This window comes from Eumetopias jubatus, unplaced genomic scaffold, assembly GCF_037043125.1.
Source record: "Eumetopias jubatus isolate StellerSeaLion01/CBP00866 unplaced genomic scaffold, mEumJub1_p1.0 scaffold_16, whole genome shotgun sequence".
NCBI classification, from domain to species: domain Eukaryota; kingdom Metazoa; phylum Chordata; class Mammalia; order Carnivora; family Otariidae; genus Eumetopias; species Eumetopias jubatus.
This window is the reverse complement of record NW_028274822.1, coordinates 60,107,307-60,251,485: the sequence shown is the minus strand read 5'-3', so window position 1 is coordinate 60,251,485 and position 144,179 is coordinate 60,107,307. Positions and strand designations below refer to the sequence as shown.

General features: G+C 43.3%; 1 protein-coding gene and 1 pseudogene across 1 annotated transcript; both read right to left on the bottom strand.

Moving 5' to 3' along the window:
* Window positions 1-31,898: 31,898 nt before the first annotated feature.
* Window positions 31,899-82,080, bottom strand: LOC148162279 (sodium channel protein type 10 subunit alpha-like; annotated as a pseudogene).
* A 3,813-nt stretch (window positions 82,081-85,893) lies between these two features.
* NAPG (NSF attachment protein gamma) lies at window positions 85,894-115,445 on the bottom strand. Its single transcript, XM_028123954.2, has 12 exons — window positions 115,263-115,445; window positions 105,054-105,121; window positions 102,986-103,070; window positions 102,227-102,244; window positions 101,540-101,570; window positions 97,968-98,077; window positions 97,786-97,852; window positions 97,433-97,503; window positions 91,763-91,841; window positions 89,882-89,961; window positions 89,208-89,337; window positions 85,894-88,143 (listed from the first exon to the last, which is right to left on the bottom strand). Exons 1-12 carry the CDS (start codon window positions 115,316-115,318, stop codon window positions 88,003-88,005), a joined length of 936 nt encoding a protein of 311 aa, XP_027979755.1. The 5' UTR covers window positions 115,319-115,445; the 3' UTR covers window positions 85,894-88,002.
* Between the last annotated feature and the right edge of the window lie 28,734 nt (window positions 115,446-144,179).

The following is a 144,179-nucleotide window of genomic DNA, read 5'->3' as shown; positions in this document are numbered from 1 at the left end:
AGCTTCTGCTCTATGCACAGTCACCACACGTGGAATGAATGAGCACTGAATAGGCCGACATCACTGTGGTCCAAAAAGCAGTGAGCTACCCACACCTCTTGCTCCAGGTGCTTGGGCGTAGACTCACGAACAACTTGGGAAAGTGGGGTGTAAACAATCACCAAACCATAACAGATCATAGGCGCCTCTCTGACTTTAGAGAGCATCTAATTTCATTACTCTTATACAGATGATTGGACTGCGGTCCCTAAGTAATGTGATGTGGTCAGATGCCACGAAGTCATTGCAAAGCAGAAAACAACAGAATGCAGAACCCTTTACAATGAAGAGTGGGTTCAAACTAGGCTGCACAGGCAGGATACATGCTGTCAGGAGCCTCTCACCCTGCAGATGCTCACACCTTGTAAAGGGGTGTTATTTGTGTGTGGACAGGGCATCTTCCTATTATCACTGCCATCCCCACTTACATTACTTCAGCCTATGTGAATCCTGCTACATTCGGTTTTATGGCTGCATAACAGATTACCAGCAATTCATCAGCTTAAAACACTCCTGTTTATTACCTCACAGTCCCGTAGATGAGAAGCCCAGGCACGGTGTGACTGGGGTCTCTTCACGGGGTCTCCAAAGCTGAAATCCAGGTGGCTGCTGGGCTGTGTTCTCATCTGGAGGCTCGACTGGGGAAGAATTCACTTCCAAGCTCGTTCAGGTTGTTGGCAGAATGCAGTTCCTTCTGGCTGTAGAATGGCAGCCCCACTTCCTTCCTGGTTGTCAGCCTGGGGCTACTCTTCCCTCAAAGGGGCATCCCACACCCTTCGCCATGTGATGCCCTTGGGCAAGGAGACTGTCCCTCATGTGCAATCCCTCTCATGCCTCAATTCATCTGTCTCTGATTTCTGGCCCCAAATGTCAAGGGTCACATGCCTGGGTCAGGTCTGCATGGCAATCTCTCCCTCTTAATGTCAGCTCCATCATTTAACAATCTAGTCACAGAGTGAGATCCATTATATTCACATATGCATACACACATTGCACAGGGTGTGCACACCAGGGTGAGATTTGGGGACTATCTTAGAATCCTGCCTGCCACACTGCCCCAGAGCAGTCCCAAGGAACCTAAACACTGGTCCACAGACTTAGCACCACATCATTAGAGCTGAAGTTTGTGTTGGAAAGAACCTCTGAAGTCAGGAAAGTTGGCTCTGTAGATTTCCATATGATGCTGGATTTGAACTTGATTCCAGCTGGGAGGGGGGTGGGGGGACAGTTCAAGTTGGTCAAAGCATAACCAATTCCCTGCTCTGCCTTCTTGGTTGGACTCAAATCTTCAGCATTTCCAGTTTGTTCCTCCACCTGCAAGAACCCTATGGAAATTATTCCTAATGGTCCATGAAAAGATCAAGGGTCAACCGAACTCAGATGTCTTCAGTTGCCGTGTTCTGATTTATTGGCAATACGTTGGGTAAGGCTTTCCTGATTATTTCCCGGTTAGGTTGCTTTACCAGATGAAACATGGTCAAAGACAGTTATTAATTAAACGAAAATACAGCAACCAGATGTGAAGATCCTAAACTCTTTTATTTTGAAGTATCTTTTTTTTTTTTTTTGAAGAAACACCGGCTAGAAGAGAAATTTGTCATACATTTTAGCTTATAAATTTATTTTAAACATCCATATGCAACTAACTTCTGGTTTCATTTCCTCTCAAACAATGTTTTGAACTTGTTTTCCTTCTAAAATCGTCCCAGGTAAACTCGTATTAACCAGTGAGGCAGGTTGCTTTTGTTAAAGAAACTCTGTGAAAAGAAAATTGAATCCATTTCCAGAGTTGAAGAGGAAACAGTGGTGAAAGAATAATTTATAGAATACACTGCACTGTTAATTGGCAGTGTTTGTCTTGTCTTTTTGAGGTAACCCTCTAAAACCCTAGCATTTTAGAAGAATGAAGGAACCAGAGGATGCTCTCATATAATCTCTTTGTGTTACAGATAAATTGAGACAGAGGGAGTTGAAGCGACTTTCTCAATGCCACACAGCTAGTTAGTGCCTGCCCTGAGGGTCCAGTTTCCCAAGGGCACTGCATGCGGCCAGGCCATCTCCCTGACCTCTGGAACTGAGCCAAGGAGCCCTCCCTAAAATGCCTCCAACCCGCTAATGGTTTCATGCAGAAGGTGTTGCTAATGGAAATGCAAAATGACATAAATTAGGCAGGTTCTCATGTGTTAGTGTTTTGAACAAAGACAGAACATCTGTCTTCACTTTGCCCTTGCAGGAGGATCTTCTGCATGAGCATGCTTGGACCCATTCTGATGATCCTTTGCAGGGTTGGCCAAACAGTGAGAGTGAGGTATCACTGAAGGACATCTCAGGGTTGGCAGTCAGGCTCCTAGAGCTTCACTCCAGAGTCTGAAGACCATCATTTCTAGGGAGATCTGATAGATACCCAAAATAACTTCCCAAGCATGCCATTTCATGCCTTGTGTCCTGAAAGCCTATAATCCCTCTAGTTATCAGAGGGTCGGTAGTGATTAGTAAGTTATTCAATGCTATTTTTTTCTTACTAATAAGGGACATTTTGAAACTTAAAAAATCACTTGCAAAAAATAAATATTTAGGGCACCTGAGTGGCTCAGTCGGTTAAGCGTCTGCCTTCAGCTCAGGTGATGATCCCAGGGTCCTGGGATCAAGTCCCACATCAGGCTCCCTGCTCCGTGGGGAGCCTGCTTCTCCTTCTGCCTCTTTCTCTCTCTCTCTCATTCTGTCTCTCGTGAATAAATAAATAAAACCTTTAAAAAATATTTAAGGGTGATGTATTGACCTAAAAGGCATTAATAGTATTTTTTTTGGTACCAAAAAAATGAAAAACAATTCTAAAAACCTATGGGTTTTGTAAAGAAAAAACTTTTAAATTCTTTTATAATACAGGGTCTGTCAATCTTGGCACTTTTGACATTGTGGGACAAATAGCTTGTTCAGTGTGTGCCTGTTCTGAGCACCGTTAAGATGTTGAGCAGCATCCCTGACCTCCACCCACCAGATGTCAGTAGCACACCCCCTTCCCGGTTGTTATGATCATCAATGTCTCCAGACATTGCCCAATGTCCCCTGGAGGCTGATGGCACCTGTTGGCATACTATTGAACATCGGCAGTGCATTTCAGACATGAATGGGACAGTATGCATTGCTATCCAGAGCCAGGGAGCCCTCAAAGACAGTTTTACAACAAAATCAATATCCAATACCACCAAATATATATCTGAAGTTCAATTTAAAGCAAAACTTCCTAACAGGCAGAACTTCCCAAAGGAAACTGCTGCCTGAAGAAATAGAAGATTGATTATTAATAGATGTGACTGACAAGAAGGAGAGTCAGAAAACTACATAGCACAGACTGATGGGAAGGTAACAGCAGGTAGAAGCAGGGATAGGAGAACATTCAGCTGTTTCCATTCAAGAGATGGGCTTCAGCATGCAAAAAAAAAAAAAAAGTTACCTATCTGTAAAACATTTCTGCCTAAATGCCTGCTTTCCATCGCTTAACATTTTTAAACTGGGTAAACTAATTGTGTCACATTGTAGAAAATTCAGAAAATACGTAAAAGTACAGAGACATAAAAACAATCACCCTCAATCTGACCAAAAGAAATTGCTCCTGACGTGTGTTTATATTTCCGTCCAGATGATGTTCTATGTGTGTTCTTGCATTGTTGAGCCCAACTTGTCTTGCTCTAAAAATTTTGTATTCAGTTTTCCTCCTGTCAAGAAAACTCTGGAAGCAAAATGTATCCTAATTTATTTAACCGTCCTCCTGTTGTTGGGTATTTACAAAAGTCACCAAGACAGAAGGAATTTTTGGTCTTGATAGATATGTCTCATGATTGTAATATATTTAGCTCTGCACCTGGCTTGATGCAGAGTAAGTAAAGTTCTCAGTGAATGAGTGAGAGGGTGAGTAAGCATTGTTATGACATGGTTAAATTGCTTCCCTGACAAGTTAAACTCCCACCAACAGTGAATAAGTTTCTGTCTCCTAAAACCTTCAATGGCACTAGCTATTACCCTCTCTTCACTTTGTTGTAATTCAATGGATGAAAATAGAACTAATTGCTATCTTAATTTAATTTGCATTTCTTGACTACCAGGGACATTGACTACTTGGGTAGTTTATTAAACATTTTTTTGTAATAGAAGGTCTGCTTATGACCCTGTTTTGAATTTCTTGAAAACTTTGTTCTTGCCTTTATTACTTGCATGAGTCCCTCTCTTAATAAGGATATTAGATACTAACCTCTATCTTTCTCAGATGTTTGGGGTTTTCTAATTTTATAATTTACATTTGCACACAAATTTGCTTGGGGGAAAACTCCCAGACAAGGTGAATTTACAAATAAAAAGTATAAAACACTTGACAAAACCTATTGCCATAGGACACAATTAATAGAACAAAATCATGGGAGAACTCATACCTAATGAAACAGAGGGGAAATGAAGCAAGTTGAAAAGAACTTTGACGTTCAATTGTTAGACTTTATGGAAATAGAAGGAGTGACAACCATTAAGTGAGAACAGACATTTCAAGTTTAAGAAAATCCATTTGGAAATCTGGAAACTGAAAAACAGCCATTGAAATAAACAAAAAAAAGTCAAAAGATGGCTTAAATTGTATACTAGAGGGCGCCTGGGTGGCTCAGTCCTTAAGGGTCTGCCTTTGGCTCAGGTCATGAACCCAGGGTCCTGGGATCCAGCCCCGCATCAGGCTCCCTGCTCAGCAGGAAGCCTGCTCCTCCGTCTCCCACTCCCCGTTTGTGTTCCCTCTCTCACTGTGTCTCTCTCTGTCAAATAAATAAATAAAATCTTTTTAAAAAAATTTTATACTAGATATAACAGAGGAGGGAACCAATGAATTAGAACATGGGGCTAAGGATATCACTCAGAATGTAGCACAGAGAGATGAAAAATAAGTTCAGAGACATGAAGGTTGATGGAATCCGAGATTCATCTAATAGGAGTTCCTGAAGGAGAAAATGGGCAAGTGCGGATACTTAGGCAGATAACAGAATAGAATTATTTTATAACTGAGGAAATATGAGTCCCCAAATTGAAGAAGTTCACTGAGAGATGAGAAGGATTGAGTTTTTTATATTGGAATCACCTTGGAAGCTTCATAAATGCTGATGTCTGTGTCCCATTCCCAGAGATTATGATTAGTTGAGCTGGGGTGGGGCCTGGGCTTTGGGATTTTTCTAATGTGCAGATAAGTCTGACATTCATTGCCATAGACCCTTGAATGCCGAGTGAACTTTAACAACAACAAAATGAGCCCCCAAAACAATAAAGGAGTATCATAAAACATAGTGAGCAAAGAAAGAAGTAAAATAGTCTGGTCAATTAGATATTAAACTTTAGATAATACAGTAAAAAGTCCAAATTGGGTCTTTATTATAAAGTACAATAATAACAATAATAATAATAGTGAAAAACATATCTATTTGAAAAATGCCAGGAACTAAAATTCTAAATAAGAACGTGGAAAATAGGAAGTAGAAAGTTCAGAGGGAAGTTATTGTGTCCCTGGATTCTTGTCTTCTTTATAAAGGGAGCTTAGAGTTAATTACCAAATGCATTTGAAAAATAAGTTAAATCACTAAAGAGTTATAAAAAATTATAGGCGACCACTAAAAGAACAGATACAAAATGTTTAACTTTCAAAAGAGCATGTAACGGGAAGATAAAACTTTCAATCTAACAAAGTCAGGAAAGAGAAAAACAACTAAGGAAAATAATGTTGAAAAAACTGATGCTAGAAATAAGTCCAAATGTGTCAGTAAACTCAATAAATGTAAATTAATTAAATCATCTTTCTAAAAACACAGATTTTTTGGGAGCCTGGGTAGCTCAGTCATTGAGCGTCTGCCTTCAGCTCAGGTTGTGATCCCAGGGTCCTGGGATCGAGCCCCGCATCGGGCTCCCTGCTCCACGGGAAGCCTGCTTCTCCCTCTCCCACTCCCCCTGCTTGTGTTCCCTCTCTCGCTGTGTCTCTCTCTGTTAAACAAATAAATAAAATCTTAAAAAATATATAAATGAAAGCACAGATTTAAAAAAAAACAGAATAGATCCTAAAATTGAAGTTTTGACTAGACACCAAGATAAAGGGATGTGAAAATCCTAAATGAAGTATCAGATTCACAAAGGAAACAGTTGAGAACCAGTCCACTGGCTGTGAACTCACACACTCAAGAATATGGTGAAAATATAGATTTGTGGGGACAACATAGATTTGTGTAACATGCCTGTGGTGGAAGGGGTTTTTATAGCTGAGACCCTCCCAGGAGGGAAGGGTGGGAGGGGTGACACCTTTCTCACCCCAAGAGAACAGGCTCAGCTGTGGTTCTTGGAGAAGCTGTATAGGTTTGATGTTGAGGGCTTGCTCTAGACTGATAACTTCCTCCCGCCCAAACAGAGGAGTGGCCAGGTACTTTCCCAGGTGTGGGAAGGCTCACGAAACCAGAGGTGGTTAGACACAAGTAGCCCTCGTGAACCAGATGCCGGGCATACAAAAGGGGAGGAACCAGGGCGGGAGACGGGGGCAAGAGACAGACAAGAAACAGAACTAAGTATGCACATGCGTGTACACACACACACACACACACACACACACATAACAGACATGTGAGGCCCTGCCCGGGAGGACCACCCAAAGTGTCTAGAGGACCTTCAGCAGCAGAAGCCACAGGAGAGTGGCCCTCTGAGATCCCAGCAGAGGAGCAGACCCCAGAGTTCCTGCACAGGGTTGCCAGTGAGGGCAAGAACAGCTCCGAAGAACCGGAAAGTGCCCCACAAGAGCTGTTTAAAACCTCTGCTGGACCTGCAAGGAGGAAGCACCCCACCACACACATACACTCCTCTCTTCTCTCCAAGGACTCTAGCTTGGCCGAAGTCGGCACCTCTGTGAGGGCTGTCAACTCCACAACCACAAAGCTCACGGGGGGGGGGGGACAGAGTGGTAAATGAATATAACCATTTCAATGAACAGCTCAGCTGCACTTACTTGATTTCTGAATTGAGATGTGTTTGAGGCGGCACACCAGAAGTCAGAGGTGAGTATGGGACCAACCAAGCCCTGACCACCAATAAACTCACTTTAAAGAGACAGGGAACAAAACTAAAGTCCTGCCCTCACTACCGCATAAATTGTGTTTATTGCACATACTAGTTACAAAATATTCAGCTACATACAGTGCATGAGAGAAAAACCCCAAACACCCCAAATGCAAGGAAACACAGGATGTAAATAAAGAGATGAGAAAGATAGGCAATCGCTGAACAAGGAAAGCTTGACTGGCTTTATAAATATGAGACAAAAGAGACATTAAGACAAAGTATTATTAGGGATAAAATGATCATTTTTAAGGATAAAAGCAAGAGCTCTCTGGGAGATGAATAATCTTCAATACACACACATCAGACAGGTCAGCCTTACCACATACAAAGCAAGAACTGACAGAACCATAACAAGTTGGCAAATCCATAATCAAAGTAAAATATTCTAACACACTTCTCTTACTAACAGATAAATCTAGCTTCCCAAATATCAGCAAGAATAAAAAAGATTGAAACACTCTAATTGCTATATGGGATATAGATAGAGATGGAGATGAGCGATAGAGATGGAGATGGAGATGGGATGGGGATGGAGATGGGCTGGGGATGCAGATGGGGATGGGGTTGGAGAAGGGAATGAGGATGGAGAAAGGGATGGGGATGGAGTTGGGAAGTGGATGGGGGTGGAGATGGAGATGTGGATGGTGACAGAGGCAGATATGGGGATGGAAATGGGAATGAAGATGGGGATCAGGATGGAGATGGGGATATGGATGGAGATGGAGACGGGGAGGGAATGGGGCTGGAAATGGGGATGGGGATGGAGATGGGGATGGGGACAGAGATGGGGATCCGGATAGGGATGGCTTTTCTATATTTTACATATAAAATGGTGGGGATGGGGGTGGCAATGGGGGTGGAGACAGAAGAGAGGGAGCTCCGAGATTTCCACAGATTCAGACTATGCATTCTTTTCAAACTCATAAAATGTGTTTTTAAAATTTGAGTACATACATAATGGATCATAAAGGAAGTATTGAAAAATTCCAATGATTTGAAAACATGCACTCCACAATGATTTTATAAATAAAATTTTAAAGTCTGCTAAAATACACCCATATGTTTGGAAACTAAATAGCACTTTTAAATAACTCATGGATCTGGAAGAAATTGTAATGGAGATTATAAATACTGAGAACTGAATGACAAAAAAGGAACTACTCAAGAATCTGTGGGAAGTGGATGAAAGGATATAGGGAATTTATGATATGAATATACATATGTTAGAAAATGAGAGAAATTTTAAATTAATGAGCTAACAATTCAATATGAGAATTTAAATATGAAAATCAATGTAAGACGAAGGAAAAACAAAATAAGAAAATAACAAATTCACAATTATGGAAACAGTAAATCAAGAAGTAATACGGAGAAACAAAAACCTCAAAAGCTGATTCTTTACAAATGATTGATAAAAAATACAAATTCTTTTCTTGATTAACCAAGAAAAAAGGCATGAATAAATATCAGAAATGAAGAAGAAGAAGAATCACTGCTAAGTAGTGATCAAAGTACAAAAATAAATGAACGATTTTGGACTAATCTATTTGAAATCTTATATATGGTGGACAATTTTCTTTAAAAAAATGAAATACGGAAGCTTCTCTTTTTACTAATATGCTCCAAATCCTAGAAGAGGAGGGAAGACTATCTCCTTTATGAGGGAAGCATCCCTATGGTAACAAAACAAGATGAAGCAGGAAAACTAAAGAAAATTATAAGAAGTCTTCTGCACAGCGAAGGAAATGATCAATGAAATAAAAAGGCAACCTGCAGAATAGGAGAAAATATTTACAGACTACACATCTGATAAGGCGTTAATATGTAAAATGTATTAGGAACTCATACAACTCAATACAAAAAAAGCAAGTAATCCAATTGAAAAATGGACAGAGGACCCGAATAAACATTTTTTTTTTCCCAAAGAAGACATACACATGGCCAAGAGTTACCTGAAAAGGTGGGCGACAGCACTCAGCAATCCTCAGGGCAATGTAAATCAAAACCACAATTCACACCTGCTAGTTGGCTTTTATCAAAAGGACAACAGGTAAGTCTTGGTGAGCAAACACTTCAGAGCAAAGGGAACCTTTGGGCACTGTTGGTGGGAATGTAAATTGGTGCGGCCACTGTGGAAAACACATATGGCCCAGCAATTCCACTTCTGGGTGTACATTCTGAACAAATCAAATCAGTATCTCAAAAAGATATCTGCATTCCCGTGGTTGTTGCAGCATTATTCACAGTAGACAAGATTTGGAAACCACCTAAGTCCTAAGTGTCCACTGATGGACAAATGGATAAAAAAGATGTGATATATACATATAAAATGGAATATTATTTATCCATGAGAAAAAAGGAAATTCTGCCATTTATGAGAAGATGGTGGGAGGACATGCTGCAGGACAACTTGATTGGATTCTTCAAAAGGGTCACAAAACCCAAAAAGGGAGTGGGGGTCGGGAGCTGCTCTCCATTTACAGAGATTAAAGAGTGGCCCCTAAACGCAGTATGTGAGGCTGGATTGGAGCCTGGACCAAGTGAAAAACAGCTACAGGGACCTTCTCCAGACAGCTGGCAACGTTTCTCCCAACTCTGGCCATGTAGAGGAATACCTTGATTTCAGTTTCTTAATTTATACATTAGATTTATTTAATTTATTAATTTATACATTAAATGCACTTCCACCAAAATCTCAAAGCATGTTTTCTTTTTTTTTTAAGATTTTATTTATTTATTTAAGAGAAAGAGAGGAGCACAAGCAGGGGGAGCAACAGAGGGAGGAGAAGCAGACTCCCCACTGAGCAGGGAGCCTGAAGTGGGACTCGATCCCAGGGCCCTGAGATCATGACCCGAGCTGAAGGCAGAGGCTTCACTGACTGAGCCACCCAGCCATCCCTCAAAGAATGTTTTCCTCCTGGAAATTTTCAAGTTGTCCCTCAAATTGACAAGGATGAGGATGAGCTAAAGTCATGACTACGTAGAGTAATGAAGAAGGATGTGCCTTTCCAAGTGTGAAGACAGACTTGAAGGCAGAGAGATTATAATCCTGTACAGGCACGGGAAACCTCCTGGCTACTGGCCCTGTTGCCTTCAGCAGACCCACCGCCCAGGGGCTGCCCGGAGCCCCTCCATCACACATAAGCACTGCCCTTGCTCTTCCAACCCCTGCTTTCACCCGGCCTGGGGCCAGAGCCACCTGACAGAGGGTCAGGACACCAGCATTTCTGAAGTTCACATTAAACTGTTATAATCTTCAGGGAAAGAAAGCACCAGTCACAGTACTCAAGCTATCTGGATGTGGGTGTGCAGAGGGATGGGGGTCTCCATCCTCCCCCTTGTCCTCCACGTCCCCATGGCAAGGATAAAAAGTCGCTGGGGCTCTCTGTGCACCAGCTGCTGTGTCAGGAGGGGGCCGGGCCATCTGGATCTCTTATTACTGCTTCTGTGGAAAGAAACTAAGCTAGGAACCAAGTCAGAGAACCCAAGAGGAGCCCCGCCCTATCTCGGAGGCCTTGCCACCTTGTCGCTCTCTCCCAGCCTCCTAGAAGCATGGAGCATCGTGTCCCTTGAACTCTCATCCTGTGGACTCCATTGCCCCCGGGGTGGGGCTGTTGCATTGCATGAGTGTATGCGGCACCCCCAGGATGCCATGGCTGGGCTCCCTGGCACTATGCCATGCCTCCGCCTGCAGTGGGGGCCGGGGGAGGCTCACAGGCTTCCGTGCCAAGGGCCACCTGAAAGGGACCCAAAGCTGAAACTTCTACAGTACAACAACCAAGCTGGCTTGGTGGAGGAGGGCATCACTGAAGTGAGAACTCCGCCCCTCCACAACCCAGGAGCACGCCCCCTCCTGACCCCAAGCCTGGGTCCTCTCCTGGAAGGCGCCTTGGCTACAATGGGAAGAACTCTGCATGACAAGGAATCCAGAAAAGGAAGATTCAGAGCCCCAGAGAGGAGGGTGAAGAGATTTGGCAAATGCTCAGGGAGATTCCAGCTGAGCTGGCTGAAGGCTGGGAGATGGAAGGACACATTTGTTTTTTCCAAATTATTAGGACCAAAGAGCTTTATTCTCCAACAAATCCTTCCAGGGAGAGCCCCACATCTCCAAGGCGTGCATGGGACTCCTATTAGCATTCATAACCATTTTCCCCACTAGTCTGATGAGGTAGTTCCCATGCAACCTTGATCTCCTCCATGTGGCCTCCTACTTGGCCATCTTTTCAGCTAAAAATAAACTCTATTCATCAACAAATACTTTAATATTGATTGTGTTGCCTGAGTGCAGGCTGGTTACCAGATCAAAGTACCCTGTGTATAATAAAATGCCATTTATAATGAAGTATTAAATCAAATGACACTCAGAAACACACACTTTTCTGGAGGCTTTTTTATGTGTGAAACTTAATGGGTATTAATTGTGAAGCATTTGCATCGAGAGTGGAGAACAGGGTCTCTCTGAGCCAGAAGTGAGTGTTCTCCTTGCTTCTTCACTCCCAGCTGGGACCTCACCTGGACCACACTTCTGTATCGGTGCCCTCCCGGTGTGACCATACAGATTCCACAGACACTCATGAAGAGTAGGGATGGGTTCTCACGCTGATGGTCTGTCCTGGAAAACCCAGCCAAACCAATTCTAAAGATGAAGCAGAGTCAAGACCCTCTCCTTACCCCTGCCAATACAGACAGGACATTTCTCTTTCAAATTCCTTTTCCATGAGTTTTACAGAAGGTCTGTCTTCATTGGCTCTAGTGTGTCTCTGGGTCTGCCTCCATTGGCTGTCATGCATCTCTGGGCCTATTCCCACTGGCTGTCATGCATCTCCGGGTCTGTCCTCACTGGCTGTCATGCATCTCCGGGCCTGCCCCCACTGGCTGTCATGCATCTGCGGGTCTGCCCCTACTGGCTGTCATGCATCCCTGGGCCTGCCCCCACTGGCTGTCATGCGTCTCCAGGTCTGCCCCCACTGGCTGTCATGCGTCTCCGGGTATGTCCCTACTGGCTGTCATGCGTCTCCGGGCCTGTCCCCACTGGCTGTCATGCGTCTCCAGGTCTGTCCCTATGGGCTGTCATGCATCTCTGGGTCTGTCCCCATTGGCTCTTATGTGTCTCTGACACCTTCAAGTCCATTCAACTTACATTCGTGGTGGAGGTCCACCCACTCTGGGGCAGGCCCCCTGCTGAAGTGTGGGTGTGGAGGTGAACAGTCCAAAGAGAGCCCTGCCCCTGAGGTGTTCCTGGTCTAGCTGAGGGGGAGGCAGGTGAGCAAAGGAAAAGGTGACAAAGAAGTGCAGGAACACTGGGAGAGAAGAATTTTGCCCACCCACACTCAAGAAGCCCAGGGACCTCGGGGACAAGTGTTGGCCCTCAGCCCACTGACTCCTAGGGACGGCTGCCTTCTGTGTCTGCGAGTTCTGACCAAAAGTGGAAACTGTTCTCTTTTGTTTTGACCTTTGCTATTGGAAATCTTATAAAAGTGTGTGATTCCTTCCCCAGCCTCAGTAAACACAGAAAAGAAGCCCAGATGAATCTGTTTGTGAGGCTGGAGGATGCTGAGCTGCCTCTGGGTTTCTTTCAGACGCATGTCTCAGGAACACATTGAACTTGGCTTGCTGGGGGAAGGCATCCTCTGGGTCCCAGCAAATTCACTAGGACGGCAGCGTGGGGTCAGGAGGGAGATGCCCAACAGACTGAGGACCCCGACCGGCTCACCTGCGTTTCCGTGTGTCACCCCCAAGCCCCACATGGCTTCTGCAGCAAGGAAGTCCTTCTTGAAAAATGTGACTGAACTGAGACCCTCGGTGGTGGGCGGGGAGAGATCATCTGAGTATCTGCTTTGTCTCTCGCACATTCACCCCGGTTTCTAAAGGTGAGGAAATGAACACGGTTTAATTCACTAATTCTGTTCCTCTGCACTAACAAAGACCCAGGGCTTGGCCGTCTCTCTGTAGGCAGGACAGGGAGGGGGACCGAATCACTCTGGCTGCGAAGGGCGAGGGTGTGCGGAGCACGAAGGGTGCTGGGTTGAGGCTGAAGAAGGTGCTAAGCCCAGGCCATTTCATTGGGCTGTTTGAGGGCTTTGTCAAGTACATTTTGATTACTTTAGATCCCATTCAACTGGGAAGACCAAAGGAACAATCAAGGTGGGTGATGGGAGCACTACGGGCATCTCCTGCAATCCTGGGCAATACAGATTGGGGAGATGGTCAGGATTCCCCCCAGACTCCTGCTCGCGCGGCCCCCACAGGGCACAGCTGTGTGCAATCTCTGCGGAAACCCAGGCTTCCCTGGAGCCACCTGCCACCGTCACCTGGCAGAGCTGGGCTAGGTGCCCACAGGACAGAGGGGAGGGCTTGGAGCCATGGGCAGGTCAGACCTCCTGCCCCCTCACCGAGGACTTGCTCCTCATCTAAGAAGGTGTCCTGGGAGCTCACAGAAGTGCAGAAGGGCTCCTTGGAAAGTTGTCATTGGCAGCATGACACCTGAGCGGAGACCCAGACTGGCTTTGAGGGCTCTGCTGCCTGTGCCCTCAGAGGCATCTGCTGGAGCAACCAAGTGCACTTGCTTCCTGCGGGGGCTGTACCAAGTCTCCTGATTTACAGGCCCTCCCCCACGCCTGGAGGCCACAGGCCAAATCGGGCTGTAGCCCGGTTCCCTCTGCAGGCTCCAGGGGCAGGTCGGCCTCCTGCACATTCCTGGCTGTGGGACCGAGGTCTCTGGCGGGCCACCAGCCCCTCGGCCTGCGGACCTCAGGAGGAACAGCATGGCCTTGGACCCTTCTCCCGTCAAGTCTCCCTGACCCTTCTTCAGTGGTGCTCACTCCACTTTTAGGGACCCTGTGGTGACATCGGGCCACCTGTGTGATCCAGGCTCTCAACCCACCTGGGGCTCCTGAAGGTAATCCCACCTGCAGAGTCGCCTTGCCCTATGAGGCCACCTATCGCAGGCCCTGGACGGAAGTTAGGACTATCAGGGTCGGCGGGAGGCCAGCCGCAGGGGTGGGGACCGGAGAGCTGCACGCGGTTTCTGTTACGTTCTCTTTCTTTCATCCTCTCCTCCGTCTCCATCCTGCAGGAAGGGTACCAGTGGTGCAGATGCTGAGGACAAGCAGGGAGTGACTGACCCTGCAGCTGAGGAGACTCCGTGTCCCCCCAGGAGGGGGGTGGACGTTTCTCCATCTGAACAAGGGCGAGATGGATTCTGGACGGTAAAGGGTGCACAGGGTACGCCATTCTCCAGCTCATGCCCCTGCCCTGTCAGTCTGCCCACCACCTGTTGCTGACTGCACCTCCCAGATCCCTGGATCCAAAGGCAAGAGTTGGGAGGGGCAAATTAGTCAGGGTGTTTCTTCCCTTGCACCTTCCCCACTTCGAGGCTGTGTCTTCCTCCACAGCTAAGGCCAGGAGCCCCTCCTCCACCGCCCAGCTCCTACCAGGCTCCAGTCAGCCCCGGGGGTGCAGCAGCACCCAGGAATCCAGGGGTTTCTTGGGCACCGGGACGTCCCCTCAGGCTCCCTTACTCTGCCCTCTCCACCCTAGTCTTTACTGGCTTGAGTCCTGCTTTCTGCCCCTGACTCACACTAACTCATAAGGACCTTGATAAGCCCACCCAAATCATGGCCCCCTGTCATCTCCTTGGAACCCCCAGCCAGCTGATGTGATACACACAGGCCCACGTGTGCGCTCTGTTCTCCCTGGAGCAAGAAGCATTTCCGGCTCTGTCTCCCTGACTGAGCCCCCCTGCTCTTCACACCGTCTGTACCCACCTCCTCTCCAGAGCCCACTCTGACCTTCCATGGGCAGAGGCTCGTCCTTCAGGCGTGGCCTCTCCATACCTGTGCCATCCCCCCTGTCATGTGATCACTTATGTCTCCGTGACTAGGTCAGGGTCAAGGCATGGGTGTAGACCACACATCAAGCCCCTCAGTGCCCACTAAAGCTGCAGGCTGGGAGACTCTCTCAGTCCTTCTCCATCAGAGTTTCTGCTGGTGGCCCCTGGGAACTCTTACTGAACAAGTTCCCTTGTTGATTCCTACCCATCATGAAATTAGAGAAACACCATCCCAGAGGAGCCAATCTTCAGTTATCTCTGTGTTTCTGGAGCCACACACAATCAATGTCAGCTCATTTTCAGTGATGGTTTTGAATGAAGTTGGGGCAGGGTGTCATTCCACACACTGCATGGTAAGATCCCCTACTTGCCTTTGTCATGGAGTTCCAAGGACACTGATACGACATCAGAGGATTCCCCTCATTAGAAACCGGATGGCACAAAAGGAAAGACCCACATGCACTCATGTAGGAGGAGAGTCAGACCCCATCCCCAGTCAGCCCATGGTGGGGCCTGCTGGCCAGCAAGCCCACCACCCATACGGCCTTTCAAGTGAATGGACAGCCAAGATGGGCCCTTCATTTGAGTGAAGCATTGAATATGAGAGACAGAAACCAAAATCAATAAAAAGTTTTTTTAAAAGAACTCAGAAGAAACACATAAAGCAACAGGCAGATAAAGAAAACGGAGGCCCTCGGAGAGGTAAGAGATTTGGCACCCATGAAACGGGAGGTGATGCCGAAAACAGGGAATGGAAACGTGCTAGCATAACTTTCCAAAGGGGATATTTGACGTTGGGGAAATCCACCAGAAAGTGGAAATATAGGTTGAAAAATAAGAGGGGGAAAAGCCAAGAGTGTTAGAAAAGCAGCCCAAGACCATCTAACTGGAATTGCAGGAGAGAGCAAAGGAGAGAGGGAGGACGTGATTATCAAATAAATCCTTCAAAACCTTTCCTACAGCTAAAGAATATGAATTTCCCAGTGGAAGGGGCCCAGTGCCTGGCGCAGTGACTGAAGGAAGCCTCATACCCTGAGAATCCTTGAGATGTTTCACTGGGGGTAAAGAAAAGCCCAGAATGTTTTCAGAGAGAAGGAACTGATTGCTGGATGAGGTTGAAACCCAGAGTGGCCTAGACTTCTTGACAGCAACGCCAGGAGCACGAGAAAGTGTCAGGACTCCCAACCTCACTTTTGATCACACGTGAGAACAGAATAAAGAAATGCGCCAACATTTCAAGGTAATCAGAACGTGACTTCCCGTGTACCCTTCCTCGGGGTCTTATTGAAGAATATCTTCCATGGAATGAAGGGATTAAACCAAAAGGAGGAAGATATCAAATCGGCAAAGCAGGGAAGCCCACAGTGTAGCAAGGCTAAGGGAACACGGCAGGGGATGGTGAAGAGATGTCCCTCAGTGAGCGCTGTGTTGAGGCCGCAGGAGGACCAGACTGGGCAGGGGGTGAGAGGGCACGGGAACACCACCAAGACAAAAGAAATTACAGAATGTGAGTGACCAAATCAAAGGGGTTTTAGAGTCTGTAGCAAGGTTTAAGGTTGAATTTAAAATAGGTGCATAGAACAACAGATTTTAACGGGGGTGAGGGGGCATCAAGGAAAGGAAAAAGGTTGTTCCAGGGGAAAAAAAAAAGAACGTATGCTTTGGGTATAAGTGCCTTCACTGTGAAAAATATTTTCATTAGCATAAGAACAAACATCAAATACTGATTTGACCAAAAATTGTGCAAAGACTCGGTGTGAGGTGCTGCAGGGCCTGGGAGGGAGTGTGTTCTTTCCACAGCAAGAGATCAAGACTGTAAGCATGTATTTAGAAACAGCTCCAAGAATTACAAAGGCCTTCTTCTGGGTACTTCAAGAGAGATGGCAAAGGACAGGAAAAGTCTTGTTTGACCTCTAAAACCAAGTATTTCCTTTGCTTTGATTAGAAAGTGTTGGTTTTTTTAAAAGGAAAAAAAAATCAGGCCCCCCTGAGACTTTTTCATTATATGACAAAATGCCTGAAATTTAAAAACTATCAAATTTTTAAACCCTTGAGGGAAAAGATTGTGAGCAGAGACTCTTCTACCAAGCCATTGTACCTGTAGGAAAGAAATTAGGAGACGTTTTTAAATATGGGTTCTCAAGTATTGTTCTACACAAACACACACATGCATATTCCCTTAAACATTACTTAAATATATTCATAGTTGAATGAATAAATGTCATCAAAACTGAGAGTTCAAAGGCATGGAAAATATGTATTTTCAAAACTTATGGAGATCAATAAAAGCAGTTTTCAAAAAACATGAGTTTCAATGAGTACCATTGGAATATTCATTTAAAAATAATGAAAATATTGCAGTTGTTCTTGCAGAAGTTGCTTATGTTCTGGAACTCAATAATAACATTTTGGATCAAGCCCCAGAACATAGCACTGCAGATGAAAAGGAAGGATGAGTGCACAAAGAATTTTTGACACACGTAAGTAGAGGAGCTTGGTACAAATAGGGTTGGAAAAACCCTAAATGGGCGTTTGTGCTCCTTTCAGGGGCACAAATGAAAACAACCAGAATGTCCGAACACAAAGGATCAGATCAATCCGGATGATAAACTAGTTGTTACCGCTCAGAATCTAGCCCACAGTGAAAACAGGAGTCACCAGGACAAGATGCAAAATATATTCTCCCGTTTTCAGAAAATGTAAAGGCGGGTACATATGTATGCCCAGGAACAGGACCAGGAGAGCATTCCCCAAAGGGTTACCCACCATTCATAAATCACTTTGATTTTCTCCTTTGTGATCTTTCTGCATTTGCCATGTCTGTGCTGATTATGCCTTACCTCTGTGAGGCAAAATCAAAGCAGGAGTCTGGGCGACTGAGCCTCCTGATGACCCCAGAGAGGTGAGCGTCCAGCCGAGTTCTGAGCCATCTGATGTCCTCCCCTTCTCTTCTGACACTCTCTTATTCTCCCCTAGAAACCTGAAAGGAAAATCCAACAGGTGCATTTTGTCCTCAGCAACAGCTAAGTCCGGCCAAGATGGTGGCCCGGGGACAGCCCGAGTTGGGAGAGAGAAATAGGGGAGAGGCGGACATGGGAGACGACATAGGGTGCTTGGTATCAGAAAGCATTTTGAAACTGTCAACCAAGGTGCAGTAGAAGGACCGGTGAGCTGAACTGAGATGCTGAGCATGGGTGGATTCCAGCCAGGATTCACCACTCACTAGGCAGGTTATTCTGGAGCTTGGGGAGAGGGCATCTTGGAAACACACCAAGACTTGGTGTCTTATTCCTGAAACGGGGGTAATAGAGTGCTTGCCTGCCTCTAGGATGTAGTGGGGCTGCAGTGATGTCAGGGACATGCGGGCGGGAGCCCGGGTACCCCTCTGTGTGCCCAGCCCAGGAGATGGTCAGGCTAATGCTTTGCAAGTGGGCTGCCAGTCATGCCTCCCTCCACCTGCCTCTTCCTTCCCCATCACCTTCCTTCCCTCAATTGCCCCGATGAGGTAGTTAAGCTTTCCTCCTTCCAAAGGCCCCTGCAAATGTTAAAGAGCCATTACTTTATTTTTTTATTTTTTTAAATTTTATTTTATTATGTTATGTTAATCACCATACATTACATCATTAGTTTTTGATGTTCCATGATTCATTGTTTGCGTATAACACCCAGCGCTCCATTCAGTACGTGCCCTCTTTAATACCCATCACCAGGCTAACCCATCCCCCCACCCCCTTCCCCTCTAGAACCCTCAGTTTTTTTCTGAGTCCATAGTCTCTCATGGCTCCTCTCCCCCTCTGATTCCCCCCCTTCATGTTTCCCTTCCTACTATTTTTTTTTAAAAAAAAATACAATGTATTATTTGTTTCAGAGGTGCAGGTCTGTTATTCAACAGTCTTACACAATTCACAGTGCTCACCGTCGCACATACCGTCCCCAATGTCTATCACCCAGCCACCCCATCCCTCCCACTCCAGCAAACTTACTTTAAATTATCAGAAGTGCTCCTGCCTGAAGTGGAAGTTTAAGCTTGTTGGGAATTTCACCTTCAAAGTCATGAGTTGGTTCAGAACAATCCTTCACATGTACTGCTTCCTAGATGGGGTTTTTAGGCCCATTGGAACCTGTCTGAAGTGAAGGGGTCCCTGTTGGGGCCCTTCTGGGGAGGTAGGACAGAGCCCTCAGGGCTGTCAGCTTCCTGGGCTTGAAGTAGGTCAATCACACCCTGGGTCTGAAACAGGCCTGCTTTCTCAGGAGTCATTTTTATGCTGAACTCACCACTTAACACTGCAAAGCCAAGAAAGAGAAGGTTTTCTGCAAGAGAAAACAGCAATGCCCCTGCCCTGGGCCTACCCAAGATAGCGAGATAGCGCTGTGCTTCTCTTCCAAGGAATGCTGAGGCTGGGGCCGGCTTCTGGACTCTAGGTTCTGACAGTCAGAAATCCAGCCACCGCCAGGGGGGCTGCACCTGGGAAAGGTTGCCCAGACATGCCATTACCCTTGGACGACAGCAGAATATTTGCCTCTACAGAGGTCAAAACAGAGTTATGGTTAGTTTCCAAAATTGCTTTACAAAAGGAAAGTAAAAATGTTCCCTTAAAAAGAAATCTTAGCAACCCAAGGTAGATTGGTGGTTGCCAGGGGCTGCAGGGGGCGGGGGGGGGGGAGAAGGAGGAGAAACTGCTTAATGGTTAATGGGCTTTACTTTGGAGAGATGGAAACATTCTGGAAGGAGACAGAGGTGGTGGTTTCACAACAGTGTGAATGGATTTAATGCCACTAAATGGCTCGCTTTAAAAATGGTTTAATTTTATGTTATGTGAATCTCACCTGCATAAAGTATTTTTTAAATCATTTCAAAGTGCTCTCCCCTCTGGCTTGCAAGGCTTTGTCAACTTTGGGTGAGGGGTGGGACTGTGTGGTGTGTGTTCCAGCTAGCAAAGGTGGGAACAGTCCCCCTCCCCGCTCTGCCCTGGAGGGGTTGGAGGGCCAGCTGGGGCAGGGTGCCTGCCGGTGCTGCTTGGTCTAGCGAGGCCAGAGAATGGTTCTTCTTTTAAAAACCCATTCATTTGGGTTTCGGGTAATATGATGAAATATATATGTATAGTAAAGAGCAGCCATCAAAAAAAAAAAAAAAAAGTGAAATCTTGCCATTCGCAAGGATGTGGATGGAACTAGAGGGTATTATGCTAAGCGAAATAAGTCAATCAGAGAAAGATAAGTATCATATGATCTCACTGATACGAGGATTTTGAGAACAAGACAGAGGATCAAAGGGGAAGGGAGGGAAAAATGAAACAAGACTAAACCAGAGATGGAGACAGACCATAAGAGATTCTTAATCTCAGGAAACAAACTGAAGGTTGCTGGAGTGGTGGGGAGTGGGAGGGATGGGGTGGCTGGGTGATGAACATTGGAGAGGGTATGTACTATGGTGAGCGCTGTGCAATGTGTAAGACTGATGAATCACAGACCTGTACCCCTGAAACAAATAATACATTATATGTTAATAAAAAAATTAAAAAAGAAAAAAAATATATATAATAAAGAAAATATCCATCATTTCACTACTTACAAATGACATCTTACATTTTGATGTATGGCTCTTTAATCTTTTTTGTATTTGTATATATACTTTTTAAAGTGCTTTTGCAACTCTCCACTTTTTTTCCCAATTTCTCGTGTTTGGTTGTGTGCAATACCATGCATAAGCTCACGGATACCTCTCTCCCTTACTCTAAAGCTGTGCGTCCCTGGGTGGGAGTGGAGAAGTGGAAAGATCTTTCAATAGCCTGCCATTGAGATTTGCTCTTTTAAATCTTTAAGTTTTTCTGTTCCTTCCTTTGTCTTCATGGATTTGACTTAAAAAATACCAGTTTTCCTGAGGTTTTTAGAGGGGAGGGGGTAGGGGGGATGGGTTAGCCTGGTGATGGGTATTAAAGAGGGCACGTACTGAATGGAGCGCTGGGTGTTATACGCAAACAATGAATCATGGAACACTACATCAAAAACTAATGATGTAATGTATGGAGATTAACATAACATAATAAAAAAATACCAGTTTTCCATCTCCTCTGAGGCTTTATTTTCAGTTGGACTTTCAGAAAGCTTAACACACGATGCACGGGCACGTGTGTGTGTGTGTGTGTGTGTGTGTGTGTGTGTGTGTGTGTGTGAAGCAGAGTGAAAGGGAAGTGGGGTCTGGAATAATTATTTGAACTTGGTTCTTCTACAGATATTTTAGTAAGAAGTAAACCTTGTTTCCCTTGACAGAAATTTGCATGTTTGCAAGAGCTGAGACTATGAGTTTGGTCAGAGCAACTTGCAGTTGAAGGAGCAGCTCTCCGCAGACTTGGTGGCTGGTGTTCCCTCCCCCCGCCACAGTGTTCCTGGGCCCATGGCACCCTTCACATGTGCATGCGGCATGGGTCAGTGCTGTTAGCCTTGGAGAAAGACACTCCCTGGGCCCATCTCTCCTTGCAGGAGTGTTTCCAACTATTCAGGCCCCTCTCTGCAGCTTCTTGGTGCATTGTGGTATGTCCCCCCAACCCAAGTGAGACCATTCATAGTCCCCTGTCATGAAGGGGCAGCTGATCGGGTCAGTCCCATCCAGGTGAGTGACTGAGTCCCTCTCTCAGGGTCACTTCTCTCTGGCACTGGACAACAGAATGAATAAAACAAATAGATCTCAAACAGTGGAGCCTAAAGCACAAATGAGAGGTCAGTGGGATGGTTGCTGAGGGGCAGGGCCAATAATGTCGGAAGCAACCTATTCTCCTGCCTGGTGAGGGCGAAGGCTGCTAAGCAGACATTGTTAGAAACCTCACAAAGAAGGGAGTCCTCCTCAGAGAAATCAGAAGCTCAATGTGCCAAGCTCTCTGAAATGGACTGTCCCCATTTGTCTTCATGGATGGCTCTCCATAGCTGTCAAATATACTGAAAAGCCTCGATGAGCAAGTCAACATTCTGAGAAGTCAACTTCTGAAAGTTTCCCCCTAAATCCCACTGTTGCCCTTTCTTCTTCTTGGCATAAAAACCCTGCTTCTGGAAAGCAACCTGAAAAGCAGACGGATCGCAGGGTCTCCTGGCCCTCTTTCCCTGCCTGCCTTATGGTGGCTCTCCACCCGAGCAGGATGCCCAACGACCCCCTCCAGGCGCCGTGTGCCTGAGAAGACGCTGGCTGGGACAGACCCACACGGAACCAGGGCAGATGGCAGGGGGTCATCTGTATGGAAGAAGCAGGGCAATTAAGGTGTCCCCCTCAAGAAGCATTGCCAAAACATGGTTTCAAGGGAGAATTCTACCAAAGCTTTGGAGATTAGATAATCCCACTGCCACATAAATTAGCCTAGGTCCTAAGCAATAAAGAAAACTTCTGAAGTCTTTCCATTAAGCAAGCATAACATTAATTTCCAAACCTGATAAAGAATACTCCAGGGGCTCCTGGGTGGCTCAGTCGTTAAGCATCTGCCTTCGGCTGGGGCAGGTCATGATCCCAGGGTCCTGGGATCGAGCCCTGCGTCAGGCTCCTTGCTCCACAGGAAGCCTGCTTCTCCCTCTCCCACTCCCCCTGCTTGTGTTCCCTCTCTCGCTGTCTCTCTCTCTCTCTGTCAGAAAATAAATAAAATCTTAAAAAAAAAAGAATACTCCAAAGAGCAAACCAGAGACCAACCTCACTTGTGAGTATCGATGCAAATGCCCTAAATATAATACTAGCAAACAGGAACCTAAGATCAGTCTGCTTAAATAAACCTGGATTGGTCCTGAACTTAAATTGGAAATAACAGAATGGATTCATGATGCATTTCATCTTTAAAAACAACAACAACATAGAAAATTAGGGGCACTGCTGAAAATCCTAGACACAAAGACCATCCAGCAGCACTGGGTGCTCCAAGGGCACATTGATCTCCCAACACCATTTCCCACTGAAAGAAACCAGGATTACTTGGGGAAATGGCCGAGTCCAGGTGTGGAGAGGGAAATGTACAGGATGAGCCTGGAATGTCTTCTGGCAGCCAGAAGCAAGGAAGATCTCAAGACCACTTGTGTGGGGTCAAAAGGGGCCAGGAGAGGCTCCCACTGCCCAAAGATGAGACAACTGGATCATCGATCAAGGGAAAGCTGCAATGGATTGGAACCCACCAGGAATATTTGCATCTACGAGTTTATGATGACACCTTTAAAAGCTCATCAGTCAGCTTCTGAGGAGGCTAGCAGATCAATGCATTACTTTGCAAACTACGAAAGAAGGGAAAAAAATCAAGCATCTACCCTGCTTTTTCATAGTAACCGAGGGGAAGTTTCTTTTTATGGAGATACTCCAGCTAACTAAGTAAAGAAATTATAGAAAAAGACTATGACCGCATCACTCCCTCATGAAATAACAGCTGTAGCAATGATCATCGATGCCTGCTAGCATCACAGAGAGACAACCAGGCAGGATGCACCTCTGATGGATGAATACACATCCATTGATGAAGGATTATTGTCCAAAGGGCCCATCCGAACCCTGAAGCCTGGTTCACATCTTTCAGCATCAAGCATATCACTTATTGGTCATTGGCCATATGGCGGGCAGGAGAAGGGTGATCTTTTATTTTCCTCTTCTTCTTTACTTTCTGATTCAAAGAGATTTTAGGGTTCTGTAGGATCCTACATGCGGTGTGGCCACAGTTGAAAGAAAGAATTTGCATCGTTGGATTTCACAGTGCCAGAACCCCATGAGACAGGTGTTCCTTTCTAGCATTTTACAGGCGAAGACAATGACTTCCCTAAAGCCTACAGCTAGTTAACTGCAGACCCAGGATTCAAAACTGGAACTTCTTTTCATTCAAGTAAGAGAGGTTGCCCACACCCCAAGTTTCCTGAGTAGGAGAGTCGCTTAGGATTTTTCATCCCCAGAAATGCAGCAACCTCAGGCATTCTTTCCACAGCAATGGGAAAGATCACAAAATCAGGAAAAATAAAAATACACTCACAAGTTCTTCATGAAGTTGGCATTTTATTTAGAGATTTTTAAATCCCATGTCTCTAAAGGATAAGCATGTTTGTCTTGCAAAGCCTAGCTTTGTAGGAAAAACAAACAAAACAAAACAAAATCTTGGAAATCTGTGTTGCCCTTAAGAACAAAGAGTAATCATTGTTGCTACAGTCATGGAAATTCTGAATGTCTTCACCAATGCATAATTCAAACACATCTGAATACATTTTATTTAAAAGTTCCCCCCGAAGTTGTCTCCTACTGGTTGATATCTTCAACATGTCCATTTGTTTGATTTTTAGCAATTGGCTCTCACCATTACATAGGAATGGAAGGAGGAAGATTTGAGGTGAATTAATGAATTTCCTGAGATGTTCCATGTGTCCTTCTTTTCTGAGAATTTCTTTAAATGGTACAGGTATTGACAAAACCGGGTACTTTAATATCTGATACTTAGCATGAGGTGACCCACCAGAACCAGCTTGATCACAAAGAGCAAACCATGCTTCCCGGCTCTCGGGAAATACCCGTCTTTATGGCGTTTTGTCGGGATGGTGTCATCTGAAGGGCAATCTAAGGGGGCTAGTTCCTGGGAGTCAGCTTTCCTCTGTACCTGTTCCAGTAAGGAACCATCAGTCACAGCACCAAAGATAACCAGTTCAATAAGGAACCCAAAAGCATTCTGTTCCACTTCCTTAGACTCATGGCGCTGAGCTGACCATGAAACTGTGAGGCCAGACTTTACCTTGAAACCATGGTGTGTGGGGACACACAGGTGACAGCACAATCTGGATGGATAGAATCTTCTGGAAAAGTGGAGCTACCCAGAAAACTCTCCTTTTCAACTTTCTCATTTAAATATTTTAGTTCACTTCTTTGCCTTAATTTGTATAAGGAAAAGGTCACTGAAGCTTTATAAAACAACCATGTTTCTGGAGTGAGCCCAAAGGAATTAGGGGGACGGGCATCCCAGCACTGTGCAGGTAGCTGCCTAAGGAGGGAACATCCTGCTGAAGGCATTGCCGTCTTTTAATGAATCCTTGGGGTAAATTCTGTTCCTCATGCTTTTCCTCTCTCTCCTGCAAAGTAGAATGCACTGAACTTTCTTTTTTGTTTCTTTGAAGGTTTCCAACAGTTGAATTCAAATAGTTTCAAGATCTCTTGCCTCTAAAAGGAGTTCTGAATGTCGGCTAAGATGAATCTCTGCACAAACCTCAGGTTCAAGGTGGAGATGAAGCAGGAAATGCTATTTTAACAAGAACTGAAACGCTAGGAAAAGTTAATATTCAGAACCCAGGGTGTCAAGAGCTGTTGCGGGCAGACACTGATGAACGCTTTATTTTTATTCTCAGTAACATCTAGCACCTGAATACATCTTTTTAAAAAATTTTTTATTGTTATGTTAATCACCATACATTACATCATTAGTTCTTGATGTAGTGTTCCATGATTCATTGTTTGTGCATAACACCCAGTGCTCCATGCAAAATGTGACCTCTTTAATACCCATCACCAGGCTAACCCATCCCCCAACCCCCCTCCCCTCTAGAACCCTCAGTTTGTTTTTCAGGGTCCATCGTCTCCCCCCTCCAACTTACTCCCCTTCATTCTTCCCCTCCTGCTATCTTGTTCTTTTTCTTTTTTCTTAACGTATGTTGCATTATTTGTTTCAGAAGTACAGATCTGTGATTCAACACTCTTGCAGAATTCACAGCGCTCACCATAGCAAATACCCTACCCAATGTCTATCACCCAGCCACCCCATCCCTCCCACCCCCCACCACTCCAGCAACCCTCAGTTTGTTTCCTGAGATTAAGAATTCCTCATATCAGTGAGGTCATATGATACATGTCTTTCTCTGATTCACTTATTTCACTCAGCATAACACCCTCCAGTTCCATCCATGTCGTTGCAAATGGCAAGATCTCATTCCTTTTGATGGCTGCATAATATTCCATTGTGTATATATACCACCTCTTCCTTATCCATTCATCTGTCGATGGACATCTTGGCTCTTTCCACAGTTTGGCTATTGTGGACATTGCTGCTGTACACATTGGGGTGCACGTACCCCTTCGGATCCCTCCATTTGTATCTTTGGGGTAAATACCCAGTAGTGCAATTGTTGGACCGTATGATAGCTCTATTTTCAACTGTTTGAGGAACCTCCATACTGTGTTCCAGAGTGGCTGCACCAGCTTGCATTCCCACCAACAGTGTAGGAGGGTTCCCCTTTCTCCACATCCCCGCCAGCATCTGTCGTTTCCTGACTTGTTAATTTTAGCCATTCTGACGGGTGTGAGGTGGTATCTCATGGAGGTTTTCATTTGGATTTCCCTGATGCCGAGCAATGTTGAACACTTTTTCATGTGTCTGTTGGCCATTTGGATGTCTTCTTTGGAAAAATGTCTGTTCGTGTCTTCTGCCCATTTCTTGATTGGATTATTTGTTCTTTGGGTGTTGAGGTTGATAAGTTCTTTATAGATTTTGGATACTAGCCCTTTATCTGATATGTCATTTGCAAATATTTTCTCCCATTCTGTCGGTTGTCTTTTGGTTTTGTGGACTGTTTCTTTTGCTGTGCAAAAGCTTTTTATCTTGATGAAATCCCAATAGTTCATTTTTGCCCTTGCTTCCCTTGCCTTTGGCGATGTTTCTACGAAGAAGTTGCTGCGGCTGAGGTCGAAGAGGTTGCTACCTGTGTTCTCCTTTAGGATTCTGATGGACTCCTGTCTCACGTTTAGGTCTTTCAAACATTTGGAGTCTATTTTTGTGTGTGGTGTAAGGAAATGGTCCAGTTTCATTCTTCTGCATGTGGCTGTCCAATGTTCCCAACACCATTTGTTGAAGAGACTGTCTTTTTGCCATTGGACATTCTTTCCTGCTTTGTCGAAGATGAGTTGACCATAGAGTTGAGGGTCCATTTGTGGGCTCTCGATTCTGTTCCATTGATCTACGTGTCTGTTTTTGTGCCATACTGTCTTGATGATGACAGCTTTGTAATAGAGCTGGAAGTCCGGAATTGTGATGCCGCCAGCTTTGCTTTACTTTTTCAATATTCCTCTGGCTATTCGGGGTCTCTTCTGGTTCCATACAAATTTTAGGATTCTTTGTTCCCTTTCTTTGAAAAAAGTGGATGGCATTTTGATGGGGATTGCATTGAATGTGTAGATTGCTCCAAGCACCATTGACATCTTCACAATGTTTGTTCTTCCAATCCATGAGGATGGAACGTTTTCCCATTTCTTTGTGTCTTCTTTACTTTCATGAGTATTTTATAGTTTTCTGAGTACAGATCCTTTGCCTCTTTGGTTAAATTGATTCCTAGGGATCTTATGGTTTTGGGTGCAATTGTAAATGGGATTGACTCCTTCATTTCTCTCTCTTCTGTCTTGTTGGTGTATAGGAATGCCACTGATTTCTGTGCATTGATTTCATAGCCTGCTACTTGACTGAATTCCTGTATGAGTTCTAGCAGTTTTGGGGTGGAGTCTTTTGGGTTTTCCACATACAGTATCATATCATCTGCAAAGAGTGAGAGTTTGACTTCCTCTTTGCCAATTTGGATGCCTTTGATTTCTTTTTGTTGTCTGATTGCTGTGGCTAGGACTTCTAATACTATGTTGAATAGCAGTGGTGAGAGTGGACATCCCTGCCGCGTTCCTGACCTTAGGGGAAAAGCTCTCAGCTTTTCCCCATTGAGAATGATATGCACTGTAGGTTTTTCATAGATGGCTTTTATGATATTGAGGTATGTCCCCTCTATCCCTATACTCTGAAGAGTTTTGATCAAGAAAGGATGCTGTACTTTGTCAAATGCTTTTTCTGCATCTATTGAGAGGATCATAGGATTCTGGTGAGAGGAAAGTAAAAGCCTGTTCAAGAAGGACCTAGTTTAGAGGTGCCTGGGGGGCTCAGTTGGTTAAGTGTCTGACTTCAGCTCAGGTCATGATCCTGGGGTCCTGGGATCAAGCTGCCACCTTGGGCTCCCCACTCGGTGGAGAGTCTGCTTCTCCCTCTCCCTCTGCCCCTCCCCCCTGCTTGTGTATATGAGACGTTTCTTGCTTCTTGAGGCCCATATTGCAATATACTTCTGAAGGCATGTTTGTTGATGCACTTGAATAAGGAGCATCTCACAAGGAGCAGTGAGGTAACTGAGTCTCACTGTTTGGGGATATATTTTGGATCTGAGCCCCCTCCCCATCAATCTAAGCAATGAGAGAGGAATCCCAGTCTTGGAGGATCACACTAGAGAGATGGACACACCCTGGGAGAGATGGAATGGGGCACATGGTCATGGACCACTGGACAGGAAAATGGGGCCAGGGAGTCTCACTTCCCATGGTGGTATTGACTATCCCCCCTGTCACATTCTCTCCTGCCTCTAAGGGCTGAGCCATTCTGAGCCCATGAGAAGTTCTGGCTGCACTCTCCCATAGATTTGAATCACTCCATGCACACCACTACCCACGTAGCACAGTGATAGTTGGCCTCATCCTCAGGCTGAGCCCCAGTGATGATAAGGGTGGTTTTGTTCCCAGAGATGGATCCATGGAAGTGATCAGGGACCTCAGAGGGATGGTTCTTTATCCGGTAGATAAGGGGGTGGGGAAACCAGCCTGGGGTCTGCTAGTACCAGCCAGGGCAGTTACTGGTAGAGACTTACCCAAGCCTAGGACCACAAGTGAGTATGACCATCCCTCTTAGAGACACTGCCAGTGATGGCTCCTGGGTCACCACAATCTGACAACCTTCCCCTAAAACCAAAGGGGAGACGAGCGCTGTTATGGGAGACAAGCGTCACCCTGAGACACTGTTGTTATGTGTCCCCCCACAGTTGCAGAATCCCTTCATCTGACCAGGGCCTTCAGTGAGGCACCTGAGAACCACAGTCCGGGCCGTGGCAGTAACCCTTACAGGACGTGGCCTCCTCAGCTTCCTGAGCTGGAGTGGGGTGTCCTTGGGAAATTTTCATGCCCCAAACCCATTAGAAGGATAAGGTATTTCATGCCACTCCCCCTGCTTGTGCTCTCTGTCAAATAAACAAATAAAATCTTAACAAAAAAGAGTCAGGGTAGTGTTTATGGTAGAGACATTTTAAGGATCCTGCAGGTTCCAAATATTTATACAGTCAGACCACTGTTCTGCCTCTTGTTTCCCTTCAGCATTTAGGTATACTCATAATCTGGGTCAGAGAGATTCCAGTGCCATTTCCTATGGGTGAGGCTGAGAAGCTAGCTCTGACTCTCCATCTGCCCTGGACATCTCAGATTTGCGCCTCTCTTGTAATTGGACCACCAGCTGAACTTTGAAACTAGATCTAGTGAAATTTTCAAGGGCTAAGCCTGCATTTGCACTAAATAAATTTCTGAAAACTCTGGGCAATGCAAGCTGTGCATATTGCATTACTTTTCCAGTGGTTGCCATCATAATTTGGGAAATGCATCTGTATGGAAATAAATGTGGAGTGTGTTAGCTTGCTAGCTGCTGTAACAAAGTACTACAAAGTAGGTGGCTTAAAATAATAGGAATGTATTCTATCCTGGTTCTGGAGGCCAGAGTCTGAAATCAGTGTATTGATAGGGCTATGCTGTCTCCAAAGGTTCCAGAGAAGAATCCTTCTTTGCCCTTTTCTAGTCGTTCTTACTTGCCAGCAATACTTGGCATTCCTCGGCTTGCAACCGCATCATTCCAATTTCTGCCTCTGTCTTCACAAAGCTGCCTTCTCACTCTGTGTGTGTTTGCACATGGCATTCTTCTCCCTGTGTGTTTATGTCCAAATTTGCCTCATGTTTTAAAGACGTTTATCATTGGATTAGGGCCCATTTAATCCACTTAAATCCCGTATGACTGTGTTTTAATTTGATTGATTCATCTGCACTCTATTTCCAAATAAGGTCCCATTTGCATGTGACTATTATTACCATGGGTTAGAACTTCAATAGAACTTTATCTTGGTGGGGGCGGGGGGTGGTGCACAATTCAACTTACATCCTGGGACAAAAAAATGTATCAAGAATCTCTTTGAGAATAATATCATCTACTTAATAAAACTAGTGTGATGATTGGGTACATTTACACATAGCGTAAAAATAAGCCAGTCCCCAACCTCTCTGTCCATCCAGCTGTCTTAGATGGCATTTTCATTGACTGCATGGGATTTTGATGTTGAAGAAGCAACACCATTGATATCTGTGTTCCTTTGTTCAGTGGAACCCATGAGAAGAGCCATTTTGTTGAACTCATCCTTAAGATACAAACCACACACCTGTAGAACATCTGACTTGTACTGGGACAGCCCAGCCCTCAGCTGTTCCATCATTGTCTTATTAACCTACATCTTTGGGTGCTGACAAACCCCAACAAACACCTTGACAGCCTTTCAGCCTCTGATGGGCCAACAATGACAGAGAAAGGAGATCAAGACCTCAGAAAATCTGTACCCATGAGGCATGTATGGTGGACTAGTCACTAGGGTTTGTAATTATACAAATGGGGAATCTTATGAAGTGATCAAATATATGTCAACAAATTGACCTGATCCTTGTTATTGTGGCAGGAAATGTCCCAAGGGCTGACAGAAGATCATGGCTGTCATTATGATTCTTTACGTCCTATGTTGTCACACAAACTCCTTGTTCTCCTTCATCTTAAGACCCACCACATTCTTTGGCCTGAATATTCTTTTCTGACAACTCTTTCTCCACTCACTGCATAAATCCAATTAATCATTTGGGGCTTAGTTTCCATTATCTCTTGTGCTTAGAGTGTGCCTGCCATATGATGGGTACTTAATACCATTTGCAGGATGTATTTAAGAAAATATTGAGATACATTTTATCTTTCAGATAATCTTTTTCATAATGTCCCTTTTCTTTTGATGATACTAATTTTGGAATCTTGGCCCAAGGAGAATGTGAAAACCGTCCTTCTTAAAGCCTGACTATGAGATGTGGAACACGTTCTGGAATGTATCCAAAAGCTACCTCTTTAGCTACACAGCAGAAAAGTCTGGCCATTGTAACTTCAGGAGTGTTTTCCTTATCTAAATTGGTGCAGAGCACCAACGAGTTGTTCTAAAGCAAGAAATGGAAGGACTATAGAGAGTGTCCATTTTGTCTCCCACCTCCCACCACTCTTACAAGTGGGGAAACTGAGGTTCAGAAGGGAAAGAGTGTGGTGCAGGCAGCATGGCAGTTGGTGGAATACTTAGGATTAAAACAAACTCTCAGGACAGTGCTCCTTCCTGCTTCATCTAGATTCAAGCTCAAACTGCAAAATAATATCAGGAACCCTGAAAATGAAGAAGTGATCTATGACACATGTCAGTATCACATAACTTTTAAAAATGATTCTTTAAGATGTTACATTGGTCTCGATATACCTTTACAAATATTAATTTTAATGGCTATCTCAAAGGCCTTTCATGACATAGACCACAGGTGTTACCTTGGGCAAGAGCAATTGTCTGGCAGCTCTCAACATGCAGTCATGCAGAATCCTAAATAACATTGTCAACTTCAGTGTGGTGTTTCACAGAGGACTAACTTGGACCTTCAACAACATCCTTGCCAATATATCTTTGGAAGTTCTGGTCCTGAGAAGTTTATCAGAGTAAATGGAAGCTCTGGTCACAATTAAAATAAAAGGACCAAGGACATTTTCTGGCAAGTAAGAGAATACATCACCTGATAATGAAATTCAAATGGTTGTCACAGTGTAGATGCTCTTGGCTTCTGACTCCTATTGGTTTTGAGGGCTTCTCCAAAGGTGGGCACCAAATGCATTCTCTGCCCAGTTCTGACACTGTGACCGGTGGCATGCATTGATGAGGTGGTAACTGGGTGCCACCTTTAGTGGGAAAGAGTTATCACAGAGCTGAAGGTCACATCAGGACTGGTTAGGTCCATGCTGGAGTGTCTTCCCTAGGGCCCAAGGGCAGTTGCTTTCTTACTGACAGCTTCATAATTCATTCTGCACTGAACTAGATGTGCTCATGTTGACTCGATCACTAAGGCCTCTAGTGACACTGTCGTAGGATGGTGGGAAAGATGTGGTAGATGCAGTTTCAGATTTGTCTGGGAGTGTGCAATTTTCATTTGCCATGAATACAATAAAGCCTTCACCTAGGGGTGACACAGCCTCCTCCTCAGCCCTGGGCACACCTGGGGGGGTTGGAGATTGTCATGGAGTGGTGTAACACATAGCTCTGATAGGCCTTTTGAATGACAGTAGCTGAAATATCTTCCTGCTTCCACTGCAGGGTGGTTGCTATTGGTTCATAGGATGTTTTTGAAACATTAGTTGCCATAAACTTCTCTTCCATATTTGCCTTCAGAGAATCCAACTCCCCAGATTCTCTGAGAACATTTCTAGTGAAGGCAAAAAGAATGTCCAGTGAATCTTATCTCCAGGGACCAAGGGTAGGTCCATCTGGATTAATATATTCCGACTGGGTTTTGGGATTTGCAGGGCCCTGAAAGGGTGTCTGCAAAGTCTGAGAGGGGAGAAAATGTAATAAACTGAGTGGCCTCTGGGTCAAACTTTTCCCAGGTCTCATAGAACATGTCAAAGTCATCCTCACTCAAAGGTTCGCTACCCCCCTGCGTGGCCACATTGAAGTTCTCCAGAATCATGGCAGTGTACATGTTGTCCACGATGAGGAAGGAGATGATGATGTACGTGGTGAAGAAAAGGATGCCCATGGCTGGGTTCCCACAGTTCCCCCAGGAGCCATTGCTGTTGGGCAGATTGGAGTCACAGAAAGGGGATCCTGTGTTGAAGATAGGGCTGAGGAGCCCATCCCAGCCAGCTGGTGTGGTGGTCTGGAAGAGGCACAGCATGCTGTTGGCGAAGGTCTGGGAAGTTGAACGTGTTGTTGATGCCAGCCTCCCCGCTTACATGGGGGAAGCTGACTATGCCGAAGATGGAGTAGATGAACATGACAAGGAAGAGCAGCAGTCCTATGTTGAAGAGAGCAGGCAGGGGCATCATGAGGGCAAAGAGCAGTGTGCGGATTCCCTTGGCTGCTTGTATCAGCCTGAGGATGTGACCAATCTGGGCCAGGTGGATGACTCGGAAGAGCACTGGGAGAAGTAATTTTCAAGTGAGGTAAGAATCGCAGAAAATACAGGCCTTTAGAAGAGGGGGGAATGATCTAATCAGTACTTGCAAGCATGAGCCCTGACAAAGCTGGCTGCAATCCCTGTCCCATCTCTGCTCTGTATGGATCTCCATGTGAGTATTTGTATTCAAGGACTCTGGGCCTTCTGAACCTTGCACAGTGGCTGGCATAAAGTAGGGGCTCAGCACGTGCTCATTGCATAAGTTTTTCTCTCTCAAGTAAGACCCACGCTTCCCACCATGTTCTTATCTTTCTTTCTCTCTACCCGGAATGTCTTCTTCTTAGTCAGCCTCCATGGTCAAAGCCCTATCTTCCGCAGCCTAGGTTAACTGGAAGCGACTACACATTTTTCCACACGTACACAGCCTTTGTGTGGTTCTCTCTATGACACAGGCCCTACTCTTCCCTGAGAATTCAGCCTTGGGACAGGCCTTTTCGTCCACCTTTTCCTGGTCCTGTGCTCTGTGAAGGCCAGGATCCCCTGTGATTCATCTCCCCATCTCCCATTGTGAAGATTGACTCAGTTCCTGTACATGGTCCTGTGGATCATTGTACAGAGCCTGGTGTTAATTATAAGGTGGTCTGAAGAGTCGGGCAACTTGCTGACAGCTAAAGTAGACAGGTTTTGAATGGCCAGCTGTCTGCATAATGGCTTTTATTTGTTTCTTTCATCTCCGGCTGTGTTTGAACTCTATGTTAGGGCCTGGAGATGGGCTTGTTTAGTGTCAGTTATGGCCCTCCCACCCCCCAACTATGAACAGAGTTGGAAAGATGAAGAATGTAAAAGTCTCCCTATATGATATCTAACTTGAAAATTTGTGAAGCTTGATCTTGGGGCCGTGGATGTCTATTGGGACCGCAAAAGATTAGATGAAGCCTTTAGGTCAGACAGGATTCAAAATCTCTCAGGACAAATGGTGAGTGTAGTGGCAAGCTCTCTCTCCTTGCCAGGGTTCCCTTGACGCTCTTCCCCTACCTGCCTTTTGTCATATGAATATGGGTGGTCACAGTATTGTGCTGGAAGGAGGAAGGAAACAGGAAGAGATTTGGGAAGTAGTTATAATATTGTATTATAAAATCTTTATGAAAGCCCCTCTCCTAAAGCAAGTTTAACTGGGATATTTTTCCACAGCGTGGGGTATGTGTCTATATAACCTACTAAGATTCTGCCAGCCAGCCAGCCAGTCTACATAATACTTCAAGGTAGTATGAGTCTTCATACTTGTAGCAATTAGATACTCAATCCATGTCTTGCAAGTGGGAAGGAAGAAAATGAGAGGGGGAGGGCAGAAGGAGGAAGAGGTGGGTTCTTTCACTTGTTTTCCAGCTGTCTCTATGACTGATTTCTAACCAGTGGATGGTGTTGCTGTGCAGGTCATAGGCACTGGTAGTTAAGGTGTCCCCATCATAGAATGGAGTACTTTGAGTATATTTTATTTCTATAGTGTTGTTAAGGGAAGTCACATAAGCAAGCTCTCTTCTCTACTGTAAACTGAAAGTGACCTTTAGAGTTTCTCACTTGGAAAGCAAACGAACAAAACAAACCTCCCACAAAAAACCAGCAGCAACAGGAAAACAAAACAAAACAGAAAACAAAAATAAACGTAAAGCTCCCAAACAAATAAACACAACCCAAGGCTGTGTTTCAGCACCAGGGTGGGGAGATGGATGAAGTGCTGCCAAGTTGTATTTAGATGCTGTTAGCTCTTGATGGTAAATCAATGGAAAATTAAATCTACAGCAATGTTCTGACATGAAAATTAAGCAGGTCATGATATAACAGGTCAGGATATATTTGTAATGCAAAGTAAACCTGGTGCACTGTCATTTGGCCTTTGTAAGGCTAAACTGTGCCTCAACCACAAGAAGGCTAAGGACATTCTCTTGGTTGTTGGTAGGAGGCAGCTAGTTCATTAGAAGGACATTAGCCTGGTCTAAATTCAGCTCTACCCTTTACAGACTGTATGACTTTGCATAACTTTCTTAATCTGTAAGGCTCAATTTTAAATGTATAAAATGAAGATAATAACACTCCTTCAGGGAGCCATTGTGAAGGCTCCCAAGGAGCCCAGCCCAGTCCTCAGAAGTCAGCAAGCACTCAACTGTGGTGGCTCCATTCCCCACTTGCGTTTCTGACCTTATGCGTTTTCTCTGAACACTCGTTGGCCCCCAAATACTGGGCCTATCATTCAAACACCCAGACTAGGCCCTAAGAGCATTGATCTCTTGGCATTGATCTTTGACTTGTCTATCACTCACATTCCCTAAGTGGACAGTTATATAATGATTTAACTGCAGATCTTTGACTTAAGAATCTCCTCTGAACACTCATAGTCTTTGCTCACTCTTCTGGCAACCATCTCCTTTTCCAGAAAGTATTTAATGACTCACCTCACATCGTACCACCCATTCTCCTCTTTGACGACCATCAAGAGAAGGCCCTCTGGAAGTTCCATCATCTTATATTCTCTGGAGAAGTGCCTGACTGTCCCCATCAGCCCCAAAGTTCAGGCAATGGGCTATGCACACAGTAGGTGCCTAAAAACACTTTGTGACAGCATGGAAAATGCCAATGGAAACTCTCCATTTCACAGAGAGGACAGGGGCATTTTAAATCTGCCGCTTTTGGAAAGCAGCAAATACTGGGCTCCTCTAACATGTAATGTATATTAAAAACGTTTGTTGTCCTCTTGGTTTTGGAAACAAAACAAAACAAAACAAAACAAAACAAAACAAAAAAACAGCCCAAACAACCCCAAGCAGAGTCTGGGCTTCCCCACCACCTGTAAGCCCACTTACTCCCAATCGAGAGGACCATGACAATCAAGTTAAACACATTCCAGCCTTTGGTGAAGTAGTGATGCTGCAAGGCAAACATCTTCATGACACACTTACCCATGAAGAACTGATTGATTTTGTTAAGGATTTTTGTCTTTTCTTCACTCTGTTCATCAGTCTCCACCATCATGGTGATCATGTTGAGGCAGATGAGGACCATTATGACAATGTCGAAAGCTTGTCTGGCACAATGTCAAAGACAAAGCCCTGGTACTTGTTCTGAGAAAACAAGAGATGGTCCATCAGGGCCTTTCTGGCCAACATACAAGAGGCATCTGGAGAGGCTGCATTCTCCATAGATGGCTTTCTAAAATCTGTCTGTTGTCTTCCTCACACCACATCCAAACAGAAGCCAAGTCCTGTCCTTACTCCTTCCAAAATCTTATTCTTAGTTGATTCTTCTTCAATGCCTCAATTCAAGTCCTTGTTGCCTTTCCCACCCCCTTGAAGTCACCAGGCACTTTTGTCTCACTGGTGCACCATTTTCGAGCTGTTCCCATCCCATCTCCTGGCTATCTAAATCCCAATAGTCCTGAGTGATCCATTTTTCTTAAGCCCCTTCCAGGGAGATCTCCCTAATCACCTATCACATCACACCACATTGCCTATTTCCTCTCTCCTCTCACAGGCTTCGTAGTCCGCCTTGAGTTCTAGCATTTCCTGTGTGCTTCGCTTCTTCTCTACTAGATAGCGAGCTCCTTGAGGATGGGGCCATGTCTTATTTATTTATTTAAAGATTTTATTTATTTATTTGACAGAGAGACAGAGAGCACAAGTAGGCAGAGGGAGAGGGAGAAGTAGGTTCTCCACCAAGCAGGAAGCCAGACGTGGGGCTCGATCCCAGGACCCCAGGATCATGACCTGAGTGGAAGGCAGTCGCTTAACCGACTGAGCCACCCAGGCGCCCTGGCCATGTCTTATTTAACATTGTGTTCCCATAGTGCCTGCAGAGGATGAGTTCAAGAACTGCAAATTCAGTGGCTGCTCATTCTCCCCCACCCCAAGTACTCCAGGGCAAGAGGGTAGGCCTGGAGTCCTTCTTGTTTCCCACTGTAACTTCCAGACCTTTGCTCCTCCTGAATCTTGCAAAACCCTTCCTCCTTTGAAGCTTGTGTCATCTAGGTAGTTTACCTTCATCTCTTCTTCATTGCTGCCACTTACCAACCTCCTGGTCCTTCGGCTTCATTACTGAGGAGTGAGGCTTTTGGCCTGACTTCCACTCTTGGCTACTACCTCTTGGTTCCTTAGCTAAATCTCTCATGACCTAGCTGTTCCTAGCTTAAAGAAAAAAAAAAATCTTCCTGAACCTTACATCTCCCTCCAGCTACCACACTACTTCTCCCCCCACTTTCACAGCCAAATTCTTGAAGGCATGTTGTGCAATCACTGTTCCCCCTCACTCCCCACTTCACCTCCAAATGGCTTTTGTCCCCATCCTGCCACTGAGATGGTTCTCGTTAAGATCACCAATGACATCCAGAATGTAAATCCAAGGACACTTGTTTGGCATTGCTTGCCACACCTGCCACCTTGAAACTCTCCTTTCTTAGTCTCCGTCATGCCTTACTTCCCTGGTTCTTTTCTTGCCTTTCTGGATATTCTGTTTTGAGTCTTCTTTATGCAACCCTTAGATGTTAGAGTACCTCAAGGCTCAGTCCTAGGCACCCTTTGCTCTTCACCCCATTCCTTCTCTCTTAGGAATCTCTGCACCCTGTGAATTGGTACATGTGCGATTTTCACTAATTTTTTAAATATATTTTTTAATTATGTTATGTTAGTCACCATTAAGTACATCATTACTTTTTGATGTAGTGTTCCATGATTCATTGTTTGCGTATAACACCCATTTTTTTTCCTATGTCACAGGATTATAGTCTCTTCAAGGGCAGGAACTTTGTATGTGTTGCTCACTGCTCTATCCCCAGTGTCTGCCGAGTATCCCCAATGGCATGCAATAGATGCTCAATAAATAGATTAATGAATGGATGACAGAATGGACAGCTCTGAATTACTCACACCTCAAATAAAATTAGAAGGCCACTCTATTCTATACAACAGGCACTTACTGAATGTATACTATGTGCCGGACTCTGCATGAGTGGAGGCAGAGAGGACCCTGTCATGAGTCTCATCAGGGAGCTCACAGGACCTGCAAAGCAGACATGGGGGAGAAGGGCTGTGACAGAGGCTGGGTCTTGCTTTCTGTTTCTGTTGGGTAGAGGTTGCTACCCTGTGGGTTAGAGCAAAGAATCAGACCCAAGTGGGTCTGGCTCTGGGCATAACTGCTGGCCCGTGTCTTTTCTGGAGTGGGAGAGGGATTGAAGAGCCACTAATAACTTCCATTTCATCACTGAACATGGTGAAAAAATAAAGGGCCATTTATGACCACACAACTTCTAATTAAACAGAGCAGGTGACAACATCACTAAGTTGTAGGCATTGAGTTTGCCCTGGATATTTGGATGCTGGGGAATGAAGCAGCTTGCTGGCTGCTCTTGGCTTAACCTGTGGGCAGGGTTCACTTCTTTGCAACTCTCAGTGCTCTCAGAGATGATGAAGTGATGATGTGATATCCTAGAGCCTATTTTCCTATAAAGTGAAGTATGTGAAACCTGCTTTTAGTAATTTCTATAGCAAGGAATGTTATAGAATAAAATTTCCCAGTCTTGTGGAAGCTGTAGTCTTTCCTATGGAAGAAGCATACAATTTAGAACTTGAGCTTTGCCAGTGGTGAGGAGGAGTGTGAGTGTGTGTGTGTGTGTGTGTGTGTGTGTGTGTGTGTGTGTGTGTGTATCCCAGGTTGACCCTGCTGTGAAATGGCACCCATGCACCTGTGGATCAGAACTCCTGTATCAATGCTCAGCTTATGTGCCCAGCTTAACCTGTTGGGACTGCTAAGGGAAGAAGATGAGCTTTCCAGGGCCAATAATCTAATGAAAAGAGAGCTGGATCTGGGAAGGTGAATCTTAGGTAGGAGTGGGGATTTCTCTTTTTGCTTGTGTTTCTTTCTTGGCTCTGGACTTTGAGGAAGCCAGATGATCAGGCTTGTCCCACTGGGTGGTGGGTGCCAAGATGTTGTCTGCCATATGGATGCTGGCCAGGAGCAAGGATGGGCCAAGACTTGTGGACCCTGGAGATCAGCCAAATGCCGTTACTGCTTGGGCCCCCGCTCTGCTGATTTCCCCTTTGGAACCCCTAAGACTTCAAAGTCTTGGTTAAATGTTCCAGACTTGCCTCGGCTATGATAAGGGGAACAAAGGGCTATGCTTGGAACAGAGTATTAAGGAGAGAGCCACATTCCTCCACTAAAGCTAGGACAGTATCGATAGTTAATTAGTAATTCACCCCCTTCCCATCCAAAGGGATGATGAATCTCAGAAACACAGTTGGGCTGTGAGGTCTCACTTCCCTTATCCATGTGGCGAGCCTCCCCCATTGCCAACCTTGGAAGGTCTTGGTTATGGCTTGATTAGGAGAAATGGTGATTTTGTCATAGGTCTTCCTGCCCAACCATTGGCTTCCACTCTGACTGTAGTGCCTGGAATTTCAACATTAGGTTCCTACCTTTGTATTAAGATAGTGTCCTCTCCAGGGTCCCTTTTTGAAATGCAGCTCATCCTATCCCAGTGAAATTGTCCTCCTTGAGAGGAGGAAGCTATGGTGGCCTGTGGGATTAGTTGATAAAAGGGGAGAATCTGAGATGTTACAGAGAGACTGAGCAGTGTGTAGGACAAGGTACTAACAATTGTCATGATTTTGCCAAGGGATGTCCCTAGCACAGACTCCTTACCATCTGGTTCAAGTGTAGATTGAGCATCAGTCCAGCCACCAAGTGAAGGCCAGCAGGGACTCAGCTGCTTGTTTCTCTGTAAGTCTCAGGCTCCTCCTCCTCTGACTTGATGCTGATTGGTTGGGCTTAGCCCATTTACCTACATCTTTTAATTCTGAGCTTGTTCCTGCCCATTGGACTGGCTGACAGAGGGGTACTCCCTGAGGCTTAAGGCTCACTCAACCCCAGATATCTTGATTTGATGGGGGATTTGGAAGGAAATCTCTGCCCCTACAGAGGTCTGAACATCCTATCACCCCTCATTATAACACTTCTTATCAGAATTGACCATAGGGATACATTTATGACCACTGTTTCCAAGGAAAGTATATCCAAAGGTCATAGCATTTTTTTTCTCCCATAAATGTTTTCAAGACTATGTGCTTATGATGTTTTTAGTAACTTATACAAACCCCATGCCTTGATTTAGAAATCCTAATGCCTTGGCCAATAGAATATATGTCTCCTTAATTCTAGGGAAAGTTCCTCTCCTTTGTTGCAGGTCCTTAGGCTTTGCCCTGATGGTGGTGGTGGTGGTGGGGGGGGGGAGTCTAATGGCATAAGCACCTGTAGTTTTCTTCACAGATACTGCATCTTAACCACAGAAAGGTTATGTAAACGGACAAGATGCCAGTTCCATTCTGATGGCTCAGAAATTCTTGGAAGAAGTTTCATTGTACATTTCCTACATAACAATACTCCCACTCTCAAACCTGTTCATCCACTCTCAACGGAAGCCAACTAGAGGTTTGACATTTTCTATCTTCTGGTGGAGGACTGAGAAGAACTGAGGTGATAATATGTATGGTTTGAGTGTTGCATTTCATCGGGGAATAAAAGGCCATGTCTCTTAGGGTTTTTGTGAATAAAGGAATTGAAGTGGAGTATAGCTCTAAGTTTTGGTCAATCTTTTTTTTTTTATTGTTATGTTAATCACCATATATTACATCATTAGTTTTTGGTGCAGTGTTCCATGATTCATTGTCTGTTCATAACACCCAGTGCTCCATGCAGAACGTGCCCTCCTCAATACCCATCACCAGGCTAACCCATCCCCCTACCCCCCTCCCCTCTAGAACCCTCAGTTTGTTTTTCAGAGTTCATCATCTCTCATGGTTCGTCTCCCCCTCTGACATACTCCCCTTTTCTTCCTCTCCTGTTATCTTCTTCTTTTTCTTTTTTCTTAAAGTTTTGGTCAATCTTTAAACACAACAATGGGATAACTTTTGGCTCCTATTTACCATGACCGTGATGGGGACCAGGATCCCAGGGGCCTGGGTTTTGGCCATTTCCCATCTGTCTACTGTAGGCATGGGGTGGAATTTAGGGTGAGCCTGCAACCTAGATCATGATGCATAACCACACAAATGCTTCATTTCAGGGCTCTTACCACATTTAGTATCATTTAGCCTAACCTGCTCCCAATCCTGTGATTGAACCCTAAACTGTTTGCAGAACTCAGTACTTCCCTAAACAGGTCTATTTGGAGTACCTGTGGGAGATATTTGGAAGACCAAAGTTCCTTCTTTTAGACTTCTCATTCCTTGGGACTGGGAACTCTCATTACATCATCCCCAAATTCAATCTAGATTTCCCCCTTCACAGAGAGTGCTGGCCAACCCTTACCCACCATTGGAATAAGCTATCGGTTGGATTTCCAGACACATTCTGCTTCAGGGAAGCTCTGGGGCTCACCAGAGGTCATGGGATGGGCTTCTGGGGCTTCTTGGAGCCCAGCTTCTTCATGGCATTGTAGTACTTCTTTTGCCCCTCTGTCATGAAGATGTCCTGGCCCCCTAAGTACAGGAGAGGATAAAACACACCACTGTTTTTAAAGCAACAAGAACCCCCTGGAGTACCAAAATCAGAGCATGCTGGAGAAGAAGAACATCTCTACCTTCTCCCTTCTCTGAAGAAAGACATGTCAAGGACAGAATCAAGCAGTGTCCAGCCCAGGTGCCACAACCAGTGACAGAGTGGGTGGGAATGAGCCCCAGCTCTGACTCCCTGCCTGAGTCTCTGGCACAAAGCCTGTTTATTTCTCTCCTGCAGGAACCCAGAGGTACTGCATGGGCAGAGGGTGGGAAGAACTTGGGAGTGGAACCTAAGGAGAAGGTAAATATCATTTTAAATCGGAGCCTTGCAACCAGCCTGATCATTTTAGTCAAAACCACTGGGCTTCTGGAATCATAGTTCCTGCCAGGGACAAGAGCTTCCCTCAGGGCCTCCTTCTGCAGCAAAGACCTTGAGATCCAAACCGTTAACCTCTTCCTGGAGAGGAGGAGCTAAGGACAGTTACTGCCTTATCCAAGGGTCTTTGGAGAACTCTTGATCCGATTTGCATTGCCCTCTGCTATTACAATGCCAGAACTTCCAACATCAAAAATGCCTTCCTCCTTTAGCTTTGGGTTTTTTTTGAGGACCCTCTAGACCTCCTTCATTCAACCCCCCACCTTTCACTCCCTGGCATAATGTGAATTCTTCGCATTTCCATAGCATGTTTGTATAACTGAGATCACTGCAAATGCTCGGGAAATGGGCTGAGATCTCTGGGATTTGAGAGGAGATTTTAAGAAAATCTGTGGATACAGAGAGCTTCCAGGGAGAGACATCTCAGTGGGGCAGGGGCAGAGGTTTGGGAGCACTGGGTAGGGCAACACTGAAAATCCTGAGCAAGGAGTCAGCAAATATAATACCCCCACCCAACTTCAACCCTGGTTTATCTCATTCTATCACCTAACATGGCCAACTCCCTGGCAAGGTCGTACTCAGTTGCCTCATCTATAAAATGGGAGAAGGGATTGCTTGAATGGTCTCAAAGCCCTCTAGGGTGCTGATGACATTGACCAGCACTTCACAGCTGTCTTGCTGAGTCCCTCTGGGGCAGAAAAGGGCTGCCCACTTCTTATGCCCAGAACTCTGGCCAAGGACTTCCTATAGGTGGGAAGACCCATGCCATTTGACATTTATTTTGAATTATATTAGTATAATAGCTCAGTCTTAAACTAGTTGCTTCTTTTATTTTTTAAAATATTTTATTTATTTGAGAGAGGGAAAACGAGTGAGAGAAAGAGAGAGAGAGAGAGAGAGCACACAAGCAGGGGGGAGGGGCAGAGGGAGAGGGAGAAGCAGACTCTCCACCGAGTGGGGAGCCCAAGGTGGCAGCTTGATCCCAGGACCCCAGGATCATGACCTGAGCTGAAGTCAGACACTTAACCAGCTGAGCCCCCCAGGCACCTCTAAACTAGGTCCTTCTTGAACAGGCTTTTACTTTCCTCTCACCAGAATCCTATGAGTAGGTATTATTAACTCCACTGAATGGATGAGAAAGCTGAGGTGCAGAGAGTTTTTAGAAATTGCCAGGGTCAGCCACCTAGCAAGTGGTTGAGTTGGGAATGCAAGCCCAGGTTTGTATGATGCCAAAACCAATGCTGGGCCCTTATCCATGTGACTTATCCATAGGACCCTGTTTTTTCCTCTGGATTTCAGCCTACATTAGTCTAAAGGGGTGCTTCATCTACCTCAGAGGAATGGAGGGTGTTAAATGAAAGGATTAATAGAGGGTAACAAGAAAGCATTTTACACCTTTAATGCCCTAACATTTTAATGTAAACGTGAGAGGTTATCTAGGATTCGGTTCCTATTCATCAGAGTCAGCATCCATGGAGGCATAGGTCTTTCTCCCCATCCCAAGGAGGGTTGGGATTCTGCCAATACTGGAGCTCTGGCCCTTGCTGAGGCCTCCTGACTTGGTGCTTCTGGGGGTCAGAGCTCCAGACAGAGGCAGCAAGTGCTGGAGCCCTTTCTTTCCCTGTTGATGTTTCCCAAGGGTCCCCTGAGACACACCCCGCACACCTGGTTCCAGCTGGGAAGACCTGGGCACTCTGGGAGAGTGGAAGGGGACCCAGACAGAAGCAGGGATATTGTTGACACAGAGAAATGCAGCTCTTCCAGCAGCAGCCCCACGACACCAGGCAGGGGTAAGGGCTGCAATCAGGGTGCAAAGGTGGGTATTGGTGTTAAAGGCCAAAACTGGGCTCCTGGTGAGACACGAGGGCTAGGAATAGTGTTTTCTTTAGTCATGAAGTCAGGGGACAGGGAGTGGAAGATTCACGGGAACACCTGAGCCCCACTTATCTTTTTTTTTTTTTCTGTTGATTGTAGTTGTCAATTATGACCCCAACAAAGAGACTGAATGTGAAGAAGCCACCAAAAATGATGAAGATAATGAAGTATAAGTACATGTACACCTTGTCTCCCCACTTGGGCTGCAAGTTCACCTGTGAACAGACAAGGTGAGGCATGGGGAGCAGGTGGGTGTATGTTTGTGTTCATCCCTGAGACAAGAACCTGGGTGTGGGAGGGTGGTTTGTTCGGGAGTCAGGAAGCAGGACTGAGGGAGGGGGAAGGTAAGCAGGAGAAAAGCCAAAGGGGGTGTTGATAAGCAGCCCATCACTGGGGGGCAACTGGTGTTCCATCCTGTTGGGGTTCTCCAATGAACTGTGTAGAATGCACCTCAGAATTGTACCTCTAAGGGATTGGGAAGCTGGAGCATTTATCTGCAGACTCCCGAGACTCACCTGTGAGGGTTGTCCCTATGAACATTCAATCCCCTGCCCTTAGGGGAGGGGCTGCTGAGCAAACTCTGACCCTGAAGAAAGTCAAGTCTCAGAGAATCAGAAGCACAGCACCAGAGTGACCTCAAGAGGTGGGCCAAGGGAATTGGGGCAGGGCATCAGCTCTGCCACAGCAGCAAAGGGTCTGTCCTCAGCAGCGTCCATCTCCTCCCCCCGGCTACCATGATAATACCCTTGTTGTAGCCACCACCCTGCTCCTGCCTCTGCCCAGGGAGTGTCCTTACACACAATCCTGGAGAGGTTATCTGACATTTTCCTCAATGGTGAGCGGGAGAACTTGAAAAGCCCAGGGAGTGTGCCTGTAAGGGAAAAGGTGAGGTTGGCTTCAACATTCAATAGAGGGCCAGCTGGACACTGCTCCAGGGAGGGATAAGACCAGGCTGTTGGGGGACTGCCTTATCTGGTACCAAAGCCACCTTCAGCCCATTTCAAATAGACTGATGTGAGTGGAATGCACCGAGGGGAAGGCAGAAGGCACGGCAGGCTGGACTCACATCTCGGGCATCCAAAGCTGCATACACGGTGTCCATCCAGCCTTTAGAGGTTGCCTGGAAACAAGGAGCAGAGGCCACTCAGTGTCTGCGCATTATCTACACCGAACTCCGTTTTGATTCACTTGTCTGTTTTTCTCATATCACGGGCCCCCTGGAGGCAGTCCTCTATACCTGCAAGGGCGAAGCACAGCACCTGGCCCACCACAGCTACTCAGGGAGTATTTGTTGAACCAATCATGAACAAACAGTGGGATGTAGGAAGGTGTGGGTAAGTGCGTGACAAATGTATCAGCAATTGCATCAACACCTGATTGGATGAGGGCAAGGTATGGATGAAAGAATGGGTGTGTGAATGTGTTTGCCTGTCATCACCACCAACACTTTCTATCATTATAATAGACCTGGAATACAATCGTTACTGTCTAGGAGAGGATCTGCAGTAGAGGACTGAACAGGGGGCTATATCGTGTCTATTTTGTACAAATAGTGAATTCTAAATCATCACCTGATACAATTGCACTGCAGGTTCATCCCTTTATTCTGTGCTGCCAGCCCACACTTGTCTAACTGTACCACTGTGACATTGCTTTTAGCCTCATGCTAGTCTGTAGGAATAAGTAGTGACTTCAGCTCACACTGATTGCTAGCCCTTGCAAAGTCTCTACAAAGCAACTTCTGGAAGACACCAGACCATCCACATTATCAAGTAGCCAAAGGAAGAGACATGGTTAATCTCCAGACTTACCACCTGCAGAAGTGTTAGGTAACCGATCGCAACATTATCAAAGTTGACTTTCACATTGACCTAGAAGAAGCTGCCACCGTGCTTCTGATCTTTATAGTCAGATATTATATTCACAATAGACAGAGGCACAAGAGAAAAGTATCCATTGGTTTTCTAGATACACTGCCCAAACTTCCCCTCAAAGAAGATCACACCAATGATGCTGAAGATGAGGTAGACGAGGAGGACATTCATGATGGATGGGATGGCACCCACCAGGGCATCTACCACCACCTGGGGGGAAATGCAAAAGGATCTGGAAACCTTCATGCTGGATCCCACTTCTGTCTACACTCACTTAGTCTGCTTCATGAGCCAGTGGCCTTTGGAGGTAGCAAGAGAAGTCGGTTAATTAAGACAATAACTCAGAAGACTGAGAGGCACTGGACAGCTGAAGATGGGTTTAGATCTTCTCCCTAAACATTCTGGGCAGGTTTTAGGATCTTTTCCCGGGATTGAGGGGATGGATGAACTTACAGTACACACACGCTCTCTTAGGGGTGTTGAGTGTGTGTGTTGTGCTGGGACATACAGACTTCTAGAACCTTAATTATTCTCCTTTAATGCTATTTTAAAAGGGCTTTTTAAAAATATAGTTCAAAGTATGCCTCGGTCAAGAATCAGTGAAAATCGAAATCCATATTCACAAACTTGCTTATTTGTAAAGCAGCAACCTAGAGATAAAATAAAACAAATTTCAAATGATTTCAATCATAAGTTCCTAGTGTTTGTGAAGGTACAAGTGAATTTTTAAAGTCCATTTTTGTTTTTGAAGATAGGATGTCTTCTTTGAGTCTGTGATGGAGGAAAGCAAAACCTAATTTTCAGTAGGAGAGGGGGACAAATTAGCAGCCCCTTGTCCCCCCAGTAATTCAAGGACCTGGCTTGGGAACATTCTATCGTGAGGAAGACAGTGAAGCCAAGGTGGAGGTGACGCCTTGAGTCTCACTCAGAATATGGCTCCGGACTCCCTTGCAGTGCTCTCATGCACGCTCAGGACAAAGTGCTTCCACTCTCAGGAAAGACTATTTAAGCTGAAGAACGGGTTCTCTACAGTGTTGTCTTTTCGAGTGAGGTGGCTGGCTTTACGCCTGCATGCACACACCAGGCCACGCGACTAGCCTCATGAAACAAGAGGTGAGTGAGAGCTGCCTTCTGCACGATCCAGTTTCTCACTCGATTTCACGTATGGGACCCTTTCCCCGGTCTCTCGTACACGAACACGAAATTCTTCCAGTTTCAAGAACAGCAATGTTAGCTGCTAAAGTTCAGTAACTCTACAGATTTGATTCTTTGACTTAGTATCCTGGCACCTAGGCATCCAGACACAGAGGGTACAGCAGTGCTAACATCCTAAAACAGCAGGTTGGTCGAGGGCAGCCTCCTTAGAGGCCTGTTTCACGCTCAGAGTAACGTTGAGGTCGCATTTCTCATGCTTTCACAAAAACACACAACAGATGAAGTTCGCGCTCAGGTGGGCGCTCTTTGCTGAGGCAGGGGGTCTCTACAGTTTTGTTCCTTTGTGTTAAGTGGATGGCAGTTAGGACTACGCACACACAGGGTGCAGACGACCTAGCTTCAGGAAACAAGAGTTCAGTCGAGAGGTGCCTTGGGCCCATGCTTATTTCTCCCTTGGAATTCTGCTGGGACCCATTCCCCAGGTTAGCACACAAGCACAGTTGAAAATGTTGCCACCGTGTGGAGAGGCGACGTGAGTTGAAGGTGGGATTCTTTACAGGCTTGTTTCTTCCAAGTCAGTGAAGAGCACTGAGTGTTCCAAACACACATGGAGCAGTAGTGTTAGCTTCAGGTAGCAAGAGCTCAGTCGAGAGGTGCCTTCAGCACTGGCGTATTTCTCCCTCACTTTTACGTATGGAACCCGTTCCCCAGGCTCTCAACCACGGTACCCTGGAAACGGCTTCCTCCCTCAGGGAGGTCGAAGGTAGCTAAAGAACGGTTTCTCTACACTGTTGTTGCTTCGAGTTAGAACGCTAGCAATTAGACATCCACGCCAAAGTGCGGCCGCAGTGGTAGCTTCATGAAACAAGTGGGGAGTCTTGTTCTGCCTTCTGCTGTGGCCTGAGTCTCACTCAGAAAATGGTTTTGGACTCACTTGCAGTGCTCTCATGCATGCGCACAGCAAAATGCTTCCACCCTCAAGAACAGCTATTTTAGCTGAAGCTCGGATTCTCTACTGTGTGGTTCCTTCGAGTTAGGTGGTTGGCTTTGGGCCTGCACGCACACACGGGACAACGGTACTAGCCTCAGACAAAAGAGCTGAGTCGAGAGGTGTCTTCGGCACCGGCCTTTTTCTCCCTCGGGTTTTCGTAGGGAAGCCGTCCCCCAGGCTCTCACCCACAGTACACAGTATACTGCTTCCTCCCATCGAGACATCAGTGGTAGCTAAAGCACCGTTTCTCTACAGTGTTGTTCCTTTGAGGGAGGTGCCTGGAACTTAGGTCCGCACGCACATGCAGGAGGAGTGCTAGCCTCGTGAAACTAGAGCTGATTTGAGAGGTGCCTCTGCATGAAGGTGTTTCTCTCGCCCAGTGATTTATGGGATCGTGTCCCAGGCTCTCACGCACACACACTGAACGCGTTTCCACCCTCTGGAACAGTGATGGAATCTAAAACATGGTCCCTCTACAGTGCTGTTTCGCAGAGTAGGTACACTAGCAATTAGACTTGCACGCAAGAGTGGGGCCGCAGTGCTAGCTTCCTGAAACAAGAGGGGAGTTGTGTTCTGTCTTCTGCTGCGGCCTGAGCCCCCTTGGATTTAGGTTTGGGACTCACTTGCCTTGGTCTCACGCATGCACACAACAAAATACTTTCAATCTCAGCAAAGGCTTTTTAAGGTGAAGCACGGATTCTCTTCAGTTTGTTTCTCTGAGTTAGGTGGCTGGCTTTAGGCCTGCACGCACACACGGGGCAACGGTATTAGCCTCATGAAGCAAGAGGTGAGTTGACAGCTGCCTCCTGCGCGACCCTGTTTCTCCCTCGGTTTCACGTATGGGACCCTTTCCCCGGTGTCTCACAGACGTACAGTGTACATTTCCTCCCGCTTCAGGAACCAAATGTGAGCTAAAGCCAGTAACTCTACAGCATTGACTCTTTGTGTTAGTGGCCTGGTACCTAGGCATCTAGGCACACAGGGTACAGCAGTGCTAACCCCCTAAAACATGAGGTGAGTCAAGAGCAGCCTTCCTCACTGGTCTGTTTCTCAGTCAGAGTTACATTTACGTCCCATTTCTCATGCTTTCACAAAAACACACAGCAGCTGTAGTTCGCTCTCAGGAAGGATGCTCTTTGCTGAGGCTCGGGGTCTCTAATGTTTTGTTCCTATGTGTTAGGTGGATGGCACTTAGGACTACACATACACATGGGGCAGACGACCTAGCTTCAGGAAACAAGAGTTGAGTCGAGAGGTGCCTTGGGCCCATGGTTATTTCTCCCTCAGAGTTCTGCTGGGACCCATTCCCCAGGTTGGCACACAAGCACAGTTGAAAATGTTGCCACCCTGTGGAGAGGTGACGTGAGTTGAAGCTTGGATTCTTTACAGGCTTGTTTCTTCCAAGTCACTGTTGAGCACTGAGTGTTCCAAGCACACATGGAGCAGTAGTGTTAGCTTTAGGTAGCAAGAGCTGAGTCCAGATGTGCCTTCTGCACTGACCTTTTCTCATTCGCCTTTGGTATGGAACCCGTTCCCCAGGCTCTCACACACGGTACCCCGTAAACTGCATCCTCCCTCAGAGAGGTCGACAGTAGTTAAAGCACGGTTTCTCTGCATTGTTGTTGCTTTGAGTTAGTATGCTAGCAATTAGAGTTCCCTGCAAAAGCGGGGCCGCAGTGCTAGCTTCATGAAACAAGTGGGGAGTCGTGTTCTGCCTTCTGCCGTGGCATGAGCCTCAGTCGGATTTAGGTTTGGGACTCACTTGCAGTGCTCTCATGCCTGCACACAACAAAATGCTTCCGATCCCAGGAAAGGCTTTTTAAGGTGAAGCACGGATTCTCTACAGTTTTTCTCTTCGAGTTAGGTGGGTGGTTTTAGGCCTGCACGCATACACGGGGCAACGGTATTAGCCTCATGAAACAAGAGGTGAGTTGACACCTGCCTCCTGCATGACCCAGTTTCTCCCTCGATTTCCCGTATGGGACCCTTTCCCCTATCTCTCACAGATGTACACTGTACATTTCCTCCTGCTTCAAGAGCCACAATGTTAGCTAAAGCCAGTAACTCTGCAGCATTGATTCTTTGTGTTAGTGGCCTGGTACCTAGGCATCTAGGCATGCAGGGCACAGCAGTGCTAACCCTCTAAAATATGAGGTGATTTGAAAGCAGCCTTCATTACAGGTCTGTTTTTCAGTCAGAGTTACATTTACGTCCCATTTCTCATGCTTTCACAGAAATACACAGCAGATGAATTTCGTGCTCAGGAAGGGCGCTCTTTGCTGAGGCACGGGGTCTCTACAGATTTTTTCCTTTGGGTAAGTGGATGGCACTTAGGACGACACGCACACATGGGGCAGACGACCTAGCTTCATGAAACAAGAGTTGAGTTGAGAGATGCCTTGGGCCCATGCTATTTCTCCCTTGGAATTCTGCTGGGACCAATTCCCCAGGTTGGCACACAAACACAGTTGAAAATGTTGCCACCCTGTGGCATGTGAGATGCTACATGAGTTGAAGCTTGGATTCTTTACAGGCTTGTTTCCTTACTCTCGCCCTGGGCTCCGAGATGCAGGGAGAGCCCGTCGGGCTGGATCCCCCCCCACAGGGATCGTTGTGTGTTTGGTGCCTCACCACCTGAGGCCCAGACAGTGATGCTCTCTATGGAGCCCCAGAGTTTTAACAGTGGGAGGCTTTAAACCTCCAGGCCCCCGATGGAGTGCTGGCAAGGGCCCAAGACAGCATAATTACACAGATAAAGACTCGCAGCATTTACTGGACTTGAGTGTTTAATCGCGAAGCAATGGGGCAGGGGCCCTGTTGCCCTCCTGGCAGCTCCAGCCCTGTAATGTCTCCAGATGAATTCAATTAGGAGTTGAAGCTGCTCTCATATTAGTAAACCTGATAGCTCAGCTAATGGACCCAAATGGTGGGATGGGTCCCTATCTGTCACTGTCAGGCCCTTCTCTGCCTGGCCAGGGTCATGGACAAAAAATAACCAAACCAAACCAAACCAAAACCAAACCAGTACCCAGCAGATGTGTACTGAAAACTGAGTAGAGACAACTAGCCAGGGGAATCCTGAGAATGCTCTGAAGGAAACATGAGAAGGAAACGTGTAGAGGGTGGCAATCCTCGTCCAGCAGGAACCAAGGGGTTTCTGTTCACCCCAGGGTCCCCCAACCCCATCTCAGCCCACCCTCTCCTCTCAACTGCTGTGGTCGACCCTGCCCAGGGGCACACAGCCAGTGGCTGACATTCCTCAAGCTGAAGGACGTGATAACTTGGGGCATGAATGATGTCTTCCTTATCTTTGCCCAGCCCGGTGCCTGTCACAGCGTCAGCACTCAGAGGCCAGGTGTCAAGTTCAATTCCTGAATTTAATGCCATGGTATTAACAATGCTAAATCTTTCTAGATGCCTCTTCCCTGTAGTGTGTTTTCTTCAAAGATTTGTCATAAAGCCACGAAGTTTCCTTTTAGCTCTTGTGAGACACTCCTAAACCCCAGTTTTGCTTCCTGCCCAGTCTGTGTAAGGCTGTCAGGACAGTACTCACACAGACTGCCTCTCCAGAGCACCAGAATGTTTTGGGCTGGAAAAAAGGGTGTGGACAAAAGAGAGTGGGGGTGGGGGGAGTCACAGGGAAGACCTCCTCACCCCCGAGCGACTCTGACTTTCACCTGCTGGCTCAGAAACACACTTTCTCTGCGCATTGTCTTTTGTTCTCTTGTTTCTTGGCCGTCACTTTCTGGGCACTTATTCCATCTTAGGCAGGAACAAAACTCTTGACAAGCAGCATCTCATTTAAGCTTCAAAAGAATCCTACCAGGTAGGCATTACCATTCAGTTTCAGAGATGAAGACAAGGAGACTCAGAGAGGTGGAGGATCTCATCCTCATCAACCCCTACCCCCCATCCTGCTGAACGCCCCTTCCTTCCACTGAAATCGTGCTGACCAGCCCAGAGGTTAGGATGGACTTGAAGCTCACGATGAGACATGAGGTTATGTGGGCAACTGCAGTCTGAAATACCACTTCCCGAGCCACCCCATCTGCCAGCCCCTACCATCCCACCAGTCAGCGTCTGGCAGGCTGTTCAGCCTCTCCTGAAAGCTCACATACCTACCTCTGCAGGGGCCTGGGCAGCAGTCTCATCTTTCCACTTCTCACCCACGTGGGAAGCCAGGTCCTCAGAGGACATTCCAGAGCCTGGGCTCCTGGCTGCCAGGTGGCAGCCAGGTGGCCCTCACACCTCCCGACTTGCTGCAGCTGCTCCTGCTAGTGAGCGAGGGTCCCATCTGGACACCTGTGCCCATCCTCAGCTGACTGCTTCTCAGTTTGAAGACATCTTGCACCCTCATAGTCTGCCAGAGCTAAGGACCTAATCTCTGCAGCATACGTACATGCATCCATACACACATGCTTGTAAGACATGAGCCCAGAGTTTCTCTAACCATGTCTGTTTAACTCTCGACTCCATTCCTTACAAGCTATGTGGCTTTATGCAAATAAATTTAACCTGGTCTCCATTTTTCCCACCTGCAAAATTGAGAAGGCAAAATCTACTTTATTCAGTGCTTTTGATGACTAAATAGGTGAATGCTTGTATAACACTTGGCATGAAGTGCTTGGCTCAATAGATGTTAGCCATGACCATTATTACTTGTCCAGAGGTCAGAGCGGTAGCAACCTTGGCTATCTGAAGTCCCCCAAGAATCCCAAAGTAACTGAAAAGGCCTCTGAGTGGAGACAGTCTTCACAGAGGTCACGTCCTTTTTCCGGGGATGGTGACGCCCTGCCCTCAGCTGTCACCCACACATGTAAAATATGGCAGCGGATAATAGCAGCTGCTGGAACACACGAGAAGTGACAGCTGCAGGGGAAGAAGGCTGTGGTAGAGTTACGGACTCAAAGCACAGCTGTCTGAGGCCACTTAGTGGTCTGGCCAGCAGCGTTGCCTGTCTCCAGACCCCACAGGGACCCCTTCCTTCCCATATTGTGCAGAAGTGTCATTTTCCTGTGACATCCTTTGTTGGGAAAAGCTGGATAAATGAGTCACATAACGAGCAGGACTCCCTAGGCTTCCGAGGAAGATCAGATAAATCTCACTCTTGGACAACATCTGTTCTTAGAGGAGTCTTGTTAGTTCTTAGAGGAGTCTTGTTAGCATCTCAGGCACAGAGCCTGAGTTGGGTGAAATAAGCGGGGCAGTTGTGTGAAACACAATCCCAAGAACGTCAAAGTGGCCTGGGACTAAGGTGCTGCCCCTGCTCTCTACTTTCCGGGGGAATTCTGACCCTTTGTTTCCAAGCCCTGCTCAAACGCCACATCCTCCAGAAAGCTTGGCATGGTATTTGCTTCCTGACATCAAGTGCTCCTATGCTTGGCTTGCCCGGGGCTCATCAAGGCTGTGCCAGTCCTGATTTTGGAAAACCTCCTTATTCTAATTTCCCTTCTGCCCCTGTCACTTTAGCCCTGAAGCTGTCCCATGTGAGGATTCTCACCGGCCCTTGAGGGATCACTTCCTGCTGGGAGCTCGGAGCATCCTCCTCACCATCCTCCTCCAGGTCATCAGGGTCAGATTCGCCTTTGGCAATGGGCACAGAAACCCATATGTTAGGATTGGTGATGAAGTCATTGTGGTCGTCCCTGGGTCCTCTGGACACTGGAAGCCCTCTGGGGCTCCCCACAGCTGTATCAGCAGCAGTGTGGTTCTCAGCTTTGGAGCTGGAGAGGGGGAGTTTCACCACCAGCTGGGGCTCTGTCTTGGGCCAGGGCAGCAGGCAAGGCCTGGTGAAGAAGCAGCAAATGGCCTTCCTGGTACAATGGCCAAATGCTGGATCCATGCCAGGGCGACCTGGAGGTTGTTCACCTCCCCGTCTTCATCTGGAGCTGCAAGGTTGTCAGCACTGAAGGAGTTCATCAGCAGGGCGAGGAACAGGTTGAGCACCTGGAGAGAAGGAGTGGAAGCAAAGATGGCTCGACCAACGACAAGCTGAGTCCCTCCATAGTCCGCCAGGTTGGCAGCCGGAGGGCAGGACAGCCACACCTGGGCCTCTCCCTGCCCACCCAACATGCTTTCCTCTTGGGGGAATGGACATTTTGAGAGCCACCGAGGGGAGTCTTGGGATGTCCCAAGCAACCTGTCTCATGTGGACAAGGCTTGGAAGCACATTTTCTGCCATAGAAAAGGATCATACCTTCCAAACCAAGGGACATTCAGGGAGAAGAGAGAGGAACACGAATGGGTCTGCCCTGAGAACACTGTCATCTGCCAAAGCCCTGGGTTCTTTTCCTCACTCTGGGATCTTGGGCAATCTCCTTGCTGTTTCCAACTTCATGTTCTTCCCCCATGAGCAGGGAGTGGGGACTCCTTCCCTTCTGGAGTGGTTGTAAAGAGGAAACTACCCGAGGACTGTAAAAGTGCTCAGAAAGGGAAACTTCCTGCCTGAGGGTTTGGGGCCCCTGTAGCTCTGCAGGCATGCTGAGCTCAGCCTGGAAGAAAGGATCTTCAGCCAACCCCCTAACTCAGGAATGGGGGGGAAGGCATCTCTGGCTCCATGCCCCAGGTGGGAAAGACTGAAAAGTCTGGATTTGTTGTTTCATCTCTCCTGGTTTAGCTATCTTGTGTTTGCAAAACTCTTATAGGAAAAGAATCCAATTTGGTTGACTTTCAGGGCAGTAAGAAAGGGACTTCTGAGGATCCATATGTCCCCCTCCAGTAGCCAGTGCTGGTGCAGCAAGGGTGCCCAGAACCACAGTGGGTAGGGGTAAGCCGAGGGCAAGGGGCCAACTAGGATAGAGAAGGGGTGCTGGGGCCACCTGGGGCTCCCCAAATGTGGAGGTGGATTTTGTTGTTGACATTGTGGCATTGGATGTGGTCCATGATCCAGCTTCTCTCTTTCATCTTGTCCCATTGTGCCTGCCCTCCTGCTTGTAGCTAGGACCTGTGTAGCTTAGAGAAATCAGTCAGCTCTCACACCCCTAGAGAAAAGTATCTTCTGAGAACCCCTAGAGTGGGGAAGGAAATTTTTCTTCAACGACTAACACCTAACATTTACTGAGTTCCTGTTGTGGCCTAGACACTGCACTAGGCAATTTGCCTATGTCATCTCCTGTAATTTCATTCCCTGGGTAAGCCTATGAGCAAGCACTATTTTCTTGATTGTAAGGAAATTAAAGCTGGAGGAGATTGTTTCTTGTGCTGGGTCTTCCAGCCTTACTAGTGGTAGAACTGGGATTCTAAACAGGTCTTTCCACCCCTCTCCTATGTGCTCACACCAGCAAGTCACCTCCCATGGGACAGCGCTTAGAAAAGCCCCACATGACTTTGCAAAGTTTGAAGAATTACAGTCTGGGAGGTATGATGGGGGCATAAAAATGTGCAACCTCAAAGCTTTTTAGGATAACCCAGAAGTCTCCTCCATGGCCCCCAAGACAGTGCCCCCAGGGGGCTCAGTACTTACCACCAGGTCCCCCAGCAGCATCACTGTCAAGAAAAGGATGAGGCATATGGATTTCTGGCCAACTTCCATGGAGGCCCACATGTTCTCGATCCACTCTCCACACAGGATCCAGAAGATGATGAGGAAGGAGTGGAAGAAGTCTTGCACGTGCCAGCATGGCCATTCTTCATTGGGCATGGAGATATTATGCCGGTTGTTCCAGTAATTATCCCCAAGTATCTGCTTGCCCACCAGAGCAAAGACAAGGATAAGGATGGCCAGGATGATGGTGAGGTTCCCCAGCACTCCCACCAAGTTCCTAATAATCTTGATGAGCGTGTTTAAGGTTGGCCAGGACTTGGCTAGCTTGAAGACACACAGCTGCAGAGAGACAGAGACTGTCATGTCCTGGCTGCTCTTCTCATCACCTTTCATCTCCAGTCTTGACCCGAAACCAAGGGTCAGGGAGAAGCACAAGGCAGCTCATTTCACTAAGATGGGGGTGCTCCCAGGAAGCTGCTTTTTGAGACCTTTCTTTCTGTCATCAGTTACTCAAAAATGTGACCAGCTTTCTATGGGTCCTCATGTATCAACATGCCTCAGCAACTGTGGCAGTCAGGAGTTTTATAGTGGGGTGGCGGTCTTGCCATATGTATTCTATTCTGTAGCCACAGGCTTCCTGAATGTTGGCCTATGCTACGGGGGTATGATGGAACTCACAAATAAGTGAGAATGACCCACTTTTGACCAGGAGTAAGCTTAGCCATCTGCAGGGAGATCAGGACCCACTGTATTTGAGAGGTATCAGTGAATCATATCTTGGGGTATTTCTTATCTTGGAGCCACGGACAGCTTCTGCAACCACCACCAACTCTGAAATGGCAAGTATATGATTTCATGGACCCAGCATTCACATGTTTGTTTAGTTGGACAACCAAAGTACTCACGTCATTGAATGCCAACCATGCATGTGCCTGGCGCTGTATGAATCTGTGGGGTGTATGGAGAGAGATATGTGGGTTCCTGCACTCATGGAACTAATGGCTTAGTTACAAAGAAAAGGCAAAGATACAAAAAGCTGGTTGGAGGAAAGATGACGGAGAAGTAGGGGACCCTATTTCAACTGGTCCCCAGAATTGAGCTGGATATCTACCAGACCACTCTGAGTATCCACGAAATCAGCCTGAGATGTAAGAGGATCTGGATCTCTACAAACAGAATATTGCAGGCAGTTGGTTTCAAGGTACGAAGCGGGGAGCTGTGATTCTGCAGGCAGATATCAGAGCATAAATGGCAGCAGGAGGGTGCCGGGCCGGGGGGATCCTACACCGCTGGTGAGCAACAGCCTCACTTGCTGGGGACAGGGCACAGACTCACAGACCGGTAGCGGCGGGGAAAGGACTTTAGGGCAGCCCCCAGGGTGGAAACCCAGAGTGGTGGGGTCACGAGTGCGAACTGGGAGTGGCTGGCGGTTTTAGAAGCACAAAGGGCACAGACGGGCACTGACCTGGAGGCAGGACCGGGAGCGCTGCAAAGAGGTGACAACCCAGGCCGCTGCAGTTTATAGCAGCATGGACAGAAACGGAGACAGTGTGGCCTGGAGAGCTCACTGAAGAACAGACTGCGATCTCTCTGCTCTGAGGCAGAGGGTTGGAAATGGTCTTTTCTGCACTGACTCACAGAAGAGACGTGCAAAGCCACCAGGGAAATCCCTCAGGGAACAAAAGCCCGCAAAACTGATTCCACTGAGCCCATCTCCCACCACAGGGGGGCAGGGCAACTCCCCCCAAACAGGGTTGCCTGAGTAACAGCACAGCAGGCCACTCCCACAGAAGAAGGCTGGGAAAACAAGAGGCCAGCAACCCTAAGGTCTCTAGAAAACAGGTGCATCTTGCTTGGGTTCTGGTCAATAAATTGGACTCTATACATTCCCTCAACCACCCATCAACAGAATGACTAGGAGGAGGAACTCCCCAAATAGAAAAGACTCAGAGATTATGACTTATGCTGCAGATTTACAAATGGATGCAGATATAACCAAGATGTTGGAGATGGAATTCAGGCTAGCAATTGTGAAGACAATGGCTAGAATGGAGAAATCAATTAATGGCAACATAGAGTCTCTAAGGGCAGAAATGAAAGCTGAATTGGCAGAACTTAAAAATGCTATCAATGAGATCCAATCCAATCTAAATAATCTAACAGCTAGGGTAAACGAGGCAGAAGAATGAATAAGTGACCTGGAAGACAATATAATAGATAAAAAGGGAGAAGAGGAGGCCAGGGAAAAACTACTCAAAATCCATGAAAATAGAATCAGAGAAATAAGTGACACCAGGAAGCATTCCAATGTCAGAATAATTGGAATCCCAGAGGGAGTAGAGAGAGAGGACTAGAATATATATTTGAGCAAATCATAGCTGAGAACTTCCCTAATCTGGGGAATGAAACAAACATTCGCGTCCTAGACGCAGAGAAGACCCCTCCCAAGATCAAGGAAAACAGGCCAACACCCCGACATGTAATAGTAAATCTTGCAAATCTTAGAACCAAGGAAACCATCTTAAGGGCAGTTAGGGGGAAGAGATTCCTTACATACAGAGGGAGGAACATCAGAATAACGTCTGACCTATCCACAGAGACCTGGCAAGCCAGAAAGGCCTGGCAAGACATATTCAGGGTACTAAATGAGAAGAACATGCAGCCAAGAATACTTTATCCGGCAAGGCTGTCATTTAGAATGGATGGAGAGATGCAGAGCTTCCAAGACCGGCACAAACTGAAAGAATATGTGACCACTAAGTCAGCCCGGCAAGAAATATTAAGGGGCGGTTCTATAAAAGGAGAAACCCCTAAGAGTGATATACAACAGAAATTTACAGGGATAATCTATAAAAACAATGTCTTCACAGGCAATATGATGACAATTAATTCATATCTTTCAATAATCACTCTCAACGTGAATGGCCTAAATACTCCCATAAAAAGGCATAGGGTTGCAGATTGGATAAAAAGACAGGACCCATCCATATGCTGCCTACAAGAAACTCATTTTGAACCTAAAGATACATCCAGACTGAAAGTGAAGGGATGGAGATCCATCTTCCATGCCAGCAGACCTCAAAAGAAAGCTGGCGCAGCAATTCTTGTATCAGACAAATTAGATTTTAAACTAAAGTCTGTAATTAGAGACACAGAAGGACACTATATCATTCTTAAAGGGTCTATCCAACAAGAAGATCTAACAATGTAAATATTTATGCCCCCAACATGGGAGCACCCATCTACATAAGCCAACTGTTAACCAAAATAAAGACTCATATTGATAACAATACATTAATTGTAGGGACCTCAATATTCCACTCTCAGCAATGGACAGATCATCTAAGCAGAAAATCAACAAGGAAACAAGAGCTTCGAATGAAACACTGGACCAGATGGACTTCATAGATATACACAGAACATTCTACCTTAAAACAAAAGAATACTCATTCTTCTCGAGCACACATGGAACTTTCTCCAGAATAGACCACATACTGGGTCACAAATCAGGTCTCAACCGATACCAAAAGATTGAGATTATTCCCTGCATATTCTCAGACCATAATGCTTGAAAACTGGAACTCAATCACAAGAAAAAAATTGGCAGAAATTCAAACACTTGGAAGCTAAAGACAACTCTGCCCAAGAATGTTTGGGTCAACCAGGAAATCCAAGAACTTAAACAATTCATGGAAATCAATGAGAACAAAAACACATTGGTGCAAAACCTATGGGATACTGCAAAGGCGGTCCTAAGGGGGAAATACATAGCCATCCAAGCCTCACTCAAAAAAATAGAAAAATCCCGAATTCACCAACTAACTCTACACCTTAAAGAACTAGAGAAAAAGCAACAGATGATGCCTAAGCCATGGATTAGAAGAGAAATAATTAAAATTAGAGCAGAGATCAATGAATTAGAAACCAGAAACACAGTAGGTCAGATCAATGAAACTAGAAGTTGCTTCTTTGAAAGAATTAATAAGATTGATAAACTACTGGCCAGAGTTATCCAAAAGAAAAGAGAAGAACCCAAATTAAATGAATGAAAGGGGAGAGATCATGACTAACACCAAGGAAATAGAAACAATTATTAGAAATTATTATCAACAACTATATGCCAATAAACTGAGCAATCTGGATGAAATGGAGGCCTTCCTGGAAACCTATAAGCTGCCAAGACTGAAACAGGAAGAAATTGACAACCTGAATAGGCCAATAACCACTAACGAGATTGAAGCAGTGATTAAAAACCTCCCAAAAAACAAGAGTCCAGGGTCTGATGGATTCCCTGGGGAATTCTACCAAACATTCAAAGAATAAATAATACCTATTCTACTGAAGCTGTTTCAAAAAATAGAAACAGAAGGAAAACTTCCAAACTCATTCTATGAGGCCAGCATTACCTTAATCCCCAAACCAGGCAAAGACCCCATCAAAAAGGAGAATTTCAGACTGATATCCCTGATGAATATGGATTCCAAAATCCTCAACAAAATCCTAGCTAACAGGATCCCACAATACATTAAATCCACCATGACAAAGTGGGATTTACCCCCGGGATGCAAGGGTGGTTCAACATTCGCAAATCAATAAATGTGATAGAACACATTAATAAGAGGAGGGAGAAGAACCATATGGGCCTCTCAATTGATGCAGAAAAAGCATTTGACAAAATACAATATCCTTTCCTAATTAAAATTCTTCAGAGTATAGGGATAGAGGGAACATTCCTCAAGTTCATAAAATTCATCTATGAAAAACCCACAGCGAATATCATCCTCAATGGGGAAAAGCTGAAAGCCTTTCCCTTAAGATCAGGAACATGTCAAGGATGCCCACTCTTGCCACTATTGTTCAGCATAGGGCTAGAAATCCTAGCAACAGCAATCAGACAACAAAAAGAAATAACAGGTATTCAAACTGGGAAAGAAGAAGTCAAACTCTCTCTTTTCGCAGACGACATGATACTTTATGTGGAAAACTCAAAAAACTCCACCCCCAAATTACTAGAACTCATACAGCAATTCAGTAATGTGGCAGGATACAAAATCAACACACAGAAATCAGTTGCTTTCTTATACACTAACAACACAACTGTAGAAAGAGGAATTAGAGAAACGATTCCATTTACAATAGCACCAAAAACCATAAGATACCTCAGAATAAACCTAACCAAAGAGGTAAAGGTTCTATATTCTAGGAACTACAGAACATTCATGAAAGAAATTGAAGAAGACACAAAAAGATGGAAAAATATTCCATGCTCATGGATCGGAAGAATAAACATTGTTAAAATGTCTATGCTACCCAGAGCAATCTATACTTTCAATGCCATCCCGATCAAAAGTCCAATGGCATTTTTCAAAGCGCTGGAACAAACAATCCTAAAATTCGTATGGAATCAGAAAAGATACCTAATCGCCAAGCAAATGTTGAAAAAGAAAAACAAAGCTGGGGGCATCACATTGCCCGATTTCAAGCTATATTACAAAGCTGTGATCACCCAGACTGCATGGTACTGGCATCTTGTGGTCTATACAGACATATAGACCAATGGAACAGAATAGAGAACCCAGATATGGACCCTCAGCTCTATGGTCAAATAATCTTTGACAAAGCAGGAAAAAGCATGCAATGGAAAAAAGACAGTCTTCAATAAATGGTGCTGGGAAAATTGGACAGCCACATGCAGAAGAATGAAATTCAATTATTCTCTAACACCATCAAAGATAAACTCAAAATGGATGAAAGACATCAATGTGAGACAGGAATCCATCAAAATCCTAGAGGAGAATATAGGCAATAACCTCTTTGACACCGGCCACAGCAACTTCTTTCAAGATACATCTCCAAACGCTAGTGAAACAAAAGCAAAAATGAACTTTTGGGACTTCATCAAGATAAAAACTTCTGCACAGCAAAGGAAACAGTCACAAAACAAAGAGGCAACCCACAGAATGGGAGAAGATATTTGCAAATGACACTACAGATAAAGGGCTGGTATCCAAGATCTATAAAGAACTTCTCAAATTCAACACCCAAAAAACAAATAATCAAGTCAAAAAATGGGAGAAGACATGAAAAGACACTTCTCTGAAGAAGACATACAAATGGCTAACAGACACATGAAAAAATGTTCATCATCATTAGCCATCAGGGAAATTCAAATCAAAACCACATTGAGATACCACCTTACACCAGTTAGAATGGCAACAATGGACGGGGAAAGAAACAACAAATGTTGGAGAGGTTGTGGAGAAAGGGGAACCCTCTTACATTGTTGGTGGGAATGCAAGTTGGTATAGCCACTTTGGAAAACGGTGTGGATGTGCCTCAAAAAATTAAAAATAGAGCTACCCTATGACCCTGCAATTGCACTCCTGGGTATTTACCCCAAAGACACAGATGTAGTGAAAAGAACGGCCATATGCAGCCCAATGTTCATAGCAGCAATGTCTGCAATAGCCAAACTGTGGAAAGAGCCGAGATGCCCTTCAACAGATGAATGGATAAAGAAGATGTGGTCCATATATACAATGGAATATTACTCAGCCATCAGAAAGGATGAATACCCAACTTTTACATCAACATGGATGAGACTGGAGGAGATTTCGCTAAGTGAAATAAGTCAAGCAGAGAAAGTCAATTATCATATGGTTCACTTATTCGTGGAACATGAGGAATAGCGTGGAGGACATTAGGAGAAGGAAGGGAAAAATGAAAGGAGGGAAATCGGAGGGAGAGATGAACCATGAGAGACTATGGACTCTGAGAAACAAACAGGGTTTTAGAGGGGAGCGGGGGGGATGGGTTAGCCCGGTGATGGGAATTAAGGAGGGCACGTACTGCATGGAGCACTGGGTGTTATACGAGAACAATGGATCGTGGATCACTACATCAAAAACTAATGACGTGTGGGGCGGAGCAAGATGGCGGAGGAGTAGGAGACCTGGATTTCATCTGGTCTCAGGAATTCAGCTGAATAGGGATCAAACCATTCTGAACACCTACAAACTCAACAGGAGATCGAAGATAAGAATAGTTACAACACTCTGAACAGAAAAGCGACCACTTACTGGAAGGTAGGGCGTGCGGAGAAGTGAATCCGAGGCGATATTCAGGAGGATAGACAGCGGGGGAGGGGCCTCCGCCGGCCGCTTCTGGCAAGTGCTAGAGCCGCGGAGCACAAAATTGGAACTTTTAGAAGCCGGCTCCGCTGAGGGACGTCGCTCCAGTGGCTAAGCTGGGGGTGGACCCCTCGCGGGACAGTGTGGTCTCAGAACCCTCGGGGTCACAGAAAGACCGGGGGTGCCTGAGTGCGGCAGAGCTCCCAGGGATCGGAACGGGGAAGCCGGCTGCAGACAGAGCTGAGGTGCGGGTTCTCAGGTCGGGGTTGCCATAAACTGTGATCAGCGGCCCAGTCGGGCTACTGCTCCTCCAGCAGGGACCCAACAAGCAGCAGAGCCGGGGAGACTCCCCTTCCTCCCCCGGGAGGAGTGGCGTGGAAGTGCACCGCAGGGATCTGCTGGGTTTGGAGACTCCACATGGGGTCGGGTGCCAGACATAGAAATGCTCGATCACAGGCCGGGTGAGCACGGAGTGCGGCCAGAGACGGGGGAGACAGGAGTGACTGCTTTTCTCTGGGGGAGCACTGAGGAGCGGGGCCCCAAGTTCTCAGCTCCTCCGGGCAGAGATGGGAGGCCACCATTTTCACCCTGGTCCTCCAAAGCTGTACCGAGAGCTTGCAGGGAACAAAAGCTCCTGAGAGCAAACCGGAGCAGCTTGCTTAGCCCGGACTTACAAGGGCGGGGCAATTCCGCCTCCAGCAAAGACATTTGGGAACCACGGCAACAGGCCCCTCCCCCAGAAGATCAGCACGAACAGCGAGCAAGCCAAGACCAAGTTTACCAATCAAGGAGAACGGGAGAACTCCAGCGCTAGGGGAATACTGCACATAGAATTCATGGCTTTTTTTTTACCATGATTCATTAGTTCATCAAAGTTAATTTTTTTAACTGTTTCTTTTTTAATTTTTCTTTTTCCCTTTTTCAACCAACATCTTATCAATCCCTTTTTAAAAAAAAAAAACATTTTTTATTTTTCATTTTTAGAGTCATATTTTATCCCTTCATAGTAGTTACCCTTATTTTTGGCATATATATATATAAGTTGTTCTCTCTTTAAAATTTTGGATACAGTTTCTTCTAACAGATCAAAATATACCCTAAATCACTAGTGTATGGCTTTGTTCTAGTCTCCTGCCTGATCACATTCTCTCCCTTTTTTCTTCTTTTTTAAATCTTCTTTCTTTTTTCAAACGACTTATCATAACATTTCCTTTTATAAAATCTTTTATAATTTTCATCTTTACAGTCATCTTCCATCCCTTCATCGTATCAACCCTTATTTTGCACATATATGTCTTTCTTCCTTTAAAATTTTAGGAGGCACTTTTTTCTAACAGACCAAAATACACCCAAAATCTAGTGTGTGGCACTGATCTATGCACTAGCCTGATCATATTTGATCATATTCTGCCTTTTTTGTACTCTTCTGTTTTTGTTTTTATCTTTTATTTCCTCTTTCTTTTTTCTTTCTTTCCCCCTGGTTTCAGGGCTTTTCTGATTTGTATACAGTATATTTGCAGGGGACATTGTTAACCTCTTAGCATTTTGTTCTCTCATTCTTCTATTCTCCTCTGGATAAAATGACAAGATGAAAAAAATCACCTCAGCAAAAAGAACAAGAGGTAGTACCATCAGCCAGGGATCTACTCAATACGGACATTAGTACGATGTCAGACCTAGAGTTCAGAATCATGACTTTAAAGATACTAGCTGGGCTTGAAAAAAGCGTGGAAGTTATTAGAGAAATCCTTTCTGGAGAAATAAAAGAACTAAAATCTAACCAAGTCGAAATCAAAAAGGCTATTGATAAGGTGCGATCAAAAATGGGGGCACTAACTGCTAGGATAAAAGAGGAAGAAGAGAGAATCAGTGATATAGAAGACCAAATGATGGAAAATAAAGAGGCTGAGAAAAAGAGAGATAAACAACTACAGGATCACGAGGGCAGAATTCGAGAGATAAGTGATATGATAAGATGAAACAACATTAGAATAATTGGGATCCCAGAAGAAGAAGAAAGAGGGAGAGGGGCAGAAGGTGTATTGAAGCAAATAATAGCAGAGAACTTCCCTAATGTGAGGAAGGAAACAGGGATCAAAATCCAGGAGGCACAGAGAACCCCTCTCAAAATCAATAAAAATAGGTCAACACCCCGACAAGTAATAGTAAAAATTACGAGTCTCAGAGACAAAGAGAAAATCCTGAAAGCATCTCAGGAGAAGAGATATGTAACTGACAATGGTAGAAATATTAGGTTGGCAACAGACCTATCCACAGAGACCTGCAGGCCAGAAAGGACTGGCAAGATATCTTCAGAGCACTAAACGAGAAAAATATGCAGCCACGAATACTATATCCAGCTAGGCTGTCACTGAAAATAGAAGGAGAGATAAAAAGCTTCCAGGACAAACAAAAACTAAAGGAATTTGCAAACACGAAACCAGCCCTTCAAGAAATATTGAAAGGGGTCCTCTAAGCAAAGAGAGAGCCTAAAAACAGCATAGATCAGAAAGGAACACAGACAATATACAGTCACAGTCACCTTACAGGCAATACAATGGCACTAAATTCATACCTTTCAATAGTTACCCTGAATGTAAATGGGCTAAATGCCCCAATCAAAAGACACAGGCTATCTGATTGGATTAAAAAACAAGACCCATCGATATGCTGCCTGCAAGAGACTCATTTTAGACCCAAAGACACCCCCAGATTGAAAGTGAGGGCATAGAAAACCATTTACCATGCTAATGGACACCAAAAGAAAGCTGGGTGGCAATCCTTATATCAGACAAATTAGATTTTAAAACAAAGACTGGAATAAGAGATGAGGAAGGACACTATATCCTACTTAAAGGGTCTATCCAACAAGAAGATCTAACAATTGTAAATATCTATGCCCCGAACATGGGAGCAGCCAATTATATAAGGCAATTAATAACAAAAGCGAAGAAACACATTGACAACATTACAATAATAGTGGGGGACTTTAACACCCCCCTGACTGAAATGGACAGATCATCTAAGCAAGAGATCAACAAGGAAATAAAGACTTTAAATGACACACTGGAACAAATGGACTTCACAGACATATTCAGAACATTCCATCCCAAAGCAACGGAATACACATTCTTCTCTAGTGCCCATGGAACATTCTCCATAATTGATCACATCCTAGGTCACAAATCAGGTCTCAACCGGTACCAAAAGATTGGGATTATTCCCTGCATATTTACAGAACAAAATGCTTTGAAACTAGAACTCAATCACAGAGGAAAGTCGGAAAGAACTCAATTACATGGAGGCTAAAGAGCATCCTACTAAAGAATGAATGGGTCAACCAGGAAATTAAAGAAGAATTAAAAAATTCATGGACACCAATGACAATGAAAACACAACTGTTCAAACTCTTTGGGATACAGCAAAGGCCGTCCTGAGAGGAAAGTATAGAGCAATACAAGCCTTTCTCAAGAAACAAGAAAGGTCTCAAATACACAACCTAACCCTACACCTAAAGGAGCTGGAGAAAGAACAGCAAATAAAGCTTAAACCCAGCAGGAGAAGAGAAATAATAAAGATCAGAGCAGAAATCAATGAACTAGAAAGCAAAAGAACAGTAGAACAGATCAACGAAACTAGAAGCTGGTTCTTTGAAAGAATTAACAAGATTGATAAACCCCTGGCCAGGCTTATCAAAAAGAAAAGAGAAATGACCCAAATCAACAAAAACATGAATGAAAGAGGAAAGATCACAACCAATACCAAAGAAATACAAACAATTATAAGAACATATTATGAGCAACTCTATGCCAGCAAATTAGATAACCTGGAAGAAATGGGTGCATTCCTAGAGATGTATCAACTACCAAAATTGAACCAGGAAGAAATAGAAAACCTGAACAGACCTATAGCCACTAAGGAAATTGAAGCAGTCATCAAAAATCTCCCAACAAACAAAAGCCCAGGGCCAGATGACTTCCCAGGGGAATTCTATCAGATATTTCAAGAAGAATTAATACCTATTCTCCTGAAACTGTTCCAAAAAATAGAAATGGATGGAAAACTTCCAAACTCATTTTATGAGGCCACCATTACCTTGATCTCAAAACCAGACAAAGACCCTATCAAAAAGGAGAATTACAGACCAATATCCTTGATGAACATGGATGCAAAAATTCTCACCAAAATACTAGCCAGTAGGATCCAACAGTATTAAAAGGATTATTCATCATGACCAAGTGGGATTTACCCCTGGGCTGCAAGGCTAGTTCAACATCCGCAAATCAATTAACGTGATACAATACATTAACAAAGGAAAGAACAAGAATCATATGATCCTCTCAATAGATGCAGAAAAAGCATTTGACAAAGTACAGCATCCTCTCTTGATCAAAACCCTTCAGAGTATAGGGCTAGAGGGGACATACCTCAATATCATAAAAGCCATCTATGAAAAACCTACAGTGAATATCATTCTCAATGGGGAAAAGCCGAGAGCTTTTCCCCTAAGGTCAGGAACGTGGCAGGGATGTCCACTCTCACCACTGCTATTCAACATAGTATTAGAAGTCCTAGCCACAGCAATCAGACAACAAAAAGAAATCAAAGGCATCCAAATAGGCAAAGAGGAAGTCAAACTCTCACTCTTTGCAGATGATATGATACTGTATGTGGAAAACCCAAAAGACTCCACCCCAAAACTGCTAGAACTCATACAGGAATTCAGTAAAGTGGCAGGATATAAAATCAATGCACAGAAATCAATGGCATTCCTATACACCAACAACAAGACAGAAGAGAGACAAATCAAGGAGTCGATCCCATTTACAATTGCACACAGAACCATAAGATACCTAGGAATAAATTTAACCAAAGAGGCAAAGGATCTGTACTCAGAAACCTATAAAATACTCATGAAAGAAATTGAAGAAGACACAAAGAAATGGGAAAACGTTCCATCCTCATGGATTGGAAGAACCAACATTGTGAAGATGTCAATGGTACCTAGAGCAATCTACACATTCAATGCAGTCCCCATCAAAATACCACCAACTTTTTTCAAAGAAATGGAACAAAGAATCCTAAAATTTGTATGGAACCAGAAGAGACCCCGAATAGCCAGAGGAATATTGAAAAAGAAAAGCAAAGCTGGCGGCATCACAATTCCGGACTTCCAGCTCTATTACAAAGCTGTCATCATCAAGACAGTATGGTACTGGCACAAAAACAGACACATAGATCAATGGAACAGAATCGAGAGCCCAGAAATGGACCCTCAACTCTATGGTCAACTCATCTTTGACAAAGCAGGAAAGAATGTCCAATGGCAAAAAGACAGTCTCTTCAACAAATGGTGTTGGGAAAATTGGACAGCCACACGCAGAAGAATGAAACTGGACCATTTCCTTACACCAAACACACAAAATAGACTCCAAGTGGTTGAAAGACCTAAATGTGAGACAGGAGTCCATCAAAATCCTAAAGGAGAACACAGGCAGCAATCTCCTCGACCTCAGCCGCAGCAACTTCTTCCTAGAAACATCGCCAAAGGCAAGGGAAGCAAGGGCAAAAATGAACTATTGGGATTTCATCAAGATAAAACGCTTTTGCACAGCAAAAGAAACAGTCCACAAAACCAAAAGACAACCGACAGAATGGGAGAAAATATTTGCAAATGACATATCAGATAAAGGGCTAGTATCCAAAATCTATAAAGAACTTATCAAACTCAACACCCAAAGAACAAATAATCCAATCAAGAAATGGGCAGAAGACATGAACAGACATTTTTCCAAAGAAGACATCCAAATGGCCAACAGACACATGAAAAGGTGCTCAACATCGCTCGGCATCAGGGAAATCCAAATCAAAACCTCAATGAGATACCACCTCACACCAGTCAGAATGGCTAAAATTAACAAGTCAGGAAATGACAGATGCTGGCGGGGATGTGGAGAAAGGGGAACCCTCCTACACTGTTGGTGGGAATGCAAGCTGCTGCAACCACTCTGGAAAACAGTATGGAGGTTCCTCAAACAGTTGAAATTAGAGCTATCATACGGTCCAACAATTGCACTACTGGGTATTTACCACAAAGATACAAATGTAGGGATCCGAAGGGGTACGTGCACCCCAATGTTTATAGCAGCAGTGTCCACAATAGCCAAACTGTGGAAAGAGCCAAGATGTCCATCGACAGATGAATGGATAAAGAAGAAGTAGTATATATACACAATGGAATATTATGCAGCCATCAAAAGGAATGAGATCTTGCCATTTGCAACGACGTGGATGGAACTGGAGGGTGTTATGATTAGCGAAATAAGTCAATCAGAGAAAGACATGTATCATATGACCTCACTGATATGAGGAATTCTTAATCTCAGGCAATAAACTGAGTATTGCTGGCATGGTGGGGTGTGGGAGGGATGGGGTGGCTGGGTGATAGACATTGGGTAAGGTATGTGCTATGGTGAGCGCTGTGATTTGTGCAAGACTGTTGAATCACAGATCTGTACTTCTGAAACAAATAATGCAACATATGTTAAGAAAAAAGAAAAAGAAGAAGATAGCAGGAGAGGAAGAATGAAGGGGAGTAAGTCAGAGGGGGAGACGAACCATGAGAGAGGATGGACTCTGAAAAACAAACTGAGGGTTTTAGAGGGGAGGAGTGTAGGGGGATGGGTTAGCCTGGTGATGGGTATTAAAGAGGGCACATTCTGCATGGAGCACTGGGTGTCATGCACAAACATTGAATCATGGAACACTACATCCAAAACTAATGATGTAATATATGGTGATTAACATAACAATAAAAAATTTTTAAAAGGATGATTGAATTAAATTTGTTTTCTAGTGTTGATAATTCAGGTAAATTTCTTTTGTGTTAATAGCTCATTATTGGTATTACTGTGTATTGAATTCTTGTCAAATTTAGGGAAACCTCTATGATGTTTCTTCTACCTGTTAACTGTAAGACTTCAGGACAATTCAAATTTTCACAAATATGTTTTAAAATAACAAACTCATAAATGGTTTGTAATTGCTGTTTGCAGTGTAATGGTGCATTGCAAATTTTATTGGTGATGTCAGTGTTTTGATAAGTCAGCAAGAAACCCACAACTCTCTCCAGTGTGTTAACATGCTTCACTCTTTATTCACAGCTGCCTCTCTGCTAACTTCTCCCCCTGCTTCCCTCATTCCTGGGAAGGTGTTTTCCAGAGTCTCCCCTACCAACCTCATGCACATAAATCCCCAGCTCAGAGTTGGTTTCTGGAGAACCAAACTATACTGGGCTGAATATTTCCCCCCAAAATCATGTCCACCCACAGATCCTCAGAATGGGCCTTATTTGGAAACAGCGTCTTTGCAGATGTGATTAGTTAAGATAAGGCCACATTGGATCAGGCTGGGTCCCAAACTCATGACTGGTGTCCTCACCTCGAGAAAAGAGGAGGAGATAGGCACAGAGAGATGAAGGCCATGGGAGGATGGAGGCAGAAACCGTGAGGCAGCCACAAGCTGAAGAACACCAAAGATCTCCAGGAGCCACAGAAGCTGAGAAGGAGAAACAGAGAATTCTCTCCTAGAGCCTTCAGAAAAAGGTGACCCTGCTGACACCTTGGTCTGAGGCTTCTGGCCTCTAGAATGGGGAGGGAATAAATTCCCATTGTTTGGAGCACCCAGTTTACAGTATTTTGTCACAGAAGCCCCAGGAAGCTAGGAAACAGTCCCTGTATCTTGACCCCACTCCTCACATGTGGTGAGGAAGAGAGGCTGGAATTGAAAGACTGTCCTACCCAATTATATTTGAAATACTTTATAAACACTTACATGAATACATGGTTAGGCCTCCTGAAAGGCCCTGAGACATAAGCTGCTTCCAGAACCAAGCCTTGGCCCCTCTGCCTGGGAACCAAGTGCCCTTCTCCAAGGAGCATCCATGGGTAGTGCAGATCACAGGGGGGACACTGGGGTTGTCAGGCCTCACATGACGTCCTTCAAGTGTAGCCCTACACACACACAGACGCTCAGAGTGCACAAGTGTGAGGGAATGAAAAGGCAGTTCGCATGGAGACCAAAGAGTCGGACCACACGGTACAGCGGATTCAGACGAATGCCAGCAAGTGCCCGTGAGCAAAGGCTCCTGGAGTTCAGGGACAGAAGGGTAGGTGTGGAAAGTAGACTCTGCATGCTTCATGGGAAAGACGGCAGAAGAGAAGGACCTTAAAAATCATAAAGATTTTTGTTTTTGTTTTAGAGAGGGAAGGGGGAGGGGCAAGGGAAAAGGAGAGAGAGAAACTTAAGCAGGCTCCATGCTCAGCGTGGAGGCTGACTCGGGGCTTGATCTCACGACTCTGAGATCATGACCTGAGCCAGAACCAAGAGACAGACGATCAACTGAGCCACCCAGGTATGACAAAAGATCATAAAGTTTTAACCAAGGGTGTTGAGACCTTCCTCTAGCCTGACCCACAACAGGTCACTCTGTAGGAGCCTAGAGCCCCTTTTCGGGCCACGGACTTCACAGCCGACCTCCCGTAGCCATTGACTTTGAGAAGTCTGGCATGATGCTTGGTGTCTGTTCCCCTTCCAGGTGCAGTAAGTGTGTATGAGACCAGAGAAATGGAATGTTTCTACCTGCGAACCGGAAGAGAGAAATTAAAGCCAACCTGAAAGAAAGAGGGCATCAGTCATTCCATCATAAATCCTGACTCTTCCACATTTAGGGGCCTTGAGTGCACCTGGGCGCAGCCCCCCTTTTCACAGCAGAGGGAAATGAGACCTGGGGTGCAGTGGTCTGGCCACAGTCACCGCTGGAGTATAGTCACTCTGCCGCAAGCCCCTGCACAAAGCCACTGCCTTCCTGCCACACCAGGCTGCCCTTGACACTAAATCGTGGCTCTCACTGCTATTGATTAACCAGGGGAGAAATAACCCATTGTGAGTCTAATTTACCCTGTATGAACTAGCTTGAAAGGTGACATCAGAAGCTAGATCTCCACAATTAAGCAATGTGCCAATTGAAGCCACACAAGAACCTTAACAACAACAAAAAAGACAGAAAGTCAATTATTTCAGAAAGTCAGTTATTTCAAACCGGTGTATTTGAACTCTCCTCGTTTCAAACAATTATTCAGGCACCATGAAAACACAGTTTGATGCTTTAATTCATTTCACTGATTGAGCTGAAACCTAAATATTTTCACTAAGTTGGGCACTTATTTGACTGAACTCATTGCCTGTACTTTGTTTTTGACATTAAGAATGCTCGGCTTCACTGTAGGGTCAGGATAAGGGGGTGCAGGGGTCGGGATGGGGTAATACTTAATATGCACTCACCCGGGTCCAGAGGGGCTTGACTTCTTTTTTTTTTAATTTTTTAAATTTTATTATGTTATGTTAGTCACCATACAACACATCATTAGTTTTTGATGTGGTGATCCAGGATCCATTGTTTTCATATAACACCCAGTGCTCCATGCAGTACGTGCCCTGCTTAATACCCATCACCGGGCTAACCAGCCCCACCTCCCCCCCTCCCCTCTAAAACCCTGTTTGTTTCTCAGAGTCCATAGTCTCTCATGGTTCATCTCCCCCTCCGATTCCCCACCCTTCATTTTTCCCTTCCTTCTCCTAATGTCCTCCACGCTATTCCTTATGTTCTACAAATAAGTGAAACCATATGATAATTGACTTTCTCTGCTTGACTTATTTCACTTATCATCTCCTCCAATCCCATCCATGTTGATGTAAGAGTTGGGTATTCATCCTTTCTGATGGCTGAGTAATAGTCCATTGTATATATGGACCACATCTTCTTTATCCATTCATCTGTTGAAGGGCATCTCGGCTCTTTCCACAGTTTGGCTATCGTGGACATTGCTGCTATGAACATTGGGGTACATATGGCCCTTCTTTTCACTACATCTGTGTCTTTGGGGTAAATACCCAGGAGTGCAATTGCTGGGTCATAGTGTAGATCTATTTTTAGTTTTTTTTTTTTTTTAAAGATTTTATTTATTTATTTGAGAGAGAGAGAATGAGAGATAGAGAGCACGAGAGGGAAGAGGGTCAGAGGGAGGAGCAGACTGGAGCCCGATGTGGGACTCGATCCCGGGACTCCGGGATCATGACCTGAGCCGAAGGCAGTCGCTTAACCAACTGAGCCACCCAGGCGCCCTATTTTTAGTTTTTTGAGGCACATCCACACCGTTTTCCAAAGTGGCTATACCAACTTGCATTCCCACCAACAGTGTAAGAGGGTTCCCCTTTCTCCACAACCTCTCCAACATTTGTTGTTTCTTTCCCAGTCCATTTTCCCATTCTAACTGGTGTAAGGTGGTATCTCAATGTGGTTTTGATTTGAATTTCCCTGATGGCTAATGATGATGAACATTTTTTCATGTGTCTGTTAGCCATTTGTATGTCTTCTTCAGAGAAGTATCTTTTCATGTCTTCTCCCATTTTTTGACTTGATTATTTGTTTTTTGGGTGTTGAATTTGAGAAATTCTTTATAGATCTTGGATACCAGCCCTTTATCCGTAGTGTCATTTGCAAATATCTTCTCCCATTCTGTGGGTTGCCTCTTTGTTTTGCTGACTGTTTCCTTTGCTGTGCAGAAGCTTTTTATCTTGATGAAGTCCCAAAAGTTCATTTTTGCTTTTGTTTCACTAGCGTTTGGAGATGTATCTTGAAAGAAGTTGCTGTGGCTGATGTCAGAGAGGTTACTGCTGTGTTCTCCTCTAGGATTTTGATGGATTCCTGTCTCACATTGAGGTCGTTCATCCATTTTGAGTTTATCTTTGTGTATGGTGTTAGAGAATGGTCGAGTTTCATTCTTCTGCATGTGGCTGTCCAATTTTCCCACCACCATTTTCCATTGCATGTTTTTTCTTGCTTTGTCCAAGATTATTTGACCATAGAGTTGAGGGTCCATATCTGGGTTCTCTATTCTGTTCCACTGATCTATATGTCTGTTTTTGTGCCAGTACCATCCTGTCTTGGTGATCACAGCTTTGTAATGTAACTTGAAATCGGGCAACGTGATGCCCCCAGCCTTGTTTTTCTTTTTCTACATTTCCTTGGCGATTCGGGGTCTTTTCTGATTCCATACAAATTTTAGGATTGTTTGTTCCAGCACTTTGAAAAATGTCATTGGAATTTTGATTGGGATGGCATTGAAGGTATAGATTGCTCTGTGTAGCATTTTAACAATGTTTATTCTTCCGATCCATGAGCATGGAATATTTTTCCATCTTTTTGTGTCTTCTTCAGTTTCTTTCATGAGTGTTCTGTAGTTCCTAGAGTATAGATCCTTTACCTCTTTGGTTAGGTTTATTCCAAGGTATCTTATGGTGTTTGGTGCTATTGTAAATGGAATCTTTTCTCTAATTTCTCTTTCTACAGTTGCATTGTTAGTGTATAAGAAAGCAACTGATTTCTGTGCATTGATTTTGTATCCTGCCACATTACTGAATTGCTGTATGAGTTCTAGGAATTTGGGGGTGGAGTCTTTTGGGTTTTCTACATCAAGTATCATGTCATCTGAGAAAAGAGAGAGTTCGACTTCTTTGCCAATTTGAATACCTTTTATTTCTTTCTGTTGTCTGATTGCTGTTGCTAGTACTTCTAGTACTATGTTGAACAGTAGTGGCGAGAGTGGGCATCTTTGACGTGTTCCTGATCTTAAGGGAAAGGCTCTCAGCTTTTCCCCATTGAGGATGATATTCCTGTGGGTTTCTCATAGATGGATTTTATGAACTTGAGGAATGTTCCCTCTATCCCTATACTCTGAAGAGTTCTAATCAGGAAAGGATGCTGTGTTTTGTCAAATGCTTTTTCTGCATCTACTGAGAGGCCCATATGGTTCTTCTCCCTCCTCTTATTAATGTGTTCTATCATATTGATTGATTTACAAATGTTGAACCACCCTTGCATCCCGGGGATAAATCCCATTGGTCATGGTGGATGATCCTTCTAATGTGTTGTTGGATCCTCTTAGCTAGGATTTTGTTGAGGATTTTGGAATCCATATTCATCAGGGATATCGGTCTGAAATTCTCCTTTTTGATGGGGTCTTGGCCTGGTTTGGGGATTAAGGTAATGCTGGCCTCATAGAATGAGTTTGGAAATTTTCCTTCTGTTTCTATTTTTTGAAACAGCTTCAGGAGAATAGGTATTATTTCTTCTTTGAATGTTTGGTAGAATTCCCCAGGGAATCCACAAGGCCCTGGACTCTTGTTTTTTGGGAGGTTGTTGATCACTGCTTCAATCTCGCTACTGGTTATTGGCCTATTCAGATTGCCAATTTCTTCCTGTTTCAGTCTTGGCAGCTTATAAATTTCCAGGAAGGCATCCATTTCTTTGAGATTGCTCAGTTTATTGGCATATAGTTGTTGATGATAATTTCTAATAATTTTTTCCATTTCCTTGGTGTTAGTCATGATCTCTCCCCTTTCATTCATAATTTTATTAATTTGGATCCTTTCTCTTTTCTTTTGGATAAATCTGGCCAGTGGTTTATCGATCTTATTAATTCTTTCAAAGATCCAACTTCTAGTTTCATTGATCTGATCTATTGTGTTTCTGGTTTCTAATTCATTGATCTCTGCTCTAATTTTAATTATTTCTCTTCTAATGCATGGCTAAGGCATCATTTGTTGCTTTTTCTCTAGTTCTTTAAGGTGTAGAGTTAGTTGGGTGAATTCGGAATATTTCTATTTTCTTGAGTGAGTCTTGGATGGCTATGTATTTCCCCCTTAGGACTGGCTTTGCAGTATCCCATCAGTTTTGGACCCAAGTATTTTCGTTCTCATTGGTTTCCATGAATTGTTTAAGTTCTTCTTTGATTTCCTGAGCACAGTGGTCTTTAGCTTCCAAGTGTTTGAATTTCTGCAAAATTTTTTCTTGTGATTGAGTTCCAGTTTTAAAGCCTTATGGTCTGAGAATATGCAGGGAATAATCTCAATCTTTTGGTATTGGTTGAGACCTGATTTGTGACCCAATATTGGTCTGTTCTGGAGAAAGTTCCATGGGCACTCAAGAAGAATAAGCATTCTGTTGTTTTAGGGTGGAATGTTCTGTATATATCTATGAAGTCCATCTGGTCCAGTGTGTCATTCAAAGCTCTTGTTTCTTTGTTGATTTTCTGCTTAGATGATCTGTCTATTGCTGAGAGTGGAGTATTGAGGTCTCCTACAATTAATATATTGTTATCAATATGAGTCAAAAAAAAACAGACATTGGAAAGAAAAAGTCATGTATCAAAGGCAATCATGTCAAGAGGCTTAAAATAATTAAGAAGAGATCTTTTTTTAATTGTGTTATGTCTAAAATACAGAGCAACGGGCACCTGGGTGGCTCAGTTGGTTAAGCGACTGCCTTTGGCTCAGGTCATGATCCTGGAGTCCCAGGATCGAGTCCTGCATCGGGCTCCCTGCTCAGCAGGGAGTCTGCTTCTCCCTCTGACCCTATCCCCTCTCATGTGCTCTCTCTCTCTCTCTGTCTCTCTCTCAAATAAATAAAATCTTAAAAAAAAAAAGATACAGAGCAGCTACATTAATACAGGAAGGCCAGGAATACCTTGTATAAGGCAAGAAATCCATTTTTAACACAACATCATTCTTGAGTTCATTGTAGGGTCCCAAGGGAGGACTCGAGGGACACAGTTTCCAGATTATAAGGCCCAATATCGAATTCTTGCTGCTTTGCTTCTGTTACTATCAGAAGCCTTAGGCCAAGAGCAGAGAGACCAATTACCCCATTTGCCTGGGACTGTCAGGGTTTTAAAACTGACAGTCCCAGGTCCCAGGTAACCTCTAGACCCAAGCAAATCAACTTGTTTGGTCACCCAAACTCTTCAGATAACTTCGGTATTATTGATTGTTGGTTCCCTACCTTTCCTTTGTCAAGTTGACTGTCAAACTCTTTCCCAGTGAGGGGTGCCTGGGTGACTCAGTTGGTTAAGCAACCAACTCTTGATTTCAGCTCAGGGTTATGAGACCGAGCCCCAACTCGGGCTCTGCTGCATGTGGAGTCTGCTTGAAATTCTCTCTTTCCCTCTTCCTCTGCTCCTCCCCTGCCTCTCCTTCCCTCTCTAAAAAAGCACAAACAACACAAAACAACTCGTTCCTAGTGATATGTAAGAGTAAACATGTAAATCCAATGGGAAGCAATGGGAATAGTCTTATATTACTCCAACTGCTGCATCAAAGTATAATTTGCTACCGAGTGGAAATTGTAATCCTAGTGAAACTCTGCCTCGGACATTATCATATCCTCACCCAGGAAAATCAATGAGATTCTCTTGCACCATTTCCTAGGGAAGCTCTTAGCCTGCATTATTTACACATGCAAAGTGTTCTTTTTATGTTTTGAAAGAAGTAGAGTATTGATCAAGGTCAGGTTTTTCCTAAAACAATAACAAAGCAGTAAGTAATGAATTGGGTAACAGAAATGGTATGGTGACTCAGTTTCCCCATCTCCAAATCAGAAGCATTGATAGTATCTACTTCATAAAACTATTCTGAAAGTTAAATGCAGCAATATTTGTAAACAACTTAAAACAGTGCCCAGCACAGAGGAAGGGCTGTATGAGCATTTGTAAATTAATTAATTAAAACCGCACTGGTTAAATTTTGTTACTGTTGCCTTTCAGATAAATGTGGATGGATATAGATACGGGTATATACACATGTGTGTACATACACACATCTGCACATACCTACAGACACACAGGTTTACATGAGAAAACTGTGTAAGGAACGGATAGAAGATTTAAGCAGGGGCGCCTGGGTGGCTCACTCAGTTAAGCGTCTGCCTTCAGCTCGGGTCATGATCTCAGGGTCCTGGGATCGAGCCCTGCATCAAGCTCCCTGTTCAACAGGAAGTGTCCTTTTCCGTCTGCCCCTCCACCCTGCTCGTGCTCTCTCTCTGTCTCTTTCTCTCTCAAATAAATGGAGGATGCAAGAGCCCAATGGACTCTGGAGTCTGGCCTTGCATGGCCTGTCCTGACCCCTGGAGCTTGCAGCTTTGCCACAAAGGAATGATCACCGCAAGTGCCTGACAACAGCCTCCGGTGTCCTGGGAGGGTGAGAATGGGCCTTGGAGTGGGGAAACCAGCTATCCTGAAGAAGGGATAGCTATCAGGACCTGGAAGCCACACCTACGAGCCTGTCTCCAGGGACGAGATCCTGGAGGGTTCCCTGGATGCCACAGGACAAAAGGCAAACACCTGAGTCTGAGCCAGGATAACCATGCACCTTGGGAGTATGAAGGCGAATCAGGACACACCCGAGGACCAGTGGGGACAAGTCAGATCTGGAGCAGCACACATTGGGCTAAATAAAACATTTTATTAGTGTTAATTTCACCTGTTTCTTTTTACTTTTTAATATGACTATTAGAGCACTGAAAATTACATATATGACTCATGTTTTTTATGAGACAGCGCTGGTCTAGATTGTTTTCTTAATCAGGCTGAACAGGGCAGCAAAGTTAGGAAAATTCTATAACATATAGAAAGTGTCAGTGCTGCACCCTGGGAGCGAGGCCTGTGGAATTCAAACTCACGACACGTGCCTTATTCAGCTCATCTGACAAAGCCTCTCCAGAGGGTCTTGACTCACCTGGGTCCACATGGTCTTGACTTCTGAAAGCAGTTGGCACAAAATGAGGCCAGAGACATGGACACCCCTTGTAAAGCATATTAAGAAGCCAAATTTTCTTCCAAGTGCAGGGAGAGGTTATCAAAAAGCTTTAAGGAAGAACAAAGCATGTCACCTACATTTCCAGAAACCTGTATTTGCTGGTGTGCTGGCAGTGTGTAACCTCAGCTCTTTGGAGAAAAGAAAAAGTCAAGAGTGAAGAAAAAGCCCTGATTGGTCACCTTGGCCAATTTCCCTGGTGGACCTCCTCCCACCATGGCTGGTCCCAAGCTACCAAGGTGAAGTTACTGATGACGAAGTTGGAGAGAAGTCAGCACTAACAATCCCCTCTCAGGAAGGAAAACTAGCTACTACCGTGCACCACTGCCTGGACCAGGAGGGAGTGGGTGGGTTGGGGGCTGAAGACAGGGTCGATGGAACTTGCTGGTGGGCTGGGCATGGGAACGTGACATGTCGAGGATAAATCCTCTGTCTCTGCCTCCACCGAGACTGGACGCTGTTTCCCAGACGGGGCGGTGGGGGAACCCGTGGAGGTGGGAACTCCAGGTTTCTCTGATGGACATGGTGAGTTTGAAATGTGGAAATGAGAGGCACCGAGTAGGCAACTGGGTATGAAAGACTGGAACTCAGAAGAAAGGCCGTTGGCCTGGGGCCTGAGATCCAGGAATGATCAGAAAAATCAAGTCTTTTAATCTGCAGGAAAGGATGTGCTCTCGGTAGAGAAAAGAGAGAAAGGAAAAGCCCTCTGACATGGGGAGCAGGTGTGAGCAGAGGTGAGGGGGGCAAGGAGCACCCCAAGGGGCTGGCATCCTCCTGCAGACTTGTGTCCTTCGGAGGAGACAGTGGAGCCTCCTGCCCCGCTATGATGGGCCCCGGTGTGTTCCCTGTGCTCAGCCATCCCCACCCAGCCCCTTAGGCAAGCACAGCTCCTTCCTCACTGTGGAAAAACAATCACTCTGCACGGCGCAGGGAGGAGATCCTAAGACGCAGATGCTTGGCCCAAGCATGCAAACGGGGACATTTCAGCTCCACGGAAGGCCAAGCTCAGTCCAGAAGGAAAAATTTAAGATTCCCGGGCACAGGATCAGCATGGATCAGACCTGAGATGTTCACTCTTGCCACCCTCCTTTGGGGTTGACACCAGCAGTTTCTTCCTTGTCTGTCCCTTTGAGGGGCCAGATGTTTTCCTTTGGAAATTAGGAATTTGAAATGTGAAACTGAAAGAAGTCTTATCCTCTCCATAAACTTTCTGCCTCCTGCAGTCCTGTACCTGCCAAGCTATACCCCTAGCTCCGCCTCGCCAGCCAATTTGGAAATGCCAAGGTTCTATTCGTGTCCATGTCCTTCCCCTAATTGGCCCCTCACCCTACTGCTCCCACTCACTGAAATATGCTGGAATCATCCCAAGTGGTTCGCACATATTCCTGCTGCGGTCGTCATGGCTTCTCTGGCACTGGGGACTTGTTTGAATGCCACATACAGATGAGGAAATTGAGACCCAGAGAGGTTGAGTTCCCTAACCAGTGGAGCTGGTATTTGACCCCAGCAGAGTGGCCCCAGGATCTCCCCGGAACCATCACGCTATTCTGCCTGCTGATGGGACATTAGTCTCACTCCCTTTTGGGCTTTTAAGCTCCTTGAAGTGTGACTATGTCACACCTTCTTCCATTTTACCACATCCTTACCACAACCATCCGAAGTAGGAATACCCATGAGAAAGTTGAGGCTCAGAGGGGTTTAGTAACTTTTCCAAGATCACACAGCTCTTAAATCCTTCTCTCTTTAATTCTGAAGCCTGTCCTTTTAACCACAGCAACAGAAACAGACTTTATCCCATCAATCTAGAGAGCAGAACTAGAATGTAGGAGTAGAAGAAACACCAAAGCAAATGCCATTCCAAACTATTGTTTGGAAAAGAGGAAAATGGCCACGACTTGGAAGCAAAAGATTCGGGTTTGAATGTCTACTCCCCGGCTGCGATCTAGGGAAAACTGTTTAATGTTTTTGGACTCCCTTTCCCCTCATTGTAAAATGTCCTTCCTGCCCCTCAGGACTGTTAGACATTAAAGAAACACCAAAGGAGCCCTTTGTGTTGTAACGTGTCCTATCATTGTTGTTGCAGTCATGCTCGTCAGTGGCGGGAAGATGCCTGGCCTGTGAGGCTCTCCTTGGCTCTTCCTGTCTCCAGTGAAACTTGCTTCTGTGGGCAGCTCTCCGGCAGGCTGGCACTCAGCACTGTCACCCAGAAAGGGGAAGCCTGAGCTCAGAAGTACATCACAGACTTGTGTTTGTGGGCTCAGGCTGGACCCGGCCACCTGCAGATAGCCTTGCACCTCACTCTCTCTCTAATAGTTCGTGGATCATCATCACTTGCTCGAGCAACTTAGAAGCCCACCTGCACAGGCAGTGTTTGGGGGGCTGGTTTTCTGAAGCGCACGCTCACCGCCCTCAGTGGGGAAGGGTCCATGCTTCCTGCTCCCTCACCACCACCGTGGGGTGCTTCCTGTGTAACCGAGCCCCCCCCCCCCCCCCGCCCTGCTCTCTGCTGGGGAACAGGGCATTTCTGTCAGAAACCTTTAAATGTCTCTGGGTTGCTAATGTGGGAAACCTTCCTCTAATCCAGGAATCCAGCCTGAAAGGAGAAGAGAAAGAGCCAAGGACCTTGCTTAGGCAACTTTGTGACTCTCAGGAGAAAGAATAAACCCAGCGAGTTCTAAATCAAAACAAAACAAAAAGAGTGGGTGAAAGGATCAAAGGTGTCAGTCACCTTCCTTCTTTGTTCTGGAGCTTCAGGTTGCCCTCCTTGGAGGCAGTAACAACTACCAGTCAATGGTGCATCCTTCTGGGGTAATCTTTGTTATTTTTCTGTAATCACACAAATAGTACATATTGTACATGCAGTTCTGCATTTTGATATTTTTAAAGGTTATCTTTCCATAGTAGCTCAAATAGATCTGCTAGTTTTGTTTCTTAATGACTAGTATTTTGTTGCATGGCAGCCCATAATTTATTTACCTGTCCTTTGTTAATATACCTGTAGGTCATTTATAATATTTTGCAACTACAAGCATTGCTCCAAGGAATGAAGCTGGATATCTATGAGTTGGCATCTGTGTATCTATAGAATATATTCCTAGAAGGTGAATTGTTACTTCAAAGGGTATATGCATTTTTAATACTGATACATATTTTAAGTAGCTGTTTATAGAGGTTGTTCCAATTTGTGACTTTACTGGTAATGAAAGACACTTTCTTCACAATGATACCCATAATGTGTTTTCAAACTTTATGATCTCTTCTAATCTGTTCATGTTCATGTCAAAGTTTAATATGCAGCTTTTCCATAGGAGGTGAAGTTAACATTTTTTACTACATTTCAAACTTTTTAAATGAACCCTATGTCCTGTCTTTTGTTCACTTTTTCTATCGGGTTGTGCGTCTTACTGCTTAAGTTGATTTGTAGAAACTCTTTGTATGTTAAGGGAATTAGTTTTCTGTGATATGAGCCCAAATACTTTTTACAAATTGGTTGTTTTACTTTTGACTTTGTATATAGAGCTTTTGGACACAGTTAAAGAAAAAAAATTTAATGTAGTTTAATTACCTTTCTTTTTAAGCTGTCTGCATATTTTAACACACCAAAGAGTCTTGTCCACCTCAAAATTACATTTTATGTTTTCTTTCAGTAATTTTGTTTTATTTCTATAATAAATGTTTTTTAAATAAAAAAAAAAAACAGTGAGCTCTGACAGAAAAAACTGGTTTCTTGGGGCCCTGGATACTATGTCTCCCTTATCAGGCAGGACACTCAAGGGGTCGGACAGAAGGAGCCAAATGAAAGGCAGTCCAGAAGGACCTGACTCTAGAGCTGCAGAATCTGCTCTACCTGTACCTGTGCCTGTGCCTGTACCTGCACCTGTACCTGTGCCTGTACCTGCACCTGTACCATGCCTGTGCCTGTACCTGTACCTATACCTGCACCTGTACCTGTGCCTGCGCCTGCACCTGCACCGTGCCTGTACCTGTACCTGTGCCTGTACCTATACCTGTGCCTGTACCTGCACCTGTACCTGTGCCTGTGCCTGTACCTATGGCTATACCTGTGCCCGTACATGCACCTCTGCTTTCACCTGTGCATGTACCTGTACCTGTGCCTGTGCCTGTGACTGTACCTGTGCCTGCACCTGTACCTGTAATTGTGCCTGTACTTGTTCCTGTGCCTGTACCTGCACCTATACCTATACCTGTACCAAAACAGTGCTCAGCTGCACTTTGAATGATCCACAGCAGCAGTGTCCAGCAGAACTTTCCAGGAGGACAGAAATGCTGTATTGTGTGTGTCCAGTCTGGTAGCCACTAGACACATGGGGCTATCGAGCATTTGAGATGTGACTAGTGTGACCAAAGAAATTAATTTTACATTTACATCGTTTTATTTGAATTTTGGTAGCTCTTTGTGGGCATTATATAGGGCAGCATGGTCTGGAGCCACATTGCTGATGGTCTGATGTCGGTAAGTGTTTAGAAGGTAGGCCAGAGAGAGCATATTCTTTTTTTTTATTATTATATGTTAATCACCATACATCATTAGTTTTTGATGTAGTGTTCCATGATTCATTGTGTATAACATCTAGTGCTCCATGCAGAGCGTGCCCTTTTTAATACCCATCACCAGGCTAAACCATCCCACCACCCCCGCCCCTCTAGAACCCTCAGTTTGTTATTCAGAGTCCATCATCTCTCATGGTTTGTCTCCCCCTCCGATTTCCCCCCCTTCATTCTTCCCCTCCTGCTTCTTTTTTTTTTTTAACATATATTGTATTATTTGTTTCAGAGGTACAGATCTGTGATTCAATAGTCTTGCACAATTCACAGCCCTCACCATACCACATACCCTCCCCAATGTCTATCACCCAGCCACCGCATCCCTCCCACCCCCACCACTCCAGCAGGCTGGGGTCTCTGGCAGCTGCAGAGCATCTCTTGGCAGCCCTAGCTCTAGGTCATCTGGGAACCTTGCGTTTTCTCCCTTGTGCGGCTGTCCGCAGCACACAACTGATGCAAGGGAGTGCGGGAAGTGGGGAGCAGGGCCATCGCTCACCATCCTGTGTAGCCACACACTAACATGCCAGTCCGTATTCACTGGATGAATTCACACCAGTGGGGTAAGAAGTCTCCAGGGTCTCAACAGCAGTCAGGGCCTGATAAGTCCTAATACTTCCATCACATTCATCTTTTCTTTTCGTGCCTTCTATGCCTTCTACACCCTTCTCTGATAACACAGATATATAAACCCACCTTGTTTGCCAAGATAATTGGTTAGGATTATTGCATTAGAATGTTTAAGCCAATGTTCAGCTCTGAACGTAAGACTGGCTACCCCTCTCAAACATGTCTGCCGGGTGATGGGACAGTCTGGCTTCCGGGGGGGTGTTCAGCTGTCTGTATGCACACAAAAGCCATGGAGGTGGACCTTGAGCTATGAGGCCTCTGTAGAGTTGATGGTGGGACAAAGACATTCAGAGAACGAAGAAGCTGTTGAGGATGTTGGAAAGTGCAACTCAGCTACAAAACCACTTCCCAAATCTGGGAATGTATCAAAACACGTGTGGTCAATTCTACAATGCTCTAAACATCACAGTTTGATTGAGTTCACTTAGCATGCTTGATTTTGGCCCTGAAGTTAAAATTATTTACCCACATCGTTCTGGGAGGTATCCCTCTGCCCAGGGACATTTATACAGACTCAGTTTAAATCCTATTCCATCAAACCCCAAGAAACGTTGGCTGACACCACAGTTAAAAGGAGCTACTGGCATCAGGATTGAACCTGAGCACACTGAAGGTGAAACACTGGTTTGTTTTGAACAGAAATCCTCTGCAAGCTGTCTATGCACTAAGCTATGGCAATGCTGACCGTTCTGTCAAGGTCTTTAGGGCAGACGTAAGCTGGAGGATGTTCCAACTCTTGAACTGGGAAGCCCAGGTTCTAGAAGGAGCTTATGAAAGGCTTCAAGAGGAAAGGCAAGGTTTCTGTGTACGAGTTCTAAGATTTGAACAGTGCAGCTCAAACCACTTTTATTTCAGATTTCTGTTTCTTTCCCAATCACCATCCCTCTGATGGATCACCCCCGGGGAAATCAAAGCCAAACTGTATCTCAGCTTCAAGCTATAAGACAACGTTATGGTTTGGCTCTGGTATCTGGAGTAGTAGCCTGAAAATCACCCAAGATACCCTGGAAGGCAGGTAGCTGAACTGATCTCCATGTGCTCACATAGTTCTCAGAGGACATTATTATTTTTTTTAAGATTTTTATTTGAGAGCGCAAACAAGCTAGAACATACAAGAAGTGGGAGCAGCAGTGGGAGAGGGAGAAGTAGGCTCCCCGCTGAGCCAGGAGCCCGACATGGGACTCAATCCCAGCACCCTGGGATCATGACCTGAGCTGAAAGCTGACGCTTAAGTGACTGAGCCACCAGGCGCCCCCTCAGAGCACATCTCTAAGTCTCTCATGTGCTTTAGCCTAATAATATCTAGCAGGCTATGTTCTATCCCTCTAAATTAGGCATGGAGGGGGAAAACAAAGAAGCCCGTAAATTAAAAAACGTTTTCATGAAATTAGTAATATTACACCTGTTCAGTTTGAAAAGCCCTGGGTAAGTACTGGCTAAGACACATTAAGAGTGACAAAGAGCAGGACCGGAAACCAGCCAATTTCAGAAAAAGCAAACAGTAACATTTGTTGAGTGCTTTTGTTCATGCTATTAATATTTATTTAATTCCTACTATGAGCCAAAAACTGTTCCGGAAGACTCACAGGTGAAGAAGAGAATGAAGGCCCTGCTCTCATGGAGGCCGTATTTTAATTTAATGGAGTTCACATTTTATTCACCGTTTGTAGATAATAAACTCATAAATACATAGCATAATTTCAAGTACTGAGAAGTGCTAGGAAGTAAAACATGATGAAGAGAGAGCAGCCGGGATAGTGAGAGCAAATCCCACCCTCTCTGGGAGGGAATGAACCCTGATTTGCTCAGCTTAAGTCAGAAGCCAATTTTGGGACCAAACCACTGTGGCCAGGTGTGGACACAGTGTTTCAACATGACCGTTGAGGGCCCACCACAGGGCTGAAAGGTAGCACAGTTTCCAAAGTGAGGAGGGAGATGTTGGGCTGTCACCCCACTACACCCCCAGGTCCAGAGCCCCCGGTCGTGGTCTGAAGGCAGGCAGAGGTCGGCCTCCAAGAGATCATGGAGCAATGAAGGATCCAAACAATATTAAGATGCACTGGAAACCGATTTCACTCCTGCTCCAGGTGCATCGCAGGTGACCTGAGGGCTCTGCTCCATGGCTCCCACTATCAGGGATGGACAAGGGACCATTACGGTCCTGAGTGGCAGGGGAAAGGGAACTCAAGTGTCCTCCACAATAAGTGGTCCGTCCCGGAAGCGATGCACTTCTTTCCCTCATCTCCCTTAATGAAAGAATGATCCTCTTGAAAGATGCATAAAATCTTCCATCTCACCAAGTAGCAGGTAGTACAGTATTATAGTAACTGGGTGATCAGTATCTTAAAAAGCTCGGGTAGTTTAAACTCCTAGAGGTACTTAACTGACTCCCAAAGAACAGAACATACAACTTAAGAGAACAAAATATCATTCTTGTGTAATATAGCTGGAATCACATAAATAATTAAGAATGAGTCCTCAGAAAAAAGGAAATAAGCAAAGCAAAATGAGCAATAGTAATAAATCACACTTATATAGTTTCAGGTTTTATTTTCATAATTATCTTCCCCATAGAAGCAATAATCTACATTTCCATAACAACACATTTAATATTTACTCATCAAAGAACTGGAAAAAATAGGAAGCACAGATTCCATACACAAATACCATATTCTGCATATGCACAAATAAATTCAATATATTAAATATATTTCTAGATTGACTTCACTTACAATATAATAGAACACTGAGCATATTCATGCAGGCTTCCACTTTGGTAAAAGTGATGACACGAGTTCTGGAAAAGTTTTTCCTGTTGTAAACACACGTTTCCCACTTCTGACCACACTCTCAGGATAAAGACTTCTATACATGGAAAAATAAAATGCAGGAAGATGGAACGAGGGTTCTTTCCTGGACACCACACAGAATAACCCTGACATCAAAGAAATATCCCGAAGTCCCGGCTCGTTAGTTCCCAAGTGTGGGCGGGGAGGGGTGGCAGGGTCGGGGGAAGAGGCTGCACTTGAAAGAAATAGAGCCTTTCATGTTGTTAAGGGTCAGCTGCCCTGCTGATACAGAATGCACTGAATCACTCCTCATTTTTAATATGTAACACTTAACTTTTCCAAGGCTGTAATGGGTAATGTAGTCTATAGACAAATGGTCTAAAATACCTTTTAAGTGCTGCCAAATCTGTTTAGACAGATAGTTGCTTAGCTCACATGAGCATGAACACGAGACTCCCGAAGTTTCTGACTGGATATAAAGGGCCCAGCAGCAGTGGCGGGCTCTCGGAAGTATTACTATGCCATTCAGTACAAATGTCTAAGTACAGCCTCGCTGAGATTGTTCAAAGTTCGTCTCCACACGATTACTGAAAATGAGCTGCTACTGCAGAACTATGCAAGTAAGTTGAAGAATCAAAGCATTAAATTTGTTGGGTGTTTTAAATCAGATCTTCAATAACAACTTCTACCCTCCCACCGCCCCCAGCCAAGCGCACAGAGGATGCCATCCTGGCTAAGTCCTCTTCTCCCTCAGAAACAGCTGTGGCTAAAACCAGACATCAGGATGGGCCTTGGTGTCTTCAGGGAGCAGCAAAATGTGCACCTGCACTTGGAGAAGGCCGGCTCTGGGAAAAGGCAGATGGGCTGCGTGAACAGGGACCACTCTGGGTGGCATCTGCCTGCAGAATGCACACTGCTGCTAATGGGTGCCTCTCTTCAGTGAATAGATTTGGAGATGGGGCCAAGCCGCATGGGTGAAAAAGGAATGCTTCACAAATAGCTTTCTAGGACTACCTACAAGGACTGACATGTTGGCGGCTCAGTCCTCTCAACAGAAGTACCTCAGAAACAGTTCTCCCCATTCAGCTACACGTCTGCGGTATACACAGCGTCCCCGTGCCATGTTACTGTCCCACCGCAGCTCTAGATGAATCAGAAATTATTTCGGAGGGAACAAAGGTCTATATTCTAGACTGATGGGAATATTACCTCTTTGTTAGAATGCACAATAGTCCTCATTAGAGTTGACTATAGCTTCAAAACTTTCAACTTACACATAAGACTTTAAACATACCTTTTATTGAACTAAGTAATATTGTAAGGCTCCAAAGAGCATCCTGTCCCCGTCTTACCTCTGAAAAGATTTAAAGATTTGATAATTTAAATGTATCTAATATCAATGGGGATAAACTTCCTTTTCAAAACAAAAGTTTAAAATACTACTTTGTTTAACTCAGTAAACTTCACTTTTAGCAGCAATTATTAAATAAAACGCAAAGGAAATTCTCTAACAATAAATCACAAAAGCCCAAGAGAAAAGAATTTCTATGCCTAGTGTCCCTTTTGTTTGGAACATAATTTGTGGCTTGCAAATTTAAAAATCAACTGTATTAAAATGTGACAGTATATTTTTCTGTTAATTCCTGCTGATGTCTTAGAAAGGCTCTTATGGAAAGAGAAAGAAGTGTTTTCACATAGTGGGTACTTAGGGAAATGATGACTAAACATGAGTCTTTATTAGCATTTTCAAAACCACTACTGCAAAGAAGTCTGGATCCCCTTAGACAAGGTCCAAGTCCATGAATGGCATGTCAGGACACTTTTCTTCCTTTCTGTGGCAAAGCAAGGTCCTAGCACAGGCCTCCTGCGTACTCATCTTCGTCTTCCTCCGCTGTGGGGGCCGTGGCGCCTTCAGACTTAGCCTGTGGTGCTGCAGATTTCTTCTTGATTCCCCCTCCTGGAACCACCAAACTCAGGCCTAGCTTAGCATACTGTCAATGACAAAGCATGTTCTCAGAAGCCAGATAACCTGAATCTCAATATACCACGTGTCAAGAGTAGCTATCAATAAGAGACAGATCCTCATTTTCTACCTCAGGAAAACCAATACTACCATTTAGATGGAAAAACAACCAGAACAAAATTCAATACTTCTCTGCCATCAGATGGCTTGTGACTGTGACGTGGCAGGTACACAACTGGTAAAAATATCAGTTACACATCACACTTAGGAATTGGAGATAATCGGGACACACTCAGCTAAGTAATACCTACAGTGCCTACAAAATAAAGATCTGCTGAGTAAACGAAAAGAGTTAAGCTAGTGACAAATTCTTTAAAAATAATCAGACTTACAAAAGCCTATGTAAAACTTTACCTGGAAAAAAACCCAAAAAACAAAAAACAATAGATTCCTTCTACATACATCATTACAAAAAAAACCTGAAGGTCTCAAGCTGATCTGATACCAAATCACACGAACAGGGGCTCAGAAATCTAGTGAAAAGGGAAAGCCAGTAACACTCAGGTTCTGAATACAGCAGTGTGTGAGGCCGTTTTGCACATGCAGACCACTCTATTCTGCGGGACAGGTTGGCAAGACAGGGGCCAGTGGCTTACAGGTGAGTTAATGGAGGCTTACAGAGTTAATTACTAACCTGCATCATACAACCAGCTGTCACAGAAGTGGGCCTCCGACAAGTCTATCCAATTACAAAGGCCACTACCTGATGAGCCCCTTTCAGACAGTGAAGCCTAAAACACACTTAAACTAAGCAACTACAGAGGTCAAGGGGTAGTAGGAGAGGCTAAGAAATGGAGCCCAATTAAAAAATACACATACAGTCAATACCACTGGATGGCTGGAAAAATGGCTGTAAACCCACACTGCTGACATCTCAGCCTTCTAAGCCTGTGGTGAAATTCAGTGCCAATGCCACATTCCTTTGTAAGCAGTGGCTGGAGGTAAAAAATAAGAGGGGGAAATCTCACAAGTCCATAGGAGAAAAATCTAGAAGCCTCCACCTATCAAGAAGAAGGACAAAAGGCCACTTACATCATTGTCCATGTACTTGAAAAGCGGCGAGTTGCAGACCTCGGACACTTGGTCTTGGTCTTGCTGGTCATAGCCTTCAAGAAGCTGCTCCAGCGCAGCACAGTCTTCGCTCCCGCTGAACCCTGGGATGCTACAGCAAGCACGAGTCACAGGTCTCCACCTGCCCCCGGGGGGTCTGCCTCTGCCCCCACCCCCAACAGATGTTTGCCAATAGCTGCAGACATTTTTGTTAACAAGTGGCTAGCAGCCTGGGATGCTCTAGACATCCCACAATGCACAGGACAGGCCCGAGAGCAAGGAATTAAGCAGCTCAAAATGTCAACAGTGCCCCGATTGGACCACTTATTTTAACTACCTCCAAGAAGAAATGATCTTCTTGTAATGCAATCTGAGAACATTTCTCTACTTTTTTTGGTTCTTTTTTTCTCAGAAGGCAAATGGAACAAAATAATTCCAGTCATTCACTCCCATGAAATCCCCAGGAGAAAAACCCAGGAAAGATCACAACTTGTAAAAATCCTGTTGAAATGGTAGGTAAGTCCTCCTACCACTGTGAAATTTATTAAAAACCAAAACTAGCTTCACGGCCAACAAGAGCTGTCTAAGCAGTGATCTTACACTGGGAAACAGAAATGTTGACACTGCAAGTCAAGACAGGGCTGCCAACACCTTACCTGTAGCTCTCCCTGACACACCGCTCGGCAGCCACGTAGTCATTTCTGTGGAGATGAACTAAGACTTGAGCAATTGTTTTCTAAAACAAAAGAGGGGATTATGATCCAAACTGACATCTATTTATTAGTAAAGTCAATTTCCTGACATCTGGAATTTAATTTTTAGAGTCTAGGCTTGCCTACAGAGATTGATAAATTCTTAGTAACTTCCACGGCACATGCGAGAGAGAATATACTGCGGCAAGCAGTATATCCCAAACTCTACTGTGCACAGAAACCACTCCAGCTCCTATTAAATGAAGACTGTGATTTAACGGGGTCCAAGGCAAGCCTGAGACTCTGCTCCCAGGTGGTCCCAATACTGCCAGTCTGAGGACCACACTGAATAACACAACTTAGAACACAAGCACCACACGTAAAAAAAAAAAAAAAAAAAAAAGTCTCGTAACTATGTAAGTTTAATCTTGAAAAGGGAAATCTTGAAGCAGGACCCATGACTCCACAATACTTTGGAATTCTTAAAGAAATAACAGGAAAAGGTGAATGAACAAAAACTTTAGATAATAGGAATACTATTTATATGCCAACAAAGGCATTAATAAAACCAAAGATGTGACTGATAAGATCTTACTGGCAAACAGCTCTTCAAAAAGTGTTTTTCCATCTTTTTTCTTTATTTTTCAGATGACTTTCATTGATCTGTCCTTAAGTTCACTAATCTTTATCATCTCCATCATCAGATTAAGTTCATCCAGTATTTTACTGCAGACATTTGCTTTTTCAGTTCCAAAATTCTCATTTATTTTTAATTTCTATTTAAAACATAATAAAACAAAAACACAGTTCTCTTGTCCATTCATCTGTTTACCTTTGCACCTCATGGAATAGTTAAGATAGCGGCTTCGAAGTCGTGACCTGGTAATTTCCACATCTGGGTCATCTCTGGGTTGGCACCGGTTGTCTTCTCTTGGGAACTGGTCCTATTTCCTATGTTGAGTGCTTTGGGACTGTATCCTGGACGCTGTGGGTGTTCTGCTGCATAGACTCTCCTATAATTCTCAGGAGAATGTGAAGGTTTTCAGCAGGCAATCCAGCAGTCAGGCTCAGATGCATGGTCTGTCCGCACATGGTGGGCAGTGGCTCTAGTCTTTAGTGCCTCTGCCCCCTGCTGCGGCTCGGCCCCAAGCAAGAGCCCTGCGAGGGGCGCTGTGAATCCTGGGCAGCGATCATACCTTACTGCAGCTCTCAAAGCTTATGCTCTGCTGCTCTGGGTCTGTCTGCCACACGCAGAGCTGGAGAGTAACCCCAGGCACCTGCTCACACCCACACTCGGGATTCCTGAGTTTTTCTCCTTGCTCTTAGCTCATTGTCCTAGCTCCTCTGACCAAAGAGACTCAGCCTCTTGGGGTGTTTTATCTGCTGCACCACTCTCACAGCCACTGCTCCATGACTAGGGCTCAACCTCAGAGCAAAGCCAAGGGAGAAACAAGAAGACAATGGGGCTGCTTTTCCCAGTCCCTCCAGTTAGAAACTTCGGATAGATGGGTTCCTTGGGCGTTTTGGGTGCTGCACCATCTGTTCCATGACTGGGGGCTTCTCTCAAGCAAGGCCACAAGAGAAACAGGGAAAGCCACTCCCGCACCAGCTACTTCTCCAAGTGCTCACTCCTCTTGCTCTTATTTTTCAGAGTTCTGAAGTTTTTGTATTTTGTCCAGAAGTTTTAGTTGTAATCAGCAGGAAAGATAGACTATAGTGGGCTTACTCCATCTTGGTCAAAATTATTTTTTAAAATATCCATGGAATGCAGAATTATGTACATAGTTACACCAATATGAAAAATTAACAAATATAAAGCCAAAAATAAGCACTTTCAAAACATACCTTGTAACAAGTTGGATAATTCTCAATCTCCTTATAAATATTTTTTTCTTTCTGAATAGAAAGTGCTGCCTCATCAAACCTAAAGACAAAACAAAGAAATGTCAAATAATGCAGCTCTAAATGATTTAAAGCAGAGATCACTTTTCTATTTGAGATTCTAGCAAGAAGGTATCAGGCATATTTAGCAATTGCTCTACCACAAAGTTTCCATGAGCTCTGCACATCTGGCTTATCTTTTAAACTCTTTGATTTGCCCATTCATGCATCATGCAGACAGACAAAAAGCAGAAGAACTTAAGGATAGGTTACTTCAAACAGAGTAGTTTAAGTCTGGTAAAGATCATCCATTAATGAGTATCTTAACCAATTCAACAAACTGCTCTCTGCAAGCTTTTGTGAAAAGCATTAGAAAAGCCCCAATTTAATCATCCCAGAGTTCTTTCCTTCCACCAAAGCCATCCAGACACCCCCAGAGCACCTCCTGCCTGCTGGAGAATTCCCTCCCCTACTCCGTCCTCACTACCATATTCCCCACTGCTGCCTCAGTGAGCCAAAGACAACGTCCTTCCTGCCAACTCTCACCCATTTTCCTTTTCTTCCATCCCACTCAGGTGGAAGGATGAAGAGGAAAGGCATCGCTAACACTGTTCCCCCAATCCTCCAAAGCCCTCACCTTTCCCCTCCCCCAGCCTCAAGCCCAGCACACCCTAAGCAGCTCCTCACCTCTTCAGATAGGTGCATCGTGCCCCTGTCCCAAGACTCTCTTCCTGGCATCTAACCTGTATCTGAAGGAAGTGTGCAGGCTTCACCCATCTCTCTCACCCCAAAAGCCAAAATGGCAAGCAATCTGCATGTTAGGATGCAGTGGGGGAAAAAGCTGTTTTGTAACCCAAATTAAAATATAAAAATGTTATACTATACTTTTCTGTATGTTAACAATTATGTTTTAAAAAGATCTGTGCACGTGCATACACACACAGTATGGCCTGTTTTAACTCATATGAATTAAACTGAATTTTTGTGGGCCATGCCCTGGTAACTTACTACTTCATACAATAAGGCTCATTGGAGAAATGCATTCTGAATTTCCAAAGATCAACTTGCTAAATTCTGGGAACAAAGCCAGTTTATAAATTGGGCACGGTAGCAGACTTCTAAAATTGTTCCCCAAGATTCTTGCTCCTCATATACACTCCTTGTATAGTCTCCTCTTGAAATGTGGGCACAACCTCTGAATATGATGGAACTCACTCCTGTGAGGATACTAATCAACTGACTTCAAGTGAAGCAGAGAGAATGTGTGGATGGGTCTGACCTAATCAATGAGCACTTAAAAGACCAGAGATTGAAAGTCAAGAGAGATGTGCTCTCACCAACCTTGAAAAAGCAGCAAACTACCATCTTATAAACTGTCCAGGCGGCACAAGCCAAGGAACTACAGGCCACAGCACCTCTAGAGCTGAGAACTGCCCCTTGCCAATAGCTAACAAGAAAACATGGGTGTGCGTCCTACAGCTGCAAGGAAAGGAATCCTGCCAACAACTGGTGAGCCGAGAATGAGATCGCAGTCATACCAGATACCTGAGTCTAGCCTGGTGAGACCCTGAGCATAGGATCCAGCTATACTGCGCCTGGACTTCTAACCTACAGATCTGTGAGGCAGTAAGTGATGTTGTTTTAAGCTGTTGGGTTTGTTTGTGGTTATTTGTCATATAGAAAAGGAAATTAATATGGGGGATTTTATCTATCTGTATCATTTGTAATTATGACCATGAGCTTAGCCCAGACTCTATTTTATAAAAAACATTACACCAGAACATTCGGTGACCATAACATCCACATTGTATCATTCTAGTAGGAATCTTAATGTTTTAAGGTTTTCACATATTTAACTATAAAGGCTGCATTCTTCCCACATGATTTATTTCCTTGGCATAAAAATAGCATTTCCATGTGCTAAAAGCTAGCTAGCAAAACAGCCATCTAAGAGAAATACTGTGTATTTATATGTAATCAAAAAAATCGATCAACTTGGCTAAAGGTCCATGAAATTGACATATAAAGCCAACTGTTTTCAACTGTATCCAGGAAATTACTCATAAGTTATTATAATGAAACCCAGAGGTAATTCTTAATACTCCTAACAAAATAAAATGCATTTGGTTTTGCTAAAAAGAGAATAAATTGTTTTTATCTTCCTGTAATTCAAAAATAAAATAAAATGTAAGTCCCACAAAAATTATGTGCATACAACAGGAAATTGTCATAGGACTTCACTCAACCCAGCTTTCAATGGTCATCTCCCTCACCATGACTCAAAACTCCTCCTCTGGCCCCAACTGCCTCCTGAAGTCCAGAACATATTTTTAACTACCTACAAAATTTTTCAACCAATTCATTATATTGCCAACTAAGCTTATCACCCCAATAAACCTTGGCACCAAAATGGACAGGACAAAATTATGCGAGACAGAAACCTAGTGATTATGCTTAACTAGTACCTCCTCCACAAACACATACCCAGGCCTCCCTGAGTTTAGAATGTAGAGACTGTCTCACTCAACTGGTAAAAGAGTCTGAGAGCCTCAGAAGTGGGGAGTCAGGTGGGGGTGGGGGGGTGGTTAAATGACAGAGAAGTCAGATTCTCCTCCTTGTTGGGAATCATGACAAAGCTCTGGAAAACTCTGGATTTGGTTCACTGAGTGCCAACCACACAGTGTTGCCAACCAGCTCAGCTGCCACAGAACCTCTCTGGAAGGCACAGGAATGTATGTCTCCCTGCTAAGATCAACCGGAAAGGCCTTTTCCAGGAGGGAACAATGGCACTGGTGTGGGACTGATTTAAGGCCTCACAGATGCAACCTAATTAACTCTGACTCACTTCTGAATTACGGCTCTCCAGAAATGGGGGAAGAGCAGGAGACTAATACAAACATATTACATAGGTTATTTAATTTTGCTATACTAAGATATAAACTATTGTTAACTTAGGATTAAATGTTACTGTAAAAATATACGCATATTATTTTAACGTAACAAACATAAAACTTAAAATTGCATGCTATACCCTATTAGATGTTATTTTTATAAACATACAAAATTATTATTTTCTTTTAAACAAATGGCAGCCCCAATTCAGATTATAACGAGAATATATATTCAAAATATTCAAATATCACATAAATTTTCCCAGCTATCTTTCTACTAATAAAAATCCTCCAGGTTTGGGCGCCTGGGTGGCTCAGATGGTTAAGCATCTGCCTTCGGCTCAGGTCATGATCCCAGGGTCCTGGGATCGAGTCCCGCATCAGGCTCCCTGCTCCTTGGGAGCCGGCTTCTCCCTCTGCCTCTCTCTCTCTCTCATGAATAAATAAATAAAATCTAAAAAAAAAAAAAAAAAAATCCTCCAGGTTTTTCTCACCCTGCACTACAAAAATTCACGATGGCACTACTGTGACAGCTGACTTTTAATTCTTTCATGCTATCCATACCCAGTGGTACTTTTCAAATACCAAATTCCTTAACATTCCTGAATAAATTTAAATCAATTTTTGTTTCATTATATAACTTAAATTATTTCCATAAAATTTTTGTTTAAAACACTGCATGAAATACTATCAATTTTCCAATGCATTTTTACTAAAAAGAAAGAAAAAAGCAATAAAACAAAGCAAATAAAAGAAGTACCGGTTGCCCTAGATTTATAAATGTCCACCTTTCCAGCATCTCCATACCACTGTCCATGACAGTGAAGAAAACTTGGTATTTGTTCTAGAATAACGGTTCTCATTACACACATCACAACCAACCAGTAACTTCTGCGAATGATAGTGGCTACTACTCAACGGTGGAGCTTTCCAGAGGAACATGCCTATGTAGCTGGAAAATGCTGCAAAGCTGCCCTCCTGGGGAGGTCCTGGCCCGCTCCTCCCCTTTGCTACTCCAGCTACAACCCAGCTTTAGATAATCTCAGTCTGGAAAACAGAAGGAGAGCAGATGCAAAAGCAGAAAGACCCTAGGGAAGCTGAAGCAGAGCCCATGCCTACACAGAGGGGGGGCTTACTCTCTGCCCCTACCTCCAACTTCTGCTTCGTAGGCCTTCAGTGGTTAAGGAGCCTCGGGCCCTAAGAAGGCACTGGGGGCGTGGGGGAGGACTGTTAGGGGACTGGATGAGAAAAGGAGGTGAAAGTGTGCCAGAACGTGCCTGTCTGCCCTAGAATGAGTAGAGCCCAGGGTGCCATTCCCTGTTTCTACAAGTGTGAGGCCCTGCTCAAAGGGTCAGGCTCTAGATACTATCTTATAGTTCAGCTTTTTGGAAACACCTGGGACTATCACCACAAACAGCTCTGGTTCTGTTAAGAAGCCCTTCCAGGGGGCGCCTGGGTGGCCCAGTTAAACATCTGCCTTCACCTCAGGTCATGATCTGCAGGGTCCTGGGATTGAGCCCCATGTTGGGCTCTCTGCTCAGCAGGGAGCCTGCTTCCCCCTCTCCTCCTCGCTCATTCTCTCTCTCTCTCTCTCTCTCTCAAATAAATAAATAAAATCTATAAAAAAAAAAGAAACACTTTCACGGACTAACGTGAACTTACTATACAACCATTTATAAGTTGAGAATTGCCAGTTAGCGTTCCAGGCGTTTGCATTTCTAGGAAGCCAAGAGAATTAAGAAAAATAAAGGTAATGACCCAAGGCTGATAGGTATAAATTAAATTCTGCCTCATGGCTTAATACAAAAGTCCTAATTTAAAAGCAAAATAAAAATACTATTCCATTTAGACCAACAAAAAAACTCAATCAGTGAAAGAAGGTCTTATGAAGTAGTCCATCTAAATACCAACATGCAAGAGTTATTAATTCTTTTATTTATTCTGATGTTACTTTAAGCCTGTTTGAATTATATTTTAGAATCTGTAGTCTCCATGAAGACATTAAATTCAATCTCAGAAAGGGGTCAATAGATTCTTTAGTCATTTGTTTTTTGGTTCCTTCACAAAATTATCTTGTGTCTTTTCTGTCACTGGGGAACTAGAGGCAAATTTTAATGAAAAGATCTATCTTCAGACTTATAGTTTTCTAAGTGTGTTTACCTTAAATACTACTAAACAACATCTTGGCAAACAGAATCTTATTAATGACAGAAAATGTTTACTAAGTTTAAATTGAGGTAAAGTAAAAAACAAAGGAAAAGCCAATAGGATTCTAGGTTTCTGGGGTCCATCCAGTTATGCCTTAAGTCAAATGTTCAAAGGATGAAAAAACAAATACCAAACACCCTATTTAATGACACACTTGGTGAGAACCTATCAATTTTCATGGGTGAGCACTTAGGGTATCTTGTTATTTATGCAGATATTTCTCCTCCAGAAAAACACATTATAACCTAACCAAATAATGTATCAGGAAAACTGCTCTCATTGAGGCTGCTGAGCCACGTTCTAACCAATAAAAGAGGCATGATACATTTTGGCATCGGTTTAGCAAAACAGCAAATCCTTTGATATTTAATTCAGTATTCCATCTTGTAGACATCACTCTTTCTACTAGGCATCCTGGTATGCCTATGTCTTACACCAAAAAGATTAACAAGCCATTCCCCAAATTACTTCACAGCTCCAAATGTGGACTGGAGGTTTACCTGGATACACAGGAACACAGTTCTGGAAATCTTACCTGCGTCCTCGTACCAACAGTCTGGAGGCTTTTCCTAGTAATTCAACTGCCTGTCGTAACCGTTCCTCATTCTGAAGGAATCAAAGAAAAGAGACTATTGGCTGCTTTAATCTAGGAATCTTTTTTTCCTCCCAATAGTTATTTGATAAACAAGTAACAGCACTTGATCAAGCTGGCAGGGGGGAAATACCAAAGCTGTTAATCCATTTTATTAACTAATAAAAAAATACAGTTCAACTGTGAGCACAGAAAAATTTCAAAAAGCAGTCACAGCATTTCTCTGTTTTCCTACATGCTATGGATCTAAACATTCTAAGTATACTTAAAGGAAAAAAAATCAAATTCAAACTTACTTCAAACACATTAGCTGTCTGTTGATATAACTGTACAGCCTTTTCTGGATCTACATTTTCTATAAGCCTATATTAGACAAGAAAATGGGACATATATGAGAAATAGAAAACTTGTTTTTCAAAGGACTTTATGAAGACAAACAGCCAGTGACCTCTATGCAGACAGCTGTGTCCACACTCACTTGCCGGCTCGCTCCAATGCCATGGCTGCTGTGTCGGGCGTGCCATTTTCTAGGTACATCATGCTGGCTTTCTCAATCAGCTGAACGGCCTCAGGGAGTTTCTGCATCTCCTTCAGGCAAAGGGATACAGCACAGATCAGTAAATGCATCAACTTAAATGCAGAATTAACAATCTGAAAATCATTTTATTCCTAATTCATGAAGGTAGATGATTCAAAATGTTATACAACAAATATATTTAAGACAAAATGCCTTCACATGGTTATTCTTCCCCATCAAGCTTCTTTTAACTAAACTAAAAAGGTATCAGTGAATTTCTACAAAGAGTTCATCACCACTTTAGAGTTTCAGAAAAACTTTACAAATGGTAGAACCCAAAACACTTGTTCTTGACTGTTTTCTAAGATTTATAAATTTTTTGAGCATTTACTGAGTCCCTACTACAAATGAAGCTTATGCCAAAGGCTGCAAACTGGCAGCTCAAGGGCTATACCTCATTTCCAATTGCATCTTGCTTCAGTAGTTTTAAATCAGATCCTTTTACAAAGGTTCTGTTCTATGGCTTCCTACTTTTATAAAAGATCACAAGCTGTGGCATCAGCAGGCTCGGGTTCCCACATGGCAAAAATGGGTTGGGACTGTCAGCAGCTGTCCCTGGAGGCATGGTGCCTCCTGGCAGTGGCCGCATTTCTCCCCACTCCTGACTGCCCTCCACACCTGGGCACGCCAGTCACTCCCCATGCCCTGAGCTCATCTGAGTCTGGAGACCTCTTCCAAGACGAGTGCCACCAACACATGAACTCTGTGTGTTACTATGAAATCATAGGTCTCAGCATCCTGTGGTCCTTGTATCTATTATCACCAAATCAAAACTCTTCTTAAAAAAGGAACAAAAGTCATTTAAAAGCTAGACATAAAGTTTACAGACATTTTCTACTTAGGGTTGCCATAGTAGATCTTCAAGTAGGCTCCATATTGACAGCTCCAGGGTTGTTTTCAAGTCTGACTATTCAGTCCCTCACTGAATTGACAAATCCTTTAGGATAACAAACTTGCTGGTCTCATTCTTAGTAACTTCCACATAAAACTTTATTATTTAGCTATGGAGTAAAAAAGGATGGGCTGCCTTCTTAAAAGTTACACTATTTTATATTCTTCCCCATGGTCTTGTAGCATGCCAAAATCATCAAGAAGAAAATAAAAATATGCCTATTTTAGTGGTTTGTGTGCCTTAGTCACCTTACTGCTTCTGTGGAGCAAACAGAATACAAAATCTTTTTTTTTTTTTTTAAGATTTTATGTATTTGAGAGCAAGCGAGAGAGAGTGAGAAAGAGAGAGCGCGTGCGCGCGGGGCAGAGGGAGAGGGAGAAGCAGACTCCCTGCCGAGCAGGAAGCCAGATGCTGGACTCAACCCCAGGACACTGGGATCATGACCTGAGCTGAAGGTAGACGCCTGACAGACTGAGCCACCCAGGCGCCCCCAGATTATGAAATCTAACAGCTGTAAAATGACAGAGCCAGAGGTTGCTCCAACAAGCAGTGTCTTCCACTCTGCTTCCTTCTACATACTATCACTTCCTAAAGCCTTGTTGGGGGATGAATATGAAGGTCTGTATGACAATCTGATGGAAATTTGAACCCACAGAATTAACACTGGGCCACATAGCTCAGGACCCCTAATGCCATTGAAGACTGTCTAAAGGCATTTAATTTAAATACGAGAGCATGCCAGAAAGCATTTTCTCTTGTCCTGTCCCCTATCCACTAGGTTTATTTTTCCTTCATTCAAAGCAGTACCTTCAAATCCTCAAATTAAATAGATACTAGGAATGGAAATTGTGTCTAAATAATATCTTTTGATGAAGACTCAAGTCTTAGCACAGCTGTTAGAATATAAACTGAAGCTGTGAGGATTATATATTATAGTGTTCTAGCATTTTTGTACTTTAAAAGGAATGTATCCTAATAATAGGCACAAAGTACACCAAGATGACAAGAGCCATCTGGGAACTTCCTAGTTCTCAGGGGGAACTGGGACAACAGAAGGTCAGGGCGGATAACCTGGCTCCTTTGGCTATAAAAAAAATTCTATTTGCTAAGAAATTGCTGCTGATAACCTGACCTGCATCACCTAATATCAATCTGGTTGCACATTTGTTTTATCCAGAAAAGCTTTATTCCAACGGCTATGTAACAGTTTCTTATAAGGAAGCATAATTTATTTAAATATTTTATTATTAAAAATTTAGATAATTGCTATTTTTGTTAAGCAATATGCAATAAACATTTTTACACATAAATCTTTGCTATCTATTTCTTTACAAGAGAGTCACAAAATTGGAATTCCTGGCTATGAAAATTCTTAAAGCTGTTGATATACATTATGAAAGTAATTTTTTAAATGACAGTAGAAAATCTGCATTAAAAAGCTAAATGTAAAGTGTAGGATAACTGTGTGTAGAGCATTTTCTCAATTTGTGTATGTATATAAGTGAACATGTATGTGCATAGAAAAATAACTAGGAGAAAAAAACCTAAATACATTACTAACATTTTTTGGTCTTTCCAGTTTCTACATGTTCTACAATGAGCATATACTCACTTAAAAAAATCAGCAAGATTATAAAAGTCACAAATTTTAAAAAAACATAAGTTTTACTAAAGTGTGAGTTCTTAGGGGTGCCTGGGTGGCTCAGTTGTTAAGTGTCTACCTTCAGCTCAGGTCATGATCTCAGGGTCCTGGGATCGAACCCCGCATCAGGCTCCCTGCTCGGCGGGCAGCCTGCTTCTCCCTCTCCCACTCCCCCGGCTTGTGTTCCCTCTCTCGCTGTCTCTCTCTGTCAAATAGATAAATAAAATCTTTAAAAAAAATAAAAATAAAAATAAAGTGTGAGTTCTTAAAACAAAGCTTTATAATAATTCAAACAGCTTTTACTACATTAGGGAACATAAAAATGGAAAGGAAATGTTCAATTTCAATTGCTACTTGGCATACTTTGAGAGTGAATGTCAAAAAGTGTCATAAAGTACATGTTTTTTTCTTACCACAACAGGATATTAATTCCCAACCTGCTTTTAAGAGGCAGAAATATGAAAAGTGGCTCAGCCACATGAGCCAATGTATTCCATTCAATAAGAATCAGAATTAAATAGCAATAGCTTAGGTCTAAGGTTCTCTTCAATGCCAACTTTTAAAAAACAGCAAAAATCTCTTCTTTCTATAACCCAAGGGTAGTAAAAAATACATATATTTGTAAATTTTTACTACATTAAAATGTCCTGAAGTTCTCAGAAGTAGGGAAATCTCTCACACAGCTTTTTGTCTAGCAACACTCTCCTGGTTACAGAGCTTAGAAACTTGTTAATACAGTCTTAAATTTCACCTTTAAAACTCCCTTCTTAAGACACATACAATGTACCCTCGGGTCCAATTAGCATTACTTTGGATAAGAAATCTTAGCACCTCTTGCCTTACAGCTAGGAGACTTTTCAACCTCCATACAAATTTACTTTAACACCCTGTAGTTAGTAATTCATTTTACCTACAGAACAGTTGTGGCACATTACTGACCTTCAGCATCATGCCAGCTTGCTCATAAGCTCTGCAAAGAGAATACAATTTCTCAGATGAGACGTTAATGAAATAAGGGGGTGGAGAAACTTTCTACCACAGATATGAGAAGTTATGTCAATTAAAACTGGCTCAGGCACTACATATTGCTTTAGGCTTTTAATAACACATTTTTTTCCTTTTTATTTTTGTGGGCAATAATGCCTTGGAAACAACAGACATCTGAGCTAAAGGTATTTTATTTTGCAGATGCAAAATTAAGTAAAACTCAAAAATGTTAAAGGACTTTCTATGTGACAAACCTAACAAGTTTTGAAACAAGTAAATACTCTCCACAAAAGCAGGAGAAAGACCATTTCTCTCCACAAGTACTATGAATTATCAAAGAAAGAGGGAAAAAAAAAAAGATTCTAACTTACTTGTTCTTTCATATAAGTTATGGAAGAAAATTGTCCTAAAAATATTTGGTAAATTGAATATAAACACTGTATAACTTAGTTAGGAGTGACTTAGTTTCTAAGGGTCAGGTAAAGACTGAAACAAATGGAAATGATGATTTTATTTAAATCAATACAAAATAATTCACTATTTATGGATTTGTAACTTAGGAAAAATTTACTGACCTATGGAAAAACAACATTTAAAACAATCTCCAAATACATGAGAATATGGAAAATATTTACTTACTTGGCAGCATGAAAAAGACTGAATGGATGTAACAAAGTCAAAATTAAGGGAAAAAACCGAATCAAGTTTCCAAAGATCTACTATTTAAAAAACAATGTCAACTGCCCTAGTTTGTTCCAAAAGACAAATTTTACAAACAGATGAAGCAATCATTTTACGCCTGTTGCTGTCTCTCACAACTACATAATTCACAAAAACACTGACAAAACACTACATAGATTTTTAAGCTATTTCCATTGCCTGTTAATCTGAAAAATGTCACTGCAATACAAAGTTATTTACAACCATAATTTGAAAATGAGATAAAACTGACATTTTTTACTTAGTAAGTTTTAAAATACTTCAGGAAAATTTATTGTTTTAAACTACTTAAAAATCTTTTTTCAAATACCTAAGAAAGACTATATTTTAAAAATATTTACTGAGCAGTTTATACATTTCTAATACCCGAGCCGACTGCTTCATTCTTCAGCACCTGTGCATTTCCCTCACTTCATCCCAAGGAAAATCAGTATCAAGCAAATGCAGAAACAACAGAAATAAACTCTCAAATATAGCTCTGCAAAACAGTGTGAACATTATGATTAAAAGTCTCTGTAAATGCTCCTTTAGGGTCTAGAAATACAGAATTTTTCTAATCATTTTCTAATTTAATAGCATCGTAGTCCACATGTAGCAAATTTATAATAAAAGAAAATAATGAGTTGCTGTCCAAATCATCAAATTGTGGAATTTCTTTGTAAAGGCTGAAAAGGATACGCCCTGTTATTCTCATGGGCAACAGCTTCTCTCAGGCAGGCATCTTTTGCTTGCTCAAACTGTTTGGCATTTTTAAAAGCAACAGCTGAAATAGAACAAAAACAACAAAAAACAGACTCTGTAATTCATTGTTAAAAAAACTTCAAGTGAATCATTACCAAAATCTGCATCATGGGGGAAGCATTAGAAAATATCCTTATTTTAATCAAATACGTAAGAAGTTTTATACAATGCTACTTTTTTCTAAGGAATTTTCTTACAACCTTTTTGATTACCAATAACTTAGAAGTACTTTCAAAAGTTTAGTGTTTTGTTTTGTTAAATCGTAGACTACTGGCAATAAATCAGTGCCACTTCCACTCAAAACCAAGTCTTTTTAACAGCAGCACCTAAGCTTTGAAAAACTAAGATCGCATCAGTCAAACCAATACTGCCAAATAACAGGTCCCGTCACAAAAGACACTACCTTACTTCACCGGTTTTACATTTAATAATAAAGACAGTACTTTAGTTACAGCTTATGCCATCTTTTAAATTATTGAGAAATGGAAGACCGATAAACATATCCAACATTTGTACAACGAACCCTCCTTTTGGCACAATCTTGAAATAAATGCCTAAAACATTAATAATGCATTTCTTTTAAATAAAGCTTTTAAACTGTTTAGTAGGTTTCTATGAAAATGACATCTCCACTGTCCAAAGAGCTAAAATATATTGCTCACTGTTGTAAAAGTGTCATCATCAGAGCAAAACAGTAAGAAGTGGCCCTAAAATAGGATCTTCCAGATTTGGGGAAACTTGCCAAGGGTTCTTTACAAATAAATAAGGATACTGAAAAAAAAAATTTGTTAAAACCAAACTCTTAAAATTCTCTTTAATAAAATATTGAAAATAAACAAACTATTGAACTATTTCATCCCTGGACTTCCACATTTTGCTTTTTAAAAAATTTACTCTAATGATTAAACATATTTTGCATAACTCCTTAAAGAAAATAAACAAAGGATGACTTAATGGGAAAATATGACCTGAAATATGTATTTGTGACAGCAGGTCCTGGTCTCAGATGCTTATAAAACAAACCTGGGATAAATTTCCCTCATGAGCGTTGCAAAATGTTGTGCCCTCCAGTTACAAAAGCGTTCTTACACAAGGTGTTCATAGAATCCATGTGAAGTTTGAACTTTTAATAATTTTCCTTTTAAACAGGACATAATTTGCATAATTTGGCAGAGAGAATTTAGTCAGGATTTAAATAAAAGTGCTAAAGACTCATTAGCTTTCTATTTACCTGATTTCTCTATTCTTTGGTGATATACCGAAACTAAAGTCTATCAAAAGCACATTATGTAAGTGGTTTCTATGTCAGGCTAACAAACGTGATCTGAGCTATGGCTGAAACACGACTGCAAATGTGTTCTGAGTACTTCAAAAACTGCACTATGCTTTGCATCCAAAATAATTGTGCATATGCTGAAAGCTATCATTCCATAATTAAATGCTAAATTTTTAGTAAGGTCCCTCTCTGTTGCATATTGCAGATCATTTTTATCTTATATACAGATAAATTTATTCAAATACTTATGTAGCTTAACATTTCATGAACATTTATCAGCGGATCTCAAAAGTGCGGTTCTTAAAAAGACATGTGCCAAACAAACACAGGATTTGCAGATCTGCTCAGAATAAGGCTAAATTAAAAAATAAAAAGTTAACAAAGAAAAGTCTTTATTCAATTATAGGAAGTACAATAAAGGCATATGGCGAAAACTCCTGGAAACAGTGTGCAACTGACTAAAGTTCAAGAATATCTGAAAAATGCGAAAAACCTGCAGCTATGTACTGCCAACCCTACTCACCCCTGCTGTCAGGAGAGAGCTGCAGGTCACTGGATCTCTAACTCAGCCCTCAACACATCTGAAAACAAGTGGGAAAAAAGCAAGGGCTTGGGCAGGTTTGTTTAACTATTAAAATCTCACAGAAAGCATTAAGTGTAAGTATTTTGTGGAGGTGAAGTTATCAGCCTATGTTAAGACCACATATTGGAGTCACACATCACACATACCTGCTTTTCCATATTCAGAAGCAGCACTGTCATAATCCGGTTTCCATTTTAAAAAACCAGTTTTCAGGCTAAAATGAAAAGAAGACACATTTAACAGAAGTTCCCAACCACATTAATAAGTCAGAATCCTGCTTTAATGGCTTTGTAGGTGATTAAAAAAAGACACTGGGTACGAAGTCCCCATCTCACCCACCTCCACCCAAATTTATTTACAATGAAATACAACCTCGCCATTTTCCCTCTATCACAGACATGGTTTTTTCGTTTTGATATGTCTGTATAATACCAAGTACAGTAGAGATTCTCAGTGCATGGTCCCCAGTCCAGCATTACCAAGAAATGTGCTAGAAATATAAACTCATCCCACTCAGACCTACAGAACCACCAACTCCGGGGTGGCAGCAGCAATCAGGGTATAACAAGCCCTGAGGTGCATTAAAGCTTGAGACCCTCTGAAGCACGGCATCAAGTAAGCAGTTGGATTCGGGAGACTGAAGCTCAGGAGAGGCTAGAGATATTAACTAAGGAGCCACTGGCATATGCCACATCAAGGGCTTAGTTAAGATCTGCCAGGGAGATCTCAGAGAGTGAGCCGAAAGACAACAGAATACAAACATTCAGAGCAATAACACAGGGAGTCAGAAACCAGGTTGAGAATTAGCCACCAGTGAACAGGAAGGGTAGCCAGAAAGATGAGGATGTTATAAGAACAACAGAAGCTGCTTTCTAGGATCACTACTGGTTTCTCAGATGTCAAAGCAAAGGACCATCAATTTTGAGTCCTTACATTACTTGCTCTTCCTTCAATATTTTATTTTATTTCTTTTTTAAATAATTTCAGACTTTCAGTTTAAAGTCACTTAGTGACTGATTGGCAAAAAACAGATGGCAGAGGAGTAGGGGATCCTATTCCAACTGCTCCCCGGAATTGAGCTGGATATCTATCAGACCACTCTGAGCACCCACGAAATCAGCCTGAGATGTAAGAATATCTGGATCCCTACAAACAGAATATCGTGGGTGGTTGGTTTCAAGATACGAAGTGGGGAGCCGTGATTCCAGGGGCAGATATCGGAGGATAAACGGCAGTGGGTGGGAGCCTGGCCATGGGGATCCTACACCGCCCGTGAGCAACAGCCTCCTGTGCTGGGGACTGGGCACAGACTTGCAGACCTGTAGTGGTGGGGAAAGGACTTTAGGGCAGCCCCTGGGACAGAAACCGGGAGCGGCACGGTCACGTGTGCAAACTGGGAGCGGCTGGCGGTTTTAGAAGAACAAAGGGCAGAGACGTGCCCTGACCTGGAGGCAGGACTGGGGGTGCTGCAGAGGGGTGCACAACCCAGAACCTGCAGTTTATAGCAGCACAGACAGAAATGGAGAAACTGTGGCTGGAGAGTTCACTGACGAACAGACTGCGATCTCTCTGCTCTGAGGCAGAGGGTTGGAAACGGTCTCTTCTGCTCTGACTCTTGGAAGAGAGGCGGAAAGCCTCCCAGGAAAACCGCCAGAGAACAAAAGCCCCCCAAAACTAGTTCCCACTGAGGCCATCCACAGCCACAGAGGGGCAGGGCAACTCTCCCCAAACAGGGTTGCCTGAGTAACAGCGCAGCAGGCCACTCCCACAGAAGACAGGCTGGGAAAACAAGAGGCCAGCAACCCTAAGGTCCCTAGAAAACAGGTGCATCTTGCTTGGGTTGTGATCAATAATTTGGACTCTATACATTCCCTCAATCACCCATCCACAGAATGACTAGGAGAAGGAACCCCCAAAATAGAAAAGACTCAGAGATTATGACTTATGCTGCAGATTTACAAATGGATGCAGATATAACCAAAATGTTGGAGACAGAATTCAGGCTAGCAATTGTGAAGACAATGGCTAGAATGGAGAAATCAATTAATGGCAACACAGAGTCTCTAAGGGAAGAAATGAAAGCTGAACTGGCAGAACTTAAAAAAGCTATCAATGAGATCCCATCTAATCTAGATAATCTAAAGGCTAGGGTAAGTGAGGCAGAAGAACGAATAAGTAACCTGGAGGACAATTTAATAGATAAAGGGGGAAAAGAGGAGGCCAGGGAAAAACAACTCAGAATCCATGAAAATAGAATCAGAGAAATAAGTGACACCATGAAGCGTTCCAATGTCAGAATTATTGGAATCCCTGAGGGGGTGGAGAGAAAGTGAGGACTAGAAGATATATTTGAGCAAATCGTAGCTGAGAACTTCCCTAATCTGGGGAATGAAACAAACATTCGTGTCCTAGAGGCAGAGAGGATCCCTCCCAAGATCAAGGAAAACAAGTCCACACCCCAGCATGTAATAGTAAAACTCGCAAATCTTAGAACCAAGGAAACCATCTTAAGGGCAGTTGGAGGAAGAGATTCCTTATGTAGAGAGGGAGGAACATCAGAATAAGGTCAGACCTATCCACAGAGACCTGGCCAGCCAGAAAGGCCTGGCAAGACACATTCAGGGTACTAAATGAGAAGAACATGTAGCCAAGAATACCTTATCCAACAAGGCTGTCATTTAGAATGGATGGAGAGATGCAGAGCTTCTAAGACTGGCAGAAACTGAAAGAATATGTGACCACTAAGCCAACCCTGCAAGAAATATTAAGGGGGGGTTCCATAAAAGGAGAAAGACCCCAAGAGTGATATACAACAGAAATTTACAGGGACAATCTATAAAAACAAGGTCTTCACAAGCAACATGATGACAATAAATTCTTATCTTTCAATAATCACTCTCAACGTGAACGGCCTAAATGCTCCCATAAAATGGCACAGGGGTGCAGATTGGATAAAAAGACAGGACCCATCCATATGTTGTCTACAAGAGACTGATTTTGGACTTAAAGATACATCCAGACTGAAAGTGAAGGGATGGAGATCCATCTTCCACGCCAGCGGACCTCAAAAGAAGGCTGGGGTAGCAACTCTTATATCAGACATATTAGATTTTAAACTAAAGTCTGTAGTTAGAGACACAGAAGGACACTATATCATTCTTAAAGGGTCTATCCAACAAGATCTAACAATTGTAAATATCTGTGTTGGGAGCAGTCATCTACATAAGCCAACTGTTAACCAAAATAAAGAGTCATATTGATAACAATACGTTAATTGTAGGAGACCTCAATACTCCACTCTCAGCAACAGACACATCATCTAAGCAGAAAATCAACAAAGAAACAAGAGCTTAGAATGACACGCAGGACCAGATGGACTTCATAGATATATACAGAGCATTCCACCCTCAAACAACAGAATACTCATTCTTCTCGAGCACACATGGAACTTTCTCCAGAATAGACCACATACTGGGTCACAAATCAGGTCTCAACTGATACCAAAAGATTGAGATTATTCCCTGCATATTCTCAGATCATAATGCTTTAAAACTGGAACTCAATCACAGGAAAAAATTCGGCAGAAATTCAAACACTTGGAAGCTAAAGACAACTCTGCTCAAGAATGTTTGGGTCAACCAGGAAATCAAAGAAGAACTTAAACAATTCATGGAAATCAATGAGAACGAAAACACATGGGTCCAAAACCAATAGGATACTGCAAAGGCGGTCCTAAGGGGGAAATACATAGCCATCCAAGCCTCACTCAAGAAAATAGAAAAATCCCAAATTCACCAACTAACCCTACACCTTAAAGAACTAGAGAAAAAGCAACAAGTGATGCCTAAGCCATGCATTGGAAGAGAAATAATTAAGATTAGTGCAGGGATCAATGAATTAGAAACCAGAAACACAGTGGATCAGATCAACGAAACTAGAAGTTGGATCTTTGAAGGACTATATGATATCGATAAATCACTAGCCAGACTTATCCAAAAGAAAAGAGAAAGGATCCAAATTAATAAAATTATGAATGAAAGGGGACAGATCACGACTAACACAAAGGAAACAGAAACAATTATTAGAAATTATTATCAACAACTATATGCCACTACGTTAAGCAACCTGGAAGAAATGGATGCCTTCCTGGAAACCTATAAACTGCCAAGACTGAAACAGGAAGAAATTGACAACCTGAATAGGCCAATAACCAGTGGCGAGATTGAAGCAGTGATCAAAAACCTCCCAAAAAACAAGAGTCCAGGGCCTCGTGGATTCCATGGGGAATTCTACCAAACATTCAAAGAAGAAATAATACCTACTCTACTGAAGCTGTTTCAAAAAATAGAAACAGAAAGAAAACTTCCAAACTCATTCTATGAGGCCAGCATTACCTTAATCCCCAAACCAGGCAAAGACCCCATCAAAAAGGAGAATTTCAGACCGATATCCCTGATGAATATGGATTCCAAAATCCTCAACAAAATCCTAGCTAAGAGGATCCAACAATATATTAAAGGGATCATCCACCATGACCAAGTGGGATTTATCCCCGGGATGCAAGGGTGGTTCAACATTCGCAAATCAATGTGATAGAACACATTAATAAGAGGAGGGAGAAGAACCATATGGTCCTCTCAACTGATGCAGAAAAAGCATTTCACAAAATACAACATCCTTTCCGGATTAAAACTCTTCAGAGTAGAGGGATAGAGGGAACATTCCTCAAGTTCATAAAATCCATCTACGAAAAACCCACAGCGAATATCATCCTCAATGGGGAAAAGCTGAGAGCCTTTCCCTTAAATTCAGGAACACGTCAAAGATGCCCACTCTTGCCACTATTGTTCAACATAGTACTAGAAGTCCTAGCAACAGCAATCAGACAACAAAAAGAAATAAAGGTATTCAATTTGGCAAAGAAGTCAAACTCTCTCTCTTTGCAGATGAGATGATACTTGATGTGGAAAAAACAAAAGACTCCACCCCCAAATTCGTAGAACTCATACAGCAATTCAGTAATGTGGCAGGATACAGAATCAATGCACAGAAATCAGTTGCTTTCTTATACACTAACAACACAACTGTAGAAAGAGAAATTAGAGAAACGAGTCCATTTACAATAGCACCAAAAACCATAAGATACCTCGGAAAAACCTAACCAAAGAGGTAAAGGATCTATACTCTAGGAACTACAGAACACTCATGAAACAAATTGAAGACACAAAAAGATGGAAAAATATTCCATGCTCATGGATCGGAAGAATAAACATTGTTAAAATGCCTATGCTACACAGAGCAATCTATACCTTCAATGCCATCCCAATCAAAATTCCAATGACATTTTTCAAAGTGCTGGAACAAACAATCTTAAAATTTGTATGGAATCAGAAAAGACCCCGAATCGCCAAGGAAATGTAGAAAAAGAAAAACAAGGATGGGGGCATCACGTTGCCCGATTTCAAGCTCTATTATAAAGCTGGGATCACCAAGACAGCATGGTACTGGCACAAAAACAGACATACATTTCAATGGAACAGAATAGAGAACCCAGATATGGACCCTCAACTCTATGGTCAAATAATCTTGGACAAAGCAGGAAAAAAACATGCAATGGAAAAAAGACAGTCTCTTCAATAAATGTTGCTGGGAAAACTGGACAGCCACATGCAGAAGAATGAAACTTGACCATTCTCTAACACCATACACAAAGATAAACTCAAAATGGATGAACGACCTCAGTGTGAGACAGGAATCCATCAAAATCCTAGAGGAGAACATAGGCAGTAACCTCTCTGACATCAGCCACAGCAACTTCTTTCAAGATACATCTCCAAACGCTAGTGAAACAAAAGCAAAAATGAACTTTTGGGACTTCATCAAGATAAAGAGCTTCTGCACAGCAAAGGAAACAGTCAACAAAACAAAGAGGCAACCCACAGAATGGGAGAAGATATTTGCAAATGACACTACAGACAAAAGGCTGGTATCCAAAATCTATAAAGAATTTCTCAATCTCAACACCCAAAAAACAAATAATCAAGTCAAAAAGTGGGCAGAAGACATGAAAAGACAGTTCTCCGAAGAAGACATACAAATGGCTAACAGACACATGAAGAAATGTTCATCATCATTTGCCATCAGGGAAATTCAAATCAAAACCACATTGAGATACCACCTTACACCAGTTAGAATGGCAAAAATGGACAGGGAAAGAAACAACAAATGTTGGAGAGGTTGTGGAGAAAGGGGAACCCTAAAAAAAAAAAAAGGGCGCCTGGGTGGCTCAGTCGTTAAGTGTCTGCCTTCGGCTCAGGTCATGATCCCAGGGTCCTGGGATCGAGCCCCACATCGGGCTCCTTGCTCGGCAGGAAGCCTGCTTCTCCCTCTACCACTCTCCCTGCTTGTGTTCCTTCTCTCACTGTGTCTCTCTCTGTCAAATAAATAAATAAATAATCTTTAAAAAAAAAAAGAGAGAAAGGGGAACCCTCTTACACTGTTGGTGGGAATGCAAGTTGGTACAGCCACTTTGGAAAACAGTGTGGTGGTTCCTCAAAATTTTAAAAATAGAGCTACCCTATGACCCAGCAATTGCACTCCTGGGTATTTACCCCAAAGACACAGACGTAGTGAAAAGAAGGGCCATGTGCACCCCAATGTTCATAGCAGCAATGTACACAATAGCCAAACTGTGGAAAGAGCCAAGATGCCCTTCAACAGATGAATGGATAAAGAAGATGTGGTCCATATATACAATGGAATATCACTCAGCCATCAGAAAGGATGAATACCCAACTTTTACATCCACATGGATGGGACTGGAGGAGATGATGCTAAGTGAAATAAGTCAAACAGAGAAAGTCAATTATCATATGGTTTCACTTATTTGTGGAACATAAGGAATAGCCTGGAGGACATTAGGAGAAGGAAGGGAAAAATGAAGGGGGGGAATCGGAGGGAGAGATGAACCATGAGAGACTATGGACTCTGAGAAAGAAACAGGGTTCTAGAGGGGAGGGCGTAGGGGGGATGGGTTAGTCCGGGGATGGGTATTAAGGAGGGCACGTGCTGCATGGAGCACTGGGTGCTATATGAGAACAATGGATCGTGGATCACTACATCAAAAACTAATGATGTATTGTATGGTGACTAACATAACATAATAAAATTTAAAAAAATAAAGTAACTCAGTGACTGTCAAACTTATTGTGTGCGTAAGAATTGCTAAATAAATGCCATCTTAAATTCTAAATTTCAATTCAATTAGGAAAAGCCTGCTTACATGTAACACTGTAAGGTACTTCAAAGGAGCACCTTAACTGAAAGGGGAATCCCCAAGAGCCTTCAAAAGTATGCCTTCATTGTGTGACACTTGTGTGAACTGCCCCGAAGCCCTAACTTTTAAGCAACATTTTTTGCCAATTAAATGCATTTAACAGGGTGGGGGCTCAGTTGGTTAAGCGTCTGCCTTCGGCTCAGATCATGAATCCAGGGTCCTCGGATGGAACCCTTCATAGATCTCCCTGCTGAGTGGGGTGCATGGCTCCCCCTCTCCCACTCCCCCTCTCTTTCTGTAAAATAAATAAATAAAATCTTTAAAAAAATGTATTTAACATTTGTGTTTGCATATATACTAAGATCCAAACGTGTGAGCAATTTTTTAGACTTACCAAGAACAGTATTGCTCAGAAAAATAAAATCCTTAAATTGCAGTCTATCTAATCCACAAAACTGGGGAAGTACTGCAATAAGATGAAATTCTAATCCCCCACCCCTACCCCTTATAAGGGGTTCATTATATTCTATATATTAACATAATTTGTTAAATCCCACCCAAAACACAGTGCAATCATTCAGTTGTCTAACGTGCTACACGTGGAAAAAACTAGAGATTTAAAAATATAGCAAATCATCCCCAGTCAACTAAACAACTCTAATAAGAGAGAAGGCACGCCGGTTAATTTAATGGCTCTACCTGTTAGTGTTTTTGATATTTTGGTCAAGAGTCAATAAGGAAGTTCCTTTGAGGCCAAAAGATCAATTTCCACAGGACCAAAACCCACAAAACCACTATTTGCTTGAGGGAAATGATTAAAATGATTAAAAAATGATTAAAAATGACAATATTGAACCATATTATCATTAGAAAACAGAGAAAAACACAATCTTCTCTCCTAAGCTCCTGGCCGATTTTTCCTGTCATCTACTGACAACTCTGTCTAGAGGCACTTCATACATAACACACTCGAGCTGAATCCAGCAACTGCCTGCCCCAGCCCTACCCCACCCATCATCTTCATGCCTCAGTATCCCCTATCTTAGCTGAAGGTCTCTCCTCTACTTCATCTCCCAAATTAGAAACCTAAGAGTCAAGCTTTTCCCTCCATATCCAGTCATTAAAACTTACCAATCCTGACAGACGTCGTCCAATCCTGCCTCTTGTATTGTTACTTTATTTTTTTTTAAGATTTTATCTATTTTATTTAAGAGAGAGTGAGTGAGCATGAGCAGGGGAAGGAGCAGAGGGAGAAGCAGACACCCTCCTTGTTCAGCAGGGAGCCAGATGCGGGGCCCAAACCCAGGACCCCGGGATCATGATCTGATTCGAAGGCAGACTTGAGCACTGCAAAAGATCTAACTCCCTCCCACAGGCGCCCCTTGTATTGTTACTTTAATTCAGACCCTCATCACGAGTCTACTAACCCTTCATGTAAAGTCCCCTTTCCTGCCTGCCCTCCCCTTCCATTCCCCCCACCTTGAGGATATTAATTCTTCCTTACTTTGTATACCCACTGAAACAACTGCATACCTCTATTCTAACATTTAATATCTTATTTTTACTCATCTGTGGACTTGTATGCCTGCCTGTGAATTTTAAGCTCCTGAGTAAAGGACCACTTTTGGTTACCTCAATAACCCCGATGGCTGGGTCAGATATATGCTTGCTGAGTACGCCAAAGTTCTCACTTTTCTCTCCCACTGTACATGCTCCACTTTGCCACCACATTTCCTTCGCCAAAAATAAACCTAACTAGGTCCCACTGGTTATATGATCCCTAGAAAAGCTAAGGTTCAGGACCATCTGAAGGGCAGCCCCCTCACGGTGGGACCCCAACTTCTCTGCTCTAGCTCATCCCCTAGCACTGCAACTACTCTACGTTAACTATTCCCACATATTTTCAGGCCCATGCACATACAACACGCTGTGCATAGATTCTGTCTCACAGGCTTTGCCTTCTGTCTAAAAAATTCCTTATTTTCCAGGCCCCACTCAGAAATCACCTCTGGGAAACCTTCCTAAATCTCTCCAGAATAAACTTCTCCCCACCCCCACCCCCGGGCTACCAAAGCAAAGTTAACACAGCTTTATTATGGTCCTTATTAAACACACTATTCTAATACTTTTATGTTTGCTCCCAGTAAAAAAGTAAGATTGTTGTCGGCATCTCCCGCACCGAAAGAGCTCCAGTACTTTACACACTGCCCGGAAGGAGTAATACAGTAAAACAGAAAGAACTTGAATTTTTTCCACTGTTCAAAACCTGGCGCTGCCATCTTTCAACTGGGCAGCCTTGGGCAAGTCATCATAAGGCTTGTCCAGGCCTCACCTCTTCTACTGTTTATCGAAAGTTGTAAAGATCTCGGATCAGGTATGTAAAGCATCTAACACACGGCACCATGTAGACTTTTCATTTTCTGTAATTGCCAGATAAAAATTCGTTGCGGTAATGACACTAAGGAGGAGGGGAGTGTTCAAAGGACTGACTTGAGCAGGATCAGTTCAATTCTGCAAATATTTGTTGGGTGGCTACTATTTACGTATCAGAAGCTGGGAGACACATAAAATGACTAAGGAAGGGCAAACCCCAGGAACCAGATATTGGACACGACAAAAGACCCCTTCGGAATTTTCAGATACATCTGTAGCCCCCTTCCCAACACGAGAATCTTTTAGAGCGCTGGTTCTCAACAAGGCGAGCCCCCCCTCACCCCCGCAGGAGTCAGTTTTGGTTGTCACGAAGAGGGAAGAGAAGTGCTGCGGGCATCTAGGTAGAGCCCAGGGATGTTGCTAAACTACAATGCACAGGGGAGTCTCCTCAACGAATCATCCATTCCGGAGCGTCCAGACCAAAAGCAACAGAGACTCCAGAAGAGAGCAGAGACGACTTCCGGCAGGGGGACCAAGTCCGCTTCCGGAGGTGCAGTAGGCCCCGCCCCGGCCCCCAGGCCGCGGAAGCCACCGACTTCCCGGCTCGCTCTCCGGCGCCCTCCCTCCAACTCCCGGACCGCCTAGCCCGGCATGGGGCACGGACCCAGCGCCGGGACAGCGGCCCACGTCTGAGGCTCTCACTCACTATTTCTCTGCTTTGGCGAGATGCTCCAGCCCCTCATTTATCTTCTGAGCCGCCATCTCGAAGGTCCGGGCCGTGACGTGGAAGAGGAGAGCCCGGCTGAGGCGGCGTGGGAACGCCGAGTGAAAGCCGGGACGGCGCCGCAGCCCAGCTGCTACAGCGGCCTATAGGGCTCAAACCTAATGCGGCAAAGCGGCCTCGGGAGCCGGGAGGGGCGCAGCGCAGGCATACACCGCGCAGGCGCAGAGCGCCATGGTTCGCCTGAGCCGCAGGCTTCTAGCGCAAGCGCAGTGGGCACTGAAGGCCGTTCGTACCTGCAGTCATTCATTCAGTATTTATTGAGCACCTAATATATGCTGGGAACTGTTCCAAGCATCAGGAAATCAGTAGGGAGTACAACAGACAAAAAAACCCGCCCTCCTAGAGCCTTGCTTTTCCATTCATGTGAAACACGTTGGTGCTATAATTATGGATTATGGAACAAATTACATTCGTTCCATAGCTGGAATAGTGTTCATTCATTCATCCTGCCTCTGAGCCCCAACTATATGTCAGTCGGTAAGCAAAACAGTCCCGTTCACTGTCAAATAGTCACCCGACAGACACAAACTCTGGTGAGTGCTCTGAATGAAAAGTTCAGGGAGTTAGATCTTTTGCAGTGCTCAAGCAGAAATAACAGCCAGTAATACTCTTGGCTCAACTGATAACTCACGGTCATTTCAATATCCACATAGATGATTTCTGCAATGCCTATGCACCAACTCAGCCACCCATTCCCAGGATCACACCCTTGACCTTACTAATTACTAGTAACTGTGTGCCTTCCACTATGTCCATTTTCTTCGCCTTCAACAGAACTCTCTCCTTTTTCTTATTCTTTTGCTCTTATTCACACTTCCCTCTTTACCCAGCATAGATTCCATGTTCCATCATTTTAGCTACTCTGTGGTAGCTAAGCCCTTTATCCGTAGTGTCATTTGCAAATATCTTCTCCTATTCTGTGGGTTGCCTCTTTGTTTTGTTGACTGTTTCCTTTGCTGTGCAGAAGCTTTTTATCTTGATGCAGTCCCAAAAGTTCATTTTTGCTTTTGTTTCCCTAGCTTTTGGAGATGTATCTTGAAAGAAGTTGCTGTGGCTGATGTCAAAGAGGTTACTGCCTATGTTCTCCTCTAGGATTTTGATGGATTCCTATCTCACATTGAGGTCTTTCATCCATTTTGAGTTTATCTTTGTGTATGGTGTTAGAGAATGGTCAAGTTTCATTCTTCTGCATGTGGCTGTCCAATTTTCCCAGCACCATTTATTGAAGAGAGTGTCTTTTTTCCATTACATATTTTTTCCTGCTTTGTCCAAGATTATTTGACCATAGAGTTGAGGGTCCATATCTGGGTTCTCTATTCTGTTCCATTGGTCTATATGTCTGTTTTTGTGCCAGTACCATGCTGTCTTGGTGATCACAGCTTTGTAATATAGCTTGAAATCGGGCAACGTGATGCCCCCAGCCTTGTTTTTCTTTTTCAACATTTCCTTGGCGATTCAGGGTCTTTTCTGATTCCATACAAATTTTAGGATTGTTTGTTCCAGCATTTTGAAAAATGTCATTGGAATTTTGATCGGGATAGCACTGAAGGTATAGATTGCCCTGGGTAGCATAGACATTTTAACAATGTTTATTCTTCCGATCCATGAGCATGCAATGTTTTTCCATCTTTCTATGTCTTCTTCAATTTCTTTCATGAGTGTTCTGTATTTCCTAGAGTATAGATCCTTTACCTCTTTGGTTAGGTTTTTCCGAGGTATCTTATGGTTTTTGGTGCTATTGTAAATGGACTCGTTTCTCTAATTTCTCTTTCTACAGTTGTGTTAGTGTATAAGAAAGCAACTGAAAAAAAAAGAAAAAAAAAGAGGAAAAAAATAAATAAATAAAAAGAAAACAACTGATTTCTGTGCCTTGATTTTGTATCCTGCCACATTACTGAATTGCTGTATGAGTTCTAGGAATTTGGGGGTGGAGTCTTTTGGGTTTTCCACATCAAGTATCATGTCATCTGCGAAAAGAGAGAGTTTGACTTCTTTGCCAAATTGAATACCTTTTATTTCTTTTTGTTGTCTGATTGCTGTTGCTAGGACTTCTAGTACTATGTTGAACAATAGTGGCAAGAGTGGGCATCCTGATCTTAAGGGAAGGGCTCTCAGCTTTTCCCCATTGAGGATGATATTCGCTGTGGGTTTCTCATAGATGGATTTTATGAACTTGAGGAATGTTCCCTCTATCCCTCTACTCTGAAGAGTTTTAATCCGGAAAGGATGCTGTATTTTGTCAAATGCTTTTTCTGCATCAATTGAGAGGACCATAGGGTTCTTCTCCCTCCTCTTATTAATGTGTTCTATCACATTGATTAATTTGTGAATGTTGAACCACCCTTGCATCCCGGGGATAAATCCCACTTGGTCGTGGTGGATGATCCTTTTAATGTATTGTTGGATCCTATTAGCTAGGATTTTGTTGAGGATTTTGGAATCCATATTCATCAGGGATATCGGTCTGCAATTCTCCTTTTTGGTGGGGTCTTGGCCTGGTTTGGGGATTAAGGTAATGCTGGCCTCATAGAATGAGTCTGGAAGCTTTCCTTCTGTTTCTATTCTTTGAAACAGCTTCAGTAGAAAAGGTATTATTTCTTCTTTGAATGTTTGGTAGAATTCCCCAGGGAATCCACAAGGCCCTGGACTCCTGTTTTTTGGGAGGTTTTTGATCACTGCTTCAATCTCATTACTGGTTATTGGCCTATTAGGTTGCCAATTTCTTCCTGTTTCAGCTTATAGGTTTCCAGGAAGGCATCCATTTCTTCCAGGTTGCTTAATGTATTGGCATATAGTTGTTGATAATAATTTCTCATAATTGTTTCTGTTTCCTTGGTGTTAGTCATGATCTCTCCCCTTTCATTCATAATTTTATTAATTTGGATCCTTTCTCTTTTCTTTTGGATAAGTCTGGCCAGTGGTTTGTCGATCTTATATAGTCCTTCAAAGATCCAACTTCTAGTTTCGTTGATCTGATCCACTGTGTTTCTGGTTTCTAATTCATTGATCTCTGTGCTAATCTTAATTATTTCTCTTCTAATGCATGGCTTAGGCATCACTTGTTGCTTTTTCTCTAGTTCTTTAAGGTGTAGGGTTAGTTGGTGAATTTGGGATTTTTCTATTTTCTTGAGTGAGGCTTGGATGGCTATGTATTTCCCCCTTAGGACCGCCTTTGCAGTATCCTATTGGTTTTGGACCCATGTGTTTTCGTTCTCATTGATTTCCATGAATTGTTTAAGTTCTTCTTTGATTTCCTGGTTGACCCAAACATTCTTGAGCAGAGTTGTCTTTAGCTTCCAAGTGTTTGAATTTCTGCCGAATTTTTTCCTGTGATTGAGTTCCAGTTTTAAAGCATTATGGTCTGAGAATATGCAGGGAATAATCTCAATCTTTTGGTATCGGTTGAGACCTGATTTGTGACCCAGTATGTGGTCTATTCTGGAGAAAGTTCCATGTGTGCTCGAGAAGAATGAGTATTCTGTTGTTTGAGGGTGGAATGCTCTGTATATATCTATGAAGTCCATCTGGTCCTGCGTGTCATTCTAAGCTCTTGTTTCTTTGTTGATTTTCTGCTTAGATGTTGTGTCTGTTGCTGAGAGTGGAGTATTGAGGTCTCCTACAATTAACGTATTGTTATCAATATGACTCTTTATCTTGGTTAACAGTTGGCTTATGTAGATGGCTGCTCCCAACACAGATATTTACAATTGTTAGATCTTGTTGGATAGACCCTTTAAGAATGATATAGTGTCCTTCTGTGTCTCTAACTACAGACTTTAGTTTAAAATCTAATTTGTCTGATATAAGAATTGCTACCCCAGCTTTCTTTTGAGGTCCGCTGGCGTGGAAGATGGATCTCCATCCCTTCACTTTCAGTCTGGATGTATCTTTAAGTCCAAAATCAGTCTCTTGTAGACAACATATGGATGGGTCCTGTCTTTTTATCCAATCTGCACCCCTGTGCCATTTTATGGGAGCATTTAGGCTGTTCACGTTGAGAGTGATTATTAAAAGATATGAATTTATTGTCCTCATGTTGCTTGTGAAGACCTTGTTTTTATAGATTGTCCCTATAAAGTTCTGTTGTATATCACTCTTGGGGTCTTTCTCCTTTTATAGAACCCCCACCTTAATATTTCTTGCAGGGTTGGCTTAGTGGTCACATATTCTTTCAGTTTCTGCTGGTCTTGGAAGCTCTGTATCTCTCCATCCCTTCTAAATGACAGCCTTGCTGGATAAAGTATTCTTGGCTGCATGTTCTTCTCTTTTAGTACCCTGAATATGTCTTGCCAGGCCTTTTGGCTTGCCAGGTCTCTGTGGATAGGTCTGACCTTATTTTGATGTTCTTCCCTCTGTATGTAAGGTATCTCTTCCCCTAACTGCCTTTAAGGTGGTTTCCTTGGTTCTAAGATTTGAGAGTTTTACTATTACATGCTGGGCTGTGGGCCTGTTTTCCTTGATCTTGGGAGGGGTCCTCTCTGCCTCTTTGACACGAATGTTTGTTTCATTCCCCAGATTATGGAAGTTCTCAGCTATGATTTGCTCAAATACATCTTCTAGTCCTCGCTTTCTCTCCACCCCTTCAGGATTCCAATTATTCTGACATTGGAACACTTCATGGTGTCACTTATTTCTCTGATTCTATTTTCATGGATTCTGAGTTGTTTTTCCCCAGCCTCCTCTTTTCCCTTTTTATCTATTAAATTGTCTTCCAGGTCGCTTATTCGTTCTTCTGCCTCAGTTACCCTAGCTGTTAGATTATCTAGATTGGATTGGATCTCATTGATAGCATTTTTAAGTTCTGCCAATTCAGCTTTCATTTCTGCCCTTAGAGACTCTATGTTGCCATTAATTGATTTCTCCATTCTAGCTACTGTCTTCACAATTGCTAGCCTGAATTCCATCTCTGACATCTTGGATGTATCTGCATCCATTTGTAAATCTGGTGCATAAGTCATAATCTCTGAGTCTTTCTTATTTTGGGGGTTCCTCCTCCTAGTCATTCCGTTGATGGGTGGTTGAGGGAATGTATAGAATCCAAATTATTGACCACAACCCAAGCAAGATGCACCTGTTTTCTAGGGACCTTAGGGTTGCTGGCCTCTTGTTTTCCCAGCCTGTCTTCTAGGGGAGGGGCCTGCTGCACTGTTACTCAGGCAACCCTGTTTGGGCAGAGTTGCCCTGCTCCCCTGTGGCAGGGAATGGGCTCAGTGGGAACCGGTTTTTTGGGGCTTTTGTTCTCTTCCGTGTCTCTTCTGAGAGTCAGAGCAGATGAGACTGTTTCCAACCCTCTGCCTCAGAGCAGAGACTGCAGTCTGTTCTTCAGTGAGCTCTCCAGGCCATAATGTCTCCGTTTCTGTCTGTGCTGCTATAAACTGCTGCGTCCTGGGTTGTGCGCCCCTCTGCAGCACTCCCAGTCCTGCCTCCAGGTTGGGGCACATCTCTGCCCTTTGTGCTTCTAAAACTGCCAGCCACCCCCAGTTCACATGCATGCTCCTGAATTTCCAGGTTTCAGTCCAGGCAGCTGCCCTAAAGTCCTTTCCCTGCCGCTACCGGACTGCGAGTCTTTGTGGGTTCCCCAGCTCAGGAGGCTATCGTCACCGGCAGTTCAGGATCCCCACAGCCAGGCTCCCTCCCACTGCAGTTTATCCTCAGATATCTGCCCACGGAATCACGGCTCCCAGCTTCGTACCTCGAAAGCAACCGCCTGCAACCTTCTGTTTGTAGAGATCCAGAGCTATCTTCTTACATCTCAGGCTGATTTCGTGGGTGCTCAGAATGGTCTGGTAGATATCCAGTTCAATTCCGGGGACCAGTTGGAATAGAGCCCCCTACTCCTCTGCCATCTTTTCCTCTCCCCTCATTTTTTTTTTACATTTTCAAAGAATTTCCAAAACAGAGCAAGAGAGCAAGTCTGTGGGATGGAGAAAGACCCATCCATGGGTGCCAGTCCTCTTACCTGGGCACGGGACAGTGCAGACCAGCGTAGGTCAAGCCAGAGCAGAGCTCCCAATGTAGGCACTGTCCCACAGTCGCCTCTGCATCAGTGCGGAGGAGGTGGGTGACCGTGGTATGGATAGTGGACCCCACCCTGTCCAGCTTGCTTGACCCTGCAGGCTCCCCAGGGAGGCCAGCAACTAAGCCCCTGATCCTGGGGGTCTGTGGCAGCCATGAGACAAACGGCTCAATAGAGCAGCTACAATCTGCCAGATATTCTACTCAGTGTTTTATGCTTAGCACCTTAGAAGCACTATAATGATCCAGTTTCACACAGGAGAAGACTAAGGCTCAGAGAAGCTAAGGGACTGGCTTAAGATCATACAGTCAGTAAGTGGGAAGGCAGAACTTGAACGCAGGACCTTTTGACTCCAAAATATATAGTCGAGCCGCTGTAATGGACTGAAAAATGGTCTCTGTTTTATAGTAGTTTAATAACAACTCACACAATACCCCCACTCAGTTACATGGATCCATTACAGAAGTCCAAATGTTTTTGAAAAAAAAAAAAAATTCAGAGTGCACTTTACTACGTATCTGTTAGCGTTTGGAAATTTCACTAACAGTTGAAAAATGGAGTTGGGAATTTACTAGGTATGACTGAAGTAAGTTGCCAAATCGCTGAGAAGGAAACATCCCTGCCAGATGCCCTAAGTATATTTTACTGAGGCTTTCCCGGGTTCATTCGGGTTTTGCTCATGGCCATGTAGTTCTCCTGAAGAAACACACGGTGGCACCACTCGCGCAGGTTTTATAGCCACAAGCCACCCAAACAGCAGTGATTGCTACTTTGGGTTATAGAGTCAGATTCTGGCAACATTTCGCATTCATAACTGAACTTCCCACATAAAGGGGATACCTCTCACTATTTTGTACACAAAGTTAAGCAGTGTTGCCCAAGAGTTCAGAGTACAGTAAAGCTAGGAAGATCTGCCACATTATTAATATATCTAATAACAGATCTTTTATATCCACTTTAACTAACACAACTGTTTTGATGAATAATACTTTTAAGAAGAGAGAAGATGTAGAATTTACTCTGCTAGTTATCTTTGAATAAAAGTTGAAACCAGTTTACTAAATTGGCTTAGTAGAGTCCTACTGTATATTTTTTTGGACTACTTGCAGATAACCTAGTTCCATCCTGAAAGTATTCTCTTTCTAAAACTATATCCCAAAAATATACTGGTGAAGAAGATTTTAGATTAAATCATAATAATTTAATTTTTTGGCTACATTTTGTGCGAATATAAATTATACCGATTTGAAATAACACAACAAAAATTTATCAATGAAATTTTATAAATAACATGCATCTTCTACATTAAAAATTCGTCAAGAATTGCACAGTTTGGGGGCATCAGGGTGGCTCAGTCAGTTGAGTGTCTGCTTTCGGCTCAGGTCACGATCCCAGGGTTCTGAGATCGAGCCCCCAGCATCAGGCTCCCTGCTCAGTGGGAAGCCTGCTTCTCCTTCTGCCTCTGCCTCTCCCCTCCACTCATGCTCTCTCTCTCTCTCAAATAAATAAATACAATCTTAAAAAAAAAAGAATTGCATAATTTGAAGCCGTCAGGAACAAAGAGTTGTAGACTAGGTTTACACTATTTACTCTTTAGACATTCTTTCAAGAGATATTTGTGGAGTGGCTTCTCTGTGCCAGGCACTGTTCTAGGCTCTGGAGGTACAGCTGTGGATACAACAGTCAGAAATCCTTCCGGGTGCTCCCAGAGTTTACATGCTGGGGAGGGAAGCGCGTGGGTGGGGACTTAGGAGACAAGTGGGAATGCTAAATGGGATCCGTGCTTCTTGGAAAAGAAAGCAGGAAAAGGGCTGAGGCAGTGCCTATGCAAGTGTGGGGGCAGTTATCACTAGGCAGGTGACAGCTAAATGAAGACATTACAGGCATGATGGCTTGAGCCAATGGGCTATCTGGACAAGGAGAGCGGCTGACAGATAGAGTGAAGCAGCACGTTGGTGAGGCAGGGTGTGCCTGGCTTATTCCAGGGAACATAAGGGACCAGCAAGGCCCAGGCCGCTCCCAAGAGTGCAGGAGACCAACCACTCAGTGAATGAGCCAACACACCAATTCTTTGTCAAGACCCATCTAAAATCAGGCAAAGTTTGGATTATGTTTGAAAATCTTCAGGAACACGTCTTTTGCTTACATACAACTTCCGTCTGCTTGAGTGATTAGAAATGAACATATGTTAATAAAGAAGGTAAAAAATTGCTCATAGTCTGTGATGGAACGCTTACTCAAACATGAAAATGTCAAGCCCACAGAGTGCACTAGGTTTGCAAAAGCAGGCACAAGACCCTTTTTCTCAAGATTCTCCTGTCGCTGCGGAGATAGAATAACAACACTCTGGTGGGACACATGCTAGAAAAGAGACATAAAAGATCCGGAGAGGAATCCAGTTCACAGGACCCTTGAATTCCCAGCGAAAACTGGGCAGCCGGCACCTAGCTCCCCTCTGCCAGCCATTCTCGTTCCTCCCGCTGGGGGGAGCTCTAGGACCATGGCCATCGCCAGAGGAGGGCGTGGACTCTGAAATACGCTCTGGGGTAAGAAAGGATCTTTAGTCATGCTCACATTCGAAAGGAGACCTTCCAGATTTGGAAAAAAAAGAACAGAAAAAAAAAAAAAGCAACAACAACACCCTCATCTCCCCAGCTCTCAACAAAGTCAGAGATGAAAGAAGACGGTTTTAGCATGGCAAATAAAAAAATAAACAAGTGCTTGAAATGGATAAGTTTTTCCTTTTAAATTTGTTTTTGCAAAGGGTTTTTTCTTCCCTGAAAAACAAAATACTAAAATAGCAAGTTATGTTTTCATTTATGAATCCTCCTCAAGAGGAAATGTAATAATAACAAGGGGTTCCCATTGGATCCAGCTTATTTCATAATGTAAGTATATTTATATCCTCTGGGGAAAGAAACCTACCCTGAGCCAGGTAGTTCTCATTTAAATTGGTGATTTTGTTCATTTGTATTTTTTCCTCTTCTTTTACCTTGAACAACCTCTCAAACTGGAGAGAAGCTTTAGATTCTACAGCTGTGTATTGGACGGGGTGCCTTTTGCTAGTGATAGAGGGTGAAAGACGGTAGCAAAAGGACTTGTTTTGCTTTATTCTATATCTGGTCAGAAAGGTGGTTTGCCCCTCACTAAGTATTATCTTATTACATCAAATGTTCAAATGTTGAGAGAGCAGGGTCATGTACCAGAAAGAGAAAAAGCTTAGAGGCAGTCCCACGTTCCAGTCTCAGCTGGGTTCCTCACAGGATGTAAATTATTTCACTTCTTTGTGCTTCCGTTTCCTCGTCTATAAAATAGGGATAATAATACTGTGGTGGATTCAAAATGGCAGTCAGATCTCTGACACTCCTCCCATGGAGAGGTGGAGTCAATGTCCTCTACCTTGAACCAAGGGTGGGGAGATGTTCTGTGGATGCTCTGACCAAGAGAACATGGAAGGAAAGATGTTGTTCCAGAAAGCTCCACTTCCTGCCTTTCCTGGAGCCCTGAACAGTACGACTACCCTGAGGCCACCATGATGGGAAGAAGCTTGAGTGAGCCAGGAGAGAGTCTGTGTGTGTGTGGAGGGAGAGGTGCCCAGCCAGCTACCAGCTCTCCTGACTCCCAGCCATGTGAGCCATTTCAGCTGAGTACCCAGATGTCATGAGGCAGAGATGAGGCCCTCTGACTGCTCCTATCCAAATTCCTTTCTGCACTATCATGAGATATGCTAAGAACAAATTGTTGTTTTAAGCCACTGAGCTCTGGGATAGTTTACTAAGCTGCAGTAGATAAGCCCACTAAGTGCCTATCTTGAGGAGCTGTTGTCAATTTTACCAATAATAAATACCTCTGAGGCACCTAGCCCAGAACTGACACGTAGTGAGCACTCAGTAAACAGCATCATCATCATTCTTGCTGCTTGCATTTTCTTTCTATAGGACAGGTTATTATTATTTTTTTTTTTTTTCAAATGTGGGCAGAGAATCTTATCTGAGCTCACAGAGGACAATGAAATCCTTCACAGCTGACTCGCCTGGGAATCCACAGGCTTTGGGGCTGCAAATCCTCCCCAGCCTACGCAAGTCGGGCACAAGAGAGCCACTGAGTCCAGGCTTTGCTGGCATTCCCTTTAAACACACGCTCTGCCGGTGAGCGGAACGTGCTGGCCCTGCATTCCAGGGACACCACAGGGCACACAGTGAAGCTCTGTGCTTGCCTTTTGCTTTTTCTCTCCTGTAAATCTCCTTAACTACCTAAACTCAGTGGGCAACCAAACACAACTGGGTTTAAAGAAGGCATAGTGGCAAGAGATTGTCTTTAAATGCAGCTGCTGGTGCTGGTCTCCAGGGAGGAGTTGAGAGCTTGCCAGCCCGGCTGAGAGCCTCTCAAGCATTCACCCTCCCCATGGCCTCCAAGTGACCTTATCTTTGGTGACAGCATTTAGAGGATACTCCCAGTGATGACACTAGATGTCCTGGGACCATCGAGGCAGTAGGATATGAAGTATTAGTTAGGATATAAAGTATTCTTAATATAGTGATCTTATAGAACTCAAAATCCCAAGAACTATCATGATCTTATAGAACTCTGATTCCTAATCTGTCCTGCATGAACCTGCCGCTCCCCATCACTACTGCCATTGGCCCCTTCTCTGGCCCGGACTGCTGGTCAACCTGTTCTTACTGGTCAGTCGTCCTGCCACCACTCAGACTTCTGTAGAAGCCTCAGCCTCTCTGCAGCCTTCTGGAAGCACCAGTGTCACGGTATGACCACACCCCTCCCTCTTTCAACGACTTCAGTATTTCCTCTGAGGACAGAAGAAAACATAGCAAGTCCAGGGTTGGGAGCCCAGCTTTCCTAGCCCGGGCCCTGTGTTTGCCCCACCTGCTCTGACTGATGGCTCAGGCCAATGCTATGCCCATCCCCAGATAGGAGGGGAAGTCGGGAGGAGTGGGGGATGAAGACGGGGATGACACTGCCCAAAGGTGACAGAAGCAGACGACTCAGCTGGAGGTGAGGTGGGGATCTTTTGTTTAAGGACTTTGTATGTCTCACGATCCACCTCTGGATCCTAAGCTGGGAACCTCAGGATCGGTTCAAATGACTAGGACTAGAACAACTAACTTTGGATGATACGCTTGCCCCAATGGTGCTTTAGAACTGCTTGAAAAAAGGCAGGATTCGCTAAAATCAAAAAGCAAAAAAGGAAAAACTGAAAAGAGGGAGACCTCCAGCCAAGGCTCCCGCGTTCCCCAGTGGACTGGGACCAGGCACTTCAGTTCTTGTGCTGATGCTTCCACACCCCTCTGTTCCCCACAGAGTGCAGCTCTGCACCAGGGCACACAGCCACTGTGACCTCCTCTATCCCCACTTAGAAACCGAGCTTCGGGGCACCTGGTGGCTCCGTCGGTTAAGCATCTGACGCTTGATCTCAGCTCAGGTCTTGACCTCAGAGTTGTGAGTTCAAGCCCCATACTGGGCTCCATTCTGGGTGTGGAGCCTACTTAAGAAAGAAGGAAAGGAAGGAAGGAAGGAAGGAAGAAAGAAAGAAAGAGAGAGAGAAAGAAAAAAGGCTTCTATTTCTCATGTTTCTGGTCTCTCTTGTCACATGAGCTCATGTTTTCAGTTCCTTCTTTGGGGTCATAGCACACATCTCCACAGTATTCCCATAGGCTTGACCCTGGTGTCTTCTGTTGACCTGGCATACAGCCCCAGCTCACTTCTGTTCTCCCCACTGGCCTCATTACCTTTGAAGGACACTCCCTGTGTGGCTCCTTGTTGCCTTTGCTTGCTTCCTTACCCACCAAGTAGCGTACTGGAGACAGAAAGACAAAGGGGCTGGCAATTTCCACCTGGTGGGCTCCGTGTTTAACGCTGGGACCCCATACCCACAGACAGATGGTTATGAGGATGCAGGGTGTTTGTGGGTGGTTCTAGAAAGTGTTTCTGCATTAGCTATGATTTGCTCGAACTCTCTCCATTTCCAGGGGTCAGTGCTGGTCCTGAAGACAAACGAGGAAAAATCTTGCTTCGGCTCAGTGGGAAGGGACAGCAGCAATCCACCTGAACAAATAATCTCATGGTTCTACTCAAGCTACATTTTCAGAGTCACCCTTTAGAAGCTGTCTCATTTATCACTTTAGAACTTGAATTTGATGGTTTTGATTTTTTAGTCCAAGACTGAACCTGTGATTTAGGTGAGCATCCACCAGCAGGCAACTTACAGTTTAAACTATAGTGTGGGTTTTAGATATTCAAAATCAGCTCTCAAATCAACCCTCTTACTGAATTACAACCTTCTATATCTTACTTCTTTTTTTATTTTAAAGATTTTTATTTGTTTATTTGACAGAGAGAGACACAGCGAGAGAGGGAACACAAGCAGGGGGAATGGGAGAGGGAGAAACAGGCTTCCTGCCAAGCAGGGAGCCTTACAGTAGAGGTGGCCCCCTACCTTGGACTGGGTCCCTGTCAAGGTCGGCCGAGTTGGTGCTCTTGGCGCCCAGAGACCAGCTTCAGCTGCCTTGCTCGCCGGGCATTGAACAGAAAAGACATAGATCTTCACACTTGTTGCTGGGACTATCTGTGTGTAATTTTCCCAGACTAGATTATTTTTTCTGCCTCTGGAAGAAAGGCTTCCCTTTCTGTGTCATAATAGGCAAGCACTGGATGTCTTTACATAGAGGAGTACTTTCAGTTAAGTTTGCTCCTGACGATAGTTTAAGGTTGACAATTAGAATAACATTCCTCTTCAGAAAAAAATCTGCATGTTCTATACAGAACTGAACATTCTGGATTGAATCAAAAGATCATTTTTTGAAGCTAGAGTTCTGTTAATTTTATTGCCAGAGCTATGATGAAATCTGTTTATGTTCAAATTTTGTAATATTGTATGATTTTGAATTCTTCCTGGGACAGTTTTTAATGAAGCCAGGCTTTATGGTTAGTGGGGAAACCAGACGATGTACTCAATGTTCACTTCCTCATCTAGAACATGTTTGCAAAGTACTGAGGTCCATGATGTGAACACAGCAAGGGCAAGTCAGGCACCTTCCGTTCCCTGGAGGAGCTCACTCTGTAGCAAAAGCAACAGATACTAAAGAACATTTTTAAAAATTGCAAGTATGGAAGTAGAGCCTGTAGGGGGTTGGGGTGGGGGAGTGTAGGGAAGGATGGGCATGGTGTAATCTCAAACAGCTCAGGAAAAAGTTAAGGAGATGAGATTCTAAGGAAGAGGGCACACTGATAACTGAGGGAGCTACTTGCCCATGAGCCCCAGCTATACTTTGGTGCAGATGTGGACCTCTGAGCAGCCAGGCCCTCAGTCCCTATCAACTGAATGCTTCATAGGCATGTTACGGGTTACATCTCAAATACTGAATAGTTGGCAGAAAAGGTTGAAAAATAATAATATAAGAATTAGAGAGAAAGAAACATTCTGGTAACTCTAGTATTTTTCACATTTGAAGGTTATTCCTTAAAATGATTGGCTTTTAAGTGATTGGTTATTTATATGTAGGTAGTATAATTGTATGAAGATGAACAGAGGAAACACTTTTATGGGGGGAAGGGAATGGAAGAAAGAAAGAGTCTAATTTGGATTACGCTTGGATTGGAAGCAACTCCAGGGGAGGGTTGGATGCTACTCTTAGAAAAATTGCTCTATCCTGTGGTGCCTTGCTTGCTTCCGGTGATGGAATCCATCCCAGCTCATGCCATTGCAAAAGATGAGGAGGATTTGGAGGGGTCTCTTTTTAACTTGTTTTGAACCCATTTAGGGACCACTGCCTTGTCCTGCTGTTTGGGCGCAGCTGTGACCCAGCCAAGAAGGCAACCCCTTTAATAAAGCCCAGGACACTGGTTAGTAAGACAAAGGAAAAGCTTTGTGATGCAAAACACAGACACACACATGCACACACACACACACACAGATGCACATACAGACACACAATACACACATACACAAATACAGATGCACACACAGACACACACATGCACACATACACAAATACAGATGCACACACAGACACACAATACACACATACACAAATACAGATGTACACACAGACACACAATACACACATACACAAATACAGATGCACACACAGACACACACAAATACAGATGCACACAGACACACAATACACACACACAAATACAGATGCACACACAGACACACAGAGATACACACACCCACAGATGCACACATAGACACACAATACACACATACACAAATACAGATGTACACACAGACACACAATACACACATACACAAATACAGATGCACACACAGACACACACAAATACAGATGCACATACAGACACACAATACACACACACAAATACAGATGCACACACAGACACACAATACACACACACAAATACAGATGCACACACAGACACACAGAGATACACACACCCACAGATGCACACACAGACACACAATACACACATACACAAATACAAATGCGCACACACACACACACACACACACACCTCTCTTAGGGAGAGCAGAGAGTTCTCTGAAAAGAGGTTGGCCTGGATTGAGGACTTAAAAAATAACCCTCTGCAAGACGATAAAGGAGAACTGAAGAAAGCAAGGTAAGAGGCTAGACAGCGGGCATCTGAAGGGCTCAGCTCTAGAAGACCCATCACCTATGGGTAGGACAAGAGAATGATTTGTGACCAAGAGAAAGAAAAATTCTATCCTTAATGTTTCAGACGCTATGCCATGGCCCTGAAAGCTAGCTGATTCATCATAAAGAAATACCACCAAAGTCTGATGTCATTGGTCTGGGGTAAATTGTCTAGGTGGGAGGGATCCTGGAAAAAAAGACTCTCCTACTGCCAGCCATTTGGTGAGAGAGCTGGGGTGAAGGAGGGCAAGGCTGATGCCATTAACATTGGTGCAGAGAGCAGTAGACCCACTTGCCGGCCTCATCAAGAGCCTTCAGTAGTGGGGACAGTAAGCAGAACTCCCTGTTGCACTTACTCCTACTCCTCCCTCTAAAACACTTTTCCCAAGAACATCTTGGATACATGTAAAAAAGCAAGGACCCTTCCACATGGAGGTTACACAAGAAACGGTTTTGCTCTAAAGAAGTAGAGCAATTTAGGGTTTTAAAGTTGGATAAGCTTAACAAAGACCGTCATGTCAAATATCCCGCAGAATGTACTCTGCATACAGACTGCATGTTTGGGCATTCATTGACACCTGAGAATAGCATACCGTAATTATGGGAGCACTCTGGGGACAGATAATTAAGACCCTTTGATGGGAATGCAGCCTCCTGTTTATGACTGGGGTAATAAGGAGACAATCTGCCTTTCATTAGCACATAATAACATCTCACTTTTATGGGAAGTTCCTTCAGTTGATTTTCTTAATTAGATTTAACCGAAGGATGAAAGTCAACTTTTGCTACACAAAGCCCTGGAAAGGAAGACCACTGTGTTTAACACAGTAATTGAACATGAAAGCCACATACATCAAAGGTACGCACAAATAAGAGAAGTATGTTTTCTAAAGATCCCTGGACCAGTGAAGGCTAATTTCAGATGGACGCAGGGTTTTCAATTTAAGTGAAAGCTTCCATAATGGGACTAAATTTGGTGCAGACCTGGAGTATGCAACACAGGCATCCTTACTGCGTCTTCCAAAAATTACACAAAAGGCATCCAGTTCAGTAGGTGCAAAGATTGTGTGGCTTTCAAATTCCTCAATGGAAATGACTAGCCTGAGGAATAAACAAGTGGGTTCTTCTTTACTGAATAAGTTTTCCAAAGAAGAATCTCTCTCTGCTTTCAGAAATAATCCTTCTTTTTTTCTGAGCAATTAATTTGTTTAAGTCATATGAAATTTGAAGTCATGTTGCCATTTTGGCTTCTAGAGAGCCTGACATTAAATATGGCTCCCCTTGAAGTGAGGGGCTGAGGTTCGCCAGCACATCTTGACAATACCCTGTCACATCCGGATTGTTCTTGTTTTTGTAGCTCTACATTCTGTTTGCTCAGATGCACTCAGCTATTTTGATATTTTATTTGGTCTTGCAGGTATTTCTGTAAGCTGCCTTGAATCATTTTGGGAATAAAGTGGGATATAAATAAGTAAATAAAGAAACATTGATTGCAAATTAAAGAACTCAAACAATTTAAATCTACTTAAAGTAATGCAGTAAGATCAAAGCCAGGAGTAGAGCTCAACCCCTCAAAAGCACAAACAATAATGCAGTAAGATAAGCAAAATATAAGTTTATAACCACTCCTCTGCTCTAAATACAACCATTCGCTATCAGGCCAAGGTGATGTTCCCTATTTTACCTTCCCCTGAAAATATACCAAATTCTTAAAACTTCTTGGTCCTTAATGGAAATGAAACTCAGGAGTCCTGCCCCCAGGGATTCCCAAACAGGCCCTCATGTCTCATCCTGAAGACTGACCTTGTTCCTCCATTACAATTAAGTATCGTCTGTGAGCTTTGATAAGCACCGAGTCTGTCAAAGGTAAAATATTTTAACCAATATCATCATGCAATATCTGTTATTTTGTGGATTGTATATAATGCATGTCTTAGATGCCAGACATGAAGGAAGTGAAGTTGATGGTGCATTGGAAGAGCTTCTAGACAGACACAACAAATACATAAATTATTCGTGTATGAAAAACTTTGAATCATCTCAAGTTCTTAGAGCAACTGAGTTCTTACATTTCTGCACCATACAACATTAAAAGAGACAACTTTAGCTTCTAAATTTTTAAGGACACAATGCCAAGAATAAATGCAAGTCTTAGATTTAAAACTGTAAGTTACTGATATGACCAGAATTGGTTTAGAATAAGGGAAGCAGTGGTACTAATATTATTTTCATTTGTCCAGTTCATTGGTCTGTTCATTTAAATATCTATGATATTTTATTCAATATTTTAAGAGAAATGTTAATTTGTCAGACTGAAGCTAACTAAAAGAGAAAGAATAGAGAAGTGATTTTTAGCACTGTAGCCAAGACATATTAGGGAAGTTTGAAGAAACTACCAAAGAACAGAACTGGAAAGAATAGTTATTGGGAAGCCTATCAGGTGAATGAACAGTCTAACTTATTCTAACAAAACTAGGGCCATGGGTGGAAGCAAATTCGTTTTAACTCAGTATTAGAAAGTTTTTTGAGAATTTCATTTAAGCAATGCTTCTGGAAGGTTTGAGCTAACACTGGGTGTCCCCATCAGTTATAGCATTGAGAGGATCACTGCATTGGGTATGTGGTAGGACTAGATAGATTCAAAGTTTCATTGGATATAAAATTCTCTATTTTTTGCAACATATTTGCTATTGCTAAATCATAGAAGGGCATAGCCCAATGATTGGTTTACATAATATTGATGATGTAAAAATAAGTGAAAAACTATCAAACTATGTGAACTTTCGAATAATTAAAGTCATGCCATCTAAGATTAGCTAATCTGCATGCACCACTATCTTGTAGCATAACTTCTAGTAAAAAGCAGTAGTAAAAAGCAGTACAAAAGACATGTAATTTGCATGAAGGAAGATGCTGGGATTTCACAGACCCTACTTCCATTTTACCAGAGTCCCTGGTAATAAGACTAAAGAATCACGGATTGTGGGGCAAGGCTTTGAAGTCACAAGTCACCCAAAATGTACCAAAAATAATCTGATAACTATGAAGAGCCAAGTTCCCATTCCCAACTGTTACTCTTGGGTCTGTTCTGAGACATAGGACATAATAAAACAGTATTAGTCTCCAGCTTGTTGTTCACAGATGGTATTATTTAAGAACCAGGTCCTAAAATTTATTAGAAAAAAAAGAAGGCCTAAGGTTTTAAGACATGGTCAATAGATAGATAGATTTTATTTTGAGGCAATCAAGGATTACCATACAATTTTTTCCATAATTTTTTGTTCCATAAAAATACATGGAATAGACCCTACTTCAATGCCCATCAAGAAAATATGTAAAGATATCAGATAAAGGGCTAGTATCCAAAATCTATAGAGAACTTATCAAACTCAACATCCAAAAAAACAAAAAGTCCAGTCAAGAAATGGGTAGAAGCCACGAATAGATATTTCTCCGAAGAGGACATAGAAATGGCTAACAGACACATGAAAAAGTGTTCAACATCACTCGGCATCAGGGAAATACAAATCAAAACCACAATGAGATACCACTTCACACCAGTTAGAATGGCTAAAATTAACAACTCAGGAAACAACAGATGTTGGCGAGGAGAAAGGGGAACCCTCTTACACTGTTGGTGGGAATGCAAGCTGGTGCAGCCACTCTGGAAAGCAGTATGGATGTTCCTCAAAAAGTTAAATATAGAGCTACCCTATGACCCAGAAATTGTACTACTAGGTATTTATCCAAAGGATACAAACATAGTTATTCGAAGGGGCACATGCACCCCAATATTTATAGCAGCAATGTCCACAATAGCCAAAATATAGAAGGAGCCCAGATATGGAAGGAGCCCAGATGTCCGTCGACAGATGAATAGATAAAGAAGATGTGGTATATATATACAATGGAATGTTACTCAGCCATCAAAAAAAATGAACTTTTACTATTTACAACAATGTGGATGGAACTAGAGGGAATTATGCTAAGCGAAATAAGTCAATGAGAGAAAGACAAATACCATAGGATTTCACTCATATGACGAATTTAAGAAACAAAACAGGTGAACATAGGGAAGGGTAAGAAAAAATAAAACAAGACGAAATCAGTGAGGGAGACAAATCATAAGAGACTCAACTATAGACGACAAACTGAAGGTTGCTGGAGGGGAGGAGGGTGGGGGGATGGGGTAACTGTGTGATGGGCATTAAGGAGGGCACTTGTGATGAGCAGTGAGTGTTATATGCAACTGATGAATCACTAAATTCTACCTCTGAAACTAATAACACACTATATGTTAACTAAATTGAATTTAAATAAAAAATTTTAAAAAAAGAAAATATGTAAAGAAAATTTGATTCACAAGTGTGGCAAGATCTTGGACTTTCAGCACAAAGATCCTTTCTGGGATCAGCATAAATTGTGCTATTAAATATGAAACATGAGTAACAGTTGTAGAAAAGTTTAGGTTAAAACATTACATAACTGGGGTGCCTGGGTCGCTCACCTTCAGCTCAGGTCATAGCCCCAGGGTCCTGGGATTGAGTCCCCGCATCAGGCTCCCTGCTCCACAGACAGCCTACTTCTCCCTCTCCCGCTCCCCCTGCTTGTGTTCCCTCTCTCGCCGTGTCTCTCTCTGTCAAACAAAAAAATAAAATCTTTAAAAAAAATTATTACATAACTGAAAATGATAGTATAGAGAACTCCAAAACTACCTCTCCCTATCCCCACCCCCCACAAAAGCAATGATTAAGTTAGCAAAATTAACTCTTTGGAGTTAATTCTGTATGTAATGTAGTATGTTCTCTGGAACATAATTTAAAAACTTACAACAACTAGGGAATGATTAAAGAAGGAAGAAGCTAGGGGCACCTGGGTGGCTCAGTCGTTAAGCATCTGCCTTTGGCTCGGGTCATGATCTCAGGGTCCTGGAATCGAGCCCCGTGTCGGGCTCCCTGCTCTGCGGGAAGTCTGCCTCTCCCTCTCCCACTCCCCCTGCTTGTGTTCCCTCTCTCGCTGTGTCTCTCTCTGTCAAATAAATAAATAAAATCTTAAAAAAAAAAAGAAGGAAGAAGCTACTAAAATTCAATAAGAGATAATGGTGGCATTTTTCCTTACCTGCCCATGATCGACCATGCCTCAGCATGGCAGCAATCAGGAATCCATGATGCAGCTTGCTAGAATCAGTGGGAGCAGTGTGGGCCTTGTTATCAGAGGATTGTGTTTGTGGGCTTTGATCTGTCTAGTGGCTCCCTGAGGCTTGGTTCTGGGGAGCCTGGGGTGGGGCTCCATGGAGATAACCTTTGTTTTCCTGCCTTGGAGCTTTCTCAGGGCTGGATGGCCTCCTAGGGAGTATTTGTCAAGTGCATTCAAACACAAATACACTAGCAGAAGCCATCCACCAAAGAGCAAGGAGCAGACCAAAAAACCAGGGAAGGAAAAGGCGAGGAAGGAGACACCTTGGGGGTGTCTTGGGGGCACCATGGGGAAACAAGGGCTTTGAAAAGCTCCTGTGTATACCAGGGAATCTAGAAGGCTCATGCCCAAGGCTAGATAGATGTTCAGAAAAGACCTGAGAAGACACTGACATTTCTCCTCTGGCTGACCATTAGGCTCTGGATAAGTGGGAAATGGAAGTTAAGACAGATTTGTCAACAGCCTGGCTAAATGTGGAAAGAGTGTCCCAACAAAAGCTAACCTGCAAACTCAGGATTTTTTTTTTTCTTTAGCTCCAGGCATTTAAGGAAATCTGTCTAATGACAGTTAATTAAACAGAGACCTCAGTAACCTTGAGTAACAATGAATACAGTCTTTACAAAACTCATTTAGAAAAGTCACTAGATAGGGGTGCCTGGGTGGCGCAGTTGGTTGAGCAACAGACTGTTGGATTCAGCTCAGGTTGTGATCTCAGGGTCATGCAATCCAGCCTCACATCAGGCTCCATGCTCTATAGAACATACTACTAAACAATAGTAGAACACACATCCTTCTCAAGTACTCATGGAACATTCTCCAGGATGGCTATATGTTAGGCCACAAACAACTATATAAAATTTAAAAGATTAAAATTATATGAAGTATCTTCTCTGATGGAATAAAACTAGAAATCAGTAATGGAAATAAACTGGAAAATAACAAATTTGTGAAAATTAAACAACGCACTCTTAAACCACCAATGGGTCAAAGAAGAAATTGCAAGAGAAAATAAGAAAATACTTTGAGACAAATGAAAACAAAAATACGACATACTAAAACTTATGGGTTGTAGTGAAAGCAGTGCTCAGAGAGAAATTTTTAACTATGGATATTGACATTAAAAAGGAAGGTGGATCTCAAATCAATAAGTTAACTGTCCACCTTTAGGAAGTAGAAAAGCAAGGGCAAACTAAAACCAAAGCTAGCAGTAGGGAGGAAATAATCAAGATTAGCACAGAGCTAAATGAAATAGAGAGTAGAAAAACAAAAAAAATTAAAAATTAGTTCTTTGAAAAGATCAACAAAATTGAAAAACTAAGAAAAAAGAAGATTCAAATTACTGAAATCAGAAATGAGAGTACCAACTTGTGGAAATAAAGAGTTATAAAACAATACAATGAAAACCTGTACATCACAAATGAGATAACCTAGACAAAATGAACAAATTTCTAAAAACAACACTACCAAAACTGACTGAAGAAGAAATCGAAAATCTCAATGACCTATAATAAGTAAAGCGATTAAATGATTAACCAAAAACCTGCCAACAAAGAGAAGCCCAGGATGGTGACTTCTATCAAATATTAAAAAAATTAAACCTAAGCTTTTTTCAAATGCTTTAAAAAAATAGTAGAGGAAGGAACTTCTTAACTCATTCTATGAGGCCAGCATTACCCTGATACCAAAGCCAGACAAAGACATTACAAGAAAATGAAAATGATAGACCAACATCCCCAATGAATATAGACTCAAAACTCCTGAACAAAATGCTAGCAAACTGAATCCAGTAGCATAGTGAACATATTATACATAATGACCAAGTGGGATTTATCCCAGAAATGCAAGGGTGGTTCAACATAAGAAAATCAATTCAACATACTACATTAATAGAACAAAGAAAGAAAAAAAACCCACGATCACCTCAATTGATGGAGAAAAAGCATTTGACAAAATCCAGTACCCTTTCATCATAAAAACACTCAACAGACTAGAAATAGAATGAACATCCTCAAAATGGCAATGGGCATTCATGTAAAACCCCATAGCTAACATCACACTCAATGGTGAAAAACTGATAACTCCTAACATCAGGAACAAGACAAGGCTGCCTACTTTTGCCACTGATATTCAAAATTTTACTGATTGTTCTATCCAGAACAAATAAGAAGAAAAGGAATAAAAGGAATAAAAGACATCCAAATTATAAAGAAAGAAATAAAACTATCCATATTCACATATGACATAATCTTATATAAAATCCTACAATATCCTTATAAAAACTATTAGAGCTAATAGATGAATTCAGCAAGTTGCAGGACACTAGATCACACAAAAATCAGTTGTATTTCTATATACTAGCAATGAACAATCTAAAGGGAAGTTAAAAAAGCAATTGCATTTTTACAATAAGGTTAAAAAGAATAAAACAGTTCAGAATAAACAACTGAAAAGATACAAGACTTGTATACTGAAAACCACAAAATATTGTTGAAAGAAATTCGAGAAGACCTAAGTAAATGGAAAGTCATCTGTGTCCATGGGTTAGAAGACAATACTGATGTGGCGCATGGGTTGCTCAGTCGGTTGAGGATCTGACTCTTGATTTCTGCTCAGGTCATGATCTCAGGGTCATGCGATCAAGTCGCGAGTCAGGCTCTGCATTCATCTGGAAGTCTGCTTAAGATTCTCTCCCTCTGCCTCTCTCTCCCTCTCTCTCTCTCAAATATATAAATGTACCTTAAAAAAAGATTAAATACTATTAAAACAGCAGTATTCCCCAAAGCAATTTATAGATCCAATGCAATCAAAGTTCCAAGAGCCTTTTTTTTGCAGCAATGGGAAAGCCAATCCTGGAGTTCATACAGATTTGCAGAGCACCTTACACAGCCAAAACAATATTGAAAAAGAAGGGCAAAGTGGCAGTATTTATATTTCTCAATTTCAAAGCTACAGTAATCAAAATAATGTGGTATTGTCCTATGGATATTCTATAAATAAAGGTATATATGAGATCATATTCATATAGATCATGGAATAGTATTGAGACTTTATAAGTTACCTATACATCTAATTTTCAATAAGTCTGTCAAGACCATTTAATGGGAAAAGAATAGTCTCCTCAACAAATTGTGCTGAGACAACTGGGTATTCAAGTATAAAAGAAGGACACTGGACCTTTATGTCACCCCATGTACAAGAATTAATGCAAAATGGTCTGAAGATCTAAATGTGAGAGTGTTTAAAACTAAAAAATTCCTAGAAGAAAAGATAGGAGTAAATCTTTATAATCTCAGATTTGGCAATGATTTCTTACATATAATATCAAAAGTATATTTGAGAAAAGAAAAAAAAGTGAACTTCATCAAAGTTAAAAACTTCTGTGCATCAAAGAACACAGTCAACAAAAAGGGAAAAGCCTCCAAATCAGAGAAAATATTTGTAAATCATATATTCGATCCTGATCTAGGATCCAAAATATGTAAAGAACTCTTAAAACTCAACAACTAAAAGACAAATAACCCAATTCAAAAGGTGCCAAAGACTGGAATAGACATTTCTCTGGAGTAGATGTACAAATGGCCACTGAGCATATGAAAAGATGCTCAATATCAATAGTCATTAGGGAAATGCAAATTAAAACTACAATGAGATACAAATTCACAACCACTAGGATGGCTATAACAACAATGAAAGGGAAATAAGTGTTGGCAAGGGTGTAGAGAAATTGAAACCCTCATACACGGCTGGTTGGAACATAAAGTGATGCAGTTGTCCCTCAATACTTTAAACATTAGTCTAACATATATTGCATTATTAGTTTCAGAAGTACAGATCCGTGATTCATCATATGTTAAAAAAAAAAGAAGAAGAAGATAGCAGGAGGGGAAGAATGAAGGGGAGCAAGTCGGAGGGGGAGACGAACCATTAGAGATGATGGACTCTGAAAAACAAACTGAGGGTTCTAGAGGGGAGGGGGGTGGGGGGATGGGTTAGCCTGGTGATGGGTATTAAAGAGCACACATTCTGCGTGGAGCACTGGGTGTTATGCACAAACAATGAATCATGGAACACTACATCAAAAACTAATGATGTAATGTATGGTGATTAACATAACAATAAAAATTATTTTAAAAAATAAACATTAGTCTATGACTTAGCAATTCTACTCCCCGGAAAAAAACCAAAAGATTTGAAAACAGGTGTTCAGACAAAAACTTGTACACAAATGCTCATAACAGCACTATTTGCAATAGATCAAAGTTGGAAACAACTCAAATGCTCAGGAGCTAATGAATGAATAAACAAAATGTGATATGCAATAGAATATTATTTAGCCATAAAAACGAATAAAGTACTGATAAATGTCACAACATAGATGAACACAGAAAACATGCTGAGTGAAGAAGCCAGACAGAAAAAGTAACATATTGTATGATTCCATTCAAATGAAATATCTAGAATAGGCAAATCCATAGAGACAGAAAGCAGATCAGTCATTGCCTGGGGTGGGGGGTAGTGGGTAATGGGAGTGACTGCTTAAAGGGTGATGAGAATGCTCAGGAACTGAATGGAGGTGATGGGTGCCTAACACTGTGAATGTACTGAATGCCACTGAACAGTACACTTTAGAGTAGTTAAAATGGAGAATGTTAAGTTATGTGACTTTAAGCACAATAAAAACCATTATTATTCAAATGGTAATTTATAGACATTGTCTATACTTCATTGGGTGTCACATTTTTCTGAAAGTGAGTATCAAAATGCACAGATAACAGCTTGCCTTAAATGAATGTTATTACTATTGTTTTATCAATATTCAATTGCAAATGGTTGTAAGCCAGAGTCAGTGTACTAATCTCTTTGTATTTTTCACAGTGCTGCTTTCAACGTCCTTAGAGTAAAATGCTTCATGGGGAGGAAAGAATTCCCCAAATGCATCATAGCCCCAAAGCCCCAAGATGCACGATGACAAGCAGCATGACCACTGTAATAACTTAAATTCTTTTTTTTTTAAAGATTTTATTTATTTATTCATGAGAGACAGAGGGAGAGAGAGAGAGAGAAGCAGAGGGAGAAGCAGGCTCCCAAGGAGCAGGGAGCCCGATGTGGGACTCGATCCCAGGACCCTGGGATCATGACCTGAGCCGAAGGCAGACGCTTAACCATCTGAGCCACCCAGGCGCCCATGTAATAACTTAAATTCTTGAGCACCTACCCTGAACCAAGCACATTCATCATTTCTAATCTTTACAACAATTCTGCAAAGTGGGTACCACAGTGTACCCATGCCACGGGGGTGTTGGTCAGCTGATACCAAGAGTGCGTTAAAATAAAAATATTCTAGCTGATGATCCAAATATATCCTTGAACATTTTATTTTAACTGAAAACATACAAACATACATTTACTCATTAGTCTTTTCATAAGGAACTAGGAACTTCCTTTTCCCATTGGTTCATCGATTTCTTTTATACAGCTCACTTATAGCACATGACCCCGTTTCCCAATTTCCAGTTTGGGTTTCCTCCAAGAGAAGGGGGAGAATTTTGAAACTCTTGTGAAATCATTAGAGCTCAGATTCTTTCTATATTGTTATGTCCCACCATCCCAGCCGGTGATGTTCAGTTGTCTTATTTCCAGCTTACTCAGCAGGAACATTTTTCATTCCCTTTTTATACTGTCTTTCCAACACATTCAATGTCAATTTCATGGGGACAACAATTCTCTTTTGAAATTTTTAAAATCATTATTTTGTTTATTAATTTTTCTGTTTTCTATGATTTTTTTAAAGGTTTTATTTATTTATTTGAGAGAGAGAGCCAGAGGTAGTGACAGAGATAGTAAGAGAGAGAGCACAAGCAGGGAGGAGCGGGAGAGGCAGACTCCCCACTGAGCAGGGAGCCCGACGGGACTTGATCATAACCTGAGCTGACAGCAGATGCTTAACCAATTGACCCACCCAGGCGTCCCTTTTTTCTATCATTTTAAAAAATCAGCTTTGAGGTTATTTATATAATGACAACAAAAAGAAGAGCAAGCATAAATGAGCGTGGGAATTAAAACAACTTCTTAGTGGATATACAAGTCAGCTGGTAGCAACAGAAGTGCTGAGTACACTTGTGAGCAAGCTAAAGTCAGACTTCTCAAACTTGAATGTGCACATGAACCACCTAGAGAGAGATCTTATTGAAATGCAGATTCTGATTTAGCAGGTCTGGAATGGGGCCTGGGATTGTGCATTTCTTTTTTTTTTAAAGATTTTATTTATTTATTGGAGAGAGAGAGAGGGAGAGCACAGAGCAAGAGGGAGAAGCAGGACTTGATCCTGGACCCTGAGATCATGACCTAAGCCAAAGGCAGACGCTTAACCAACTGAGCCACCCAGACGCCCCTAGGGTTGTGAATTTCTAACAAACTCCCAAGTGATGCAATGCCACTAGTTCATGGTCCCCACTCTGAGAAGCAAGGGGCTAAAGCTGGCCGTGGCATCAGCCAGGATATTTTCTGGAGGGAATGGGAGAGTCCGTGAATTCAGGTCACTGAGAAGTTCAGGTCTGCTATAAAAGCTTCTGTTTCACCAGCTTATGATTCTCATTATATAAACGCGGAAGCTGAGGGACTTACCCAAAGAGGGCAAGTGGGCAGTGGGTGAGCAGGAACTCAACAGGGGTCTGTTTGGCTCCAAAGCCCATGATCTTACCACTGGATGTCCTGCACAAGATGCCTAGGGAAGGGCTGTAGGAAATGATGGCAACCCTGCCCAGCCTGCTCAGAGGAAACAGCAAAAAGGAGAGAACAGTTTCCAGGGCAAGATCGGTGACTTTCTGGATCTCATACATACAGATCATTAGAAGGGTCAGCTAAAGGTAAGAGACCTCACATTCTCTTCCTTAAATTTATGTATTGTCACAAACATTTGGGGCCTGCAGAGTTCCTATGAGTTTTTGATTATTTTTATCACCACCATTTGCTCCAACATCCTGGTGCTCTTCAAGTGAATTGCAACTGGAAAGTTAACATATTGGCTCTCTGTTGTTTGGAAAAATGATCAGAAACTAGGCACAAATGAACAATTGGGCATAATACGGTGATGTTAGTGCCTATCTCATTCCTTAGAAGAAAGGTTGCTCCAGAAATAGAAAGTATTGTTATTGTTGTTGTTGTTGTTGTTTTTTCCAATCAGGCTGCTTATTTGAATTCATATTCACTGCTTTATTATGTTGAAAATTGGACATCACTTCTTTGGATCTTTGGCTCAATAATCACTTTGATGTTTTATTTATTGATGTAAAAAAGGGACTTGCCTTTCAAGTTTGTTATCTCTCATTTCAATGGAATTTTTCAAAGTATTAAGAAACTAGCTCCATAGTACTGTCTACCCAGTTTGGAATTGGCACAAGATTCTCAAGTGTTATTGGTGCCCCTGGGTGTTTCCTGCCATTTAGTTTCAAGCTTTAAGGAAATGCAGAGGTTGGCTAGAGTTTGCTATGAATACTGTAGATAGACATTTGTGCTGGAACACACTCAAAGAAGTTTCTTCAGAGAATGCATTTTATCGTACCAGGGACTTTGTTTTTTTGGCCATTGAAATGATTTGTATTTGGAAATCAGAGCTATTTCTCATCTTTGACCAACTCTTTTGTGAAGTCTGAACTTCCATGTTTATGAATCTGTCTGTGACATCATTCAGTTGTTTCCAAGGCAGAAAAAGTAATTTAAAAAAGTTTAGAAAAAGTCAAGGAAGAAACAATATAAAATATAATATTGTTTGGAGAAAATCCTTGGCCCATATTTGAAAATTGAGTTATTTTCCTTGTGTTTGGCTATTGAGTTATAGTAGTTCTTTATACCTTATATTTCTTAGATATTAACCCCTTATCAGATATATGATTTGTAATATTTTTTCCCATTCCATAGGTTGCCTTTTCATTCTATTGATTTTGCTGTGCAGAAGGTTTTGGTTTGATATAGGCTCACTTGTCTATTTTTCCTTTTGTTGCCTTTGCTTTTGGAGTCAAGAAATCATTGCCAAGACCAAAGTCATGAAGCTATTCTTCTATGTTTTTTTCTTGGGAATTTTACAGTTTCAGGACTTTAAGTTTTTAATCCATTTTGATTTGATTCTTATATATGATGAAGGATCCACTTTTACTCTTTGGGTGTGGATATCCAGTTTTCCCAGCACCATTGTTGAAGAGACTGTTCCCATGTATTCTTAGTACCCATGTCAAAGATCAGTTGACTGTATAAATCTGAGTTTATTTCTCGACTCTCCATTCTGTTCTATTGGTCTGTGTCTTTATGCCAATGCCACACTGTTTTAATTACTGTAGCTTTGTAATGTATTTTGAAATCAGGGTGTATGATGCCTCTAGTTTTGTTCTTCTTTCTCAAGACAGCTTTGGCTCTTCAGAGTCCTTTGTGGTTCCATATAAATTTTAGGATTATATTTTCTATTTGTGTAAGAAATGCCATTGAGATTTTGAAGGAATTACATTGAATCTATAGATCTCTCTGGATAGTATGGACATTTTAACAACATTAATTTGTCCAATCCATGAACATGGAGACCTTTCCATTTTTTATGTCTTCTTTAATTTCTTTCATCAATGTTTTGTAGTTTTCAGTGTACAAGTCTTTCACTTAGTTAAGTTCATTCTATTGTGAAAAGCAAGCTATGGAATTGCAGAAAATATTTGCAAACTATATATCTGATAAGGGGTTAATATTATATATATATATATATATATATATATATATGGAACTCTTAAAACACAAGAACAAAAAATAAATATCCTGATTATACAATGAATAATGAAAAGAATTATGCACAATGACTAAGTAAAATTTATTTCAGGTATGCAAGTCTGGTTCAATATTTGAAAATCAAAAATGTAATCCATCACATCAATAGGGTGAAAAAGAAAAACCACATGATGATATCAATAGATGCAGTAAAAGTATTTGACAAAATCCAGCATCCATTCATGA

Coding starts and splice junctions, on each gene's coding strand:
- NAPG (XM_028123954.2), bottom strand. CDS start 115,318: ATGGCGGCTCAGAAGATAAATGAGGGGCTGGAGCATCTCGCCAAAGCA. Junction 97,853..97,967: donor GCATTGGAGCGAGCCGGCAA/GTGAGTGTGGAC, acceptor TGTCTAATATAG/GCTTATAGAAAATGTAGATC. Junction 91,842..97,432: donor CTGTTGGTACGAGGACGCAG/GTAAGATTTCCA, acceptor TTTTGTCTTTAG/GTTTGATGAGGCAGCACTTT.